Source organism: Diplotaxodon limnothrissa, linkage group LG3 (assembly GCF_057381915.1).
Source record: "Diplotaxodon limnothrissa isolate DT_005_m linkage group LG3, D_limnothrissa_male_GT1.1, whole genome shotgun sequence".
Lineage (NCBI taxonomy): Eukaryota > Metazoa > Chordata > Actinopteri > Cichliformes > Cichlidae > Diplotaxodon > Diplotaxodon limnothrissa.
This window is the reverse complement of record NC_140598.1, coordinates 44,608,104-44,731,877: the sequence shown is the minus strand read 5'-3', so window position 1 is coordinate 44,731,877 and position 123,774 is coordinate 44,608,104. Positions and strand designations below refer to the sequence as shown.

At 41.9% G+C, this 123,774-nt stretch overlaps 4 protein-coding genes and 1 pseudogene across 4 annotated transcripts; all 5 read left to right on the top strand.

Annotated features, from left to right (window-relative positions):
* Window positions 1-16,012: 16,012 nt before the first annotated feature.
* Window positions 16,013-19,352, top strand: LOC146636051 (polymeric immunoglobulin receptor-like). Its single transcript, XM_085350684.1, has 8 exons — window positions 16,013-16,061; window positions 16,508-16,846; window positions 16,933-17,014; window positions 17,198-17,424; window positions 18,711-18,759; window positions 18,845-18,927; window positions 19,154-19,197; window positions 19,311-19,352. The coding sequence occupies exons 1-8, from the start codon at window positions 16,013-16,015 to the stop codon at window positions 19,350-19,352; spliced, it is 915 nt and encodes a 304-aa protein (XP_085206810.1).
* Window positions 19,353-28,634: 9,282 nt separating this feature from the next.
* On the top strand, window positions 28,635-33,362 carry LOC146636050 (E3 ubiquitin-protein ligase TRIM39-like). Its single transcript, XM_085350683.1, has 7 exons — window positions 28,635-29,216; window positions 29,386-29,481; window positions 31,664-31,897; window positions 32,123-32,270; window positions 32,367-32,393; window positions 32,725-32,900; window positions 32,991-33,362. Exons 1-7 carry the CDS (start codon window positions 28,635-28,637, stop codon window positions 33,360-33,362), a joined length of 1,635 nt encoding a protein of 544 aa, XP_085206809.1.
* Window positions 33,363-35,478: 2,116 nt separating this feature from the next.
* On the top strand, window positions 35,479-38,598 carry LOC146636049 (C-type mannose receptor 2-like). The gene is made up of 5 exons (XM_085350682.1): window positions 35,479-35,515; window positions 35,647-36,012; window positions 36,367-36,714; window positions 37,308-37,396; window positions 38,497-38,598. Exons 1-5 carry the CDS (start codon window positions 35,479-35,481, stop codon window positions 38,596-38,598), a joined length of 942 nt encoding a protein of 313 aa, XP_085206808.1.
* A 6,451-nt stretch (window positions 38,599-45,049) lies between these two features.
* On the top strand, window positions 45,050-106,094 carry LOC146636048 (scavenger receptor cysteine-rich type 1 protein M160-like; annotated as a pseudogene).
* Window positions 106,095-108,891: 2,797 nt separating this feature from the next.
* vbp1 (von Hippel-Lindau binding protein 1) lies at window positions 108,892-118,183 on the top strand. Its single transcript, XM_085350681.1, has 6 exons — window positions 108,892-108,985; window positions 112,113-112,237; window positions 113,350-113,416; window positions 115,490-115,588; window positions 115,736-115,874; window positions 117,233-118,183. The coding sequence occupies exons 1-6, from the start codon at window positions 108,905-108,907 to the stop codon at window positions 117,307-117,309; spliced, it is 588 nt and encodes a 195-aa protein (XP_085206807.1). The 5' UTR covers window positions 108,892-108,904; the 3' UTR covers window positions 117,310-118,183.
* The last annotated feature ends 5,591 nt before the right edge of the window (window positions 118,184-123,774 follow it).

Sequence of the window (123,774 nt, the reverse complement as noted above, 5' to 3'; positions counted from 1 at the left end):
TGATCCAGTAAGTGTGCTCAGGCACATGTTAGCTATCTATGCAAAACTAGTAGCGTGACTTCAGATTATTTATTTATTTATTAAAATGAAATGAATACACGTGGTTTACCGAGTATCTTTTTGGGTGACATTGGTTAATTATTTTTAAGGCTGCACAGATGCTTATTTTGCAGCTAGGAAAATGTGCAGTAAGCAGTTTTCATGCATTCCTGTAGCCCTGAACTTTTCACGAATGTCCAACGCAGGTGCATGGGAAGGCCATGGACTCAAAGACTGTAAATGTTAGATGGTCACACAGTGATTTTGACTATTGACTTGTAGGCTCTGCATGTCCAAGCCAAAATATTAGTTTTGCCAACTGCCATGTTTTTTTTTAAAACTAATTTCTTTTTCTTTCTTTCTTTCTTTTAAAGCCAACAATCACATTGATTGGGTGATAGCATAGTGGGCTAAATTATTAGCTAACAATAGCAAGCTTGGTTCAAACTGTTAGCATGAATAAGCACATGTTTGTTAAGTAATTAAATACCAGAATTTCACTCATTAAAAACTGAAGCACAAACCAAGTCTATTTTGGATAGGCTCATTTCTCAGGTAATTCCATTAACACAATAAAATACAAGTTCATCTGTAATTGAAACAGTGTGAAGGGTTAAGTTTAGTTGTTTTTGTGGAAGTTTGTTGCTCGTCGTCCCTTCAGGTGTGCAGAGGTTTGGAACTAGTTGTTATACAATTTTATTAAAATGCTCAAGGTACCAAAAGTGCAAACATGTTGGAAATTTTTACTATACAGATGGAGATGGAAAAAAACAACCGAGTAGCTGCTATGAAGGGGAACCCATGCATTGAGGCTAAAACATTTTTTTTTTGTTTAGGACTCAAAACATTTTACCCCTCCGTCATAAAAGGCTGATGGAGTATTGCTGTCACCCTGCTGGACATGGACACCCATGTTGGTGAATGTAAAAACTCAAAAATGAAGCGATTTTATCAATAGGTGTCAATTTGAAACAGTCTCAAATTAACACCATAAGTAGATGCCATAGGTGTATCTACTAAAAATCTCAGTGACTACAGTGTCACGTTTTCTGAAAATCTCATGAATGCGATGACTGGATAACAAAGTAAAGTAGGAATTTCAGATTGATACCAAAGGTGTATCTACTAAAAGTCTTGGACAAGTTTAAATCTTACTGACCTCGACCTCAAGGTTAGTGGTCAGAGGTCTAGTTTTCTGAAAATCTTGTGAATGTAATAACTTGAGAACCAGTTGATGTAGGATTTTGAAATTCATTCCATTGGTGTATCTAGTAAGAGGCTGAGGCGTATCCCTGGCTGACAGCCAGCATTTTTTTTAAATAGAGTAAAATTAGGGGTTTTAAGATGGGCATTGACTTGCTTTTGGAGCCAGCCTTAAGTGGCCGCTAGTATCGATTTATCAATTTATTTATAAAGGTGTTGTTATTGCCGTTTGTAATGGACAATAAATAAAAATTTTAAAAATATGGATGTTAGAGTTGATGCTTTTGAGATTGTGCTAAGATATATATATATAACCACTGCTTTTATGTGTCCTAATATGGTTGTGATTGTGCAGAAAGAGCGTGACGATTAGCAGCTTTATTTTCGGGTTTAGAAGTGCTAACATAAGATGTAGGAAGCAGTCTCATCGCTATAATATTTCATAGCACACAAGAAACCACGAGTTCTTGTTCTTCTAAGTTTAGCAGGATTGCTTACTTCTGCTTTTGTGTTTAAAGGTCATGCCTAAATGGAGTGACTTGAGATGTCACGCCATATATGATGTCAGGAAGTGTCTAACAAACACACCCACACACATGCATATACGGGTCGTGTCCAAATTCATGGGCTGCATCCTCCTGAGGACGCATTTGTAGGCTGATTATGTCACAGCGACGCGCCGAAGGCTGTCCTCCTTTTCCCCGAATTTGAAGGATGGGTGGGGTGTGTCCTTCGTGGCCTACCATATCCCAGAATTCTTAGCGCGGCCCAGCCAAACTCCAGTTTTCAACAATGGCGGCCGCTACTAAGTTTTTAATATTACTCTTATCAATCTTTCTGGGTCACAAAATAAACTTTTAACATATTTTCAGAAAGTAGTTGTGTAAACTTCAAATATCTGCTCGGTTTATCAAGATATCGCATATTTGCAAAAGCGCTCCAACATTTTCAGAGACGTCTGTTACCCACCAGCTCGATAGCTAGCTGAGAGCTTGAGGGTCACTAGAGCCGCAGAGAACGGTACAACTCCCGGCACATAAATCTCAGATCACCGTGGAGTTTCGCTACTCAGGTTAAACGTAATATGTAAGTTAGTTAACTTAGACAACCTAAATGTTATTGTTTGGCTTTTTCAGCATTTTATTTGTTTGTGAGTAAATCGGTTTGGCTCAGATAAAAGTTATTACTAGAGTAGATAAAATAAAAATTTATTAATGCCCCGGGTGGTTTTCACACAGCTGAATAAATGGCAAACAGAAAACTGATTAAACAGAAGTGTGAGATGGTCGAGAATTTACGCCAGTGTCCTGTTATATTTTACATAGCAAGGAGCAGACGGCCGAGTTGATTAAACTCCACCGAGACGGCGGTGACGCAAATCTGAAGGCTAGACCGTCCAATTCCACAGCTGTTTACTTCCGGCCTACCCGACCTTCTGAGGACCCGGCCCACGTAGACCGCGAAGGCCGGGTCCTCAGGAGGATGCAGCCCATGAATTTGGACACAACTATACACACAGACAACCTCACGCATGCACGCTTCAGACTGCCACGTGATTTGTTGAACTGTGTATAGCTGCTGTGGCACTTTTACCACCAGAAGATGCTGTTAGTGAACTCTAATTTCTTTTTCTGTCAGCTTGTTGTTGTTTGTGGCATTACAAACAAGCGATGCCAACAGGAAGTTGCAGAGTGCCCTCTGGTGTACACACTATGTAACATCAGCAATCATAATATGGTCAAAGGGTGTTTCTCCTATCAATACTTATTATCAGATTTTTATATCTCGTCAGTTATAAATTCCAATACCAGTGGCTCTTCAAATAGCTACTAGAAGTCAGTAATTTAAGCCCATTGGTAAATTGGTGGGCTTTACAACTCATCATGTTGGACATTAACAAGTATGATAATTTATTTGGTTTATAAATGTGTTGGAGGTGTGGTGTTTTGAGGATGACAAAAAATGGAAATTATCTGTCTGCATTGACCAATCAGCTAATCAGTTAATTATTTCAGCTATACTGCATAGTATCTGTGCTTCTGATTTCCTCCTAAATGCAAAAACAGGTAACGACCTTGTTACATGCCAAGAGGTGTGGCTTTGCTTTTGTGTTCTATTTATCTTTCAGGTGTCAAGCCTCCACCTATTGGCCAGTTCGAAGTTGATTGGCATGTGTCTGTTGGCTGGTCTGGGCCCAGGTGGCCAATCACACGCTGAGGATCACTACAAATAGGGCTTTGGAGCGTGATGTCATGGGGGTGGGCGTGGAAAGGATTTTGGCCCGATCCGCCATTTTGGGGGTCTAAGTGAAAAAGGAGCGAAAGCATAGCCATGGTTCGTTCTTGCTGTGTGGTCGGCTGCAATGTTCGATCGCACGACCGGCACGGGAATAAGCTTGAAAAGGGTTTGTCTTTTTATTCTTTCCCAACCTGGAAGCAACATGAGGCAGCTCGTGTAGTGATGTTACCAAACGAAGGCGTCCAGCCTGGATAGCAGCTGTGAGAAGAGCTGACGTGCAGCTCTCTTCCATCTCCAAATATCTGTTGGTGCTCCTGACATTTTCATTCCGGTAAGTTCTAAATATGTTCATATCACTCTTTATAGCCTATTAGTTTTATTTCTGATGCGCTCTGAGGTCGTAGCAAATTAGAACAAACATTCTACTGAGTGATTTTGCAGAACTACCGTCTATTTATAGAGTTGCTAATTATTTGGCATTATTGCAGCAAACCAGTCGATGAAATGGATGAAACATCGGGACTGGTTTCCAGTGCTACACGAGGGACCTGCTTCAAACATACCACCCTGCCAATCAGATTACTTCTTCCATGTGAGGGTGAAGAGGTGACCCTTCTGGATAAGATGGTGAAGGTTTGCTGCGTTTGGTGAACAGTGTGATAATAAAACCAGGGAAAATGAAACCTGCTCCTGTTAAATATTCTTAAGTCTTTTGCAGTATAAATAGCTGTATTTTTTCAAAAGATACAGTAAATAAAGTAATGTTAGTAGTGGGTGATATCATGTAAACACATGATTTTGTGTGAACATTTTGTCATTTGTAAACGATCAATGACATGGATTCTACATTGTACCTGATGTGATGTTCTATAAGGTGGTTTTAATAAAAAAAGAGGCAAAAATTAGTTTGTTTCTTTATTCAGCTTTTGAACAGCGGGACTCAGTCAGTACATATTCAGTAAATGCAAATTATTTACACAGCAGTGCACTACAGGCATAAATCTAGACCCCTAGATAAAACATCATGGCATTATAGCAGTGACAACTCCTCCACAGTAGCAGGTGGGATTTTTCTGTTTTGAGGCTCCTTTTACCTTTCAATACAGATGGTCTGTCTATGTTTTGATCAAGAGCCTTTTTTGGGCAGCTGAAGAGGAGAGGTCTATCTTATGGCCAACTTCTGGCTGTATCTTGGTCATATTACCCAGCAAAACCCAGTATGCAGGTTCATCTGTAACAGTCCTTGTGCCACGGATCAACACTGTTGCTTCTACTTTAGACAGAAGAGCAGCGACGTGGGTGCAGGTCTCTGCGACTCCGGCCATACAGGTGCAGCGGGCGGCTTCAACCTTCCCTGTGATGCTCACAGTGACCCATGGCTGCAATGCTGGTTCATTCAGTCTTTGAGAGTGCAGGACCTGAAACAGACAAAGTTCATTTAAAGACAAGAACCATGAGCCAAGGCTGACACAAATGTGTTTTATCTACTTTATCATAAATGTAACAAAGTGTCTAGAAAGTTAGCACACACATGTAATTTTTCATTTCTTTATGTGTCCATCTATAGAGCGCTGCATATTATAGTGTAAATCTGCCTGTTCTGTCAGAAACCTGCCAGCAGAAAATGAACCTAAAGGATGTAATGCAAGGCTGTCATCACTTTAGAGATGGAGAAAGCATAAAGTGACAATTATGAATCACTTAATATGATAAGGAGATTCTGCAGGTCATTAATCAATGTATAAAACTAAAATAAAATGTATTTTTAGTGACACAGGATACAAATATGGAAGCAAGATGTATAATTAGAATTATTTATAATAAACATTAATAAATCATTGCAATTTCTTTAACCATAGAGAATAACTAAATCCTTCATCAATGCACTGAACTCACTATGTTATCCCTCTAACAGCCTCCACATGTTCTCACTGTAATTTCCCCTCATGAATGAATTTATGCTGCACTAATGTGAATGTTTGCAGGGAAATCAAACGCATTTTACACGCAGTACTCGAGCTGACTTACCTTTGTTTGAATGACGACTTGTACGCGCTGATTCCACAGATAAGGTATGAAATATATCAGGCTACGTCAATAGCGGTTGGTCTTCAGGGTTTCTACTCCACGGCCGTATTTCATACGGGTCCACATTTCCAATGCACGCTATTTTCTGCAAGTACCGCCACTTCGCCTCTGGACGCAATCGGTCTCTATACAGTCCATTCTCTATTGAGCTGCTTTTAAGCATCTTGTAATCGTCGTTCCAACACAGTGTGTTTGATTTGATTCGTAGACCCCGAAAATGGTGCCGCGCTCCCATAATGCATTGCGGCGTGACGTCAACTCCAAAGCCCTATGAGCAGCTCCTTACCCAGCTGGTGGCTGCTGGCGTCTGTTTTGACAAACATTTGCGAACAGGCTTCTTTGTATTGTGTCACGGTCCGCTGTGACAGACCGTGTGGAGAGTGCGTGGAGGACTCAGGTGCGGACACGAGTGACACGGGAGTAAACTTTAAACAAAAGCGAGCCTTTTATTGTGGCTGGTAACGCAAGAAAAACAAACAAGAATAAGGGCAGCTCAAAAGCAATAACTAAACAGAAACCTAAACTGGGAATGAACTAAGGTAAGGCTATGAATACAACAGACTGGGCATGGAAACATGGAGGGTGGGAACACAGACGACGCGACACAGACTGTATGAAACACAGAGACTAAATACACATGAGGGATGATCAGGGGAAGTGGATGCACACGGGGAACACAGGTGACACTGATAATCATAACAAGACACGGCAGGAGTGAACGTAACACTGATGGGAGATGGGCAAAGTAAAACAGGAAGTACACAGAGGTTCAAACAGGAGGAGAGAGAGCACGGGGAGAACGCAGACATAACGGGCTGGGGAAAAACATAGAATAAAACACAAAGAGAGACGAGGGCTCAAAAATACACAGAGGGGCACACAGGGGGTAAGAGTCACGAAGGGAAAACACATAAGGAACAACGTAACAGATCAACCCAGGAAGCATGGCCTAAATAAAGAACAAAATACAAAAATACATGAAAACTAAGAATACTGGGCCCACATGGCCCAGGACCATGACATCACCCCCCCCTAAAGGGCTGGCTCCCGACAGCCCAAACCCGAGAAACAAAACAAAAACAGAAAACAACCCACCCAGGGCGGGAGGCGGGGGACCAGGACGGAGGGACCAGAACGGGAAACAAAAACAAACAACAGAAAACACAGGAGCACATGACTATAGTCCAAATAAGGTTCAGGGGGCCGACCCAGAGCCCACAGGCACAAGAGTTCACGGGTCACACGGTCGGGGGGCCGACCAGGCGGGTGGCACAGGTGACAGAGCTGGTCCGGAGGCCGGCCGCGAGGAAGGCAGCGGCGGCGGCGGCGAAGGAGACGACGGAGCAGTTCAGGGGGCCGACCGCGCGGAAGGCAGCGGCGGCTCTCCAGTCTCAGGCGTGCTGGCCATGGCCTGGTGGGCACAGGACCAGTCGAGGCAGGACCAGACGAGGCAGGACCAGACGATGGCGATGCGGGGGCCGGACCAGGCGTCGCTGCAGAGGCTGAGGCTGGACCAGGCGAGGATAAAGACTCTGAGGCTGGGCCAGACGAAGCACAGGCTGGAGCTGCAGCAGACGAAGCACAGGCTGGAGCTGCAGCAGACGAAGCACAGGCTGGAGCTGCAGCAGACGAAGCACAGGCTGGAGCTGGACCAGGAGGAGCAGAAGCAGAAGGTGGCTGGATGGGCGGCTCGGGCCCCCCAGCAGACGTGGCATGGTGCTGGACGGGTGGCTCGGGCCCTCCAGCGGTGGCATGAGGCCGGATGGGCTCCTCGGGCCCTCCAGCGGAGACAGGAGGCTGAACGGGCTCCTCGGGCCCTCCAGCGGAGACAGGAGGCTGAACGGGCCCCTCGGACCCTCCAGCGGAGACAGGAGGCTGAACGGGCCCCTCGGACCCTCCAGCGGAGACAGGAGGCTGAACGGGCCCCTCGGACCCTCCAGCGGAGACAGGAGGCTGAACGGGCCCCTCGGACCCTCCAGCTGACGTGGCGTGAGGCTGAACGGGCTCCTCGGGCCCTCCAGCTGACGTGGCGTGAGGCTGAACGGGCTCCTCGGGCCCTCCAGCTGACGTGGCGTGAGGCTGAACGGGCTCCTCGGGCCCTCCAGCTGACGTGGCGTGAGGCCATTGCGGCGGTGATGAGACCCTGGGGCCTATAATGGAAGCATCAGTTGGTGCAGGCGCCTGCAGAGCGTCAACCGCTCCCACCCGAGTGCCTAGGCTGGGTGCGGAGCTCAGCTGTGCACTGACTGGCATAACCTTGGGAACCAACCTGGGTGTAGGAACAAACCGGACGGCAGCCATTCCCACCTGAGGTGCAGATGCAGGTGCAGGATATGGCTGACCTACGGCTGCCCTGACCCCAGTGGTGAGAACTAGCTCAGGTGCTGGCTGGGTGACCCCTGCCTCTACCTGGAGATCAGACGCAGGTGAGAGGTCAGGCAACGCCACAGCCACCCTGGGAGTGAGCACAAAGTTCCAGATATTGACTTTGTCAGGTGCAAGCAGAGGAGCAACAACAGACAAAGACCTTAAAGTCTCTAAGCCCTTAACATAGTCCAAATTGTCCTTAGTTGCCCTTCTTGGGGAGCTAAACACATCTTCTGTCTTGGAGCATGATTCAAACAACATTTCAGACCTGAAATAAGTTGGCTCAGTGACACAAGTGATAGTTATACTGTCCCAGGAAGCATGATTCTTAAGGCCAAGACATGATTCATGAACCCACATAAAACAACCAGGACTATGTGCAGATGATTTTAACATAATAATTTGGCAGTCACATAGGAAATAATTACGCTTATTGGAGTCTAAGCCCCCCGTAGGCGAGACTGAGTTAAGGGGGGGTTCAGCCACACACACTAATCGGCTGTGGAAGGCTAGTGAGTGGAATGCACATGGACCTGGCTTTGCACAGAAAACATAGTGGACTGGCTCTGAGCCATCCGGCTGAATTGTCTTTAGATCGGCCAGTTCATTAACTGCTGTCAAAAGGTCCTGGCCCAGGGGTGCAGTTAAAGGGCTAGCTGGGTTGTAATGGCTAGCATGGCGCTCCCCCCCGACAGCCTTTGAAACATGAAATTCAGCCTTGTCATTGGATAATGCGGGAGCATAACTTAAACAGTCCTTCAGTGTTGTATTAACGGAAATTGCAATGTCATTCACAGACATAGGGAAACCTGGCAGACCCATAATAATCGTCCCGGCCCGATGGACTGGTGTAAAAAAGCAGTCGCTGATGTCGGGCTCCAAAGCACTCACTCTGGTCAAACCATCAGCAGAGTGAGGAACATGGGGACCGATCAGCACAGGATCATAACAGACATTTTCATGATCAACACTGGACATTTCTTCTTTCGCTGGTCTAGTTATATAAACAGAACATTTGTTATTTGACTCGGGAACAAAGTAAACTGACTCGGAAATGGGGGTGCTAGCCAAGGGCAATACAGTCTTACTACTGGTCAGATCAGAAGCTTTCTCACTTGATTTGCGGTTAACAGACAGCAGGGGCTGAGACACGGTCTTAAATAAGGCCCCAAATGCCCTAGCGGTCTTAAAAGAAGCCCTCTCAGTGGAAGATGGAGGTTCTGGGTGTGCAGAATCATTAGTACATCCTTTTTCGCTAATGTCCCCCTCATCCTGCTCATACGTAATACCAGGGTTTAACAGTACATCACTTGGTTTAATTCTCAGGACTGAAGAGTCTATGGTCGGTTTCGCAGTGTCGGTTTCACAGTTCGGTGATGGCAGTGTGTCTTCCCCAAGAATAGCGTGCCCAACACCAGAAAGTTTAGCTTTGTTGTCAAAACACAACGTGGGCACAGGATTAACACCTTCAACATTAGCAGTCAGAGGCATGGAAAAGGCAGCTTCTTCACTGGCCCCCGAGAAAACAGACCGTGATGAGGTGCATGGGGGGGTGACAGAGTTAACAGTACAGGTAAATTGTGTCTCCATCTCCGAGACCTTAATTGTCTTTCCAAGGCCCTCGCCCTCACTACATCCAGGGCGTTTCAGTGGCAACAGAACGTTATCACTAACCTCTGAGTGCCGTGTAGAGCGACGCCGACGCCGCTTCCTCCTCGGAGCGGCCGCGAGCGCGGCAGCGTTAACTGTTGGGATCGAGTCTTCCTCCTCTGCCCACATCCTCGCCAGACAAGCGGCCGGAGACGTGAAGTCCTCGCGAGGGGGTGACGGTGAGCGGCCGGTCTGAAGCAGGGCGATAGGTGGGAGCTCCTCCTCGGGAATGAGCCAAGGCTTCCAACGGAGCTCCTCCTCCCGATAAGCCCGCAACACCTGCTGACGCTCATCGTCACCAAAATCTATGGCCTCCATCGCCTCCGTGTGCTGGTCAGTGCAGCTTGACTGTGGCGGAAACGAGGAAGCCGATCCACGGTGAGGCGATGGCTGAGTGGAAGTGGACCTCAGCGTTCCACCTCTCACAGCCTCTGGCTCATGAGGCAGCGGCGATGACACCCGTCCACGGGACGGAGGTGTGGGTGCTGAGGCGGCATTCAGGACCCTCTGGGCCAGCGCACGGGCACGAAGCTCCTCCTTAAGGGGGCCCAGGGAGTCAAACACCTCGACGAGGTGGGGGAGCTGTCGTAACCGTGGCTCCCGCAACAAAACGGCGTCCACGGCCGCCAATCCCGTGGAAACCACACTTGGATCCGCGCATCCGATGATGCGATCCATAATGCGGCAGAGCCGGTTCAGCTCCTCCCCTACCTCCTCTGAAATGTCCGCTGAGTCCGACATGGTCGCGTCGTACTGTCACGGTCCGCTGTGACAGACCGTGTGGAGAGTGCGTGGAGGACTCAGGTGCGGACACGAGTGACACGGGAGTAAACTTTAAACAAAAGCGAGCCTTTTATTGTGGCTGGTAACGCAAGAAAAACAAACAAGAATAAGGGCAGCTCAAAAGCAATAACTAAACAGAAACCTAAACTGGGAATGAACTAAGGTAAGGCTATGAATACAACAGACCGGGCATGGAAACATGGAGGGTGGGAACACAGACGACGCGACACAGACTGTATGAAACACAGAGACTAAATACACATGAGGGATGATCAGGGGAAGTGGATGCACACGGGGAACACAGGTGACACTGATAATCATAACAAGACACGGCAGGAGTGAACGTAACACTGATGGGAGATGGGCAAAGTAAAACAGGAAGTACACAGAGGTTCAAACAGGAGGAGAGAGAGCACGGGGAGAACGCAGACATAACGGGCTGGGGAAAAACAGAATAAAACACAAAGAGAGACGAGGGCTCAAAAATACACAGAGGGGCACACAGGGGGTAAGAGTCACGAAGGGAAAACACATAAGGAACAACGTAACAGATCAACCCAGGAAGCATGGCCTAAATAAAGAACAAAATACAAAAATACATGAAAACTAAGAATACTGGGCCCACATGGCCCAGGACCATGACATATTGTGCGTGGTGGGAGGCTGGACAGGTAAGCCGGGGTATCCTATACACTGGTTGTAGGTTTTACTCTGTTAGTCACACTAGGTTATGCGGTTGATGCCACTCTTGTATGTTTTCACTGACCTTTTGTCGAGTAGCTAGGCAGGCCTTTTGTTTTGCATTTTTCTTTCAGTTAGGCCCTGGAAGCTATCGACCTCTTTTTGTTTTATTACTTTCTTTGATTTGGATCAACCGCCCAGTCCTCCTCCCCCACCTCTTTTCTGTTGTTAAGTTTTACTATCCAGGCAAGCAACCAATAAATCCTGCCTGATACTTAACTGTTCTGCTGTCTCCTTCCTACCTTTGCCTCCACCATGGTGGGGGGAGGGGACGTAACAACCTGAAAATTGTGAAAAAATTAGGCTGTCTGACTTTTGGTGTTTAACTTCTAAACCACTAACCCTAATATTTAAAACTATTTAAGTTATCATGAAAAAAACAAAACAAAACTCTGCTGTAGCCCCACTGCAGTTGTTGCAGTAGTTGGCAAGTGAAAGAGGTACTGATACTTAATCCCTTGTTTGTTTTTCATCCAGATAAACCCACAGAACAAATGAGATTTTCTGTCCATCTCCCCAGAGAGAGCCTTCGCCGACTTCCTGTTCGCTCACACCGTCCTCCATCTCGTTGTGATGAATTTCATTGGCTGAGGCAAACATGTAAGTGCGTCTAAGTGTTCCACGACACAATGGAGGCTATGCCATGGTTTGATGGTGGAATTTCAGCCAGCGGTGTTGGGGATCTTGTCAGATTTGACGGTATTGTGAATGCTGAAAAGTACCATTAGATTTTGATTCACCATCTAATACCATCTGACCTAAATGTTATTGAAGCGGTGTCAGAGCATTTTGACAGACAACAGAACAAAAGGCAGTCAACATCCAAAGCTTTGAATGGCCTTCAAGAAGCCCGGAGAACTGCTAGATGAAAGCTTGTCCGAAAGAGTTCAGGCTGTGTTGCAGAATAAAGGTGGTCAAACTAAATATTCACTTTGAAGCTTGGTAGGATTATACAAGGCCCTTATTTGCATTATATGCAGTATTTCTGTATGTATTTAAACATGCTTACTATTTCTCATTTCCCTGGCAAAATATAAAGAAAGTAGTGGTGACTCCACACTTTTGCACAGCACTGTATTTCTGTGCATCCCCCCACCCTCCAACTTCTGCAGCTTCTTATACACAGTAGGATTGTTCAAATCTGGCTTTTCAAATGACCATTTAGTGCTGGTTATTGCAAAGAGACATCCTTTCTTCTTTTCAAGGGTAGCAGGGAAGAAAACTCTAACATCCAAATGGTTGTGGTAAAGGACTCCAGGCTCAGTGGTGGAACACACATCTTTAGAAGTTGTGCATTTCCATTTTATGCCACAGTCCAAAATGTCCCCCCCCCCCTTTTTTTTCTTTCTAACTTCGGGGTCTAAGCTTAAACATATTCAGTTCTACATAAAGAAATGAATAATGTATTAATGTGCCAAGACTCAGTTTTAATTGGAGTGGATTTACGGCAGTATTGAAAAGTGTTCCATAAAAATGCAGCAATTTTTACTGCAGAATTTAGGGGTGTGAGAATAATTGCACAGATCCACATCCAGTCATATTTAATCATTCTAATTGAAAACCATGTGGTGAATGACTGCTTTAAGTCTTAGACATCAGCAGACACTTTGTGTTTTCCCTGGAGATGCTCCCACAGACTTTTACTGCAGACACCTGGGGTTCTCTCCACCTTTTCTCTGCCTTCACTTTTCAAGGTACAATGCATCCAAGTGTCCAATTACCTTTAAACAGCGACACTAGAAGGACCCTAACTCCCACACATTTCTTTCAAGGTTGAAGTGAATCTATTAGGATTAAAGCCTAGACTTCTCTTATTTTTAAAATGAATACTTAGAGTCAGAGCCTGGATAATGAAATGTGTAACTGTTAAACAGAACAACGGAAACGGAACAGAACAACACAAGAGCCCCCCCAGGAATCCAAACAAAATGTCCAAAATGCACACAGGGGGCCAGAGTCCGAAACATAGTTTCAAGTGGCCGGCCCGGGGGCTGATAGCATGAAAGCTCACACAGCTCTGGTGGCCGGCCCAGAGGTTGCCAGCCCAAGAGCCCAGAGTGAAACAGTTCAGGGGGTCGGCCACGCGGAAGGCAGTGGCGGCGAGAGAGCAGATCCAGGGGCCGGCCACGCGGAAGGCAGTGGCGGCGACAGAGCAGGGCGGGAGGCCGGCTGTGTGGAGGGCAACGGCAGCGACGCAGGCGAAACAGCGGCGGCGGCGACACCGTTCAGGAGGGCGTCCACGATGGCGATGATGACCAGCCAGCGGCCTAGAAGATGGCCGGTGATGTTGAGGCGCCAGACGCGGACCGGATGACGGCGTGGCAGCAGCAGTACCAGGCGAGGATGAGGATGAGGCTGAAGCTGCATCCAAGGCTGAAGCTGATGCTGAAGCTGGACCAGGCGGGGCAGAGGCAGAAGCAGAGGCTGGACCAGGCGAGGCTAAAGCTGCTGCAGGTGTGGATGACGGGGATGCTGCAGTCGATGGTGATGGCCGGCCGCCTCCTCGGACCCCCCAGCGAAAACAGTCACAGAACCAGCAGGCACAGGGGACCCTGGCACACACAGGGCTGAACCGGCAGGCACGTGGGCCTCTGGAAAACACAGAGCAGACTGCAGCTGCGCAGAGCACTGACCCTGCTCAGGCAGCGACAGCCAGGTGCAGTCCTCAGCTGGGTTCTTAGCTCCCAGGGGTCGAGAGTGGGCTGAGGGCTGAAACTCAGCCTCTGGGGAGGCCCTGGAGTGAGTCACAGCCAGCTTTTGAGGAACCTTTCCATTGTTAACAGGTTTGTCTCTCTGCTTAGAAACAGTGGGTCACGATAAACAGAGTCACTAGAAATTAATTTGGGCTTAGAAGGGGCAAAACAAATAGTCCTTAATAGAGCGTGCATTAGAATGCAAAGCAGTCTCAGAAGAAACAGTCTTTACACCACTTGGCTCCGGAGCGACAAAAGTTGCACAGTCTTTAGAGCCCAGAGAGGTGTAATTATTCTCAAAATGAACACTCATTTTATTATCATGAACCAGAGGAACACAAGCTGTGGTGTTCATAAAGCTGGCGTTAGCAGCCTTGGGGAAAACAGTCTGTTTATCCCTTGACACAAAAGGTGGCAGAATGGAGTCTTTGTCACTCACCCCCGCTGGACATTCCTGAGGGAAGTTAGACAAACCAGTTATCACAAAAATTGCATTGTAGGAATAGATGCACAGTTGCATTATCTTAGAGGGTGCAGAGAGCAACATTTAACAAGTGTCTGACATTGTCATAAATATAGACAGAGAAGCAGAACTAGGTAGAAAGCTTGCTGTGTTTTAAAATAGTTAATTTGTAGATTGCCCACACACATAGGAAATGAAGGCTTAAATTAAAGAAGAGACAGAGTTAGGGTGCATGATCATAAAAGGAGCTGTTTTGATCAAAACTGTGCATGAGGGGTGCAGGGGACACAGAGGGCTGAAGAACAGGAAAGTCAGATGCTGAAAACAAAAGTTATAAATGTAACAGACTGAGGGAGCGCCCCTCAGATCTGCAGGAGGCTGTGCATATATCCCTTCTGGAAGGTTTTGTTGAATAAAGCATACATTTTGAATACACTGAGTTTGCGTCTTCTTTATCCAGCCTGAGAGCAAAAGAATTGGGTCTCAGCATCCGCTGACCCCGTAACAGTCTAGTACAATTCAGAATCAGAATGTCTTTATTGTCATTGTCACAGGTACAGTGAAATTAAAAATGGTCCCCGATCAGTGCATCATCCCTAACAATATCAAAATATAAATAAAACAGTAACATTCAATAAAATTGATAAATAAAAGTGATAATAGGAATAGTATTAGCAAACATTCACATACATTCCCACAAGAGTGGCGTGATGGACATCTTTTTTTGCAGTATTCAGATGTGTTATTGCAGTTGGATAAAAACTGTGTTTGAGTCTATTAGTCCTTACACCGATTGCTCTGTGTAAGGGGATCTGAAAAGAGCGGGGAATTTTAGGGGTTATTTTGCTGGCAAGGTTAAACTGGCTAAAAATGTCCCTTCTGAGATCATCACAAATGTTTCCAGGAAATAGATGACCATAAAAGGTCTTGTAGCAGAAGCAACAACTGTCAAGCAACAACTGCAGAAGTAACAACAGCACAGTTCAAACATGGAGTCCCCAGGATGTGAGGTATCTTTTATAATGGTTTGAGCTTTTTTAAGACAGCGGGTATTGTTTAGATCTTCCAGTGTGGGGAGAGGGCTGGGATGTGTTAATTTATTTATTTATTTATTTATTTATTTATTTATTTATTTATTGTCATTGTCAAGAACAATGAAATTGCGTTTGGGGCTTCCATACAACCCCCAAAAAAGAAGAAAATAATGACCCCTTTGGAGTGCTTTCCTCTGAGCCACTGTGCAGCTAGTGTACCAGATGCTTAATGCAAATGTAGTGTTTATAAGATTGAGGAAACCTGCAGTCAGGTGTTACTGAAGAAGTCACTTGGAGGAGTGACGAAACGTTTCTCCCACAAAACGCTACGTCCAGATGAACAGAATCAACTTTTGGAGATACCAGAGTTACATCTTTATAAAAGCATTGCTGCTTATCATTAGACATATCATAAAGAGACATTATAAACATTATAAACAAACAAAGTCAAAGATTTCATAAAAATCAGAGAAAAGCTGTTAAAATAATCAGCAGAACATCAACACAACATTCATCAAATTCTAATTCAAATCTAAAGAAGTGTTTATTACAGTGTCATTACAATCTGGCATTTATGTAGTTAACGTCTGAAGCATCTGTATCTACCCAATGGTCACATGACAAAGGGAAATTTTATATATGGTGGAATCTGGAGTCTGTGTTTGCACAACACAGAACACTTTCTTGTTAAGCGTCAAACTTGAAGAGGGAACATGCAGCGACTCTTTATACTCATGCTCAGCCTGATACCATGGATCCCAGGTATTCACTGTGACTGTGTGCATTTGATTAGAGAAGTCAGACAAAAAAGATTTTCAAGCTGTTTTCAGATTAGGTAGAGGATCATCAGGGGGTCCTTTGTCCTTCTTTGGGGGGTTACTCCCACTGGGTTTAAATCTGGGACTCTCCACTATTTGACCCTTAGAACTGAAGAAGCTTCTCGGATGAGAGGTGAAACATCTTCAGGCAACTTAAATAAGTCCAGACGCTTTTCTTTCCAAGCTCCTTAGACTAAAGCAGGAAACTGTGCTTTGTAACAAAGGAAACTGAAGCAGGTTAATATGGTGCAAGTGTTGCCAAAGGCCACACCTTTTATTTATAGATAAAAGGTGTCCGATGTGAGCAACTGCTCTGTTAAAGTTGTGTCATGACTAAAAGTTTCATTTCAAATTGGTGTTTAACATTTAATCATTTCCACTTCTTGTCAGCTGTTCTCTGCTGGGTGACCACTCAGAAGGAGTTTATTGGCCCGGAGGGTGGACCCCTCACTGTCCAATGTCGATATGGTTCTCACTATGCTGACCATGTCAAATACTGGTGTCATGGGTGGACGACAATTTTCTGCGAGATCCTGGCCCGAACTGACGAGACCTCCTCGGCCAATCCAAGTGAAGACAAAGTGAGCATTTTTGACGACCCGGCCCGGTTGATGTTCACAGTGACCATAAACGACCTGAAAGAGACGGACTCTGGGTGGTACTCGTGTGGTGTGGAATTAGTATCAAGCGCTGATGACGTGGCTTACACTAAAGTGAAAGTGTTTCATGGTGAGTAATGGAGAAATTTTGAGATGATAAACATTTATTAGCCCACAGTTTTAAAGAAGTTTGTTGCATTTTCACGATCTCTGCAGGTGTGTCAGTTGTGAACAGCATGGTGAGTGGGGAAGAAGGAAGTAGTCTCACGGTTCAATGCCTTTACACTCAGAGATTCAGGTATTTGGTTTTCCTTTGGAGGATTTTATCCACATTTTATCCTTTAAAACCCTTAGAACTGTCCTTAAAGAAGCACTGATCACACTTCAGTAAATGTGGGAATTTGTCCATAAACTTTCATTGGTATCAAACGCTGGTGGACAGTGAGCATTCACTGGCTCTCCTGTGACTGCCTGTCAACAGACTAAGTGAGAAGAAGTGGTGTCGGAGCGGAGACCCGAGCTCCTGTCTGTCGACAGGTTCTGAAGGGAGTTACGAAGATACTTCAGTGACCATCAGCGATGACAGAACTGAGGCTTTCACTGTAACCTTAAAGAAGCTGCAGATGAGAGATGCTGACTGGTATTTATGTTCTGCAGGGCAGCAGCAAGTAGCCGTACAGGTTCAGGTCAGACCACACGGCTCTACTAGTAAGTTGATAAAGAGCCTTTCATATTTTAGACATAAAAAACATAACAAATTACACTTTTGAGCTTTGCTGTCTAACTGACTCGAAACTGTGATAATTAAACTTCATTATGGATTTTCTGTGTGCTGATATCATCAAGGATGCTTTTTTTTTTCATCACAGGGAGTCTAGAGTTAGTCAACATCCTTATGTTGAATAACTCTAGACTTCCCTCTCTAGAAATGCACCCCGTATATTTTTATTACTATTCAGCCAACATTTAAAAGATTTATGATGCAAAAATCACATGTAACACAGTTGGCTGTAAAAGAAATAAAAAGAGCAACACAGCTGACGGCATGCATTAAGAGGAAAAGAGAAACCTGTATTCAGATAAAAACATTGCTATTTTCTCTCTCTGTTTCTATAAATATTAAGTGCTTCTCTCAAAATCAGTATGTGGTGCATTAATTAGACTAAGTCTAAATCATGATAGAATGTGTTATCAAGGAAAACTGGGTGACAGGTGAAACAATTGACAATTCTTTAGTTTTAGGCCCTCGCTAACATGTCACCTCTAAATGCAGCCTAGTGTTAATTTGAATAGCAAAACTCGACATTTAGCTAAATGGCCAGGAAAAAATAAATGATGGAAACTGTTGATTTTTAAAAAATTAATTAAAAACAACTATGATATTTATCATTGCCTGAAATGAATGTTTGGCTGATAAAGCTCGTTGACATGAAATTGACCTGTAACTGTAGAACGAACCAAAAATTGCTAAAATGCTAAACAGACATAGTCTGAGATTGTGTCATTATTGTGTATCATCGGTTGCAAATGATTTTAACAAACATAATGCCATTTTGTGTTATAAACAACATTATTTTAAGTGAAAGAAAACAAACTAAGACCCTTCCCATGTTTCACAGTCCTTACATACTAATACAGGTTAGAGTAATAGCAACATTTCCAAGACAAATAAATGATTGCAGCTTATCATTTGCATAACCTATTAGCATTTTAAATCATGCATTGTAGTTTTTTTGTGATTGCTTGGCATTTTCTCCATGTTACCTTGTAGCTGCTGAAATGGGAAGAAGCAGCTTTAAAGATCAATATGTGTTTGTGACAGATGGCAGAGGCTCTCAAGTCTCTACTTGTTCAGGGTATCGATTATTAAAAGTCACCTATGAATAATATTGATGTTAGGATGCTGGAAACTCTCTTTACCTATAACAGCATATTTACAGAGTTGTTACAGTATTTTTTTTTTAGCGCTACAATATCTTTACCTTCAAAAACAGAGCCCGTGACATCCCCACCTACTCCAAGTCAGCCCTGGAACCGTTACCGGTAAAAGTCAGCACTTCTTTATTTTCACTTTAATGGATGTCGAAGGTGGATTGTCTGCTCAGTCTGCTTTGTGCCTGCTTCCTAGTTACATGTTGGAGTCTATAGTGGGGTGTTCGTCTCTCCTGCTTCTAGTGGGCTTGGCTGTATTGGCAAGAAAGATACTGCGCAGTAAGGCAACTAATATTCCTTTGAATTTTAAATTGTTATTAAGTGTGTGTGTGTGTGTGTGTGTGTGTGTGTGTGTGTGTGTGTGTGTGTGTGTGTGTGTGTGTGTGTGTGTGTGCATGCATCAGCCACAAATTCTATATATAAATAAAGATTTATACGATATAACAAAATGCATTAAATATATCTGACTACTAATTCGCATTTATATTTTGGGCATTCTTTCTAGAGAAGGCTTCTTCACGCTTTAAGCAGACGGAAGAGATATTCCCTGTAAGCCCCCATTATCATGGCCATCTCTGATCTATTACACTCCTTAAGAAACACAATTATCAGGGATATTTTTTAATGATTAGATCACTCATTCTCCTTTCTGTCAATTACAGAATAATCCAAAGGGCATGAGAGACCTGCAACGAAGCAAGTAACACATTAAGTGTTTGACAACAAGGGTACAATGAACCTACTTGCTTACTAAGATCATTTTGTGAATTGTTAATTGTTACTCTTTGTAACTGAATGTAATTTTTCTATTAATTTGCCACATAGAACATATGGTCTTTGGTCCAGTTTTTTTACCAAACCAAACCACGTCTGAACAAAGCTATATGTTCTGCTTCCTGCAATATAAATTTGGCACATTATAGACTTGGCTTATATAGACTCAGTATTTTAGACTCAATAAAATAAATCAAAATACACGGGTATAATTATATGTGACTTTTTATTTATGTACCAGACTCTATATATTTTTGCAACCTGTGACCTTTTTGCTCATTATAGGGGTCTTATGACAAAGTAGCATTTAGGTGGAAATCTATGCGTAAAACTTTCCTTTTTAGTTACACTTCAATAGACCTAGAGTGTTTGGGGCTTCCCATGATGTACTGATGGTTTCTTCTTCACTACACTTTTTTCACTCTCTCTGTGCACTTTGCATTTAATCATCATTATTAATCTCTGGCCCTCCTTCACTGTGTATTTAATTTGTCCTGTCTTGCTCAACAAAGCGGTCAGTGCAGATGTCTTCCCCTCCCTGAGCCTGATTCTGACAGGTTTCTACCTGTTAAAAGGAAAAGGGAGTTTTTCCTTCCCACTGTTGCAAAGTTCTTGTTCAGGGTTAGCTCATTGTAGTTATATATAACACCTCGAGGCGAGTGTTGTGATTTGGAGCTAGATAACTAAAATTAAACTGAATTGAATCTGCCAACCAAAGTTGCAGCTGAAGAGAAGGAACACTCACTTGGGGTTTAAGTGTTTGTGTTTCACAGATGGTGTATATGGACACTATAGTTTAAGTTGGGCTCTGCTTTAGTTTCTACTACTGCTGAGAGACATAATGCAACTGAGTAGGGAGTTTTGGTACTGTATTTGCTCAAAAGGGCCAAAAGTGCAAAAATGATGTCAAGTACTGTCAAGAGCATGACAGCGCTGCAGGTGGTGATATAATCTTGTCTGTATTAAAAGGCGGGCCAATCAGAAGCCTAGGAGGAACTATCACCAACACTGTGCACATTCTGACATCGAAGAAGGAAATAGAGACCCACGCCTTTGATGTCTGGAAGCCGTTTTCCTTGTCCACATGTGAACAAAACTGACTAGTTCAACATTGTAAGACTTTTTTTTTGTTATCATAAGGCAACATAATTATTGCAGTCAATTAAAATAACATGTTAACACTGATGGTTCCCAAGAAATCATAAAGCCTGCATATATAATGTACATATGAAGTGGTAATGTTTTCAGCTCCAAACTGCTGCTTGTTGCTACAAAGACCAAACAGAAAGAATATCCAATGTAAACAGTAAATCTTGTCTGCCCAAAAAGCTCATGAGACCCAGAGGGGGAAAATGATTTCAGTTTTTGCTACTATTAGTGGAACCAGACTGCACTGTTTCATATGTAATATCGTCATAATAATATGGCTAATTAACACATTTAGACATGGATATAGTCTGACTGAAAATTTGTGAAGGAAAATGTACATGACGTTAGCGTAGTTGTGAAAATAGGATGTCGGCGAATTAACTCTGAAAGGAACAGCTCTGCATTTTATGCTTGAAGTGTCTGTTCTCATACTGAACCACAAACCGGGCTTTAGAATTGTAAATTGAACAAGCTAATGAGCCCATGATTCAACTAGACCTTGAAAATATTATATTAATATTTAGCTCACCTTCATTTGAGGGGTAAAAAATATCAAAATTCAAAGAGTCAAGATTCATTCACTGTGCCATACCAGCACCTATGTTCAGGCATGGCAGGTGATACTTTTGTTTATGAACTGCAGCCTTTTAACAGGAAGAAACATGCTGTGGAAGATAGTCAGAGATTAATAACAAGTATGATTCAATGCAGAGATGTCTATAGTAAGTGACCGATGGTGATGTATCCTGTGTGTCGAAGCTTTGAAGCGTGAGTCGAGTAATCTCGGGGGAGTTTTTGTGAGGCTTGCTTTGATTACATATACAGTGATGTTCGAGGCCTCGTGGGCAGTCCGTACCATGTGACTGATTTAGGAACTGGCTCGCTGGTTTGCGCCAGATTAGACATAAAATGGGCAGCAAAACACAGCTGATTCCCCATCACTTTGTGTTGTGGAATTGGATTACGTACGTGCTACATAGATACTTGAGCAATTCTACTTGATGGAACGAGCAAGGAAGAGAAGATTTTCTCCTGTCTGGCAACATTTTCATCTCATCTCTCCTAATAAAGTATGCGCACAGTAATAAATATCACGAATGATAAGTACCATAATATAAATGAACAACACCACAGATTCCTATAATCTGATTTCTGTCTTTTAGTTTATTAAAGAGTGAAGCGTCACACACTAGTTTGTGTCATGATTACACAGTTACACAATCATACCAAAACTCTGTCCTGATAGTTTCCACTTTCTCTTTCGTATCAGACATACTGAGACAATATTCATGATAAATAACCATGAAAACAATTTATTTGTTCAGTTTAGAGGTTTACACATCACATCATTATAATCACAGAGCCTGTTTCACTTGAATCGTCCACTTGATGGCGCAGTAGAGCAAATGACTCATCACAGTGCTTCAAACCATGAGTCGACCAGTTGGATGGAAAGCTTCAGTTCACCACAAGGCTTCATCTCACCATCACTAGGTACAGCCTATGCTCAGTGATGTATGCAGCGCTTTAAAGGGCAGCGATGCCAAGCTTTTAAATCACCTTGTGTTGAACTCGGAGCTGAAGCTGGAGTGATAGCGTGTTCATTTGTTTATTTTCTTTCTTCAAACTGCAGATCTGACTGAGTCATTTGAACCATTTATGAAGAATCTTGATAGGCAAAAAGCGATCAAAGCAGAGGTATGAGGTCATAGATTGTGGTGCAGAGCTGCGTTCAGCCATGCAAACACATGCAAAGTTTTATGCCTGATGCAAACAGTTTGCTGACATCTGGGTACTCTTTCCTTTTGTATAAATGCATATTAAAATAAATAAATAAATTAGACAATATTCAAAAAACTTGATGGAGAACAGGCACAGTATTTCACTCCCTGCATGGACGCTTTGCTAAACCTTTAAAAAGCTATAATTGAGCAATGTTTTCATAGCTATGGTTTTGCTTAAAATGTTCGTATTGAAATGGACTCATTAGTTGTTGTTCAGCAATAATGAGCAATGGATTTGTTTTGTGTACCAAAGCAGTTTTGCTATTGTAACTGCGAACTGGACTGCTGAGCCAGTAGATTAAAAATTTGTCAGTTTCGGATTTGAATCCCAAATTTGAAGCCAACACCTGAAAAAAGTCTTCCACACATTTATTATCGCAGCAAGCTGACACTGTGTGTGTTTAAAGCTACAAAGCAGAGATGTCGACCCCACAAGATGCAGTCAGCAGCCTTAGCTCTGTTAGACCAGTAGGTGTGCAGGAGCCCTGTTTTATATGATAGCATTACATGTGTTGTGTTTGAACCTCTGGTTATTTACTTGTTTTGTTTGTTGTTGCATTCTCAATCATAATAATTCTCTGTAATAATAAATATTTTCTGTGACCTTTTGAATGAAAGGAGGAAAGCACAATAAATGTGACCTTTGAGAGGAAATCTATCTGTATTTGACATTTATAAGTGTGCTTTCTTACTTAAAGTGTAACGAGCTTTATATTCAATATTTTATCCTTATTTTTGTATCTTTAAGGTCTTGAGCATCAAGTGGTGTTACTTCTCTCCCACTTAATTTTCACATGTCATATGAAGTGATAAACCTTCCACTGAAATGCTTTGCCTAACAAAAGAGAGAGCGAGATAAAAAGGAGCCGTGACTCCCTCAAGGCTTTGCAAATTATGATATTAAATTTTTTTTATCAACTTCAAACATATTCCATAACAGGACAGACACCAGGAGGACCAAACATCTAGTCCAACTCTTATACATTTATGGTAATGCGGATGACATCTGGAAAAAGAGCATTTTTAATGGTTTTAATATGGGTGTGGTATGACTGCTGTAGGCTACACAACTCATGATATGTAGTCAGGAAATGTTTTCTGTCAGCAGTTGTTGATGTGAGCACGCCTGCAGGCACGTAAATGACAGCAGCACAAGGTTCTGCGTGTGCTTTGCATGCAGGTAAATAGTCACATTGAGACAGAAGGCATCAATTATGTCTTTTTTCTTATTGAATGTGAAACCGTATATACATGGGTGTAATTTGAGTCTAGTGTGGACACAACTTTTTTCTGATTTCGGATGCACAGTTAATGCTGATCCCCACCAAACTTTTCAAATCTACTCAGTTCAATTGCATTAAGTTTTGTTTATATCGCTCCAAATCACAACAACAGTCACCTCAAGGTGCTTATTATTATATTGTACATTGTACTGTAAGGTAAAGGCCCTACAATAGTACAGAGAAAAACCAGACAATCAGACAACCCCGCCTTTGAGCACTTGGCAGCAGTGGGAAGAAAAAACTTGTAACAGGAAGAAACTTCCTGCAGAACCAGACTGCATTCCCTGTTTCTCTCAAATGTGCTGCAATCTCAGCCTAGATTTATTTATAATTAGCGATTATAAACCTATCCCTGTGTGGAAACTCTCATTAAATACAGTGGAATATTTGACAAATGTTTACAAACAACTAAATAAGCAATTTTCAACTTATTGACTTTATAAGTGCCAGTTAGGGTTCAGATTGAATCATAGCGCAGAAACAGGTCAGTGACCTAAAGATCAACGGTGACAGAAAGTCTCATTCTTAGGTGATCTCATTGCTGCTTTTGACACCGTGCATCGTGACATTTTAATTCAAAAGCTTCATGACTCAGTTGGTTTAACAGGTCAGGTTCTTGACTAGCTCTCATCGTATCTAAAGAGCAAAGGTTTTTATGTTGCAATTAGCAGTTTTAGATCTGCAAAAATAAAAAATCAATCAGGAGTTCCTCAAGGGTCAGTCCTTGGTCCATTACTCTTTAACTTTTACATGGTCCCACTTGGCACTGTCATAACGAATCAAAACATATCGTAGCGTTCTAATGCAGATGACACACAGCTGTACTTATCACTTTTCCTTCAGCTTATTGGAAATTCAGCAGCCAGACACCTTAGAGTTATGCAGAAATTTGACCGTATTAGCCAAGGATTAAAATCACTTCACAGTACATTATACCTTTAAAATCCTTCTACTAGTTAACAATGCTGTCAATACTTCGCAGCTGTACCCTGTACTTTTAAAATATTTCATATGGGATATGTACTCATCACTTCTTATCATCTGCATGAAACAATTTAAAATAGTAAAGCGCAATATGTAGGATACATATAGAGTTAAAATTGAAATGGAGAAGAAGAAGAAACTTTATGAAACTGTACCACTCAGTAAATTTGTTCTAAAGTCGGAGCTCAACACCTCCATTGTTTTGAAAAGACTCCATCACACGCCAGTCACATGATCACTAATCTGAAAATGAGCTCAAACCAACCAGTTTGGCTCCAGTTTTTATCTAAGAGCCCCAGTGGGTGTGAAACAGCTACTGTAACTCCATTCAGAGATGATATCAGCCAGCCTTGCCTGTACCCATCTGTTCTTCCTCGTGGCTTTTATTCAAGTTTGATTATGAAAGCTGAACATGTCCTTTTAACCAGTGCAAAGCTCTGCAGCATTCCTCAGAGTATTCTGCTGTCTAAGGCCTTCGTGAGGAGAAAACATTGAACCATAGGACTTAAACACCACACCCATGAGGTAAACACACTCCTTGCTAGTATGAAACCTATTATTACACACTCCTGTGCACACAAAGTATGTGCTAAACGTGCACATTCATGTGGTATGTAACTAATGCTGGGCTGTGCTGAGAATGCTGCCGTTTTAAGATTAGGAAGTAAAGAGAAACCGGAGCAGGGCTCAGGAGTGGGAGGGATGAATAACAGTTGTGACGTTACATTTTCCTGTTTAACAGCTAGTCCTGTTATCTATTCATGCCAATTTATGCAGCAGGAGTCACCTGATCTGCTGTCAGTAAGAACACAGGAGTGGTTGGATAACTTCCATTACAGAAGAAAAGCTGTAAGTATGAGCAGAAAGTTTTTTATTTAATTCTTAAACTGTGAAACAGATCAGGTCAAGCAGCATCATTAATTCAAAAGAGGAACAGCATGTGCACCCCTTATTGGACAGTTGTTTAGATAGCCGGCCTGCTGCACAAAGCTAAATCCTGAGTATTCAAAGAGTACAGTCATAACACATGTAAAATGTTGCTAGTTGTTTGCATTTGAAATGTAACAAGCTTCACTTGTGTGCTTAAGACTATCCTCTAAAAAAAACAGCCGCCTGTTTGTGCACTTGTTAACTGAATGCATTTAATTGGTGCCTTTACATGAGCTGCTTCCTCTTTAGTTTTGTAGCTTTCAGCGTAGTTAAAATCCACTCACTGCCCGATCAGCTTGTTCCAAGTATGGAATAAATCTTTATGATGACTGAAGTTTGTAATGATTGACTCAGTTAGATCTGTATATGGCCTAAAAGCCTTCACTGTGTGTGCGCTGCAATGTGTTCTTGAGGGAGTTTGGAGTAAAATGCCTGTTCTTGGCTGGGGAGATTCATATAAATCCGTTTGTGTAGTGACTGCGTAGCAGTTGTCAAACTTAGCTCACTATAAAGATTTTAAAAAGGTGTAAAAAGTTGGCTGTGTCTCGCTGTGGCTTCACGTTACTTGGATAAGAAACCACCACTGCTGTTTTTACACCTTGGTTTATGGAGTAGATTAAACAAATAATATGAAAAGTTTACATTAGTGAGCTGGCTGGCTGATTCTGGTACTTCTGGAGAGAAGCAGTAATTATGCAAAGCTAAGGGCAATAAACTTTCATTTGTTAACCGCAAATTTGGCTAAACTGATTCTGTAACAAAGGGTGTAAAGTTCAGTTTTTACTAATCGTAGTTATTTGGTAATAACTGCCGGGTTGGGTTTTCTTCAGGAGCTGCTTTCCTCATATTCTCCTGTGGTAGGAGTTCTTCCAACACCACTATGTTTGTGAGCATTTAACCCTTTAACATCTAAGTCAGCGGTCCCCAACCCCCGGGCCTCGGACTGGTACCGGTCCGTGAGTCGTTTGGTACCGGCCCCGAGAGATTTGAGGCTCAGGTGTGAAATGTATGGTTTTCAGGGTTTTTATCGGTTTTCAGCGTTATTTTGTTATCATTTTTATCATTAACTCGGTTTTCCTGGGTCTTTTCACGTGTGTTACGAATAAATCTTCTTTTTTTCAGTACCAGTACTAGTTTTATATTGTTGTATTTATCCGCGACACCTTAAAGGCCGGTCCGTGAACATATTGTCGGGCATAAACCGGTCCGTGGCGCAAAAAAGGTTGGGGACCGCTGATCTAAGTCATTATGATACTCCCAACCCTTAAACCCGTCTACTAGCCTACGTCAGGACCCCAACCCTAATTGTTTAACACACTAGAAGAACTTGAGTGCAACAATACCTATAACTCAAGGCCCAGTAGTGACATATGATGGCCTGTGCATTGCTTTTATTCCCCTCTTTGCCAAATCAATATCAGATCAGATTGGGGAAGCCCAAAAAAACACACAGCCCTTGCCCCTCACCACCTGCTATTAACGTCTAACCCCAACTCTGAACTGGGACAATCAGAAAATGGACTTTTTATTAAATTGTTCTCTTCAGTTTTGTCCATTAGGCAACAAATGTGAACCAAGAGAGGGAACAAAGGGTGAAATTAGGGTCAACAAGGGTTAGAAATAATTCAATTCAATTCCATTTTATTTATATAGCGCCAAATCACAACAAAAGTCGCCTCAAATAGGGACTCACACCTCAGAAGGTTAAGACAGAAACATAAACTGTATATAAATGATGGACATGATCTTTCTGATCTAAAAATCAAAGCCAATTTCTACTAGAAAAGTCACCCTTGGTTTCTCAGACTGTCATCACACTTCTCACATTCACTATGGAAACACCAAGATGATGATAGAGGCAAAAAAGCACTAAGAGTAAAGCTTCAAGGCGGGACCAACCAATGAGATGGTGACAAGTTGGCAACGTTCATGAAGAAACTGAAACAACGTGGACTAAACCCCCCCCCCCCCCCCCCCCCCAAAAAAAAAAAAAAACAGAACCCTTGTCAGAGCTGACTTGTCGGAGTTACTGCTCATAAATGACAGCAGTTAACTTGTGTAACTTAATACCATATTTCAGTTGATACATTTTATCTTAAATAAATAATTAATTAAAAACGTATTAATTTTAACCATTAATATCAAATGTACCTATTTCATTGCAGAATTTCCAAATATCTGGATTCACCTTAAATGACTTTGCATAATATTTTTACAGTCTTGCCTTTAAAATAAATGGCCTGTATTTGTATAGCGCTTTACTAGTCCCTAAGGACCCCAAAGTGCACACATTCACACACTGATGATGGCAAGCTACATTGTAGCCACAGCCACCCAGGGGCGCACTGACAGAGGTGAGGCTGCCGGACACTGGCGCCACCGGGCCCTCTAACCACCACCAGTAGGCAACGGGTGAAGTGTCTTGCCCAAGGACACAACGACCGAGACTGTCCAAGCCAGGGCTTGAACCAGCAACCTTCCGATTACAAGACGAACTCCCAACTCTTGAGCCACAATTGCCCCAAATAAAATCAAAACAAATTGCAAAAGTCTTTAATATTTCTTGGGTTAAATTGCTGCTTTCATGCTTTGTGAAACTAGTCTCACACTTATGAGTTCAGAAGTGCTTTTTGTAGCAAGTCACTATAATTATACCTCTGGTCTCTAAGTAAGATATTTTGATTGGTGGAAGAGTAGACTATTATTATATCACAGTAATAACATGTGGAAAGAATGGGTGTGTTAGTTTGGGAAACAATGACTCATTCATTAAGCACACTGAAGAGTGCAGGGTGTATGCAGCCTGAATTTCAAGAAGTGCATGCTTGAACATATTTACACAATTACACAATTACACACGCACACACGCACACAAGCAGAAGTCACAAGAGTGCTAAACGTTTGTTAATAAAGTCCTTTTGTTGCCTCAAGGTTGCTAAAATAATTTTTTTCTGGTAGTGTTTTCGGATATGAACAATACGTTTTATCGAGCTCTCCTCTCATCACGACATTCAGACATTTGCATTTACTCCCTCTGCCTGCAGCTTATCATTTGACTTCCTCATTTACAGTTCTGCAGGTCATGGCCTCCAACATGCTACCAGAAAAACAGTTCTACTGTCCCGTCTGTGAGCAGGTGTTCACAGACCCGGTGACGACTCCCTGCGGACACAACTTCTGCCAAGCCTGCATTCAGAGCAAGTGGGAAGGCACTGACGTCTGCCAGTGCCCCGCGTGTGACAGGTCGTTCCCTTCAAGGCCTGAAATAAGCATAAATATAGCTTTCAAAGAGCTCGCAGACACATTCAAACAGATGATAGTCTGCTCATCGGCCGCGCCGCTGTCTTCAGCCCAGCCTGGTGAGGTGGTGTGTGATGTCTGTGCCGCCACGTCCCTGCAGGTGAAAGCACTGAAATCCTGCCTGGTGTGCCTGACATCGTACTGTGAATCCCACCTGGAGCCTCACAAGAGGGTGGTCACCCTGAAGCTGCACAAGCTCATGGAGCCGGTGAAGAACCTGCAGGACAGGATGTGTAAGAAGCACGAGCGGCTGCTGGAGATGTTCTGCAGGGATGAGCAGAAGTGTGTGTGCCAGTTCTGCACTGAGACTGAGCACAGAGATCATAAGGTTGTTTCTGTAGAGGATGAGAGCACGGAGAGGAAGGTGTGTGGTGAACTTTCTAAACTGTCAGAACAATTTTTTTATGTATACTTATAAATCTATGGTTCCTCTTACACACACTTAAACACGAATCGAGGAAAAGAATAATGATTCAACTTCCTGTAGTCATGCCAATCAGCAATGCCTTTTCATTTATTTTGTGCCTGATTAGGTCCTTATTAAGAAGAGTGAGGCTGACTTTCAGGAGATGATCCAGGAGCGACTGAAGAAAGGGGAGGAGATCAAAAACTGTTTGAAGCTCAGCACGGTGAGCCACGACGCAAATATTTCTGTCATGTGGTTTGTTGGATTCTCTCTTACTGATTTCTTGTTTTGGTTAAAGTCAAAAAATGTGTTTAGAAAGTCTGACATGAGTTTGGTAAAAGCTTAGAGAGACTTTTACACAAACACCAGTTCTTTAGGAGGCTAGGCGTGTAAATAGTTCAGTTAGTTTCATGAAATTAGACCAAGAAGATGTATAATCCATAGACCGTATATAGGACAGATTCACATTCTTAAATGTGGAGCGAGTGAGGAACCTGCTTCATTTTGAACAGCCACCAGGGGCAGCCCTTGCCGTTGCAAGGTGGTGGATTTAAAGTGTGCAAAAATGAAGATGCAAAACCACAGAGAACAACACGGAGAAGAACACAGACAAGCAAATGCATCATGTTGCACAAATGCAAAACTCAAATGAGAGAATAACATATATAGAGGAAACGGGGCACGTGGGAGAAGGGAGAGAGGACAAAAGGCACTCTGTGGAAGAAAACCAGAGAATAATTACACATGACTAAATGCAGAGTGGCGTATAAACACATAGGGAGTGAAAACGGTGAGTGAAGAAGAAACACTTCTTGCATCATGGAAAGTGTGCAGCAGCCTGCACATATTGCAGCATAACTAAGAGAGGATTTAGGTCAGCGGTTTCCAAATCCAAGCCTCAAGGGCCGGTGTCCTGCAGGTTTTAGATGTGTCCTTTATCCAACACAGCTGATTTAAATGGCTAAATTCCTCCTAAACATGTCTTGAAGCTCTCCAGAGGCCTGGTAATGAACTAGTCATTTGATTCAGGTGTGTTGACCCAGGGTGAGATCTAAAACCTGCAGGACACCGGCCCTCGAGGCCTGGAGTTCAGCACCCCTGGTTTAGGGTATGATTTAAGAAAAGCATGAACTAGTTTTTCAGCATCGCTCTGAGACAAGATGTTTGTCACTTTAGAGATATTGTGGAAATGCTACAAAGCAGTCTTACATATGTGTTTAATATGTGCATTGAAGGACATATGCTCAAAAACAACTCCAAGGTTGTGCCATCCAGATTAAGAATCTGGTTAGACAACATGAAAACACAAGATTTTTAGGTCCGAGTTCAATAACCTCAGTTTTATCTCAATTTGGAAGCAACAAATTGGAGGTCAGCCAGGTCTTAATGTCCGTAAAATATTCCTTCAGCTTAACTAATTGTTGGATAGATAAAGCTCAGTAACATCTACACATCTATAGCAGTGAAAATGTATGCAATGCCTTGGAATAATACTGCTTAATCAGAATCAGAACAATTTATTGATCCCCAGGGGAAATTGTTGATTAAATACAGAGTGGTGTATAAACACTTAGGGAGTGAAAAAGGTGAGTGAAGTAGAAACACTCAGTGCATCATGGAAAGTCTGCAGCAGCCTACACATATTGCAGCGTAACTAAGCGTTAGGGTTTAGAGAAGCATGTATAATGTAGACAATAGTCACAGTATGAAACCCTCTGGAACTGTTCTGCCCGTTTCTGTGTTGGTCCTTTATTTGAAGACGTAACGCCAGGATACATAATTAATCATAATAGAGACAACCTTGGCTAAATGGCCCATGACATCAGATTGCATTTAGGTCTATGCAAATATAGCCTTCAGCTTACCCCCCTTTCTCTGTGACCTCAGTAGGCACGTTCTGGATGAGACTATGGGCTTAGTCTCTAGGTTCAGGTCCTATTGAAGAACACATGAACAAAATTATGGTTATTCAGAAGGGTAAGGACAACAAATTATCTAGGATATCTGAAGACTTATGATTGACTAGTTTTTTCCCCACATCTTTTATACTATCTCTGGCACAGTCACGTAATCGGATTGATTTACTGACTTAAGTCCATGTGGTTTCTTGAGACATTCCTGTGTAGTCTTTGGAGTGTGATGGGCTACATAGTGCAGCAGGACAGACCAGAGCTGTCACAGAAAGCAGTTTTTAGAGGGGCTGCTTGTATTAAAGGAACATGCATATGAAAATTCAAGGACCCAAAGGTCGTTGTAATACAACAAGACAGTCAGTGGTTTCAATGTCATGGTGGAGCTGTCCAGGAAAAGCAGGGAAGGATTTCAGAAACAGACCATCGAAAAGACCAAGATGATCACACAGCAGCAAACGTAACACATAACTTAATCTTTTCTTTTTCATTCAGGTAAGTGGAGAGATGGAGGTGAAGGAGAGCGATCGTCTCTTTACGTCTCTGATTCATACCATCAAGGAGAGACAGACCGAAGTGAATGCAGAGATAAAGGAGGAGCAGAAGGCAGTGGAGAGGAGGGCGGAGGAGCTCATCAGTGAGCTGCAGCAGGAGATCACTGAGCTGCAGAGGAGAAACACGGAGATGGAGGAGCTGAAGAACACTGAGGATCACCTGCACCTCCTGCAGGTTAACATTAAACTAGGACTTTGAGTTAGACTGATGACGGTTGAAACTTTTTTGGCTTTGGCATCACTTAATTACATTAAAAAAAAAAAATCTCATCTTTATATGTAGGAAATATTGAATGTGTGTTAAGGGCATTCATTTAGTTTTTGTCATTTTGTTATCTAAAAATACCACATTTTAAATGCCAGCATTAAACTTTCTATGCTCTATTTCTCTCTTATAAAGCATTTGCCCTCTATTACATCACCTCCACCCACAAAAGAGTGGATGGAGATCAACATACCACCTGAGCTCTGTGTGGGGACTGTGCGGAGAGCGTTGTCTAAAGTTGAACGGACCCTCATGAATGAAATGGAAAATTTGAAGAAAGAAGGTGACACAAGCTTAGCAGGAAAAACAGCCTTTTATTTTTGAGATGGAGCTCTTCTTAAAAATGTCAGAACTCATCATCTTACTTTTCTTATGACAGAGATGAAGAGGATGCAGAAATATGCAGGTATGCACACATTTAAATGCATAAATAAATAGCACTGCATTGCTTTCTGTCTTATTCTGTCATATTTAGGCAAATGCATGTTTTGCGTGCTTATGTATAGGAATGCTTGTAAAGATACTTTTAGTCATATGCTTAGAGACGCTTTCTTAACTTTCTTAACTTTTGTATCTATTCTTCTATTCTATTCAAATTATGGGTGCAGGATGACTGGTGCATTTCTCAGATGATTTTGGTGAACAAACCTTAATTATATGCAAGCCAATCATGTCTGATTTGCATACCAACCATTAGAAGTTGTATAAGCTAAAGTTATTTTCATTTTACCTTGTAGTTGACGTGGTTTTAGATCCGGACACTGCCCATCCAAACATCGTCTTAACAGCTGACGGGAAGCAAGCGGGTCGTGGTGAGCTTCTTCACGTTGTTCCAGACAACCCCCAACGCTTCGACCCTGTCATCTGTGTTTTGGCCAAGCAAGGCTACATCTCGGGGAGGTTCTACTTCCAGGTGAACTACTTAATTATAAAATCCTAGTAATCCTAGAAATGCAAAACACGTTTTTGATCTCTCTCATTCTCATATTTGGTTTTTAATCAGGTTTCAGTCGGTCAAAAGACCTTCTGGGATCTGGGCGTGGTCAAAGGGTCTGTCAACAGGAAGGGCATGATCACCTCTAAGCCAGAGAACGGCTACTGGACAGTGCGCTTGAGGAACGGCGATGAGTATCGAGCTTTAGACTCCCCTTCGGTCCGTCTTCCTCTCAAGGAGAAACCGGAGATTGTGGGGGTCTTTACGGATTACGACGAGGGAACCGTGTCGTTCTTCGACGTGGAGGCCAGATCTCACATCTACACCTTTACTGGGTGCCTTTTCTCTGAGAAAGTTTACCCCTTCTTCAGCCCGGGCGTTTGCGACGAAGGAAAAAACAAAGGGCCATTGATTATCACAGCTGTCAATCATGAGTCATAGACTGGAAGAGCCTATACCTGCTTTTTAAAGATGCAAGGGATGTTTTATCTTTACTAAACTCGAATATTAATATTAAAGCTTTTTTGGTATTTGGGTTCTATGTAACATGTTTCATGGCTTGAAGTATTGATGTGAATGGTGACAGTGGTGCTTAAATGAAGAGCCTTTCTCTAATATATTTGCTGTTGTTCTAAAAGGTTGTTTTTTTGGACAAAAAAGTTGCACTACCAGCAAGAAATGCTTCTTTTTTGTATATATTGTCTTTTTAACCAATCATCGTCCATGACGTGAAAGAAACCACAATAAAACACAATCTCCTGTTTCAGATGCAATTTTTAATTTCTTCTAGCTATTTGGGATTAATTGGCCTCGACTAAGCTTCATCTTTGCATCTTTGAACAGAAAGTGTTTGGGTTCTTTTTAGTTTGATGAGTGTAGTTTAGAACACAATGTTTTAAGAAACATACAACATTTTAATGCGCAGATTGGAGTATAAGGTGCAGGAATGCCAGATGAGATGACGATGCAGGGACTCGGGAGGTTAAGTAAGAACTATAAGTCATCCTAAATATAAAATGAATGACTATAGAAATCAATTTAAACTTCATCTGACTTACACTCAGAAACATGCAACACTAACCCTGTAAAGTCAAATGTATTAGATTTGGCCCATTTTAAGATATCAGTATGATTTTTGAACCCTAACCCTCTTTATTTAAGTTTTCAAGATAAACAAACTGTAGACAAAAATGCCAAATGTAGTACAAATTAAAACTCCTATATATAATTTGATATTTAATTTATTCATTTTTAAATTTAATGAACACTTCAGCTGCAAAACATTAGAATTTGCTGGCAATTATTTCATGTTTCAGGCTTTACAGGGTTAAAATAAAATAAAGAATTGAGGCAAAAAATGTGAAAAAGCACAAAAACATCTTTAATGTTAAATGAGCGACAAACTTAATGCACTTAAATGCTTGACAAAAATGTCTTATTGTATATCCTGCCCTTTTCATAATGCAGCAGAGATCCAGAGCACTGCTGCCACACCTGAATTTGTATACAAATTGTATTTTAGTTACACAATGTACTTAACGTTATAATGTTTAATGGTGCTCACTAATTCAGTACAGTGATGGAGAGACATACGCCTTTGAGTCTGACCCTACTTCACTTGTTTACTGGTGCTTATTTATTATGGTTGTTGTTAGTTAATTTAAAAAAAAGAGAGAGAAATTGCCAGAATAAGGCTGTGACTATGTTTTGATCAGTTTTTTGTGGTGATTTGTTTTTTAAATAAATATTTGAATCAGTCCCAGCAGGACTACGTGTGTTTCCATGTGCTTTGCATTCACAGAGGCCTTCTGACTAAGGATAAATGCTGCAGGAGGGATTATTCGTCCTCTATGAGAGAGCGAGGACTTCTGAGTTATGTCCTCCTGCTTCTGATATGAAAAAATGCTTATAGGAAAATCTATGATAAGTTATTGTCTCTGCAGCTTAATCAGCTTTTATGCTTGGCACATGTTGAACAAATGCAAAGCACAATATTCAAACTTTCTTATCTTGTACAGGTGTTACGGCAAAGTTACTGCTTACGAAAGCATTCAGTATTTCGAGTCATCTTTCTTCCTCGACATGATGGATGTAATCCAGTCTTAAGGAAAATATAAAAGATTATCAAGAACACTTAATGAGATAGAGTCTTGTCAGTTTAAGCAGCAAATCTCTCAGTGGAGATGATGAAAACTGTGGAATTAGTTCGTTTATGAATTCTTACTGTTAAATATAATCCTCAGTTGAGTTTATGTTTGAGACGTGTCCGAGTTTGCTGGAGGTCACAGACATGCAAAACTCTTTTTCTTGAACATAAGTAGATTTTTGCATCCACCTGCAAGGACACAAGATCCGGAAATCCAGGCAGACACCTGCTTTGAATTTGCAGATTCAAGAGAAGGCTGCATCCAGCTTTTCTCATCAGAGCTGTCTCCTTCACAGGTAGGAGTTATTGGGGGCTTAGATTATTGTGTATCCTTGGCCTGACATTTGAATGTAATCCATCTTTTTGTGTTTTTATGAGTATACATTAATAATCTCTCTGAAAGCAGAGACCATGGAGAAGAAGATGTTTTGCATCTTTCTATTCTCTGGTGAGTACATTTTCTCTCTTGCCTTTAAAGTTAATTGATCTACATCAATACTGAAGTGTTGAAGGACAGATGTAGAAGGCATAAAAGCTGTGATACAAATGTTTTTTTTTAATCTTTGGCATTACACACAGGTCTGTGCCATTTCACCTTCTCTTACCAACGTCCTCTGTACCACTTTATCAACAACCCTAAAGACTGGCTCACTGCCCAGCAGTACTGTAGAGACATGTACACTGATTTGGCAACCATAACTGATGAGCAGGACTTGGAGGATTTAGCAGGTCTGGTGGGGTCTGGTGGTCCCTTTGTGTACTTAGGTTTGTACAGAGATTGGGGCTGGTCAGTGTCTGAAAATGATGACTACAAAGAAGGAGAACCTGCATACTGGAACTGGGCAAGTGGTGAGCCCAGTGTTCAGTCCTGTGCAAGCATGTCAGCAACAGGGGGATGGTATGCTACACCGTGCAACTCCACTTTAAGCTTCTTCTGCTACACTGGTAAGATTTTTAACACTTTTCTTTGCTGTTTACCTTTTGTGTGAGCCACAGTCCATACCACAGTTCCCCCCCTGCTTTGAAACTAGAGTCACTCTTTTAAAACTTAAAGTGAGAAAATTATAAAGAACCAAATCAGAAATGATGACACCAAACAAGCACATTAGAAGCAATTACAAGCAAAATGCTTATGAATTATGGTACAGCAACTTTTTGCACTTTGTTTTATAATATTCTGGAAACCTTTGATCTAACATTGTGCACCCCGGGATCATAATCATTATGTAATTCGAGATATTAAAATTATTCTGCTGACTAACTGAGCATTTTTCCCCAAACATCTGTTTTTTTCTGTAGCACTTGCCACTGACGTTTCTGAAAGGTTTGTCCTGATCACCAACACCATGGACTGGCTCTCTGCTCAGAGCTACTGCAGGGCTACGTACACAGATCTGGCCCGAGTGCAGAACCAGCAGGAAAATGACCTGCTGCAAGCCTTGGTGACAAACCAGCAGGTGTGGATCGGCTTGACAAGGATGTCCTGGAGGTGGTCTGATGGAAGCGAACCCTCGTTCATACCCTGGGGACTCTCTGTGATAACGTCAGCTCAACTCAGCGATTGTGGTGTGCTTCAGGTCAGCAGCAATCCTCTTGGGATGGTCCAAAGGAGCTATGCTGAAAAACAGCCCTTTATTTGCTACACCGGTAATCATTTCTTTCTTCTGTCATAAACCACAAACCGTGATTTGTATGATAGCCTTTTAAAAATTCCCTGAGGTCAAAATCATTATCAGTGATGACTAACCCTGTACTATCAAAATAAGTAATTTTGATCACTTTTTAAATTTGTTTTCCTAAATCGAAGAAAATGTTATCCATTAACGTATATATTGGGTTTATTTATAATCATTATTTATAATCATTTTCAAAGAGTGTGTGTAAACATTGTGGGATCAGCAGTGCAATGTAGTGGCAGAAATTTGGAAGGACCAGTTCCTGTTATTAAAAAATAAAAGGTGTTTGGGAGCTTAATTTTAAATTGACCCCCCAAAAAATTCACTGTTATTGTACACGTAAAAAGATTTCTGGTGATTAGAGCAAGAAAACTAAAGGCAGATATAACTGGAAAGCACTGCTGAGGTTTTACACTTATATTACAGTGTAGTTTATCAAAATGTAGAGAACAAGAAATTACAAAAAGTTTCATTTAAAAATTACTGCATAATTGTATAATTACAACTTTTAGCATTTGAAATGATGATGAACTAAAATTAAAGAGGAATTTATAATCTTACCAGCTCCGCGGAAAAAGACATTGGTGCAAATGGAGCTCAGTGCTGATGTGGACATGACAGACCCGGGTGTGAGGGAGTCTGTCTTGAAATGGGTAAGTTGTGTAGAGTCATAAAATGCCAAGTAAAGTTTTTAGTAATGAGAACAATTGCCAGATGTTTTTGAGGTGGACTGAATATCAACTCTGTAGGTCACTGTAACATCAACATACATTTTAAATGGACACAACTTTATTAGACTCTTTTGTACAAAATTTAAAGGCGACCATCTATTCTCACTGGACAGTTTATCACATACAGTGTAGCAGTACTCAGTTGGACTCATTTTTGCCTTCAAGGAGTTTTTATTTTTCATGGCTTCAATTCAACAAGTTGCTGTAAACATTCCTCAGACATTTGACTCCATATTGTCGTAACAGCATCACACAGTTGCTTCAAATTTGTTGCACATCCATAATGTAAATCTCCTGTTCCACCACATCCAAAAGGTGCCCTAATACATTGAGATCTCGTCACTATAGAGGCCATACAGTGAACTGTGGATACAGTAGATAGGCATGGTCAGGAACAACATTTAGGGATGATGTGGTATTTAAATGATGCTTCCTAGTACTAAGATGCCCAGGGTGTTCCCAGAAAGTGTCAGATTCTGACTTTCTGAATGTCGCATCAGAATCTGAGAAATATCAAACACTTTTCTAATCTTCTTTTGGCCTAATTTGGTGAGCCTGCGTGAACTGTAGCCTCGGATTCTTGTTCTTAGCTAACAGATGGGGCACCCAGTGTTGTCTTCTGCTGCTTTAATCTATTAGAGATGCTCTTCTGCATAACTTGATGTAACAAGGCAGTCTTTTCATTCTTCTCTGACCCCTGACATCAAGGTATTTTCAACCAGAGAACTTCAGCTCACTGGATATTTTCTCGTTTTCAGAGCATTCCCTGTAAAGCTTAGCTATGGATTGTTGGAAAATCCCAGCAGATCAGCAGCTCCTGAAATACTAAGACCAGACTGTCTGTCACCACCAACAATGCCATGCTCAGTGTCACTTAAACCCCCTTTCTTCCTCATTCTCATACTCGGTTTGAACTACATGCCTGAATGCGCTGAGTTCCAGCCATGTAACTGGATTATTAGATTTGCTAATGAGTGTTTAAATTCCGATATAACCATTACATTTTTGTTTCTCTTACACAGGTTAAAAATAACCTGGGCGGTACATCTGATGACCTAAACGTGAGCTGGTGGAAACCTCCGGAAAAGAAATACCTCTTAAAGCATCAGAAATGTCCCCCATAGTTACCACTGTTTGTTTCTGCAAAAAAGAGGCTCAATATCATATATTACTTTTATCATTTGCAAAAGTGAAACCAAACATGATTGATTTGTTCTTTATTTCTTAGGTTATATTTGTATATTTCCTTTTTCTGTTGGAGAGCATAAATAAACACGAAGGAATGCAAACTTTCAGGGTTATTTAAGGTGATGAACGACTAAGGAAGACGAGTTGTGTTTGTCTCATCAGAGAGAAATATCAGATCTGAAAATTAGCATCTACTTTGAATCGAGCTCAAGTAAACTGGATTTCCATGTAGTTTGCATACATCGAAGCAGGCCTTAGAGGACTTTTTCTAAATTGGTCATGAGGTGAAGTTAGAATAAAGTACAAGCCATTCTATAGGGAATATTTAGAACTGACTTCTGGGCTAATGCCATGCTTAAGCTAACTACGAGATTATGCTACTCAGGCCCATTTTGGTGTAAATCTGCATGTTAATTGGGGATCTTTCAAATGATCTTTATTAATAAAAAGAACACATCTGTGTAACAGTAGTTGAGGACTAGCTTTCCAGTTTTAATATTTTGTTAATTCATTATTGTATTTAAATTATATGAAGATCGTTCTCTTGTGTTAAGACTGTGGTACATACAATAATTCTTTGGTGTGATTCGACTTTAGCTTGGACAGATTTCCATTTATTTATTTATTACTGATCCTGCTGTGTATGCAGGTTGAGTGGCTGCTCGCTTCCACTACGCTTCTTCCTCTCAGCGACATCAGTTTCCAGTAATTTGAGGAAAAGTACAAAAATTCCCAGATTTCTGTGGAAATGTTCTTTCTTTAATGAAACAATAATAATAAAGAGTGAATTCTGTTGGAGATATTTAATGATTTGATTTTACCAAGCATTTAAGTGATCTTTCATCACAACAATTCAAGGACTTTTTAAATCAAATTTCTTAATTGATGATTTCTCCAGGCTATTCTTACAGGTTTTAATGATGCACGGGAGTATTTTTAATCCAGTTTTAGTAGTTTCAACAATCTCCTTGGTTGTTTTCATTGCTTCTTGTAGGCCCTGCTGCAGAGTTACATGCAATTACAATTATTTTCTACTGACAAACACTGAAAGGATTGCTTTTATAGCGTCATTTTGGCACCACCTGGTGGTACAATAACATATAATTGAGACTATTCCTTCTTTTTTTAACTGTTTTATTGAAGCATTGAAACATAATCTGAAAACATAATCTGAAATTTAAAACAAAAACAAAAAACCCTGAGTGAAATATTTATCATGAAGTTCATTTCATGATGACAGTGAAGCTCTGAAATCTGTTGTTTCTTTGGGATGCTTTTAATTTGAAATGTCTGATAAATAATTGATTCTCTCTGTGTGTACGGCTGAAATGTGAACCCAAGTATAATAAAATTAATTGCTTTCAACTGAGCTGTGATCCTATAATTTTATAACTAAATCAATGCCAATAAAAAGTCAGAGAGAGGTAGCCATTGTAGGAATATGGAGTTGCTCCTTGCCGGTTCCCAGGTCTACTCTGGCCTGATGCTGTAGCACGTGCCAGAACCCCATCATTAAATAGTCGGCCTGGCAGCGTGTTCTTCAGTGGCAACCCCAGGTGACTATTCATTGCATAGACAAAACTCATTAGCCTTATTTGGTAGAATCAGAATCAGAATCAGAATCAGAATACTTTATTGATCCCTGGGGGAAATTATTTTTTGTTACAGTGCTCCATTTTAAACCAACATTAAGACAAGACAGACAATACGCTAACTAAGAATAGTACAATATATACATATATATACATACATACATACATAAGTCACTTATAAATAAATATTTGGAAAAGAAACATGTGTAGTTGTAGCAGCAAACAGTGTGTTAAGTGGATGCGTTGTACAGGGAGATGGCCACAGGCAGGAATGATTTCCTGTGTCGTTCAGTGGTGCTTTTCGGTAATCTCAGTCTCTCACTGAACGAGCTCCTGTGACTGACCAACATGTCATGGAGTGGGTGGGAGGTGTTATCCAACATTGTCTTTATCTTGGACAGCATCCGCCTCTCCGACACCACCTTGAGGGAGTCCAGCTCCATCCCCACAACATTGCTGGCCTTACGGATCAGTTTATTAAGTCTGTTGGCATCTGCGACCCTCAGCCTGCTCCCCCAGCATGCAACAGCATAGAGGATCGCACTGGCCACCACAGACTCATAGAAAATCCTCAGCATTTTCTGGCAGATGTTGAAGGACCTCAGTCGCCTCAAAAAATAGAGACGACTCTGGCCCTTCCTGTAAAGTGCTGTGGTGTTTTTAGCCCAGTCCAGTTTATTGTCAATGTGTACTCCAAGGTATTTATAGTCCTCCACAATGTCAACACTGACCCCCTGGATTGAAACAGGGGTCAAGTGTTTCCTGGTCTTCCTGAAGTCCACGATCAGTTCCTTGGTCTTTGCCACGTTGAGCTGCAGATGATTCTGCTCACACCACGTGACAAAGGAGTCGACCACAGCCCGGTACTCTGTCTCATCATCCCTGCTGATGCATCCAACCACCGCAGAGTCATCAGAAAACTTCTGAAGATGGCAGGTCTCTGTGCAGTGGCTGAAGTCTGTGGTGTAGAGGGTGAAGAGGAAGGGGGAGAGGACAGTCCCCTGTGGTGCCCCTGTGTTGCTAATCACCTTGTCAGACACACACTGTGGGAGACGTACATATTGTGGTCTTCCTGTCAGGTAATCAACAATCCAGGACACCAGAGAAGCATCCACCTGCATCGCTGCTAACTTATCACCCAGGAGGGTCGGCCTGATGGTGTTGAAAGCACTGGAAAAGTCAAAAAACATGACCCTCACAGTGCTCGCCGGCTGGTCCAGATGGGTGTAGACACGATTGAGCAGGTAGATGATGGCGTCCTCTGTTCCGAGACGAGGCTGATAAGCGAACTGAAGGGGATCCAGATGTGGTCTTACTATGGGTCGCAGCTGGTCCAGGATGAGCCTTTCCAGGGTCTTCATGATGTGGGAGGTCAGTGCCACGGGCCTGTAATCCTGGGGGCCACTGGGACGAGGTGTCTTTGGTACAGGGACGAGGCATGATGTCTTCCACATCACCGGGACCCTCTGCAGACTCAGACTCAGCATAAACAGTTTATGAAAGACTCCACACAGCTGGGGGGCACAGGCCTTGAGGACAAGGGGACTCACTCCGTCTGGTCCAGCAGACTTGCCTGAGTGAAGTCTCCTCATTTGCATCTCAACCTGGTATTGAGTGAAGGTGATGGGTGGGGGAGGGGTGTCAGGAATCTCACAGGAGGCAACATGTGAAGAGAGAGGCTGGCACAGTGGTGTGGCTCTGGATTCCAGGCTGACTGCAGGTGAGGTTGTGGGGGTGGGAGCAGACACTGTGGTGTCGAATCTATTGAAAAACAGATTCAACTCGTCGGCTCTATTCTCACCTCCCTCAGTTCCCCTGCTGTTGGTTGGCCTGAATCCAGTGATGGTCTTCATGCCCCTCCACACCTCTCTCATGCTGTTCTGCTGGAGTTTCCACTCCAGCTTCCTCCTGTAATTGTCCTTAGCCTCTCTGATCTTGTCCTTTAGTAACACCTGGACCTTCCTCACCTCCTCTTTGTTGCCCCCTCTGAAAGCCCTCTTCTTGTTGTTGAGGAGGGCTTTGATGTCCTTAGTCACCCACGGCTTGTTATTTGGGTAACAATGAACAGTCTGAGCTGGAACAATGGAGTCGGTGCAGAAAGTTATGTAGTCTGTGATACACTCAGTAAGCCCATTGATGTCCTCGGCGTGAGGCTCACAGAGTGTTTCCCAGTCGGTCACCTCGAAACAGCCCTGTAGTTCCGCTATTGCCTCCTCTGACCACCTCCTAACAGTCCTGGTGGTCACAGGTTCCCTCCTCACAATTGGCACATAGCGGGGGGTGAGGTGAATCAGGTTATGATCTGACCTACCAAGTGGGGGGAGGGAGGAGGAGCTGTATGCATCCTTGACGTTAGCATACAGTAAGTCTAAAGTTTTCTCTCCCCTGGTGGGACAGTCCACATATTGTTTGAATGTTGGTAGTAGCTTATCTATTATAAACTTTTTAGAGTTCTTAGTATGTTTGCAAACTCAATATTCTGTCGAACTACATCAGGGGTCGGCAACCTTTCTGATGAGTGCCATCTAAAATTTCCTCAGAAGTCAATGTGCCATATGATTGCATTAGCAATAAATTTAATAACACTCTATATTAACAGTTACACACTATATAGAACAACTATATAGAATTTGTCAGAGTCCTGGGTTGGTGACCCAGTGTTTTTGGTTTTTGTACTTTTACTTTTGACATTGTTATGTATTATGACTGTTGTGTTTTGGTTTCCCAGGGTTTACTTTATGCTCTCTCTGTTTGGTGTCACCCCTGCCTGTGTATCCCCTCTTGTGTAGTCAGGTCTCTGTGTTTAATCTAAGTCTCTGAGTCGGTGTATTTGCGTGTCTGTGTGTTTCCTGTTTTACTTTGAAGGTCCCTATTTGATGTCAGTGTGTTCTCTTTACGTTTTCCCTGCCTCGTCAGCTTTGATGTCTCCCAGGTGTGTTCCCCTCCTGTTTCCCATCCCCTGATTCTTGGTGTGTGTATTTATAGTGTGTGTTACCTCGTCCTCGTTGCTGGTTTATCTGTGTATCTTCCTCCGTCTTCCTGTGCATTCTCCCCGCGTTGTTCTCCCTGCAAGGTACCCTCACTCATGTGCAGGTTTTGTTGTTTAAGTTTTAGTTTTCCCAGTTTAGAGTGTTTTCAATTCTGTTTCTCGCCGCCCTTTTCGTTGTTTATTACCTCACCGTCAATAAAGCTTCCTCACCTCAGTGGTGCCGCGTCTTGGGTCCTTTAACAACATCACACGGTTTGCCTCGCGAACCGTGACAGAATTATATTTGTTTGCAGATGTTGGCAGCTATCAGCGAATAGTTATCAGCTATTTTGAAACAAAAAAAGAAACTTTTATCCATAAAACTAACTCCATAACAGCAAATGAACTGTACAACAGAAAATGCAAATGCTATTTATGGTCTCATCACAACAATAATAAGAAAAATAAACTGGGCCAATATTGCATGTTTGTTAATACAGAGATACACATCTTAATGTGTACGTAAAAAAGGATCCTGGTGTTATTTGTCTCTCAGAAACAGTTCATAACTTCAACCCATTCATGTTAACTAAAAGGTAAACCTGTTTCTCCATCACCTTTTCAGCTCTGATGATCCAGTAAGGACATCTCCTGGTTTCATCTTCATGTTTCCCTCTCACCAGATAACCAAACCGACATCATGACCAGCAGCTTTTACAGCTGTGGCTCCAGCAAACATCAGCTGATACTAGAAATTAATATTAAATACATTCTAACAACAGCTGATCAAGCTTAAACGTGCTGCTGTTGTTTACCGCGACATCCGCTGGTTTCTTCTTTCTGGCACAAAGTGGGCGATAAATAAACAAGAGAGAAAAGCCGATCAGCTGATCATTGATCAGTTTCATGGTTGAAGTAGCAACAGGAGAAGGAGGGGGAGAGAATGAGAGAAGAAGAGGCAGCTGTGCAGCGTAAAGACGCAGAATAACTCCAGCTGTGTGTCTTTTTCATTGTAGCTGAAGTCCGGGACAAACTGTGTTCCTTTTCAGCTCAATATGAAATGCGTAATATTTTCTCTGAATGCAGGACGATTCTGTTTTTTACGGGACGGTTGGCAACTCTACTAACTAAAGTTCACTATCAGTAACATCATAGCACCCACCCAGCTGTATAGAAAATCCGTCATGCTAGCTAGCACGCAGTACGAGTTATTGTAACTGATGGTAAAAAGTTAGCACAAAATAAACTCCACCTAAACTTGGTTTATATCTGACCCAGATAGACTGCAGGTCATAACTTCTTACCTGAAGTTCAGTTCACCTGACACTCGGACTGGCGGCCACTTCGGGTCTCTCCTCGTCCTGCCTCCGATTTCCCTCATCCACCTGCTGGCCTCTGTGGCAGCTCTGCCATAACCACCACCAAACAACTGAGTTATCTTTACACATTGGCCAGCATCTGGCCAATCCACCACCTTTCATTGTTTACACCGTCACAAAAAAACAACAACAACAGCAACAAAAACAACAAGAAAACAACAAAACATCGGCCCATAAAAATGAAAAATCACCATCGGGCCACCGGGCAAATGGCCCGTACGCCCGATGGCCAGTCCAGTTATGGTCGTGCCATCAGTTAACCCTTCGCCTGCCAGCTGTGGCACGCGTGCCCAGGGTTGCCGACCCCTCAACTATGATACCCTGGAGTAACAGACTACGTCAGGACTCCGGTAGGAGCAGGGGGGGAGGGCTCTGTATTTACATGCATGAAAGCTGGTGCAACAACGGGACAATTATAAACAGTCACTGCTCCCCGAACCTCGAGTACATGTCAGTAAGATGCCGGCCTTTTTTTCTACCGAGAGAGCTAGCAGTAGTGATCATCACGGCTGTGTACATTCCACCCAATGCCAACGTAAACACGGCGCTCTCTATCCTGCTGAACACCATTAACGAACAGCAGCGGGCCCACCCGGACGGTGTTCACATAATTGCAGGTGACTTTAATAAGGCCAACATAAAGACTGTACTCCCAAAGTTCTATCAGCATGTCAAATGTCCCACCAGAGGAGAAAACACTCTAGATCATGTTTACTCCAACATCAAGCATGCATATAGAGCCATACCCCTCCCCCACCTCGGTCAGTCCGACCATCTCTCCCTCCTGCTCTCCCCAGCCTACACCCCCCTCAGGTGCAGTGCCAGGCCCACCACAAAGACTGTTACAACCTGGCCGGAAAATGCTCTCTCCAAACTACAGGACTGCTTCACAGAGACCGACTGGGACATATTTGAACACTGTACTGCAAATGTGACTGTGGACAAAAGCATTCGGGTTTTCCCAAACCAAAAACCCTGGATGACCAGCGAGGTCCGCTTACTCCTCAAAGCCTGCGATGCCGCCTTCAGGTCAGGTGACAGAGCTCTGTACAGGGCTGCTCGAGCTGACCTGAAAAGGGGGATTAAAAAAGCCAAGTCAGACCACAAAAGAAACATCGAGTCCCACCTGTCCAGCAACAACACACAGGAGGTGTGGCAGGGAATACAAGACATCATCAACCACAGAGGCAGCACTGCGAAAACAGAAAACCCAAGTGGGCAGCTGGCAGAGGAAATAAACAGCTTCTTCGCCCGCTTTGAAACACCACAACAGCAGCACTCATCTGCCTCAGCCCTGCTCCCATCCTCATCCTCACCCTCACCTGGTTCCTGCACCGCTCCACTCACTGTAACGGAGCACGATGTCAGACGTGTGCTCCTAGCAGTGAACCACATGAAGGCGGCTGGTCCAGAGTGTACCTGGCAAGGTACTAAGAGCATGCGCACACCACCTCACCCTCATCTTCACCAGACTCTTCAACCTCTCACTGGATCAGGCAGCCATCCCTTCCTGTCTAAAATCAGCCACAATCATCCCAGTGCTGAAGAAGTCTCCCATCTCCAGCCTGAATGATTACCGCCCTGTGGCCCTCACACCGGTAATCATGAAATGCTTTGAGAGACTAGTCCTTCAACACATCAAGGATTACCTCCCCCCAGAATTCGACCCCCACCAGTTTGCATACCGTGCAAACAGATCCTCAGAAGACGCCATCGCCACAGCCCTCCACGCTGTGCTGAGTCACCTAGAGCAGCGGCAAAGCTACGTCCGAATGCTCTTCGCGGACTACAGCTCAGCCTTTAATACAATCATCCTGGACATCCTCATCACCAAACTGGTCACTCTTGGCCTCCCTCCTCTCACATGTGCCTGGATAAAGGACTTCCTCACAAACTGGCCCCAGACTGTAAGACTTGGCCCTCATCTCTCCTCCACTCGCACACTGAGCACCGGCTCCCCACAGGGCTGTGTGCTGAGCCCCCTCCTGTATTCTCTCTGCACCCACGACTGCAGTTCGACCCACAACAACACTCTCATCATCAAGTTTGCTGATGACACCATGGTAGTCGGACTCATCTCAAAGGGAGACGAGGCAGACTACAGAGAGGAAGTCCTGAAGCTGGCAGCATGGTGTTCAGAAAACAACCTGGCACTGAACACTAAGAAAACCAAAGAGCTCATTGTTGACTTCAGGAGACACAGCACTGACTTGGCCCCCCTTTACATCAACGGGGAGTGTGTGGAGAGGGTCCACACTTTCCGGTTCCTTGGTGTCCTCATCTCTGCTGACATCTCCTGGACAGACAATATCTCAGCGGTCGTCAAGAAGGCCCAACAGCGGCTGCACTTCCTGAGAGTCCTCAGGAAGTACAAGCTGAACTCCAACCTGCTGCTGACCTTCTACCGCTCGTCCATTGAGAGCCTGCTAACCTACTGCATCACGGTATGGTACGGCAGCTGCACCAAGGTGGATAGAGTGAGGCTTCAGAGTGTGGTCAAGACAGCACAAAAGATCAACGGCTGCCCTCTCCCCTCCCTGATGTATATGTATTCCTCCCGCTGCCTCAGCAGAGCAGCAAACATTATCAAGGACAGCTCCCACCCTGGCTTCAACATGTTCAGCCTGCTTCAGAAGCGCTACAGGTGCATCAGCACAAAAACCCACAGACTCAAAAACAGTTTCTTACCCAAAGCAATAACCACCCTGAACTCACACATGCACCGATAACACAGCCCTCCCCCCCCCCCAATTTTTTTCTTCCCACTTCCTCTATGGACCACCACTGTGCAATACCAATTCTATGTGCAATAACTCAACTGTTATATACACAACACTAGTTATTACATATTACTTTTTTTTCAAAAAACGGCTTGCATATTTGTACATTTTATATACATATATATGTATATATCCTTTTCCCTATGTTAATACTGTCCATATGTATATAGCGCTGCAGAACTGTACCCCCCCAGCATGTTTACACTGAGTAGGAGATGCTCTCTATCTCATTGTACAACTGTATAGTGACAATAAAGGTATTCTATTCTATTCTATTCTATTCTATTCTAGTTAATGAGTCTGACATAAGGCTGGAAGAGTCAGCTCACTGCAGTTCAATTCAGTTGGATTTAGTTTTATTTATTTTGCACTGAGCACTTGGCAACTCCAAGCACTTGGAACACTATGCAACAAAAAAATGTACACTAAAATGTACCATGACAGACAGAGGCCAGGGCAAAAACTTCCATACTCATTCTACTGGTGAGAATAATGTAAAGACTGTATTTTTACCGATATATTATAAAACCTCCAGAAGATTTTTTTGTTATTTTTTTCATGTCCCACAACCCTCAGTCAACCTTGTTATAGTGGGGGCTCTGATTGAGGAAACATTAACACGCTCAGATTGTAGGGTCAGAATTTGGAGTAAACAACATGAAACCATGGATCCATGGTATGCATATTAAACTGGGTGATGGGTATACCAGTCAAACCACTCAAATAAGACAGAAGTTTTACAAAACAAGGCATCAAGAAATATAAGCTATAACCTAGGGAGCTGATTTACCACCATAATTAATAGGGGAGTCTGGAAGAGAAACACAACACTGCTAATCCTTAAATACACAGTCTTGATAATAGAGTCCAGGTGTGCATAGTAAGCCTGAGAAAATGCCACATTACTAATGGGCAGTTCCACAGGATTCATCCACATATCCATCTGAAAGCTAAAAGTGAAACACACCAGCATGCCCCAGTCCTAACAGGGTCTTTATGGTTTGATTTAAGGTGAGCCCAACATCCGATAAGCTGGGTCTGGATTGACGTGATGCTCATGCACAGCTGAAATTTATCACGATAACATCTGGGGAACAATCTGTGATGATGGCTGGGACATAAATGATGCTGAGGTGGTTTGCAGACAGTTAAACTGTGGGTCGGCACTGGAAGTTCCTCAATCAGCTCACTTTGGTCCAGGAACTGGACAGATCTGGCTTGATAATGTGACCTGTTCAGGAAATGAAAGTTCTCTAACTGAGTGTCAGCACAGGGGATTTGGATCACACAGCTGTGGACATGGTCAGGATGCTGGTGTCATCCAGAGAAAACGTAAAATGAGCATTTCAGTAATACCGGAGACTGCAAAGCTGAGTGCAGGATTTATAAAATTAAGATTTGGATAAAGTGATACCCATTTTAATTTTTAGTCATTTTGCCATGGTGGAGGGCAAAAGGTTTCAAACTTGTCCAAGCTTTAAAGCTCATGTGTTCTCCTTATTAGTAGTAAATGCATAAAATAAGACTTTTTTTTAAATGAAAACACTGAATAAAAACCTCTTCTTTGAAAAAGACTAAATTTGAAATGCAAATTTGATTGAATATTACATAATATACAAACTATATACAAAGTGTCTTTGAATGGCAGAGTTGCATGTAGCACAAAGACATGGGTTAGTTACTGAATCAGTCTCACAGGCCCTTAATGTGCGCTTAAAGTTTAAGCTTCAAGCTGTGGCAACAGAAAAATCCCATCTGAGAATTTGCTACCATATTAGGAATGGCAAAATCGTCGTAGGCACCGATTGGTTTTCTATCGCCCATTTGCTGGGAGTAAGGGCGCCCTCCGTTTGCGAGGTGCGCCTGCTGTTTGCGACACAGGGAGGAGAGGACGGGGCAGCGGGGGATTCTCTGGCTGGCTGGAGCAGCATCTAATAACCAGCTCGCAAAATAAAACAAAATTAAAACAAACCAACAAACATGAAAACACCAGACATTATAATACAGACTTATTTGCACCGATGTTTTTTCAAAAAGTGAGCGCGAGAACCCTCGGTGCGCCTGCTTGCTGCTGAAGTCAAAGTAAACTTTATTGTCATCTCCGCTACATACAGTCCAGTATAGAGAGAGACGAGACGACGTGGCTCCAGTTACAGCAGTGCAAGTAAACGAACAATAAATATAAGAAGAGTAAGAAAATAAATATACACTTTAGGACTAGTAAATTTATAATTTAAAGTTTGATGATTTAAAGTCTCACACACAACCCGTCGAAAGGGGAGGGGGGCTTGCTTCTTTCAAGTAGAGCACATTTCATTCATAATGTTGTAAATCCAAGCCCATTATGTATTCATGATTTGAATCCTGGGTTGTGCGAAATCCCTGAAATAAACCCTAGACAAAGCGAATCTGTGAACTAAGGTGTAGGTCTATTAGGTTATGTTGTGGTAATCCTCGGGTTGGGGGATGGGTGTTCATACTGGAGTGCAAAATTAAAACCAATGGAAGATGAACAAAAAAAGTTCAAAGCCATAAGGTCCTCAGTTTAGAAAAAAGATAAAAGAAGAGGAGGAGAAGCGAGCAAAAGATACAGGTAAGAAGATGTGTCGTTGGGTAATAGCAGGTCATCCTGAAACAATCAGAATCAAAATACTTTATTAACCCTTTAAGACCTACCATAGAACCAAGTCCGCCAGAGCTTATATTATATTTTTACATGCTGTGGAGCCATTTTTTGGAGCATTTCAAGTTGCTATACATCAATACAACCATTATAGCCCAAATTTTAATAATATGTCTGCATTAAGTGTATAGTAATTACATAAATTGCAAAAAAGTGCAATAAACTACAAAAAAATTTAAAATCGTTTTTGATTTTTTAACATATATTTCTAGTTAGAGAAATTCAAGAGGCTTATCCCTCAAAACTGTAAATACAAAAAAGTTGCACAAACTAGTTTCCCAACAAAGGAAATTTATTTTAAGTGTCTTCATAGTTTTATTTTTGAAATACACCAATTTTCATATATTGCAGGAAAAACAAAAAAATATATTATAGTGCAAATTTGCAAAAAAGTAGCATATGCATCAAAATAAACTATTTCCAGCAGTGCAATATGAGTCCTCAGCATCCCAGAAACGACACAGAAAGTCATAAAGTCAAACATAACTTTTAAAAACACAAGTATAGGCTCATAAGGCCACAATGGTAAAAAACTACATTTCCGCAAAATGACGTCACTTCCGGTTTCGGGCAGGTCATGCCGGACATGTGATAGTTCACGCTGATGGACGTAGGAAGTGTTATGAACAGCTGATCGGATCGGCAAAGCGTGTTTCTGGAATATTATGTTTTTGTTGCTTTTTATGCAGTTTTTGCAAAGCTATATGTGGAAGGAAACTGTGACCTAGGACAAGCTGATGGCATAAGATGTAAGTACAACTCCTCCGGTTTCATATGCAAAAAAAAACTATTGCGCTACGTGGTTGCAGAGCTACCAGGATTTAAAAATTGTTACGCAAAATGGAGCGTGTCCGCTCCGACCGGCTTTAAAGGGTTAATCCCTAAGGAAATAATGTGGGTTACAGTTGCTCCAAGAAGAAATGGTAAAAATATGAACAGTAACAGTAACACACTAAACTCCAAACAATACATTATGTTACAGATTTTACACATTTAAGAAATAGCACTAATTTATATAGATCACTCAATTATAAATATCAAGGATTAACAGAGGTGATTATAAATATAAAGAATATTAATTAGTCATTGTCAATTCTTTATTTGTCCTGTTCTCATTGTATGCCGAATTATGATGGCTGTTTGGTAGCCGTTTGCATACTATGCATACTCTCTCTCTCTCTCTTCACGTATGTGTGTTTCTCTGGTGAAATTAAGTATGGTTCCAACAAGTTTTATGTTAATGTACAATCCATAATATGTTTTATGTGTGTGTGGGTGGGTGGGTTGGGGGTTGGGTGGCGGGGGGGCGCCAGAGGGAGTGTTCGCCCAGGGTGCCAAACAGGCTAGGACCGCCACTGTCTACAACAGACCTCTGGTAGACAGGCAATCAGTCAAAAACACAATCCCCTCTTTTTAAACCCTTTCCATGCGTAGTATTAGTTCACTTGGCTACACATAGTTCTTTTATGCACCTGCACTGAATCTTGTTCATAGTGCTCATAGCCATACTCTCCCTAGTTTCCATAGTTAAGTCATACTGTTCTCCAGTTTAGGTTCTGGTTAAGTTTAGCCTCCATCCCAGCTATTTTTGTCATGTCATTATATCTGCCATAATAAAGCCTCGTGTTTCGTTTGAGATTCTGTTCCGTCTCCTCATCTGTGTCTGCACCTGGGTCCACCTCACTCTCTCACACAAGGTCTGCCCTGCGGACCATGACACATAGATGATATAAGATCAGATCCAAACTATAAGTCACACATTGGCAACATCCACAGCTTATCAAAAAAAGAGGGAAAACTTTAAAAGCAAATAAAAAAAATAAATTAATGATGCATGAAGATTTATTTTATGTTAAAATGAGGAGCTTGGAGCTGCTACTGTGAATTTTTCTTTTTAAATTGCAAACTAAATGTTTAGATTCAGATTTGAAGTCACAGTTTTATTTTTCTTTCTCTCAAAGATATATTTTTAATGAAATCATAAAGACACAGAAGTAACTGACAACACATGGGTCAAGCACATCATCCAAGGGAGATTACTAGAAATATTTTGCTTTTTTAAAATTTAACCTTAATTTATAAGTAAGTAATCCCACAGTGACCTGTTTGATGCTATCCGGTCTTTAAGTCTGACGGCACTAGCCGTGTCTGGCCCTAAACTCTGCTGCAGGTCCATATATCAAACGATCACTATGGCATTACTGAGAATTGAAAAACTGTCTAAAGTCTTTCATCTTTAATAAAATGATCAGCGTTCTGCTCTATCAGGTGTAACAATTGAGTTTAACATCCAGGCTTTGATGAAAACGGAATTTATGACATTTAACGGAGTTAGAAGTTAGCAGGGAGTTAGCTCGCTAGCTTCTATCTAAATACAATATAGCATGTCCTGACTGCGGGGTTTTGGAAACAAATTAAAACGTACAGCTCTTCTATCACTTCCAACATAAATGAAGACAGAAAACTAAACAGCAGTGACTGAAGTTACTGAAGTTTGGCTAGCTGGTATATAATGATGTGCTACTTGACCGCTAGCGACACAGCTATGTTAGCATAATATAAACAAGCTAACTTTTTTCCCACTTGATAAAAGTTAACGTGAGTGTTCTCGGTGGTCAGGAACAAATGTAATCGCATGGCAAGATGCTGTAAAAGGACCAAACTTCAGCCAGGAGAACAACTGAGATAATCCATCCACAATACGAGGCTAGTCATTCATATACTGCTGCATGGGCTGGGCTGTAGCTACATCCTAAGGTTTTAAAAACTGAGCTTAAATGTTGTTGTTGTTTTCTCTTTCAAGTGTAAGGCCACTCTTAGATTTAATAAAAGAAAGTCAAATAACTATGGTAGCATAGTGGTTAGCACAGTTTTGTTCTGCTTTGTTTTATTATGTTTTGGTGTTTTCACTGTCCTAAGGCATTCTATACCTACGCGGCTTCTCATGTTTTTACATTCTGTGTTAAACCTATAATATAATGACATATAGGTCTCCTCTCTCCAGGAACTCACTCTGCAGGTGGGGGAGATATAGCAGAGGTGGAGGAAGATTGTCTATTGTCTTGTGTAGTCTGGAAGATGAGTGGATGGTGGGGTGGGTGCAGTTTTCTCTGTGGTGGGGTCGGGTGGGCTGTCCCGGGCTCTGTGGGGCCAGGTGGCACTGCTGAACTGGGCCCTGGTCCGGATGGGCCGGGGCCCCTTTGCCCTGGTGGGTTGCAGAGTATGGGGGTGCCTACTGGGGTCAGCGGGGGAGCTTGCCCCTCCCTTCCTTCCCTCCCCATCTCCAGCTGCCTCCCTCTTCCTGCTCCACCACAATCACCCACACACGCAGGGCCTTGGGGTAAAGGTGTGTCACCAGGGTGGAGGGGAGGCATCCCCCCCTCTGTCCCCTTCTGACTGCCTGCGCCTCAATTTTATCTCACAACTTAGACATTCACATTACTCACACTCTCATTACACATACATATAGGACGTTGGGGGTGGGCACGCTACACGGCATCCAGAACACCATCACCCCTGTACAACCTCACCCCTTGCGTCGTTGCCCACCTCTCAATTTTAAATACACGTATACATTCATAAGACCCTTATGAAAAGGACACCGAGGGAACAGTTTACCCTGCCCGGGATAGGGTTACCGGGGCCCCGCCCTGGAGCCAGGCCCGGGGAGGGTGCCCGAGGGCGAGCGTCTGGTGGCCGGGCCTTAGTCCGGCCACAGCCCGAAGAGGAGACATGGGCCCATCCTCCCGCAGGCCCACCACCCGCAGGAGGCGCCATAGGGGTCGGGTGCATTGTGTGCCGGGTGGCGGCCAGGAGCGGAGGCCCTGGCGGACTGACCCCCGGCTGCCAAGACTGGCAATAGGGACATGGAATGTCACCTCTCTGGTGGGGAAGGAGCCTGAGTTAGTGCGTGAGGTTGAGAGGTACCGGCTAGATATAGTCGGGCTCACCTCTACACATGGCTTGGGCTCTGGAACCAGTCTCCTGGAGAGGGGCTGGACTCTGTCTCAGTCTGGAGTTGCCCCTGATGAGAGGCGGCGGGCTGGGGTGGGTATCCTAATATCCCCTCGGCTTGCTGCCGGTACGTTGGGGTTTTTCCCGGTGGACGAGAGGGTTTGTTCCCTGCGCCTTAGGGTCGGGGAACGGGTCCTGACTGTCATCTGCGCTTATGCGCCGAGTGGCAGTTCAGAGTACCCAGCCTTCTTAGAGTCCCTGGGGGGGGGGGGGGGGGTGCTGGAGGGTGCTCCACCTGGAGACTCTGTTGTCCTGCTGGGAGACTTCAATGCTCACGTGGGTAACGACAGCGAGACCTGGAGGGGCGTGATTGGGAGGAACGGCCTCCCTGATCTGAACCCGAGCGGTGCTCTGTTATTGGACTTCTGTGCTAACCACAGTTTGGCCATAACGAACACCCTGTTCGAACATAAGAGTGTCCATAAGTGCACGTGGCACCAGGACGCTCTAGGCCGTCGGTCGATGATCGATTTTGTAATCGTATCAGCAGACCTGTGACCATATGTTCTGGACACTCGGGTAAAGAGAGGGGCTGAGCTGTCAACTGATCACCACCTGGTGGTGAGTTGGATCAGGTGGCGGGGGAGGACGCTGGACAGACCTGGTGCACCTAAACGCGTAGTGAGGGTGTGCTGGGAATGTCTAGCAGAGGCCCCAGTCCGCGAGATCTTCAACGCACACCTCCGGCAGAGCTTCGACAGCATTCCGAGGGAGACTGGGGACATTGAGTCCGAATGGACCATGTTCAGAGTCTCCATTGCCGAAGCTGCTGCATTGAGCTGCGGCCGCAAGGTGGTGGGTGCCTGCCGTGGTGGTAATCCCCGAACCAAATGGTGGACACCAGAGGTGAAGGGAGCCACCAGGCTGAAGAAGGAGTCCTATCGGGCTTGGTTAGCCTGTGGGACTCCGGAGGCAGCCGACAGATATCGACAGGCCAAGCGGAATGCGGCTCGGGCAGTGGCTGAAGCAAAAACTCGGGTGTGGGAGGAGTTCGGAGAGGCCATGGAAAAAGACTTTCGGGCTGCCTCGAAGAGATTCTGGCAAACCGTCAGACGTCTCAGGAGGGGAAAGCGGTGCTCTACCTGCACTGTGTATAGTGCTGGCGGAGCGCTGCTGACGTCGACTGAGAAAATTGTCAGGCGGTGGAAGGAATACTTCGAGGACCTCCTTAATCCCACTGACACGTCTTCCGAGGAGGAAGCAGAGTCTGGGGATGAGGGGAATGACCCGCCAATTTCCGGGGGCGAGGTCACTGAGGCAGTTAAACAACTCCTTGGTGGCAGAGCCCCTGGTGTTGATGAGGTCCGCCCCGAGTTCCTGAAGGCTCTGGACGTTGTAGGGCTGTCCTGGTTGACACGCCTCTGCAATGTTGCGTGGAGATCAGGGGCAGTACCTGTGGACTGGCAGACCGGGGTGGTGGTCCCCATCTTTAAGAAAGGGGACCGGAGGGTGTGTTCCAACTACAGGGGGATCACACTCCTCAGCCTCCCTGGGAAAGTCTATGCCAGGGTGCTGGAAAGGAGAGTTCGTCCGTTAGTCGAACCTCGGATACAGGAGGAACAATGCGGTTTTCGTCCTGGTCGCGGAACACTGGACCGGCTCTTTATCCTCTCCAGGATACTTGAGGGTGCATGGGAGTTTGCCCAACCAGTCTACATGTGTTTTGTGGACTTGGAGAAGGCATTCGACCGTGTCCCTCGGGGTGTCCTGTGGGAGGTGTTGCGGGAATATGGGGTGTCTGGCCCATTGCTACAGGCCATTCGATCCCTATACAACCGTTGCAAGAGCTTGGTTCGCATTGCCGGCAATAAGTCGGACTCGTTCCCGGTGGGTGATGGGCTTCGCCAGGGCTGCCCTTTGTCTCCGGTTCTGTTCATAATTTTTATGGACAGGATTTCTAGGCGCAGCCAAGTGGCGGAGGGCTTTCGCTTTGGTGGCCTCAGAATCTCATCTCTGATTTTTGCAGATGATGTGGTTCTGTTGGCTTCATCGGGTGAAGGCCTCCAGCTCGCACTGGAACGGTTCGCAGCCGAGTGTGAAGCAGCGGGAATGAGGATCAGCACCTCCAAATCTGAGGCCATGGTTCTCAGCCGGAAAAGGGTGGAGTGCCCACTCCGGGTCGGGGATGAGTTCCTGCCACAAGTGGAGGAGTTCAAGTATCTCGGGGTCTTGTTCGCGAGTGATGGGAGAAGGGAGCCGGAGATCGACAGACGGATTGGGGCTGCAGCTGCAGTAATGCGGACGCTGCACCGGTCCGTCGTGGTGAAGAGGGAGCTGAGTATAAAAGCGAAGCTCTCAATTTACCGGTCGATCTACGTCCCTACCCTCACCTATGGCCACGAGCTGTGGGTAGTGACCGAAAGAACGAGATCGCGGATACAAGCGGCAGAAATGAGCTTCCTCCGAAGGGTGGCTGGCCTCTCCCTTAGAGATAGGGTGAGAAGTTCGGCCATCCGGGAGGGGCTCAGAGTAGAGCAGCTGCTGCTCCACATCGAAAGGAGCCAGCTGAGGTGGTTCAGGCATCTGACAAGGATGCCCCCTGGGCGCCTCCTGGGTGAGGTGTTCCAGGCATGTCCCACCGGGAGGAGGCCCCGGGGCAGACCCAGGACACGCTGGAGAGATTATATCTCTCGGCTGGCCTGGGAACGCCTTGGTATTCCCCCGGACAAGCTGGAGGAGGTGGCTGGGGAGAGGGAGGTCTGGGCCTCTTTGCTTAGGCTGCTGCCCCCGCGACCCGGCCCCGGACAAAGCGGATGAAGATGGATGGATGGATGGATGGTATACATTGAGGGCTATCAGGAGGAGCTATGCACTGACCTGCTGCTCTCTGGCAGGTGGCTCCATGCCCTCCTGGGTTTTAAATGCACCTTAGAACACACATGCATCAACACTACATATGACCGGGCAGAGGGAGGTTTGGAGTCTTCACACACCCCCATTCTCTGTTGCCTGTTGGGGCGGGGGGCCGGGAGGAGGAGTTGGCCGTCCGACTGGGGTCTTAAATGTGGGGCCTCCCTGCTGCTGCGGAGTCAGGGCGGTCTGCTTCTCTCCACCGCAGGGAAAAGGGTAACACCACCTGGGTCTGGGTGCAGTTCCCCCCTCCAGGGGCAAGGGTACCTAGACCCGGTTCGTAGAGTACGCTTGGGGAGTGTGATCATGTGTACAGCGTCTCTTTATGTCTGTCTCCACGTTGGTTGAGTGTGGAGTAAGTGCATATGAGAGCATGAGGGTGTGAATGGATGTTTGTATATGTGTGTGCCTGTATGTCTGTGTCTATATGTCAGGTTGGGTATCAGACGCCACCTCTCTGGGGACATCTCAGGCCCTCCAAGGTTTGGAGGCCTATCTCCCCCCACCACTCCTCCTGCCAGTGGCAGACACCCTCAGACATCGGTGCGTTGGTGGTTCTTTGTGTCTGGGGATGGGCGTCCAGGTACACACCGGCTCACTCCTGGTGGCTGCTTGTCTGGGCCTGGAGCCTGGGGCTCACTCGGGCCCCTTTGGGGGTGGGGTGCCCCGGCCTCTCGGCCTGGGGCTCGGTCGCTCTGGCACAGCTGGCTGCCGGCGGAGCTCACAGGCGCGTCACTGCAACTCCCCCTGGCTTCTGCTCCGTGGCTGCTGAGTGACCCCTCATCTGGGACTCTCCTCAGCTCTTACTGGGACAGTGGCGCGGCTGCCCCTCTGTTGGTCTTCCTTGGTCTCTTGTGCCCTGGGGGCCTCTGGATGCCTGGAGCCTGAATCTCCTCCATACCTGCTTCATGCCCAGGAGGACGGGGCTGTGGCCCCCCCCACACCCTCTAGCAGATCATTACATGAAGGAACCTTTTAAGTACAAGCGCGCTCATGCTCACAGGTGTACACACGGGTGCTCACCAGAGGTGGGTCAAGTATCCAAAAATTGTACTCAAGTAAGAGTAGCATTACTTTAAAATATTATTACTCAAGTAAAAGTGAAAAGTAGTCGTCAAAAAAGTTACTCGAGTAAGAGTAAAAAAGTACTTGGTGAAAAGACTACTCAAGTAGCGAGTAACTGTTTGAAATGTCCGATTTATTCTATAAATAAATGTTATCAGACAAACAAAAATAAATAAATATACAAATTTTACCATTTTCAAAAGGAATATATGTAAAAACATCAACAAAATAAGTCACAATTCTGATTTCCAGATTTCAGTTTTCACAACATAAAGCTTTTTTCACCAATACCTACGGTAAATAATATAAACATATAAACAGTGCAAACAATTTCCAGTGACAAGATATGCTGTAAACTTTATATTCATTTTTGCTCCAAATGGCACAGCAGCCTCAGAGAAAACAGAACGAGGCAGCTTCAACATATGTTCATACAAGGCAGCTCAGTTTACCATAAGTTGTATGGGTGTGCATCTATTTCTGCATATTTAGCAAAAATGTGCCATTTCTTCACTCAGTGAGGTGATGGTTAAGCTTCAGCAGCAGTTTGCTCTCAAGGTTCTTGCTGTGAAGCTGTAACTGTTTAGCAGTGAACAGGAGTCCTGCATGACTGAGAAGTCCTTCACAAGCTCCAGATGCAGGAAGAGCTGTATTGACTTTGATCGACAGCTTCTTGATGTGAGGAACGCCATGCAATAGATCATGCAATAGTTAGGCTGCTGTTTGCGCTGGCATCATCCAGCTCTGAGTCCAGGTGATGTCTGATGAAGTTGAGACCTGTGGAAAGATGCATGGTTTCCAAAAGAATTAGGTCTGGTCATTATAGTGCTGTATACACTGCTAAGCTGCGGATGTTTGGCAAGAAGATTTGATCACACTGGAGAGGTTTTGAACTCTTGTTGAAAAACAAAATCTTGTCATTCATATTCCGCACAAACAATTTGCAATAAATTCCATATTAAGTTTAAAACAAGAATGCGTGCAAGGCTAAGCAGTACTAGCCAATAGATCCTCCTGTTTGGCTGTTACTCTGGGAAAAGACGAGAAAGACGGTGATGGAAGCCGTGACTGGAGCTGCGATGTAGCCTATATAATATTTATATTGTACGAAAGTGATAATTCTGTATATTGTAATAACGTGATATTATATTGTTCAAACGTGAAAGGTACATTGTGGCGGAGGCGTGGCCCCGGGCGCAGCTGCAGGGGAGGAGTGGAGCAGAAGGCTCAACAGGGCGGCGCTGCGAGGCCGTAAGAACAGCTGATGGTGTTTATGTACTGATGATGGTCTCCCTCCGCTGTGTTTATAGTGAGACGGGGAGGAGCGGCGGAAAGAAGATCAGCTGGGCTCGTGAGCTGTCAGGCTGTGCGACCGATTCAGCTGTCAAAACAAAAACACGTCAATAAATGTGGAAATTGGCAGTACATACTTGTGCGTGCGTGTATTTGTGCCTGGTGTATTCCACATACATGATAGTATATTGTTAGAACAATAAACTTTTCACTTTTCTATTTTTCTTTTGCCTGGGTGGCAGCTCTGCGCTTTCGTATCCGAGGCTTTTCAATGTGGCCTCACAAAATTATCACGACTACAACAACCATGAAAAGAGTTGGATGGACATTGCTGCTCAATCACAGCTGCCTGGTCAATGTTTTTCATTGGTAATTTAGCAAAGTTGACGGTGGTGGTGTGTGTGCCTGTGTGAGTGAGTGAGGGACAGATTTTGTATGATAAGCTTCATGTTATGGACGCACAGTTTGAGCACTCAGGTCGCATCAGAGCATCAGGCCATATAGTGTGAGACCCTGCATCGTGACCTATGAACTTCTAACCCCTGAGATTCAATTGTGCAGTTTGAGCAGGAGCTGAATAACGTGACTGAAAAAAATCACTGTTCTTCTGTACTGCTTTTAAGCGAAACATTCTTTGTATGTGAGGAAAATGCTGTTCATCCTCTTCAGCTCTAGCGTAGACTCTGCCATGTTTTTAATATTTCTTCTTTCCGTGTGTCCGCTACTTTGAAACGCTTGGGCCGCTCTGCCCGCCACAGTTTCAAACTGGTCATGTGACTGCATGGCCACATCTGATTGGTAAAAAAGTTACCGGAAACTCCACTGGCGGCATGTTATCTAATGTGTTAAACTAATTTTTTTTTTTAAAAAAGTAACGAGTCGAATTTTGGAAATGTAGCGGAGTAAAAGTACCGTTTCTTCTTCATAAATGTAAATGTCAAGTAAAAGTAAAAAGTATCGTGCAAAAAAGGTACTTTAAAAGTACATTTATTTCAAAAACTTACTCAAGTAAATGTAACGGAGTAAATGTAACTCGTTACTACCCACCTCTGGTGCTCACACACACAAACTACACCCTTTTTGGCTGCTACCTCAAAGCACACTGTGCGCTGTCGATCTTACGTGCTGCACAATAATGTTTAATATTTAATACTTACTGTTATATTCACATATATGATCGTGATGTTGTTTATTCTATTGCTCTCTTTTTCTTCTGCTTGTTTTCTTTTTTCTTTCTCAACAGGTGATCCAGGTGATTGCTATATGTATTTTTTGTCTGTTTGTTTTGTTGGTTTTGGGGTTTTTTGCCCTTTATCACTGTTCCTCTTCCCCACTGTTTTTCTTTCCCTCTTTCTTTCTCTCTTTTCTTTTCCCCAGTCAGGTCTGTCCCGTGTTTAGCAAGTGAAAATAAAATAAAATAAACAATAAAAGCAAAGGTAAATCAAATATACCAATACGGCAAGGCTGCGATGGTCCATTTGGTAAAGTAAATCCGTTGGGCATCTTTCTTTGCCTTTAGACAATAATTCTGATGGCAAAAGAACCAAACGGGACAGGAGAAAAAAAAATGACATATAGCATATCAATAATTTTTCCATTGCCATTCTGTGACCCCCGAGGAAACTTTTGTAGAATGGTGAGTGATCATTTCGCTTTATTTTTTACTGTCTGTTTAAGTTTGTGGTCATAGTGTCCCAGACCTCTTAAAGATACAAATTTGCAATAGGTTCATTTGAGTTTTCGGTGGAAAATCACACATGATTTCTTGTTCAACAGTACAACACTGAGTAATTTGCATTTGACAGGTCAATCGGGATGTTGATGTTGTAAACATACGAAGAGGAAGGAAAATATGCAAACTGGCAGCAGATGTAGTCCAGGAGGACAGAGTTAAAGGACGCAGCACCTCGACATTTTATGACTCTCAGGACTGCTGAGACTGCTGTCTGTCTGAATGCTATTACTGGGACTTTCATAGTGTCATGGTCCCGGGTTTGTGACCCAGCATTTTGTTGTGGTTTCTTTACTTTGCATTTTTGTTTTTTAGCCATGAGTTTAGTTTTTTCAGGTTTATCAGTATTTCTAGTTTGTTTCGTGTCTGCATCTTGTCCTCAGCGCCTCCAGTGGAAGTCAGTATTGTCTCCTCCTTCACCACAACGGCATTGAGTGACAAGGCTCTGGTTTGGGAACTTTAAAGATCTAGGGCAGGGGTGCCCAATCCCGGTCCTCGAGAGCTACCGTCCTGCAGCTTTTAGATGCATCCTTTTTTTTTTTTTTTTTTTTTTTTAATAAATAGGACAGGGGGAATGAATGAGAGAGAGAGGGGGAGAGAAAGAAAGAAAACCCAAGGGGAGAAGAGACGGTGAGAAGGGGGGGGAAGAGAGACAAAAAAAAAAAAAAAAAAAAAAAAAAAAAAACTCCTGGGTCACCTGTATGGAGAAAAAACAAACAAACAAACAAACAAACAGAGGAGACAGCAAACAACAAAGAGCAACATAATAATAGAGAAAACAAAGCACCATCACAATAAACTAGCTAGTCATAGATATCAGTATTTACTAAGTAATAAACGATATTGTGCAGCACGCAAGATAGACAGCGCACAGTGTGCTTTGAGGCAGCAGGCAAGAAAGCTTTAGTCCGCGTCTGTGAATACCCATGTGTGCATACCTGTGTGGATCAGCATGCTTGCATTCCAAAGGTTTCTCCATGTAATGATCTGCTAGGGAGTGTGGGGGGGCCACAGCCCCGTCCTCCAGGGTGTGAAGCGGGTATGGAGGAGATCAAAACTCCAGACATCCAGAGGCCCCCAGAACACAAGAGACCATGGAAGACCAACAGAGGGGCAGCCGCGCCACTGTTCCAGTAAGAGCTGAGGAGAGTCCCAGACGAGGGCTCACTCAGCAGCCGCGGAGCAGAAGCCAGGGGGGGTTGCAGTGACGCGCCCGTGAGCTCCGCCGGCCCCCAGCTGCGCCTGAGTGACCGAGCCCTAGGCCGAGAGGCCGGGGGCACCCCACCTCCAAAGGGGCCCGAGCGAGCCCCAGGCCCCAGGCCCCGACAAGCGGCCGCCAAGGAGTGAGCCGGTGTGTACCCGGACGCCCACCCCCAGACACAAAGAACCACCAACACACCGACACCTGAGGGAGTCCGCCACCGGCAGGGGAAGTGGTGGTGGGTGGAGATAGGCCTCCAAACCTTGGAGGGCCTGAGGTGTCCCCAGAGAGGTGGCGTCTGATACCAAACCTGACATATAGACACAGACATACAGGCACCCACAGACACAAACATCCATTCCCACCCTCATGCTCTCATATGCACTCACTCCACACTCAACCAACGTGGAGACAGACATAAAGAGACGCTGTACACACAATCACACTCCCCAAGCGTACTCTACAAACCGGGTCTAGGTACCCTTGCCCCTGGAGGGGGGAATTGCACCCAGACCCAGGTGGTGTTACCCTTTTCCCTGCGGTGGGGAGAGGCAGACCACCCCGACTCCGCAGCAGCAGGGAGGCCCCACACCCCAGACCGCAGTCGGACGGCCAACTCCTCCTACTAGCCCTCCCGCTCCAGCAGGCCGCAGAGAATGGGGGTGAGAGAAGACTCCAAACCTCCCTCCACCCGCTCATTGTAGTGTTGATGCATATGTGTTCTAAGGTGCAATTAAAACCCAGGAGGGCATGGAGCTACCTGCCAAGGAGCAGCAGGTAAGCGCATAGTCCCTCCTGCTAACCCTCAATGACTAAGTGTATTTAAAATTGAGAGGTGGGCAACGACGTCAGGGGTGAGGTATACACCCTGATGGTGATTTGGACTCCGTGATTGTGCCCACCCCCAAGATCCTATATGTATGTGTAATGAGAGTGTGAATAATGTGAATGTCTAAGTTGTGGGATAAAATTGAGGCAGAGGCAGCCAGAAGGGGACGGGGGGGGGGGGGGGGGTAGCCTCCTCTGCACCCTGGTGACATACCCCCACTCCAAGGCCCTGCATGTGTGGGTGGTTGTGGAGGAGCGGGAAGAGGGAGGCAGCTGGAGATGGGGAGGGAAGGAAGGGAGGGGCAGGTAACCCCTCCCTGGGGCCAGCTCCCCCGCTGACCCCAGTAGGCACTCCCACCCTCCGCGACCCGCCAGGGAAGGGGGGCCCAGGCCCATCAGACCGGGGCCCAGTGCAGTAGCGCCCCCCGGCTCCACAGAGCCCTGGACAGTCCACCCAACCCCACCACAGAGAAAACTGCACCCACCCCACCAACCACACATCTTCCAGACTACATAAGACGGTAAACGCCCAGGCTGAGATCTTCCTCCACCTCTCCTGTATCTCCCCCTCCTGCAGAGAGTTCCTGAGAGAAGAAAGCTCCTGCCAGATGTGACCATCCCCCCCACCAGTTGAAGAGCCCCCCAGGCGGCTCGATGCACCGGCGGCACCCTGCTCCAGGGCCGGGCCCCCATGCACCCACCCGCCCACAACCCCGGCAACACACCAACCAGGACCCGAGCCCCCGAGGCCCGGCCCGGGCCCCCGCCCAGAGACGGAGCACCCCCAGAACCTCACGCCCATCCCGGACCCACCCAGGGGCAGCCAGGTTGCCAGGTCAGTAACCCACGTCCGTCAGCACAGACCCTCCCCTAGCCCCGCTGCACGCAGCTGCGAGGAAACAGTCACCTGAGAGCCAACAGAGCCCTCAACCGGACGTGACCGCTACCCCGGGTTGAGCCCCCCAAGGAAGATGCCTCCGGGGAACCCCCCGACGCCCTAAGCCTGTCCCTACCCCCTCACCAATCACAACAGTGAAGGCGGGACCAAACTATGACCCCCCACCCCCACTAGGTGATGGAGCTGATAAAAGGGGCCCAGAGCAATTGATCTGATGTGGTGGCAGAGGCTGTGTCAAGACTAATGTAATCTAATAGATAATTTCTATATTGGTTAGAATTAAGATTATTTTTATTTTTCCAGTTCATGAGGACTGTTTTCTTGGCTATGCATAGGGCAGTGAAGATCATATGGGCTATATTCTTTTCTGAAGTGACATTATCTAAGCTGCCCAACAAACACACTAAGGGGGAGGTTGGAATGTTACATTTCAGACATTTTGATAAATCTTCACATATCTCACGCCAAAACTTTTGCACTGGTGGACAGAACCAAAGAGCGTGGATGTAATTGTCTGGTGTATTGCCTTGACAGTGTGAGCAGTTGTTGGAAGATGTAAAGCCCATCTTGAACATCCGATGACCTGTATAGTGCACTCTATGAAGTATTTTGTATTGTATTAATTGCAGACTGGGATTTTTAATTAATTTAAAAGTTTTTAAGCAAATCTGAGACCAGAAGTTTTGGTCTAGGTTGACTGATAAATCTGCTTCCCACTTTGCAGTAGGAAGGGATATTGATTCATCTAATTTAGAAAGTGTTCTGTATATTTTAGATAATAATTTGGGGGATTTAAGAGTAAGAAAATGTGCCGCACTTAGTGGTGTTTGTAATTCAACTTGACTGAGGTTAAATTTCTTTTTTACTATGGATTTAATTTGTTGATATTCTAAAAACCTTGTCTTGTTGATCCCATATTGTTTAACTAGTCTGTCAAATGGAATAAATTCTGTTCCCTCTAATATATGTTCTAAGTATTTAATTCCTTTGCAACTCCATTCTGGGAAATTAATCATATTATTGTTTTGTAATATGTCAGGGTTATTCCAGATAGGTGTACGTTTGCATGGGATTAATGAAGACTCCGTTATTTTTAGAAACTCCCACCATGCTGTTAGAGAAAAGCTGATGTTGATACTTTTAAAGCATTCATGTCTTTTGATGTTTGAGCTAATAAATGGTAGGTCTGAAATCTCTAGATCCTTGCATAGTGCCTGTTCAACATCTAGCCAGGGCTCAACTAAGAAGGTATGTTTTAACCATTCTGAGATGAACTGAAGCCTGTTGGCTAAGAAGTATTGGTGAAAATTAGGCAGATCTAATCCTCCTCTATCCTTGGTTCTTTGTAGCGTTTTTAAGCTAATACGCGGGGGTTTATCTTTCCAAAGGAATTTGGAAATATATGAATCCAGAGATCTGAACCAATCTTGTGATGGTTTGTTAGGGATCATCAAAAATAAGTAATTTATTTTTGGCAAGATCATCATTTTTATAGTGGCGACCCTTCCCATGAGTGATATGGGTAAAGATTTCCATCTAGTCAGATCGCCTTCTACTTTCTTTAGAAGTGGGATGTGGTTTAGTTTAGTTAAGTCTGAAAGCTTAGGAGAGATATTAATACCTAAATATTTAATATTTCCGGATTGCAGTGGGGCAGAGGAAGAATTATGGAAGGAGCAGTTAATGGGGAGAACTGTAGATTTTGGCCAGTTAATTGAATAATCTGAAACTCTTGAAAACCAGTTTATTAAAGTAATTACCTCAGAGAGGTTGGTTTGTGTGTTTTGCAGAAAAAGCAACACATCATCCGCATAGAGACTGATTTTATGTTCTATGTTCTTACATTTTATGCCCTTAATTGTTGTAGCCTGTCTAAATGCTGCTGCTAGAGGTTCGATAAAAATTGCAAAAAGTGAGGGGGAGAGTGGGCATCCCTGTCTGGTGCCCCTCAGGAGACAGAAGCTGGAGGATGTCTGGTCATTTGTTCTGATACGAGCCGTTGGGGAATTGTATAATATTCTTATCCAGTTTATGAAAGAGTTTCCAAAACCAAATTTGTGTAAAGTTGCGAATAAAAATTTCCAATTAACTCTGTCAAATGCTTTTTCTGCATCTAGAGATAATATTATGGCTTCGATGTTTTTATCGTATGAGTAGTCTATTAAATTAAGTAATCTACGAGTGTTTGTTGAGGAGTGCCGACCTTTTATGAAACCAGTTTGGTCAGGATGAATTAAGAGGGGGGTCATTTTCTCTAATCTCTTTGAGAGAGCTTTGCAGATTATTTTAAGGTCTACATTTAAAAGAGAAATTGGACGATAGCTTGAGGGAAATAAAGGGTCTTTGCCTGGTTTTAGCAGGAGACTAATGTTGGCAGAATTCATATTTGGTGGTAGTCTGCCCTTTTCCTCGATTTCCTGCAACATGCTGTGGAATACTGGTGCCAAAATTGTCCAGAATTCTTTGTAGAATTCTGCAGGGAAGCCGTCTGGACCTGGAGCCTTATTATTGGGCATACTTATCAGGGCTTCCTGGAGTTCACTTGGCGTCAGTGGCGAATCCAATTCCATTGCTTGACTGTCTAGTAATTTTGGAAGAGTTACGTTGTCAAGAAACAGATCAATTTCATTTTTAGATGGGTTTATTTGTGGTGAGTATAAAGTTTCATAGAAATCCCTAAAAATGTTGTTTATTCTTCCAGGATCATATATTGTGTTCCCCGATAAATCTTTAGCAGCACATATAGTTGTTTTTTCTTTATTTATTTTTAGCTGGTTAGCTAGAAATCGACCTGATTTGTTACTGTGTTCAAAATTCTGCAAGCGAAGTCTTTGTATAAGGAATTGTGTTTTTTTATTAATAGTTTCATTTAATTCTAGTTTTGTTTTGCATATTTTGTTCAATGTTTCCTGATCTTGGTGGGACGCGTAGGCTTCTTCTAGTGATTTGATGTTTTTTTCTAATTCCTGAATATTTTTGTTTTCTTCTTTCTTTTTGTGTGATGAGAAAGAAATTATTTTACCTCTCATCACAGCTTTCCCTGCTTCCCATAGAACAGAAGCAGATATTCCGGGAGTGTCATTAAAGTCTAAATATGAAGTCCATTCCTTTTTAAAGTATTTAATAAAGTCTTCATCTTTAAGTAGTGATATATTAAATCTCCAGTTTTTACTTGGCGTAGTATTATTCTTGTGCATTAGTGTTAAAGATACAGGAGCATGATCGCTGACAGCTATAGGATGAATCTCAGTGTCTGAAATGTCACACAGCAGTGAGCTGCTGACCAAAAAATAATCCAGACGAGAGTAAGAGTGATGAACATGCGAGAAAAAAGTATATTCCTTACTGGTGGGGTGAAGAGAGCGCCATGCATCGCAAAGACCAAAGTCGTTCATATACTGTTTGATTATATTTGTGGACTGCCAATTACGCTGAGTTCCTGTTGTGTTGAGCCTATCCATTTCTTCATTTAGTCCAAGGTTGAGGTCACCGCCAAGAATGAGTGTGCAATCAAGGTGTTCAGAGAGTGCACTAAAAAATCCGTGGAAGAATGAGGGTTCATCAACATTTGGACCATATATACTAACAATACATAGTTTTTTGTTCAATATTGATAGTTTAATAATTAGAAATCTACCCTCTGGATCTATAACTGTATCGAGTACTGTAAAATTAACATTTTTATGTATTAAAATTGCTACTCCCCGTTGTCTAGAATTATAACCGGCTGCAAACACGTTAGGAAACTCAGGTGTTTTAAGTTCATTTAAACCTGTGACAGGTTTGTGAGTTTCTTGTAATAAAACAACATCTGCCTGTAGTTTTTTAAGCTGGTTAAATATTTTTAACCTCTTTCCTCTGGTGCCAGCTCCATTTACATTCCATGTGACAAACCTCAGCATGCCCTTAATTGTGCGTGTATGTTTAATGATGTATGCTGGGTGTTTCGTTTAGACAGGTGGAGAGAATATGGAAACATCCCTTGTTTGTAAATAGAAAGAGAAAAAGAAGTGTGGTGAGAGACTACATAAGTCTGACTATGTGTGTGAATATTCACTAATATGAACAAGCGTGGCTTGCTTATGTGTCCTGCAAGTCTGTGCGTGCTGTGAGGCTGTTGTGAATGTGCTGCCGTTGAGCTGATGTGTTTGCGTGATCGTGTTGTGAAAATATGGAGAAATAGAGGGTGTTGTTTGTAGGTGAGTGGGGAAGTAGGTGACCACAGCAGTGAAAGACAAGAGAAAGAAAGAAACCACATGAACTGTGAGCGACAACAAAAAAAAAAAAAAAAAAGGAAACGAAACGGAAACATTCCAATTAAAGCAATGACGGAGGGTGACGGTGTTATATCTGCTATGACATCCTACTGATATTACTAGGTTAAACACATTTTAAAGGAGAAAGTGTGAATGAATAAGAAAAGAGTGTAGCGGGTTCTTATCTGGAGTGCAGTCAGTATAACCACGGTGTGGTGCCGGGGTCGCGGTACAGCTGTCCGTCCACGTAGAGCCGGTCCACAGCGATGACAGCACGGGAGCCTTTCTGGATAAAGCTACGTCGAACTGGGAACAGGACCTTGCGTCGTTCCAGGATCTCTTTGGGGAACTGGTCGTTCACGCTGAAGTCCGTTCCTTTCAGCTCTCTGCCGCGACTCTTCACCTGTTCCTTTTGTTTGAATTGGCTGAATTTGGCCACAATAGGCCGTGGTCTCCCGGTCCGCGACCGCGCGCCCCCCAAGCGATGTACTCTATCGAAGTCGATGTTCTTTACGGTGTCCTCCGGCAGCTTCAGGTGGATTTTAATGAAGCTTTTCACCGTTGCCTCTGCGTCCTCTCCGGCAGTTTCTGGAATACCAGAAAACACAAGATTATCTCTCATGCTACGGGCTTGTAAATCGATAACGGACTCTTTTATTTTTTTATTTTCAATGTTTAGCTGGGTCACGTTATCGGTGAGAGATTTAACCGACTCCCGTAGCGTGGCATTTTCAGCGGCAAGCGTTTCCACCTGCCGCTGGCTGAATTCCAGGGATTCTCTCAGAGATTTAAATTCCCGGTGTAAGATCTCCACCAGGGACAGCCTCGCATCGAAACTGGACAATCGCTTGTCGATGGACTCCAGGATTTCTGCGATGTCTTTGCCGGCAGGCGATGTTGTACCGGGGGAGTCTGCCTGGCGACTTCTCTTCGATGACGGCGTCTCGATTTTGGCCGGGGAAGATGCACTCTGGGCCTTATGCATTACTAAATCTTGAAAACAGCGGTCGATGTAATCTTGGAGAGCGTCTAAACTCTCCCCGTTGTCCTCCAGGGTGTTAGAGATGATAAAACAGATGTTGTTAGTTATATGACAATTGATTAGTATATTTGGTAATACTGAAGCTTGGAAAACCTTTGTTAAACTCTATGCTACCATTTGCTTTTTCTCCGCCAAAATCTCCGGCGTCTGACGTCACCTACAACATCACTTCCGTCACTTACCTCTCACTTCCGTCACTTACCCTGATTTGCCTCAGGAGCTGAATAACGTGACTGAAAAAAATCACTGTTCTTCTGTACTGCTTTTAAGCGAAACATTCTTTGTATGTGAGGAAAATGCTGTTCATCCTCTTCAGCTCTAGCGTAGACTCTGCCATGTTTTTAATATTTCTTCTTTCCGTGTGTCCGCTACTTTGAAACGCTTGGGCCGCTCTGCCCGCCACAGTTTCAAACTGGTCATGTGACTGCATGGCCACATCTGATTGGTAAAAAAGTTACCGGAAACTCCACTGGCGGCATGTTATCTAATGTGTTAAACTAATTTTTTTTTTAAAAAAAGTAACGAGTCGAATTTTGGAAATGTAGCGGAGTAAAAGTACCGTTTCTTCTTCATAAATGTAAATGTCAAGTAAAAGTAAAAAGTATCGTGCAAAAAAGGTACTTTAAAAGTACATTTATTTCAAAAACTTACTCAAGTAAATGTAACGGAGTAAATGTAACTCGTTACTACCCACCTCTGGTGCTCACACACACAAACTACACCCTTTTTGGCTGCTACCTCAAAGCACACTGTGCGCTGTCGATCTTACGTGCTGCACAATAATGTTTAATATTTAATACTTACTGTTATATTCACATATATGATCGTGATGTTGTTTATTCTATTGCTCTCTTTTTCTTCTGCTTGTTTTCTTTTTTCTTTCTCAACAGGTGATCCAGATGATTGCTATATGTATTTTTTGTCTGTTTGTTTTGTTGGTTTTGGGGTTTTTTGCCCTTTATCACTGTTCCTCTTCCCCACTGTTTTTCTTTCCCTCTTTCTTTCTCTCTTTTCTTTTCCCCAGTCAGGTCTGTCCCGTGTTTAGCAAGTGAAAATAAAATAAAATAAACAATAAAAGCAAAGGTAAATCAAATATACCAATACGGCAAGGCTGCGATGGTCCATTTGGTAAAGTAAATCCGTTGGGCATCTTTCTTTGCCTTTAGACAATAATTCTGATGGCAAAAGAACCAAACGGGACAGGAGAAAAAAAAATGACATATAGCATATCAATAATTTTTCCATTGCCATTCTGTGACCCCCGAGGAAACTTTTGTAGAATGGTGAGTGATCATTTCGCTTTATTTTTTACTGTCTGTTTAAGTTTGTGGTCATAGTGTCCCAGACCTCTTAAAGATACAAATTTGCAATAGGTTCATTTGAGTTTTCGGTGGAAAATCACACATGATTTCTTGTTCAACAGTACAACACTGAGTAATTTGCATTTGACAGGTCAATCGGGATGTTGATGTTGTAAACATACGAAGAGGAAGGAAAATATGCAAACTGGCAGCAGATGTAGTCCAGGAGGACAGAGTTAAAGGACGCAGCACCTCGACATTTTATGACTCTCAGGACTGCTGAGACTGCTGTCTGTCTGAATGCTATTACTGGGACTTTCATAGTGTCATGGTCCCGGGTTTGTGACCCAGCATTTTGTTGTGGTTTCTTTACTTTGCATTTTTGTTTTTTAGCCATGAGTTTAGTTTTTTCAGGTTTATCAGTATTTCTAGTTTGTTTCGTGTCTGCATCTTGTCCTCAGCGCCTCCAGTGGAAGTCAGTATTGTCTCCTCCTTCACCACAACGGCATTGAGTGACAAGGCTCTGGTTTGGGAACTTTAAAGATCTAGGGCAGGGGTGCCCAATCCCGGTCCTCGAGAGCTACCGTCCTGCAGCTTTTAGATGCATCCTTGTTCCCACACACCTGAATCAAATGAATGGCTTGTTATCAGGCCTTTGCCAAACATGATGGCATGCTGAAGAGATCAAACCATTTGATTCAGCTGTGTTGGAGCAGGGATGCATCTAAAAGCTGCAGGATAGTAGCTCCCGAGGATCGGGATTGGGCAGCCCTGATCTAGGGACTACAAGAGGTCTGTCCAAAATAGGTCTCCAACCTGGCTGACTGTGATCTACTAATTGTGATCACCAAAGCATGACAAGGAGAAAAGAAAAGAGATGAAAACATTGATTGTTTAACTGAGAAATGTTTGAATGTTTGAGGATTTGATGCCCAGTCTGAATTTTGTCCAACAGTTTACATTTAAAATGTTTGTAGAAATAAAAATTAAATAAGAATCATCCTTGGGCAGGATACTGAACTTTAAATTGTGAATATTTGCAAACACATTAATGTATAGACAAAAGTGTAACATGAATGTGTGTGATTTGATGAATGAGACTGGAGGAGGGAGCACTTTGTGTCAGTCGATGTAAGTAAAAAAGGTGTTAAGTAAGTACCAGTCAGTTTACTTTTTGTTGGACTTCTGTAGTTTTGAATTTCTTCTAGGATACATCCATCCATCCATCCATCCATCCATTCGCATCCGCTTATCCTTTACAGGGTCACGGGGGGCGCTGGCGCCTATCCCAGCTGTCATAGGGCGAGAGGCGGGGTACACCCTGGACAGGTCGCCAGTCTGTCGCAGGGCCAACACACAGGGACACCATTTGCACTCACATTCATTCGCACATTCACACCTAGAGGCAATTTGGATTAACCAATTAACCTATCCCCACTAAGATACTGATACCTCTAGCATTTATTTTCAAACTGTAGTTTTTTTCCTCTCTTTTTATGTTTACATAGATTTTAAAAAGAGGTGATAGTGTTTCATTTGTTTTGTTTTCCTGCCAGGAAAAAACATGCAAATTCATCTACGCCTCTGAAAGTGTACAAATGGTCTGGTATGCCCTTGCTGCCTCCACATTATTGTTATGGTGCTAGTGCTGGATAAAAATCAACAAACTTTCCACACTCATATGTGACTTCATGACATGAAGTGCTAACAGAGGTTTTTTGTTTGTCTCGTGAATGACAGTTTGAATGATTTAAATTCAGGGCCACACAGGTTTTAGCTGTACACAGGATGCAAGTCTTCAAAGAAAGAAGGGGGATTTCCCCTTTTTCTGATTTTATGTGACTCCTGAAAAATTATTTTTATTCTCCCTGTTAGCAATGAAAAGGAAAAAAAATCTTCCCCAATTCTGCACTGAAAACCCCCCCACCATGTTGGATTTACTTAATTCAGCTATGATGCACACACGCTTTGCTTTGGCAGCAGCTTAAACATTTGAGTTAAATTAACACTTTGTCAGGGGCTGGGTCTGAGACCCACTGTTGTGTTTTTTGTGATTTCATTTTGGTTTATCACTGCTAGTGTTCTGGTTTCTGTTTTGTATTTCTAGCTTTCTCAGTTCTCTAGTATTACTCTTTTATTTTGGATTTACATGACTGAATTTATTTTGGATTGGCTCTAACACACACAGGGTCAAAAGTATGTATGCAGCCTCAGATATATACATGCAAATACTGTATACGCATACACCCCAAGAAATATTTTGCTGGCTGCACCTCAACCAGAGTTTTTTTCTATCCATCAACGAGGTTTTGCCATAATTCTGGCTGAATATTTTACTACTCTTCTTGGCAGAAATTCTGCTTCCTTTAAAAGTTCATTTAAATTGCGCAGTCCATAAATTTTCAACAAGGTTAATCTTGAGACGTTGGCAAGGTCATTCCAGAAACCTAATGTTTCTGATTCAGATGATTGTCCTGCTGGAACAACCAATTGCGTACAGTTTTCTACCGTCTAGCTATTGGTTTGAAGTTGAAGAATTGGAGGTAGTCCTCCTTCATTACATCAACATTGTGCAATCTACCCATACTACTTGTTTGAACTGATGGTCTTGGAATTGTCAGTAGGTTAGAATTGGCTACAACAGACATTTCGCTGAGTTCCACTGTTCAGAGTATCATACCGAGCGTGTCATGGTCCTGGGTCGTTGACCCAGCGTTTTGTGATTATTTTCCTCTGTTCTAGTTATTCTGTGTCCTCCCCCTTTGTGTCCGGTTCGGGTTCTAGTTTTCCTGTTTTGTTCTGAAGGTCTCTGTCTGTCTGTCATTGTGTTCAGCTTGTCTCCTCCACTCATCATGTATTGGGTTCAGCTGTTCTTCCCTCCTGTGTGTGATTACCCGATTACCTTGTGTGTGTGTGTGTGTGTGATTACCCGATTACCTTGTGTGTGTGTGTGTGTGTGTGTGTGTGTGTGTGTGTGTGTGTGTGTGTGTGTGTGTGTGTGTGTGTGTGTGTGTGTGTGTGTGTATTTAGTGGGTGTTGGTCTGTGTTCGTTGTCGGCTCGTCTGCGTTCATCTGTGTTTCTTGGTATCCTGTTCCTTAGTCTGCGTCTCTCTGCTCCGTTATGATTTCAGGTTTGCTCTTTAGTTTTTCCCAGTTTAGGTTTCCATTAGTAATTTCTCATGCTTCGTTGCCTGTTTCTGCCACTGCCACTTTGTAAATAAACGGCACTCTCATCACCAGTCGCTTGCCTGCATTTTGGGTCCTTTTCCTCCTACACCACACGGCTCACCCCGCCCAGCCGTGACAGAGCGACTGCTGTCAAACAATCTTTTTTATGCTGCGAAGAGAAACTACTAGATATCATGACCTCTAACAAGAAATTAAAAGGCTTTGTCATCTTCTAAACATTGTATAGAACCTTGCTCTTGCTACACTACGTAGGTTAGTGTATGTATATATTTGAGTCTGTAGGGATACTTTAGACCAGGGATGTTAAATTTATTTTACAATGAGGCCCACATACAGCCCACTTTAAACTTAAGTGGCCACATGAATGAAACTCCCTTTCTGTCAGTGTAAAAAACATTTAACTACACATCAATCCCTGAAATATCTTATATCTAAAATGCGGTTTCAACAACATATCACAGCATTCCTACATGATAAATACACAAAAATGCAGATGTGTTCTGGCAGCTCACTGTGCAGACTGTCCCAGATTTATAAAACAAAGTTTTTCTTTTTTTTTTTCTGCTTATTTTTATTAAATTCACACATCTGATTACTGGCTAAAGAAAGTGTTTGTGGAAAATTCAGTCTCAGGAATTTGGTCATGTATATGCTGTTCTGTTATTTTGTATTTGTGTGTATATGCTATATATTTTATATTACACTGTATATTTATACAGGAAAACTTTGCTGTCTTGTTTTTGTTGCTCATGTTAGTTCTGTAGTCAGTGAGAGGAAAGCTGAGTTAGGACACATGAGCCTGTGGGTGGGGTGGAGCAAATTTCAGTATTTAATAGCTGAAGTCAAATTAAAACAGGTATACTTAACTATGGCTCTCCAACAGTTTGTCTACTGTGTCTCTGTGATGACAATTCTCTTATGTAAAGGTGAGAAAGTCTGATTTTTATTTGGAGTACACATTTTCTTGTTACCAAGCTCTTACAAACTACTGTAAATTATTTTTAAAACTCTATCTGGAAACTGTGAAATGACTGGAGGTCAAGTAGAAGTACAGATACTTGTGTTAAAAATGTACTTAGAGTAGAAAGTAGAAAGTAGCTCATTGGAAGACAATTCTACTCATTGTTTGAGGCACAGGTAACTGAACCTTCTGCTATATTAATATAATAGAAAAAATATGAGTACATTAGAACATACATGTTATTCAAATCTAAATTAAAATTCTAATGAATGCACTCAGCTTGAATCGGACACAAGCAGTCAAAGAGGATAAAATAAATAAATAAATAACTATTTTCTGTTGCATACATGTTAGAGAGTCACTTTGCCTCCACACCTGGACAACGTGTAAAACAGGGGTTAAAGTGAGATTCAGCAAGCAGGGAACACTAAGATCTGTTAGGAAAAATACTAACAACTCCCTTTTTAGAGCTCAACTAGGCTTTCTTAGCACGCAAGCTGTGATCAGCTCACCTGCTGCTCTTTGTTGATTTATAGAACTGAATTTAAAAAATGTGGCATTTTCACAGTGATTGTGGCTGGTTTCCATTTCCTACGCTAGCAGTATGTTGTCTTTAAACTAGACTGTATAAAGTTATTATAATGATTGAATTCACTGAATGACTATAAGGGTCATCAAATTTAAAGTAATCTCTGCTTCACTTGATGTGATCCAACACTGACCACTAAAGCCACAGTTCAACACAGAGTTGGGAATTCCCCATATTAATGCAAACTAACCTGTTTTTCCTGGAAAGAAGTACCCAGAATTTTCATACAACATTTGAAAAGCACAAAATTTGTATATTTAGTTTGTTTTAAAGAATGTTTCATAAAATTAAAATATGTAATTCATCAAACACATCATATACAGATCCAATACTTGATTAAAACTTATGACTTTATATACGATCTTTAAATAGTTCTTTACTAACTGTCACTGTAACTGAGCTACATGCTAGGTGAAGATAGAGTTACATTTGATTTCTTAATGTGATCAAAAGGAAATCAGTGAGTAGACTGTTGTGACCCACACTGCATTACTTGAAACTGATTAGTATACGGTTATTTGCTAATGTTCAGGGTTTTTTACTTGCTATTTAATTAGCAAGCCAGTAAAAATGATTTGTAATTCTTTACATTCAGATTTTTGACATAGTCAGCATCACTACAACCTGGACTGAATTTGTCCATTTTGTTTAGCCATTTTGTAAGTTTGAAGAAAAAATCTTATACATGGGACTAGGCCCTGATTGAATTTCCTTTCTCTAACACACATGTTGAGAAATGTGAATCATAATGTGCAATAAACTCATTTGACCTGTTTATCTCTATGATCCACTTTCAGGTGGTCATTCACAGACACCCGGTAAGCATCCAAGAACAACTTTGCAAATGCTTCAAGTTCAAACAATTGACACGTGTATGTTACTTAACAAGCTAGCAAAAGAAGTACCATGGACCATTTTCTACTCTATTGCTAACAACATCAACAACAAAACTGTATATTACAACAATATCCAACTATAGAGCACCAAAGAGGAAGATCAAGCAACAGTCTGAGGACATTTGAAAACCTACAAAGCAGCCAAAGTAGCTACTATGTTGTAGGAACTTATAGGATTACACATTAACATGTTAAGCATTTTGTAAGACGTTTTGACCTCTAAGATTATTTTTACTACATGATTTCACAGCAAAATTAAGAAAACATTAAACATACTGTATGTTTTATTCACAATGTGTGTTCTCTGTATTTTGTTTTTAGGTGTGTCCATCAGGTTAGCTGGGTCTGGAGCAACACAGTGTTCTGGCAGAGTTGAAATTTATTACAATAACATCTGGGGAACAGTCTACGGTAATGGCTGGGACTTAAACGAGGCTGAGGTTGTTTGCAGACAGTTAAACTGTGGAACAGCAATACAGGCTCCTCTATCATCTTACTATAGTCCAGAAGCTAAACAAATTTGGCTTTATAATGTGGCCTGTTCGGGAAGTGAAAGTTCTTTAACTCAGTGTCATTACTCTGGATGGGGAATGCGCAATAATTATTATTATTATTATAATTATTATTATTATGATGCTGGTGTCATCTGTTCAGGTAAGAAAATATTTTAAATACTGAACACAGCATATGTCGCTCTATGTCATAAATGATTTATATTTTGTCAGGAAAGTATTAAAATATTTTTCATTTCAGATCTGATCAGATTAACTGGATCTGGATCGACTCGATGTTCTGGCAGAGTTGAAGTTTACCACAATAACAGCTGGGGAACAGTCTGTGATAATGGCTGGGACTTAAATGATGCTGCAGTGGTTTGCAGACAGATAAACTGTGGGTCGGCACTAGAGGCTCCTCAATCAGCTCACTTTGGTGAAGGAACTGGACAGATTTGGCTTGATGATGTGGGCTGTTCAGGAAATGAAAGTTCTCTAATTGAATGTAACGGCAGTGGATTTGGGACATACAGTTGTGGAAATCACCATGATGCTGATGTCATCTGTTCAGGTAAGAAAGCTTTTAAGTACCAATGACATTTCAGGTCAGTCTGCTATTGTGTGTCATACATGAAATATTTTGTTTATGTCTTTTGCATCATAGATCGGATCAGATTAGCCGGGTCTGGATCGACTCGATGCTCTGGAAGAGTTGAAATTTATTACAATAACATCTGGGGAACAGTCTGTGATGATTACTGGGACTTAAAAGACGCTCAGGTTGTTTGCAGACAGATAAACTGTGGGACGGCACTAGAGGCTCCTCGATCAGCTCTCTTTGGTGCAGGAACTGGACAGATTTGGCTTGATAATGTGGGCTGTTCAGGAAATGAAAATTCTCTAATTGAATGTAAATACAACCAATTTGGAACAAATAACTGTGGGCATCAACAAGACGCTGGTGTCATCTGTTCAGGTGAGGCACATTTTGAATACTGAACACATTGCACGTCAGTCTGTTCTTATTTGTTATACTTTGTTGTTTTTATTGCAAATAACATTAAAATATTGTCCATATCTTTTGTCTCATAGGTCCAATCAGATTAGTTGGATCTGGATCGACTCGATGCTCTGGAAGAGTTGAAGTTTACCACAATAACAGCTGGGGAACAGTCTGTGATGATGGCTGGGACTTAAATGATGCTGAGGTGGTTTGCAGACAGTTAAACTGTGGGTCGGCACTAGAAGCTCCTCATTCAGCTTACTATGGTGCAGGAACTGGACAGATTTGGCTTGATCATGTGACCTGTTCAGGAGGTGAAAGTTCTCTTACTGAGTGTCAACACAGTGGATTTGGAACAAACAACTGTGGACATGGTCAGGATGCTGGTGTCATCTGTTCAGGTGAGAAAATGTTTAGGTACCAAGGACACATGAATCATTCAGAAATTGTCTGTCATCAGTGAAACCATTTTCTTTCAAGGTCAAGAACATATTATCAAGTTCTTCACATCTTTTAACTAATAGATCTGATCAGATTAGCTGGCTCTGGATCGACTCGATGTTCTGGCAGAGTTGAAGTTTATCACAATAACAGCTTTGGAACAGTCTGTGATGATGGCTGGGACTTAAATGATGCTGAGATCGTTTGTAGACAGTTAAACTGTGGGACCGCAAGGGGGGCTCCTCGATCAGCTCACTTTGGTGCAGGAACTGGACAGATTTGGCTTGATCGTGTGACCTGCTCAGGAAGTGAAGGCTCATTAACTCAGTGTCAACATGGTGGTTTTGGAACAAACAACTGTGTACATAATCAAGATGCTGGTGTCGTCTGTTCTGGTGAGAAAGATTTTTGATTCTGAAAGCATTTCAACCAAATCTTTTCTTGGGTGCAATATACTATCGGTCAAAGTTTTAGAACACCCCAATTTCTCCAGTTCTTTTTAATAATGATTTTATTTATGCAGTGTAATGTGTCATTGAACTCTGAAATTAAAGCATAGTAAAAATAAGTAATTAAAATTAAAATTAAACCATGGACTAAATTTACAGACCAAAATGTATTCTAACCCTCTACTGCATAGCGTTGCCCTGAGGCAACAAACCACATTTTCATGCCTTATGGTGGCCCTTCAAAAAAAAACAACTTTTTTTTTCAAACAATGCTACCAGGCACATCTCTTTCAAATAAAATGATGAGTTGAAGGTGGTGTGACTTTGATTTGGGGGGGGGGGGGGGGGGGGGGGGGGCAGGGCCCCTTTCTGCAAGCTGCACTACATCAGAGACATCTCCATCAGGAGGCAAGATAAAGATCACTATTTTACATGTTTATAGTGAAGTAAATGTATATTAAAAAATACTTGTATGTGCATGAATATACACTCAACAAAAATATAAACGCAACACCTTTGTTACTGCTCCCATTCCCCATGGGATGGACGTAGAGACCTAAAATTCATTCCTAAAATTCATTCCAGATACACAATATGGGAGCAGTAACAAAGGTGTTGCGTTTATATTTTTGTTGAGTGTATATAGTGTAAAACTGTTCATTTTCATTCGTTGCCTCAAGGCAACACTGCGCAGTTAGCCCAATTTTTTTCAGGCAATATAATGCATTTGGATATGTGTGTAGAGATGTGTTTGTGTGCTTTTATATGATCATAGTCAATGTTTTTTACTTTACAATCTACTCATAATTACAGGACATGGATGTAAAAACTTTTTATGCAAGGAAACCAAGGGAATGTGCACTTTCTGTCCTCAGAAAGTGAGGACAGTGAGCTTTCAGGGAGTGACAGTGAAGTTGACGAGTGGATCCCTGAATGAGGTTTGAGGGACACTTAGGAGCTCAGGGGTCCGGGGTCAGTTGGTAAAGTAACTGTGTCTGTGTGTGTGTTAGTGCCCACATAGCAAGCAGGTCTGGCTAGGATCTGGTATCAAGCCGGCACTCTGAGTAATCTGGGAGAGTAGAAAAGCGCTACATAAAAATCAGTCCATTCACTGTCTGAACAGAGTTTCGGCATGTTACTTTTGCACTGTTTTGCATGTTCTGGCACATGTTGTTATTGCATGGCTTGATTAAGGTACACATTATGCTGACATCTGGGGCTAGAGCTGGAACCGTTCTGGGCCAGCACAGGGCCAGCAGTGTGTCTACAGCTCGCCCGTGGCTGCACACCACCTACAGATGGCCCACATACCACAATGAATAACGGCCCTTTGGTGGCCCAGATCAGGTTTGCCAAAGGTAATCCACACATGGGCCAGCACAGGACGACCAGGGTGTCTGAAACTGGCCTTGTGCTGGCCCATGTGTGGGCCACCTCTGGCAAACCAGGTCTGGGCCACCAAAGGGCCATCATTCTTTGCGGTATGTGGGCCATGTGTAAGCACATTGTGTGGGCAAGGTAAATCATTCAATTTTAGGGTGAAGGCTAGAGTCAGGGTTAGGGTAAGGTTCAGGCAGGGACTTGTGATGGGTAGAGTCAGGATAAGTCGCCAGGAAATTAATGTAAGTTAATGTAATGTCCCCAAAAGTGATGGAAACACAACGTGTCTGTGTGTGTGCGTGTGTGTGTGTGCGCGCGCACGTGCATGGGGTTAGGGTCAAATGTTGGATGTATTTTGGTGTTTTATTGTTTTGTGAAATGTTTACATTGTTTGTTTGTTGTTTATTTATTTGTTCATCCTTGTTGTACTAATACAGCTTATTATAGAATTACTTGGCATTTTACTACCCTTGTTGCACAGTGTTGCCTTGAAGCAACAAGCCAATATCTGTTTGGGGGGGGGGCAGGGTGTCAAATTTTATGATTGATATATTATTAGGGACCCTAAAGCTCCCCCAAAAAAGGGAGAAATATATTTTTCCCCCAAAATTAAAAAGTCATGCAGTAGAGGGCTAATCTTTTGACACATCGAAGTAAGCACCTTTGGTACATATAACAGCTAAACACACCATTCTATCTGCAATAGAAATAAAATATTCTTCAGAAAATTCTTCCCATATTTGTTGCAGAAGTTCCCATAAATGCATGATTGCTTTGCTTTCACTCTTTTATCCAGTTCATCCTAAACCACCGTGATGGGGCTAATTAAGACTGGAGACTGTGCTGTCCGTTCCATGTTTTCAAGCTTACGGTTTTGTTCTCTTTTTCCTGAGGTAGTTCTGGCATAGCTTGGACTTAGTTTTGGGTCATTATATTGCCGTAGGATGAACCTCTTACCAATTAGACACATACCAGAGGGAACTGCATGGTGCTGCAGAATGCTGCAGTTGTAAAGGTTCTGGGTCCTTTTGAGCCAGCATTTTTTATTTTGTTGTATTCTAATAATATTTTGTATTATGGTTTATGTTAAGGTTCATTTATAGTCTTAGTTATTGTATTGTGAGTTTCTTTTATTCCCTGTTTATATTCTTAATTATTAGTTGCCCTCTATGTCTCTATCCGTCTGTTTTTATATATGTTATATGAGCCCCTTGTCAGGGCTCTGCATGCGGGCAGGTGGAAATGTGGATCCAAATGCAGGACTCCGAGACGAAATGTAACTAAAACCACAGCTTTTATTGCTGGCATGAAACAAAAACCCAAACCAAACCATGAAACCAAGCAGGAACACACAGGCAGGGTCTGAGGGTACGACGCGACACTGAGCACAGGAAAACACAGGGCTAATATACACAGGGTGGTAATCAGCGAATGGGCAACAGGAGGGAGACACAGCTGGGAGAGATCAGGGTTAACGAGACGGGGGGAACCAAGCTGCCCACACTAACATAAGATGCAGACCTTCACAATAAAACAGGAACAAGAAACCATCACACTAAGACACAGACTTGACATTTGAGAGACAGACAGAAAATGACACATGGAACTAGACATATACTAAGCAGACCCAACCGAAGAACAAATCCTAAACACAAACATGAAACTCTAATAATAAACATCATAATCATCATCATCATTAACACAACAAGAGAACAAGAAAACAATCCCTGATGCAAAATTACACCAAAACATAATAAACTCAAAATACTGGGTCCAACGGACCCAGAACCGTGACACCCCTTGCGTCTTGTTTCCCTTCCTGTGTTCCATTCTGTTTCCAGGGGTCGTCATCTCTCCTCTCTCTCCCTCATGTTCCCTTGCTCTTCTCGTCTGCCTCTCCTCCACTCCTGCATCATGTTCCTGCGTTTCCTGTTTTATTGTGAAGCTCTTGTGTTTCCATGTTCGGTGTTTCTAGTTGTGCTTCCTCTGTGACGTCATGTTGTGTCAGCTGTGTTCCCTGTGTGTTCTCACTGCACTCGTTATCCTCCTGTGTATTTATGTCAGCATCTCCCTCATAGCTGTGTGCCTCCCTGTGTGTTTAGGTCTTCTAATTTCCCAGTTTGGGTTGTATTATTTTCCATTCAGCAACTAAAGCTGTGTTTTGAGTCCATATCCCGCTTACGAGTCTGCATTTGGGTCCCTTCCTGCCTGCTCCGCACAGTCAAATTGTGACAGAGGAAGCCATTTTGGTTCAGAGTGCAACTCACTTTTCTTTACAAGTCACTGACACTGGATCCAGCTAAACAGCCCCAGACCATCACACTTCCTCGTCAATGTTTGACAGTTGTTACCACACAGCGTGGAACCATCCTTTCACCTACTTACAACATACAAATATCCTGTGTGATGAAGTGAAAATTTCAAATTTTGATTCTGTCAATAATACCTTCTTCCACTCTTCAGTAGTCCATTGGTGGCGTTTCATGACCTAGGCAAACCTCTTTGAGTTGCAGGTTTGACAAGATGAGTTAAAGCAAGAAAACAGAACAAGGCAAAGTCTTCTTTTCACAGTTGAAACTAAGACTTGCTTACTATGACCACTAATAATAATAATAATAATAATAATAATAATAATAGTAATAATAATAATAATACATTTTATTTATAGGCCCCTTTAAGACTCTCAAGGTCACCTTACCAAAGTACAGAAATATAGCAACAATACAATATAAGAAAACATGGCAAAATACAAATTTAGGCATAAGGTAAATAAGAAATAAAAGCATGAAATTCAAGTGGAAAAATTGGGGTGTTTTAAAACGTTCAACTGGTATATACTACCATAATTTTTCTTTGTTAATTTAAGACACATTAAAAATTTGCTTCACATCCTTTGCCTGATAGATCTGATCAGATTAGTTGGATCTGGATCGACTCGATGTTCTGGAAGAGTTGAAATATTTCACAATAACAGCTGGGGAACAGTCTGTGATGATAGCTGGGACTTGAACGATGCTCAGGTGGTTTGCAGAGAGTTAAACTGTGGGACGGCACTAGGAGCTCCTCCATTCGCTCAGTTTGGTGCAGGAACTGGACAGATTTGGCTTGATAATGTGACCTGTTCAGGAAATGAAGAATCTTTAGCTCAGTGTCAACACAATGGATTTGGATCAAACAAATGTGGACATGATCACGATGCTGGTGCCATCTGTTCAGGTGAGAATTTTTTTTTTTCCGATCATCTATACCATGTCAGACACTGTAAATACAACAGTTTCCCTTTACAGATTTTTTGTCCATTCATTGATGTGTTTCATACTGAAATTAAGCGTTAGCCATCAAATTAAGCTGCACAGTAACCATTCAATGCAGGATTTCAATGGTAAAATCTTTATCTGCAAACGGGGAAACTTTATTTCATGATTAATTTTTCGTATTTTGGGTGTTATATAGTTGTCATAAACTCAGATTTGGAAGTCTTATGCCTTTCTGAGTTAGGATGAAATTCTATTTTTGGTTGGTTGATGTTTATTAAGTTATTTTTGTAGTTAACACAATTCTTGTGTCAAGAGTGTTGGTTTGCTTCAAAATTCCTAAATATATGGCTCAATGGATTCTAATATATAAGACGCCTCAACACAGTTGCAGTTGAAGAGACCAAAGAGGACGATGAACAGGAACCAACCATACAATGGGGAAGCAGATTCAGGCTTAGTCACTCAACATTAACAAAACTGAACTAACAGAAATCAATCAGAAAATGAGACTGACAGTAACTTCCAACTTGACTAATTGTCACCTCTGGCGATGATGATATCAAAAGGCTCGCCTTTTGTTAGGGCTATACAAATCTTAGAAAACACAAATAAACAAAGACACACACACACAAAGGCAATGACAACTAGAAAACTAACTAACAAAACCTATACTGGGAAAGCTAAACAGGAAACATAACTGGAAAACCTGAGACCTGGAAACACAGGGGAAAGACCAGCAAAGGCGCAGACAATCCGACATAAAACCAAAAGGGAAGCACAGACTATAATTAAAATTATTTATATATAGATATATCTCTATACACACTACACTACACCACACACATAAAGCAGAAAAGGGGACTGTCAAAGTAAAACATGAAATAACACGAATATTGACACATTGAAATATTGACACTAGACACAACACCAGGAACACAAGGCAGGCACAGAAAACACTTAAACGCTGGAAATAATTAACAAACAACAAGGATAGCTAACTAAAATCACTGTATATTAATAAACAAACTATGACCCTAAAATTTAATATGTAAGGGAGAAAGACAGAAATCTGACCCCCAGAAATCTTCTCCAACTTTAAATGCCTGCCTGTGAGCTTTCTTGTCCTCTATTGGCATTATTGGCATGCTGTATCTCACTTTGACAGATTTGTGGTCTAGTTTATATTAGAGATGGCACGATACCACTTTTTTATGGTCGATACCGATATCATAAATTTGGATATCTGCCGATACCGATATGAATCCGATATAGTGTGTTTTTTAATCAATAAAACTGTTTTTTTTTTAAATATCTTGCTACATTTTGAATAGGTTCATACTCAATTTAAAAAAAACAACAACAATACTAAAGCTATTCTGTTATACCTGTATGCAAAAAAATATTTCATAGTTCAGAAATACTGATCAATCTAATAAACTTAAACCTACACCATCCTCCCTATTCTGGTATTTTATAGAGTACTTAGCGTAAATATTAAGCAGCCTAACTAATAGGGTTCCAACTCCTAGCAACAAAAAATAAATAAAAAATAGGGAACCACCCCTCACCCTCCACCTCATGATGCTTAATCAACGTAATCAACCTTAATTTGATCCAGTGTGAAAGAAAATGCACAGAAATAAATTATTTTTCAAGAAATATTAAATAGATTAAACATCTTTCTTTAACAGAACTGCAGACTCCACAGATGGTATCTTCCCAAAGGAAAAAGTAGTATAGCTTACTAGGGTATATTAGACTTAATAGTTACTATATACAGTAATGGACTTCTATTCATTTTACGTCAAATTAAAACTTTGGGTGTCAGATAGTTATTTAATAAAAGCTAGACATTTTAAATGAGAATAAGAAAGAAAAGTATGTCTTTGTGCCCCCTTTTCCCTGTTAATGCCCTATCGGCCCCCCTGGCTAAACTTTGCTAGATCTACCCCTGCACAGTTACCAGCCATCAGCTACGTAAAAAAAGATCCTGGTGTAGAAAGTAATATTAAATAAATTCTAACAACAGCTTATTAAGCTCAAACGTGCTGCTGTTGTTTATCCGCTGGTTTCCTCTTTCTGGTGCGAAGTGGGCCAAAAACAAAGAAGAGAGACGGACTTGCAACAGAAAAGCCGATCAGCTGATCATTGATCAGTTTCATGATTGAAGTAGCAGCCGGAGAGGGAGAGAGAGAGAAGAGGCAGTCGCTCCATATATCGGTTGTTAAGCTTAACGTGGGAATGCTTTACAAACATTCAGAGATGGACTTACACACTTGCTTTACTTCTCTCGGGGATAACTTTGGCGGAGATGAAATGCCGGGTTGGTAGCTAAGCTCCAAATGCTCAACCAGACCACCGACAGGTCTCGCACGCCACAGCCGTTCTATCACGTGATGCATACCGCTCCAACATCCTACGGTTATGAGGCGAGTTATGGCGTGTCGCAAGTTTTGTGAGGTGCTTTCGTGATATTTAATGGATCGGATTACACTTTTTATTTCTCTCCGATAGCCGCTCCAGTAATTTAGGTCAGTATACATAATATCGGATCGGCCCATCTCTACTTTATATTAGAGATAAGATAAGATAAGATAAGATAAGATAAGATAACCTTTATTAGTCCCACACGTGGGAAATTTGTTTTGTCACAGCAGGAAGTGGACAGTGCAAAAGTTATGAGGCAAAAATTAGAATACAATAAGAATAAATACAGTACACAACTGTACAATACAGATGGTATTGTGGTGGACCATTAAAGGGCTCTACTCACACCCAATGTGGAGGTAAGCATCAACGACGCGGGTGTGGACAAATCGGACGGTCGGTGGTGGCCATGCGGAGATTTCCGCCGTTTAAATAATGCCACGGAGAATGACCGTTACCCCATCCCCCACATTCACGATTTTTCTGCCAATCTCGCCGGAACGTTGATTTTTTCTAAAATTGACTTGGTGCGGGGGTATCACCAAGTTCCTGTGCGTTCCTAAAACCGCTGTCATTACCCCCTGAAGGTGTGGTTCCGTTGCCCGACAGAGTCCAGGCCGTTTCGGCTTTTCCACGTCCCACGTCGGTTAAAGCGTTGCAGGAGTTCTTGGGGATGATAAATTTTTGCAACCGCTTTCTCCCCAGAGCTGCCCACCTGCTACAGCCACTCTATGCTGCCTTAAAAGGTAAAACAGCCAAAGATCCGGTTGACTGGCTGCCGGAACACGTCCATGCGTTTTCCGCAGCCATGTCTGCGCTGGCTGACACCGTCCTGCTGGCACACCCGCTTCCGTCGGCGGAGATCGCGTTGACCACCGACGCGTCCGACGTGGCAGTGGGTGGGGTGTTGGAACAGCGGGTTCCAGGTCTCTGGCAACCACTTGCCTTTTTCAGTCGTACGCTCCGGGATGCTGAACGCAAATACAGTGTTTTTTACAGGGAGTTGCTGGCCCTGCACCTCGCGACACGACATTTTCGTTTTTTCCTCGAGGGTCGCAACTTTACTGCGTACGTTGACCACAAACCTTTGACGTTTGCGATGTCCAATATCTCTGACCCATGGAGCGCATGCCAGCAGCGCCAGTTGGCGGCCATTTCAGAGTCAGCATTTTTGTCAACGTGGGTTTCATGTTTCGGCCCCCCTGCTGACATTACCTCGGACAGGGGCCCCCAGTTTGTTTCTGAGCTTTGGTCTGCTATGGCTGACGGCCTGGGGGTCAAGGTCCACCGCACCACAGCATACCACCCGCAAGCTAACGGGATGTGCGAACGGTTTCACCGGTCACTTAAGGCCGCGCTCCGGGCTTCCTTAACAGGTGGCGACTGGGTCGACCGTCTTCCGTGGGTTTTGCTGGGATTGCGTAGCACGGTTAAAGAAGACCTCGGGGTTTCCCCGGCTGAACTGGTCCTCGGCCAGCCCCTCCGGGTCCCCGGGGAATTCTTACCTGAGAGCCCTCCCCCATGTTTCGATACCTCTTTGTTGCCTTTTCGCCCCCCAAGAGACTCATTTCCTGTTCCTGGTCCTGTGCACCACTGCCTGCCTGACACTTTTGTCCCGAGTTCGTTGGACTCTGCTCGTTTTGTTTTCATCAGGCACGATGCCCATAGGACTCCGCTGCGTCCACCATATGACGGGCCATACAGGGTTCTTAAACCAGGCAACAAACATTTCATTTTGGACTTTGGTGGTCGCCAGGAGGTTGTCTCTGTTGACAGACTTAAGCCTGCACATGTTATGCAAGAGGATCAGGTGGTCCCGGCCCAGGCCCCTCGCTGCGGTCGCCCACCTGCCACCGGGCTGATGGATTCTGTTTTTTCCGCCAGGAGCGACCCACAATCAACGGAGTCCGAGTCATCTGCAGCTTTTTCTGACCGCCAGTGCCAGCCTCGCTCCCGGGCTGGGTTGCCCTCTGTCAGTTCCACACACCCCCCGGTTCACCCGTTCCGGTCGTTTGCTTAAGCCCAGGGTCCTGGACTAGTTCTGCTGGGTATTCGGGGGGGGGGGGGGGACCACTAGAGGGCTCCACTCACACCCAGTGTTGAAGAAGTGTGTTCCTGTGTTTTGTGGCGCGATCTGTGCAGTTGATGTTGGAGACGAATAAAGAAGGAGTGAGAACTGAGAGCTCTGTGTCGTTGATGCTTACCTCCGCAGAATGATACTTTTTATGTCCAATATTGATATCATAAATTTGGATATTCGATACCAATAGGAATTTTTAAAAAATGTTTTCTTGCTGCATTTTGTACAAGTTCATACTAAAATATAAAAAAAACTCAACACTAAAGCTATTCTATTATACTTGTATGCCAAAAAAATTATGCAGATTTTAAAAACTCTTTAGTTCTGAAAAAAGTGGAATATCAGCACAAAATAATGTTTATATTAAACAACTTAAAAATACACAAACAAACAGGTTGTAGAATGGACCCTTTTATACTTAAAGCTTAACATAAGACATCCAGAGTGGAAAGTAGTGCAAATAAATGTAAACACGGCTTCATAACACTCATCTTTTATCAAGATGGATGTCAGTGTAAGCTGTTTCTATCACACTTAACGTGAGACGGAATTTTGTGTAATTTCTGAACAAAACTTAACAAAATTACGAAGAAAAAGTATTTTTCATAGTATTTTTGGAACCTTGAAACTGTTTGGCCATGTGTCGTGTCGGGGTGGGTGTCCCTGGTGGAATAGGACTGTAACTCTCCTTCATGATGTTTTCGTGTGTTTAATAAATTCCTACATCTAAAGTGGGATGGATGCCAGTTTTTTGAACAGGACCAGGATTTCCCCAGAATTGTTTATATTACCCAAGAATCCCACATAATTCTGTGGACAACCCTGAGTCAGTCAGCAGTTTAAGAAGAACATATGGCTTACATGTCACATCTGGCTGATAGGGCAAAGGACGAGAGAAAACTACAGAGTCCATCATTGTTTTAGTAAAACTGCACACTGATTCAATATCAGTTTGATGCAACCGAGTGTCATCACAGCAACATGACTCTTACCAAATATACCTTCATCCTTAGTCAGCAATTTCAAATTTCCTTCAATTTTATCTGCTCTTTTCCTTCAACAATGGAAAAAGAGCAGGAAAGATTCTTGTTTATAAGAATGATTATTTGATTAGTAATAATTAAACATATCTGCTAGAAGCAACTGAAAACTAGTAGCAAAGTTTATGGTGGTGAGGGAGAAAGCAAGAAGGAGAGACCCACATGCTCCTCGTGCTCAGTTTACATGCATGTAGGAGAGCCATTTGCATCCAAACAGCATTAGGAATTACTACGAGAAGAAAACAGGGTTAATAATGATGATAGATGGGCAATAGAAAAATGGGATGTGTGATGGCACGCTAAGACTTTTTAGAATATATGTTGAACATAGTTAACTAGTCGTGAAAATTAAACATAATACCATTTACAATGAATGTTCCCTGTTTTGTTTTCAGGTGTTCCCATCAGATTAACTGGATCTGGATCGACTCGATGTTCTGGCAGAGTTGAAGTTTATTACAATAACAGCTGGGGAACAGTCTGTGATAATGGCTGGGATGTAAATGATGCTCAGGTGGTTTGCAGACAGTTAAACTGTGGGACAGCACTACAGGCTCTTCCATCAGCTTACTTTGGTGCAGGAACTGGACAGGTTTGGTTTTCGTATATGGCCTGTTCAGGAAATGAAAATTCTTTAACAGAGTGTCAACACAGTGGATTTGGAACAAACTACTGTGGACATCAACAAGATGCTGGTGTCTTCTGTTCAGGTGCAAAAAATTTATAAACTAAAGAAAATGAAAGTCTGTCTGTTCCTTTGTATCATCTACAAAATCTTTATTTTTATGTAATTTAACCAACATTTTAAAGATTTATTTATTATTTTTTTCATTTTTGCCAAATAGGTCTGGTCAGATTAGCCGGGTCTGGATCGACTCGATGCTCTGGCAGAGTTGAAATTTATCACAGTAACACCTGGGGAACAGTCTGTGATGATAACTGGGACTTAAATGATTCTCAGGTGGTTTGCAGACAGTTAAACTGTGGGACAGCACTGCAGGCTCCTCGATCAGCTCGCTTTGGTGCAGGAACTGGACAGATTTGGCTTGATAATGTGACCTGTTCAGGAAATGAAAGTTCTCTGACTGAGTGCCAACACAGTGGATTTGGATCAAACAGCTGTGGACATGGTCAGGATGCGGGTGTGATCTGTTCAGGTGAGAAAAATTGTAGCCATTGCAGATTAGTCTGGTATTGTGTGTCATATATGAAATACTTTTTCAACTTCTTTGCCTGATAGGTACAGTTAGAGTAGTTGGATCTGGATCGACTCGATGCTCTGGCAGAGTTGAAGTTTATCACAATAACAGCTGGGGAACAGTCTGTGATAATGGCTGGGATGTAAATGATGCTCACGTGGTTTGCAGGCAGTTAAACTGTGGGACAGCACTACAGGCTCCTCGATCAGCTTACTTTGGTGCAGGAACTGGACAGATTTGGCTTGATAACATGGGCTGTTCATGGTATGAAGGTTCTTTAATTGAGTGTCAACACAGTGGATTTGGAACAAACTACTGTGGACATCAACAAGATGCTGGTGTCATCTGTTCAGGTGAGAAACATTTTAGATACTCATGTTATTGTTGGTCAGCCTGGTCTAGTCTGTCATACATTAAATGTTTTCACAGCATTTGTTCAACCCTGCTGTTGTTTTTAAAAGTGCTTTATAAATTTATAAAAGTGTTGGGGCTTTTCTAGTGCAAAGAGGAATTGAAATATAAATAACTTCTATTGCCTGGCAGGTCCAGTCCGGTTAGTTGGGTCTGGATCGACTCGATGCTCTGGAAGAGTTGAATTCTATTATGGCAACACCTGGGGAACAGTCTGTGACAATGGCTGGGACTTAAATGATGCAGAGGTGGTGTGCAGAGAGTTAAACTGTGGGACGGCACTACAGGCTCCTCGATCAGCTTACTTTGGGGCAGTAGGTGGACAGATTTGGCTTGATAATGTGACCTGTTCAGGAAATGAAAGTTCTCTAACTCAGTGTCAACATCTTGGATTTGGAACATACACCTGTGGATATTATCAGACTGCTGGTGTCATTTGTTCAGGTGAGATAACTTCCAGATACTCAAGAGATTGAAGATCACTTTGTTCTTGGATGTTGTGTCTGAAATACTTTTGTTATTGTAAGGAAGAATAATATTAACAATCTCAGAATATTCTTCATTATTTTTCCTGACAGGTCCAATCAGATTAGTTGGATCTGGATCGACTCGATGCTCTGGAAGAGTTGAAATCTATCACAATAACAGCTGGGGAACAGTCTGTGATGATTACTGGGACTTAAACGATGTTGCGGTGGTTTGCAGGCAGTTAAACTGTGGACCGGCACTTCAGGCTCCTCAATCAGCTCACTTTGGTGCAGGAACTGGACAGATTTGGTTTGACAATGTGACCTGTTCAGGAAATGAAAATTCTCTAACTGACTGTCAGCACAGTGCATTTGGATCAAAAAAGTGTGGACATGATAAAGATGCTGGTGTCATCTGTTCAGGTGAGATAACATTTAGATAATAAAGACATTGAAATGTAATCTGTCCTTGTGTCTCATACAATAAAAAAAACAATATTTATTTATCAGGAACAAATTCCAATATTGATCAAATCTTATGTCTCATAGGTCCGATCAGATTAGTTGGATCTGGATTGACTCGATGCTCTGGCAGAGTTGAAATCTATCACAATAACATCTGGGGAACAGTCTCTGATTTTAACTGGGACTTAAATGATGCTGAGGTGGTTTGTAGACAGTTAAACTGTGGACCGGCACTACAGGCTCCTCGGTTTTCTTACTTTGGTGCAGGAACTGGACAGGTTTGGTTTTCGTATATGGCCTGTTCAGGAAGTGAAAGCTCTCTGACTGAGTGTCAAAACAGTGGATGGGGAACATACATCTATGGACATGGCAATGACGCAGGTGTTATCTGTTCAGGTGAGAAATTTTAGATATTCAATACAGGGCAAGCCAGTCTGTTCTTGTGCATCATACATGAAATTTTTCTCTTTTTTACTTTAAGGAATATTTCAAAATACTCTTCATATCTTTTTGCCTCACAGGTCCAGTCAGATTAACTGGGTCTGGATCGACTCGATGTTCTGGCAGAGTTGAAGTTTACTACAATAACATCTGGGGAACAGTCTGTGTTGACGGCTGGGACTTAAATGATGCCGCGGTGGTTTGCAGAGAGCTGAACTGTGGGACGGCAGTAAAGACTCCTCAATCGGCTCAGTTTGGTCCAGGAACTGGACAGATTTGGCTTGATAATGTGACCTGTTCAGGAAATGAAAGTTCTCTAACTGAGTGTAAACACAGTGGATTTGGAATAAAAAAATGTGAACGTGGTCAGAGCGCTACTGTCATCTGTTCAGGTGAGAAAAATTTTGGATCATCCACAGAATGTTAAAAATGGTAATTATAACTATTTTATTGCTTCATCATATATCTCATTGGGAAAATCATTTTGTCTATAATGCACCTCTATCCACAGAGAAAGAGAAATAATACAATCAGCTTTGACACAGACTTTACTACAGTTATGTTCAGTCACCTCTCAGCTCATTCCTTTCACATCCCATCGGGTCATCATTACAATCAATTACACTGTAATGTAGTTGTTCAGTAACTTGTATAGAACAAGAACATGCTGCCAGTTTGACATAAAAATGAGTGCAAACCAGTTTTGAACCTGAGACACCCACATAAACACCACTGTTAGAAATATTGACAATGTTGGTGGTGACTGTAATTATATAAACTGTATAGATATGAACTAAAATTAAAGAGAATTTTATGATCTCACCAGCTTCACGGAAAAAGTTCTCAGTGAAACTGAATCTGGCTGATGTCAACTCCCAAGTGGACATGACAGACCCCGCTGTGAGGGAGGGCATCTTGAAATGGGTAACGTGTATAGAATACTTAAATGCAGAGTAAAGTTTCATCTTCAAGATGTTCGTATTTGTTGATGGAGATTTCTCTGTACTGTTCAAGTAAGGTAATTTACTTGCCTAATTCCCAGACAGACATGCTTATTTCTCTAAACAGTCAAATTTTTAAACACACAGCTTACTTTTACACTGAGACAACTTTCTAATCTTTACCCAGAGAATCTGTAAAATACAGGCAACAATTAAATCCTCGTTTCTGTTACACAGGTTGAAAAGAAGTTGGGAGGTTCATCTGATGATGTAAAAGTGAGCTGGCAGAAACTTCCAGAAAAGAAAAGGCTCAAAAAGCAAGAGACGTGTCCTCCATAGTTCAGTCTGTTTGTTTCCAAAACTGTATAAAAAAAGACCTAATGTTATATAAAACCTTTAAAAAGCACCTTATTGATTCATTCCATATTTTTATAAAGTATATCTGCTTTTTGTGCTTGTTTACTGTTGTGCTGCATTTAGTTGTAAGCCAAACGTAACCTGTTAAAGAGTGCTAACTTCAATGGATTTAGCAAATATTTTCTGTGATGAATTTTCAACAGTGATGAGTTTGGTTTGTCTCAGCAAAGAGACTATCAAATTTAGATTTTACTTGACTTTACTTTATAATTGAAGTCTATATATTAAACACAACAGCAAGATCATTCTGTTAGGATCCATTTCAATATAAACCTGCATATAAATTCAAGAAGCCTTAGATTATTTTGTCTTTACTAATGAAAAACGCTTCTTTTTATGAGACCAATACTTAAATAGGACACACATAGCAGGAGACCTTTGGCTTCTTCAATAATGTGTTTAAGTTAGATAATGATTTCTCTTCCCTTTGTGTTTGTTTTTCATGAGAGTGTGTAGTTCTGCTTTGTTTTTTGCTCTTATTTTACTTACTTGGATTCAGTAATGATCAATTAATAATTATTGTGAATTCATATAAATTATGTATTGTACTGCATTTTATGAATTATTAAAGATGAATTAATTGATAGATTGACTATTTTATTTTGAACTTGAAATAAAAATATAACAAAATACACTGTAAACAGTTTAGGAAAAAAAAGTTAAAAAATAATACAGTTGCAACAAATATCTTTAAATATTCTCAAAAAGCAGAAGGATGAAGTTTACAGTTGTTTAGTTTTACCCATTTTAACAGTAATAATTTACAAATCATGGTTTTCGTGTAACACCGAATCAGATAATTTATTTATATAACTAGTTGTGTCGACACACACAACCAGTGCTGCAAGAATAAGTGCATTACTGCTTAAAATCTTATGGTCCTATTTTGCAATAAATACAGAGCCTGTAATGAGCTACAGCATTTACTAAGACCTTCGCATAGGAACTTGGATACAGTAACGCCAAAGAACAGTAAAGACTGAAAAATGATTTTTAATTTATCCTGTGCTTTGCTTGAGCAAAACTGAAATGCTGCAATGTGCCATGAATATGACTAAAGTGCTACCAGCAAATTTTGGTATCTATGGAGATTGACAGACCACGTGACTTTCGCGCATTGCATTGTGGGTACGAGTGGCAACAAAATCAAAACACTGCAAGCGCTAGAATTTCCAGCACTGGTAATAATCAATTCTGCTGTTTTAATCACTACCTGCATTTTATTTGCCCCAAAAACAATTATGTACAAAATGACGGAAAACACGGCAGCATTTCTATGAACAAAGACAGACTTGACGAAAAGGCAAAAAACCCCCAAAAAAACAAATACGAGGAAAAAAATCAAAGGAGTGTGGGTGAGACCCATACGAGCATACAGAGTGGAGTAAGGATGTTAGCGTGCTGCCCAACTTTCATCACGCGCATATTTATTATTATATGGTTCTAAGTTTTAGTGCATACACTCACAAAATGTTAATTAACTTCAGATCCCTGCAACAAGCCCAGGTCCAGTTTACTTTGGTGATTTGGACTATTCCATTTCACAGCTGTTGTTGATTTTTTTCCCTTTATCTCCTGTACAGGCCAATGCAATCCATTTGTCGTTTCAGGTTGTAGTATTACACAACATTTTCAGATCTAATAGAAAAAAAAAATTGTGTTTCGTAATTCATTCAATTTTTTGTATTTATCTATAACTGGCATTATTGTTTCATTCTCATATAGAATTTTACAAGAAAGAGGCAAAATTGGATTCCATTATGCTTTATTAGCTGCTTCAGTGAAAAACAAATCAATAATGCAACAAAAAAAAACATATCAAAACAACATACTGGAAAACAGTTATTCATCACTTCATTGCTTCAATACAACCCTTCGGCACATATTGTAACCTACATCAACAATTATGTTATGATAACTACAACAGAAGACGTACCTTTGTGGGAATGCTTGGAGCAGACTAACCTGTGAGCTGGAGTGTTCTGGGACGTTATATTTGGTCTTCGAATGGCTGCAATCCAGACCATCCGTCGGCTCTTTGTTACTTCGGAAAAATGGCTTAGACAATTTCTCTTCCACAATGTAATCCAATAACAACCGATCTCTTTACCCGATCTCTTTAATACTGCCTGTTTGAGGGCTATGGGGTGAAACAAAATGTGCTACATGCTCCTCATTCATACATATGAATAAAAATAGAAGATTTTTTACAATTTTACAGAGAAGCTGGAGACTTCAAAAAACAAATCCATAACCTTGAATGATTGTTGCAAAGAAGAGTGGGGGTCCTGAAGCAGCAATAACACATCATCTTTATAAAGAAGAATTTTGTGTTCTGTATTAGACCTTTAATATTGCTGTTTTGTCTTATAGCTGCAGCTATTGGTTCTATGAGTAATGAAAATAGCGATGGAGAGAGCGAACATCCTTGCCCGGTACCATTATGAAGAGTAAAGTTTTGTGTAACTGATCCATTGGTGGTGACTGTGGCGATTGACAATGTGTAAAATGCTCTTATCCAGTTGAAAAACGATTCTCCAAATCCAAATTTCTTAAAATATTACAAACAGGAAGTTCCAGCTTATTTTGTCAAATGCTTTTTCTGCATCAATTAGACTGTTACTTTTTTTGGTAGTGTGAAAGCTGCATTAAGCTAATTAGTTTAGGAGTATTAATAGCTGAATGTCTGCCTACAATAAAACCCATCTAGTCAGCATGAAAAAGTGCTGGAATTACTTTTGGGATGCAAGGACTCTCTGTATTTACCAGAGACAGTGGGCAATCACTGCAGTATTCGTGGTAGCAGAAATTCTAGAGGTAATCATAAATTCTTCAATCATTCTTACAAATGGTGTGGACAGAGTTCACCAGAAATGTTTGTATAACTCAGCAGGGAAGCCATCTGGAGCAGGTGTCTTATTATTGAGAGTGCAGAATAATTCTTCTAGAGCTGTAGGCTTATCCAACACCCTAACTTGAGCTTGTGTTAAATGAGGTTGATCTAAAGCACTAGGAAATTTGTGAATATCGTCCATATTTGAGTCATGGTCAGAGGTGTATAGATTCATGTAACACTTCCTGAAAACCTTATTTATATCTGTAAAATTATGAAATGTTTTCCCTGCTGAGTCCTTGATAACTGTAAATGTTGTTTTATCTTTATTTTACTTACGTAAATGTGCCTGATATTTACCTGATTTATTATTGTATTCGATTTTGTCATGTCTCCACCGCTGTATAAGAAACTACGTCTTTGTATTTATTAAATCATATGACTCAAGTCTGAGTTTGCCCCAGACCAATGGGCAAGCTCAGGAAGACAACAAGAAGCAAGAGGTCACTTTTTGGTGTTTTGCCTCTTCCAACCAGCCAACCTGGAGTTCTCAACAGTGATTGAATCCAAACCGAGTCGTTTTATTTTTATCTAGTAAAAGGTTTTACGTTAGAGAGCTGCCTCAGCTGAAAAAAAGCTTTTTCTCACCGCTGTATTTACCTGTTTGTCCATTTTAAGAGCTGTGTCAATTTTTACTCCAAGATTGGTGACAATGAGTGTGACACAGGATGTAAGAGGACCCAAGTCAGATGGTGGGACACCAGGTACACTCGGCCCAAATATAATAACCTTTAACATGAAATAAAGTTTTAAACGTAAAGTCCAAAGAGGAACACACAGAAAGGTGAACAGGATACTAGGACCAGGAGTAAGGTAAAGGCAGTGTTATTTATACAAAAAAAGGGTAATCAGGGAGTTGGACACAGGAGGGCAGCAAGATGTAGCTCAAGACAGTCACAAATGACTACCAATGTAAAACAGCAAATTAATAGCAACCACACTGACAGGCAGAACCTAACTGAACATAGGGGAGGAATGATGAATACCAGCTGTGTCAGCCATCCTCCACTGGCACTCACCCCCTGAACCCATTGCACCACCCTTCCCCCGCAGCCAAGCTGCAGACCACACCCTGACACAAACTGTAGCAGGAAAAGTTTGGTCAACTGAAGTGTGTAATAATACCCTCCACCCAATTTATGTCCAATGTAGCACTTTTCCTCAATACTGAAGTGCTTTGAATCTTACTAAATCCAACTACACTGACTTTAAAAAAAAATTTTGTTGAGCATTTTGTAAACTTCCAAACCAGCAGCATTTTGTCTCATCCATTACAGTGATATAATTTTCTACCAATGGACTTTTTACCTGATGGATATTTAGCTAAAAAAAACCCAAAACATTCAAGAATTGACAGAAAATGTCAAAATTATATTGTAACACTCAGGGTTACAAAGTGTGGGGATCAGGGAAATTATTTTACTGCTACTATTCATAACTATCATCATTACCATTGCATTAATAAGATATTCTACAGCATTGATATTGCATTCAGATGTTTAAACATATTGGCACCCAATTAGCCTTTATTATGGGTGCAGTTATAACCACTTTAAACTGTTGAGTTAAATCTATAATCTTAAATGCTTATATGCTGATTATATTGGGTTATAAAAGGAAGGCTCAACTCTGAGTACACTCTGTGCCAAAGTAGACAGGAAACTGCATGCTTTTGCAGAGCGTGCTTGCAAAAGTGAAACTAAGAAGAGTATGAGTGACGTGGAGCTTAGAAGGTTAATCTTACAGTAAAATAGTAGCTGAGCAGAGGCCTGAGTGTATTCGGCAACATGCTGCGTTTGAGTTTGCTTGGTAACAGATGACTCAGAATAAGTCAGGAAGTGTACTTCTAAAATGTCTTTGTTTCCTCTGTAAAGTGTGCATTTTTTGGTTGATATTTTGAGGAGCTGTCTGGATGAGGCTATTTAAATAACCAGGATATTCATTATTGTCCGTTATTCGTTTATATTCTTTTTATTATTTTATATTATTAACTTTGTTTGCCTACTGGTGGTGGTCAGAGGGCCCGGTGGCACCAGTGTCCGGCAGCCTCGCCTCTGTCAGTGCGCCCCAGGGCAGCTGTGGCTACAATGTAACTTGCCATTGCCAGTGTGTGAATGTGTGTGTGAATGGGTGGATGACTGAATGTAGTGTAAAGCACTTTGAGGTCCTTAGGGACTAAGTAAAGCACTATACAAATGCAGGCCATTTACCATTTTTTACCATTTATTAAGCTTTGAGTAGTGGCATTTAATTAAAGCATTTATTCAACATATACATATATAGTTTTAGTCAGATTGTTACACATATGAGAGTGGCCTCTGTCTGGTTGTGAGTTTTAGTAGGCGAGGTGAGAGGTGAAACAGTGCAATTGAGGTCGGGAGACACATACACACACATCTTAGGTAGATTCATTTCTAGGTAAGAGTTCAGACATATTTTGCAAGCTTCCAACTGCATTTTGGGCCTGCTGAATTGACAGTTTTGTTGCAGAGCATGCATCTGAGGTTTTGGAGAAGCAAGAGCGAGACGAGCTACAGGAAGCACCTGGCTTGGAGGCGAAGAAAATGTTCTTTTCAAACTGTGTCAAAAGTCGTTACCAGAAAGTTATGCATGTATTGTATCTGCTTTGACACATGAGGGGGCGTCATAAATAATACCCTGATGCTATAAAAACAACTGCTTGTGTATTATTGGGCGGAGATCTACAGCTGATGTTTTGCAGTGTTCATCTCCCCACACGTGTGTTCATTAAAATCATCGTTTGACCTAACTCTTCTGGACCTTCGTTGTTTTGTTCTCATCCTCAATATTCTGAACACGCGACAAAAGACATCCAGCACAACCCACATACACAGGACTCAGACTGCAATTCAGTACTCTTTGTTTTCATTGCTTTTCTTTTTTTGCCTCCTCTGCCAGACACCGGGACTCAATCAGCCACCCAACCAGCCTCCTCTGACACTGCCCTGCAAAGCCACTGCAATACCCTCTCCCTGCAGCTGAGCCATGAGCCCCACCCACCACAGAAACCATGTTAATGTGTCACAGCAATAAGCCATGCATATTGTTAAGTAAATAGTTTTTTTTTATTCAGACCAACAGCAAACTGTTAGATGAAGAAAGCAACCCTGGAAGATTTTGTTTCAGAATTGTGGTCTGTATCTGTGTTTAATTTTCTTTCATCTTTAACAGGTTTTTAAATGCATTCTTTGCATGCAAACTGTATGCAATTTTTGTATACATATGCAATGTCCTCAAATTCAAGTATCAAGTCCTTTGATTTGTTACCTTGTTTTATATGTATGTTCATTCATTGCTTAGTGATGGGAAGTCCATTTGGACAGCCTGTGTCCAACAGTAAATGGTCTGTGGGAGGGGCTCAGCATACTCAGCATACATATTTAAAAGTCAAAAAGTCAAATTCAGACTGGTGTGGCTAACAATGGCTCTCCAACAGTTTGTCTGCTGTTTCTTTGTGACAATCATTCTCTCATGCAAAGGTGAGAAAGAAATTCGATTTTGTTTCTCATGACCTATTTTATATGAAGACTGGACAGAGTACAATGTTAATTTAAGGTTCAGCTGTACAGATTTTAAGAACTGTTGCAATTAAAAGTACTCGACTATACTTCAAAGCAGCCCACTTGGTAGCCTGCTTGTAGATGGATCCAAGATAAGAAAGAGAGTCAAAAAATCCACCTGGTAAAAAAGCAAATACCTAGAGGTGAAAGCAGGACTATGTTTCACTTTATAATGTAGATCAGATCAGTAAAGTCCCTGTATCTGATGTGATCCACAGCACTTTATTTATCATTTTGCCAATTTTCTGCTAATGCATTTTCTGTCCAGCCAGCAGTTCATGTCCCCTTTTCTTTCCAAAACTTTTTCTGTTTGAAATATTTAAGCAATAGTAATGTAAACATTTCAAGTTAATTGGGTTATTTATTATATTTTTTGTATTGACAAATAGAAATGTAGTAGAGAGTAACTATGTGCTCACTGAGAGGGCCGGGTTCAGTGACATGATGTTAACTACTACTGATAAAGTACAACTTGATCATTAAACATAAAACAGGTTTTAGCTTAGTGTTAACAATGTTTACTAACTGGTTAATTACATGGTTTGTTAACTCTCAAGTTGCTGTTGGTCTTTATAAATGGGTATTGTTCCCAAATGGTTAACAATGTGCTGTACAGCTGTAACATTATTATAATACCCGTTAAGATGTTGAAACTGATCATTGTAACCCTGCATATTCATAGAGAGAACGCACAGGGAAAAGTGTGCAAAACAAAAGTCTTCACTAAATGTTTGTTTTCACTTGATGTTTGGGTAGTGAGCAAGCAAAGTTCATATATACTTTATATATAGCACTTATGACAGTGCATTTTTGACCAATTCAAGATCATTATAATTTGGACTGCCCCTTTCCCAAAATGTTCAGGTAAACAATTCTGAAAGTTTGAGGAAATAAGAAAAGGCAGTGTAGATCCAAGTTGACTTTTCAGGTATTTACTTTCTGTCTGACTAATGCTTCAAAATGTAAATCATGATGTGCAGTACACTGGTTTAACATTTTTTTATAATTATTTTCTCCTTTATTTTTCAGATGGCCATGCACAGATATCTGGTAAGGATATTTGTATTTATAATATCCAAGAACAAGTTTCAAGTTTAGTTTCAACCTTAGCTGTTTTCTCTGCTGAGCTAAAAAAAAAAAAAAGAAAAGAAAAAAGGAGGCAGTACTAATCTCATTGGTTTGAGCAAAAGAAAACTGGGGATTAAATGTCTTTATTCCTTCCTTTGCTATCTTTAACACCTATACTACTACTAAAGGACACTTTGGAGATTGTGTCCCCCTTTTCTAAGAAGCAGGGGATCACTGTTTATCACTGTCAGTAACAATCTAAAGTTAACTAATTGGACCAATTAACCATAACAAGTGAAGAGCACCAGCACAGTCTAAAGATTTTTGAAAGCTACAGTGTAGCCATAGAGCTTGCCATATAGAGAATAGGAACTTTTAATATAAGAGATACATGTTGTGTGTATGTCTGTGTTTGCATGTAAAGATGAAAATGATTTTCTTTTAGTACTTTTCAGGTCTTGTAGTTAAATCATGGTTCACTTGTCTCATAGTGGATGTTCTGCAGTCCTCACAAACTCATAATTCAGATGAGGGAGTTGGATAGCCTAGACTAGATGAAAATTGCCTTTTGGCTCTAGCTCTACAGCTGATTATGTAAATCCCATATAAATAGGATTATTTATATGGTTTAGTAGTAGTAGTTAACATGGAACAGAGTGGTGCAAAAAATAGAAATCTTGTAAAATATAAAAAAAATTTAAAAACAACTAAATTTGGCAAAAAGCTCTCATCTCTGATAATATTTATATTCATAAACTTATCCATTTACACTGAAATAACATAAAGAATCAAACACCAAAATACCAATGAAAAAATGTAAAACGATTTAAAACGAAAAGCGTCTGGGCTTCTGTCCAGACGCTTTTCTTTCCAAGATACCTTTTTCTGTTGTTTCATTTCATACGCTGAAATGAAAGAATAGACTTAATAAACCACTAAAGTTTTTTTTAAATGTATTCTATTGACTCATCAAAGTACCTACCTTTGGCAGATATAACAGCTGAACACACCCATGGCATTCTTTCTAAAATGCAAACCAAATGTTCCTCAGAAAGTTCTTCCCAACTCTGTTGCAGAAGTTCCCATAAATGTGTGGCACTTGTAGGGTGCTTTGTTTTCACTCTTATGTCCAGGTCATCAAAATCAGCTCAGTGGGCTCTTATCCATGTTTTGAAGCTTATTAACTTGTTCTTTTTTCACGAGGTAGTTCTGGCATAGCTTCATCTTATATTTTGGGTTATTATCTTTCTGTAGGATGAACCCCTAAACAGCTAGGCACATACCAGAGGATGCTGCATGGCTCTGCAGAATGCTGTGGTACCCAATTTGGTTGAGGGTGCCTACCTACTTTTGTACCATTTCAGGCTATTCATTGGACAAGAAGAAGAATTGATGTGTTAAATTTTTTTTTCTAAAACCTTCGATCAGTAGTGTACACTTCCTTACAGGAGTAACACCATGGATTTGGGAACCGTGAAAAAGAAATATCACTTTGGGCCCCACCACTTTAATGTTGCAAACACTGCCGGCCCTAGAATTATAACTCTGTGCAGACATCGACCAATGTTCTGCTTAGATGAATAGATTTTTTTTAATTTATGCAAGACTGAGAAATGTGCAATTTGTTACATTTTAATATTTTTCATGATAATATTATTAGATTTTTTTTGTTTGTCTGTTTTTTACAATGATTGGTGCCTTTACATCAAATACAAATATAAATTAAATAGCCATTAACTTTTTGGATGGATATAAATTTAAAATCTCATCTATAAAATGGTTTAAAATTATGTTTTACTGATCAAAATTGTTTTATTTAAATTATTAAGGTACTGGCAAATATAACTTAACTCAGTTACCGAATAAAGTGTAGCCAATTGAAAAGTATCTATGTCATGAGACCTAAGTGGAACTCAGATAGATTTTATTTAATTTTATAATGCTGTCATGGACTGACATTCCTCACTGGCCAACCTGCCTATTGTGTGACAAATGCATTTTATTGCAAAATAAATAAAAAGTCTGTAGGAAAAAAAATCCCAAGGGCCTCCCTGCAATTAGACACATTGCTTGACATAAAAGAATGAACTTTGTTCTTCAACTAACAGAGGTGCTGGTTCAGTGTCAGGAGTGTGGGTATTGGGAGATGGGATTGGGACAACTAAGCCTGAGCCAAAGCTCTGATCTGTATAGGGTCTGCCTGCACAACACAAACACATTATTTTCTTTTAGAACTGGCGAAAGCTAACTAATACTAGGAAATTTAAGCAGTTTCTATTGACTTTGGAATTAGTTTAATTTCCATCTGTTAACCTTTTCTTTTTTAAACTTCACTGTTAACGGAGCCATCCTACCACTTTAAAATTTACAGTTACAATTTACAATATTACAACTTCTGAATCTTATATTCACAACATATCATTTCTGTGTTTTGTTTGCAGGTGTGCCCATTTTATTGGCTGGGTCTGGATTGACTCGATGCTCTGGCAGAGTTGAAGTTTATCACAATAACATCTGGGGAACAGTCTGTGATGATGGCTGGGACTTAAATGATGCTGAGGTGGTTTGCAGAGAATTAAACTGTGGGTCGGCACTACAAGCTCCTCGATCAGCTTACTTTGGTCAAGGAACTGGACAGATTTGGCTTGATGACGTGGTCTGTTCAGGAAGTGAAAGTTCTCTAACTCAGTGTCAGCACAGTGCATTTGGATCACACAACTGTGTACATGGTGAGGATGCTGGTGTCATTTGTTCAGGTGAGAAAACGTTTAGATACTAACCCTAATCCTATTTTAAGTAATACTGTTCAAACAACTATGGGCACTATCACACCACTGGTGTCATCTGTTTAGGTGAGATATATCCACAGAATGCCAAATACTGTAAAAAATAATTTCTTGTTTTCACAATTATTTGTATAGTCGTCATAGTCTTCAAAGGCAAATGAGTTAAAACACTGGCAGGGCATGCAAATCCAGCTTCAGGTCGTGTGGAGGAGATCAGGATGGTGGGACCTAAAAGCCAAATGAAAAACATGGAGGTGAAAAGGCACCACAAGAGCTTTGACCAGAGGCTAACTGTCACGGTCCTATGTTTTTGGTTTTTGTACTTTTACTTTGGATTTTATTATGATTTATGACTATTTGTGTCTTGGTTTCCCAGTGTTTATTCAGTGCTCCTTCTGTTTTGTGTCATCACTGCCTGTATATCCCTTCTAGTGTCGTCAGGTCTCTGTGTTAAGCCCGCGTCTCTGAGTCTGTGTCTTTGCGTGTGTGTGTTTTGTGTTTTACTTTGAAGGTCCGTGTCTGATGTCAGTGTGTTCAGCGTGTTTTCGTTTCGTTTCCCCTGTCCCGTCCTGTCTAATTACTGTCTAATTACTCCCAGCTGTGCCCTCCTTCTGTGTCTCATTCCCTCGTTATCCTTCTGTGTATTTAAGCCTTTTGTCTGCCTCTGACTGCAGTTGCTGGTTCGTCTGCGTTATATGGTGTTTTGTTCTCTAGTCTGCGTTATCTCCCTGCATCTCTGTTCTGGTTTCAAGTTAGTTTTGCTAGTTTAGGTTTGTCAGTTCTGTTCTCGCCAGCCTCGCCCTTTTTTCGTTGTTTGCCATCCACTTCAATAAAGCTCACTCTCATCAGAAGAAGTGCTTGCATTTTGGGTCCTTTAATAATTTACAAACGGCTTGCCCCGCTGGCCGTGACAGTATGAACCAGCCATCAATGGACCCAGCAGCATTTGACTCGCTCAAGGAGCTCTGTGAGGATATTGTGTACTCTGTGGACAAATTGATTAATTTGTGGCTGGAACATGAGGGGAAAGAACTTCGGCAAGCTGTGGCTAACCAGCTACAGCGATTGGTTTCAGCTCACTTCACCTGCTCGCACAGAATTTCATTCTGAACGAGCTTCGCCTTCACCCCCTGGCTGCTACCACCCACCCAGCAACTAATGCTTCGCTGCCTGGCCCGACGGAGGTTGTTCTGCCCGGCCCGTCGGCTGAGCCTTTGAAAGGGAAATGACACTCACGCCGTCAACGCCCCTCACCACAGTCGGACCTCGGGATATCAGAGCAGCCGACTGTGGTGAGTAAAAAGGACAATATTACTGGTTTGAACTTCAGGACTTTTTCTTCTGGGGTTGTTCGGGGTGTGTTGATGAGACCTAATACGCGTAGCTTACCTGCCTTCGTAGTAACTAACCTCTCCCAGGTTGGTATTTTTAAGACTTCTGGGAAAACAAAGGGCTGTGTTTCTTCTGCTTCTTCTGAGCCTGGATTAACTCTCTCTGACCCTGTTAATCCCGTATCAGCTATCCCAGAGTCTGCTAAAGCTGTGGCTTTCACCCCAGAAACAACCCCAGCTCTGATGATACTAAGACTGTTTTATTTTCCAAGCTGCCACCTCAAGAGACTGTTCAGTGTGCACCTGAATGTGTCATTTCTTGGACTACTGACACTCATTCAAAGACATTAAGTGGTAATGTTGCAGGAATTCAGGGCCTCCCAGAGGCTGCGTTCCCTAGAGACTGAAAAGCCAGCATTGCCCGAGTCATTTAGAAGTTCCACCGAGTCCGCTCAATTAGCGGCCCAGCAACCGTCAGCTCAGTCTCCAGTGTCACCTGCTCAGCAGCCACTAGCTCAGTCTCCATTGTCCCCGATACCTGTAGCTCAGACTCCAGTGTCCCCGCTACCTGTAGCTCAGTCTTCGGTTCTGTGAGCCACTCAGCCATCCATCATCTCTATGCAGGGAGAAAATCTAATTCCCAACCAGGGTGTTTCTCATAACTTAGCTGCTTTAGGTGCAGTTATTCACTCCAGGGTCTCCCCAGAGGCTAGGTCTCAGTCCCCAGCTGATTCTGGCCCCCTGAAGGTTAAGCAGGCCCCTAGGAACTGCACCATGTCAGCGCTTCCTGGGCTGAGCCAGGACCCTGTGCAGCTCCAGTTACCTTTGTGTCTGCCAGAGGTCCCCGAACCTGCTGGTTCTGATCCGTCTCTGCTAGGAGTCTCGGCGCCTGCTGGTCCTGTGTCTGTCTTCGCTGGAAGGTCCAAGGGGCCCATCCAGCCATCACCGCCGCCTGCAGCTCCATCATCTACGGCTTCCACGCCGTTGCCTGCAATTCCATCATCTACGATTTCCATGCCGTCGCCTGCAGCTCCATCACCTATGGCTTCCACATCCTCACCTGGTCCAGCACCATCCTCGCCTGGTCCAGCCTCTGTCTTGCCATCAAATGCGACTCGGCCTGGACGACCTCGCCTTTGCCGGCCACTTTCCAGGCCTCTAGCTGGACATTATCGCTGTCGAGGGCGGCCCCCTGAACGAGGTCACCTCTGTCACCACTACCTGCCGCGTGGCCAGCCTCCGGACTGCTCTGTCGCTGCCACTGCCTTCCGCATTGTCGGCCTCCGGATTTCCTTTAATGGTGTCACTATCGCTGCTTTTCACACAGTCAGCCTCCTGAACTGAACTGGTTTTTTTTTGTTTTTTTGTTTTTTTTTAATTTTGATTTTATTGATTAGCATTCAAATATCTCAGTGAAGACAGAACAAAGATCTACCACAAAGCAAGAAAGCATGAGACAAGGCTAATCAAAAGGTATTGGCTGAAGCATTTGCTTATTACGCCAACCCTTTTAACAAAAGATCTTTTTGCATGCATGTTTTGAACTCTTGTGCTGTTGGCCTCTGGGCTGGTCCCCTGAACTGGTTTTGGGACTGTTTTCTTGGGCTCCAGTATTTTTTTTTTTTTAGTTTTGGACCCATGTTTTGTTTTGGGACCTTCTGGTGCTCCGTGTTCTGTTTCCCTGACCATGTGACACTAACACAACGATAGAGTTATAGATACCTTCAGGCAGCTCAGGACCCTCAGGCTCAGGGAGTTTAGGACTTCAGCACAGGGAATGCAATCCCATCTGACTGGGAGTGCTCAACAGGACAAGCAAAGTCTACTGGCTCTAGAAGTAAGGCAGCTGGTCAAAGATGATTGCAACTCCTGGCTTGCAGTTGTGAGTCCATCAGAGGAGCCTTGCTTCATCTTTCAGAGGGCTGTCCAGGTGCTCATTGCTCCAGTGACTGGGTTGCTGCAGTGATAATAAAGGCCAAAAAAAAGAGGATGCTCAGGTTTCAGTCTGTTAGCTGTGTCTTCATGTTGTTATTAAATAAAGAATGTCCAGGATTGTTGGGAACAGAAGTAGCTGAGGTTTATTACAGATAATTGCCCTCATGGCAGAGAGACTGATAAAATATTTATGTTCTTAGAATTATGAATCCTGGAAGAGAACTTAAGAGATCCTCACTCAGCTCCTCATCCACAAGCAATGCTGGATAACAGTGTAGCTGAGTGCACTGAACTTTAAGTATTTATTGTCATTGTCAGAGAACAATGAAATTGCGTTTGGGGCTTCCATACAAACCGTAAATAAAATAATGAAGAAAATAATAAATACCCCTTAAAACCCAAGTGTAAATATTTAACCCAGTGTGACTCCAGTACAATAAGCCAATCCTTAGCAACAACATAAGAACATGACAAGTAATGTTCATAAGAAATTCAGACAAAGACCTGAGTGGCCACTACCAGCTCCACCACCATCATCAAGTTTGCTGACGACACCGTCGTGGTGGGCCTGATCTCTGATAACAACGAGACGGCCTACCTGAAGGAGATTAGGAATCTGGAGAACTGGTGCCAGAGGAACAACCTCCTTCTAAACGTTATGTTAAGAAATCTTAGTAAAGTGTCTATACTGTTTTTTAAGGAAAAAACCTTCCAGATGTTTTTAAGACAGTCTTAGATGATTAATATTCCCAGAAAAAAATGCTTTATTTGCTTTTTTCTGTGTCTCTTTCATGTAAAATTTCATTTAAAATGTAACTATAACAGACTATAATTTGTGGTGTAAATAGTAAATTCTCTTTTCTGTTGTGCAGATCAAAAATGAGTTGAGAGGTAGGGCTGACGACCTAAAAGTGAGCTGGTGGAAACGTCCAGAAAAGAAAGATATCAAAAAACAAGAGGCGTGTACTCCATAGTTCACACTGTTTGTTTCAATAGCTGGATAAAGGCGGCTTACGGCCTGTAAAACTGATGTGATTCATTTAATCTTTACTTTTCACATGATATCTGTGTGACTGCTTGCTTTCTGTTGTGGTTCATAATCTCTCTTGTTTGATGACTTATTTCTCTGATGATTTTCCAAAGAAGACGAGCTCTGTTGGTGCCTTCAGAGAAATATTACAGTCAAATATGAAATTTAACATTTGCTTTGAATTGAGGTCAAGTGAAGTGATTTTCAAGGTAAGGAAGTTATATTTCCCTGTGGTTTGCATCATGAAAAACGAATATGGAAATATATCTTCCTTAACCTTCCTTGCCCATAATGAATTGTTCTTTGTCTCTCACAAAGTTAAATTCAAACCAATTTATCTGAGATGTTTTGAAGTGACTGATAAATTTCATCCGTGTTTTACCAGGACGCATTTCACATCAAACCTGCATATTAACTGAAGCTTCAAATATTTTTGTCTATGTTAGTGAAAAAAGCATTTCTTTTTAATTCTTGGTTTTATTGCATAATGAATTTACATTGCATGATTGCTTGAGTTAACCTACTCTTCCCTTTTCCGTGGTTTTATTTCATGAGTGTTCTGAGATGTGCATTACTGCGCAAAAGTCTTTGGCCATCCCTTCTTTTTTAAATTTTGTGTGAGAAATGGAAGATAGAATCATTTAATTAAAACGTGCAAAACTCTATATATAGATGTATTTTTGCTTGAATAATTCATACCAGTGTTATGTGGCTTATCAAATAAAAAAATCAAAAGCATTCCACTGGAAATGGTCTGGTTGAAGGGCTGGATTGAAAATAAATGAAAAAGCAGCCAATTTCCAGAGAATAACTCAGAAAGCCTTGAAAACTGTTGCTCAAGAGCACTTTAAAAATTAGAAGAAAGTCTGTTTCCTTGGAAGTAATATATAGAGAAATGAGGGATGACTACACTTTTTTCACAGTACTGTAATTATGTTTTGTTTAGTTGGTTGAATTTATATGTGTCTTGAATGCTGTAGCCATGTTACTAACACTATTATAAATCATCAATAATGTATCATTATTATGTGTGAGAATAAAAGGTTCTTGATTCAAAAATACTCGGTGAGCCTTTTGTGTTACTCCAGTTGCAGCCTGCGACCACTAGAAGCAACAGTCTTGTTTCCCCGCTTAAGACGGTTGTACGCATGCTCGTACGTCAGGAAGGAAGGAGTATCCTCTCTCCAAGATGGCAGCGATCATAGACAACAGCAATGCCGTAGGGGCGACAAAGAGAAAGCACCTCGGTATCCCAGAAGCGGTTTTTGTGGTGGGTAAACCCGGACATTTCTCGCTGTGTCGCTGGTTTGACTTGTTATTACTCCGCTGAAGACACACTTGTAGCTGTAGCTTCCGGTGTGCGGGTGCAGCATGCTGGCTAACAGCTAAGCTAACAGATAATCCTGCTGTGTGTGCAGGCTGGGCGGCAGCTCGTTTCCATCTATGGACATCACTGCATTATTGTCACTATGCCTCGTTTCCTCTTTAGGCTTTAGGTCCGTTCATCCAGCCACACATCAGTCTAACTGGAGGCTGCTTTGGTGACATTAGCCTCATCCGTGCATAATCAGGCAGTAAGATGAGCACATTTAGATTTAAGGTGTATAGTGAATACGTCCGAACATGTATGAGCTACTGCTCTCAGGTGTCCTGTCTCCTGACAGTTGCAAATACAGCAGAAAGTTAAGCGTCACGTGATCTGCAGGTTATTTTTCTCCTTTAGGATGGGCATTATATCACAGGGCCCACTGCCGTGTCTTCAACGTGTTTGTTTCATGAGGTCAGCAGTTCAAAGCTCCACCGAAACTAGAAAATATTGATCTTCATTTACTTAGAAGCACCTTAGGTGATTCGTTTTCAGTAATTCATCACTTATTTCACTGCTAATCTTCACTCATGTATGTCCTTTGGCCTTTGCTGAGCAAATACATACAATTAAAACTAGAGTTGGTCTGTCGCTTACAGGTTGAGTCACACATATACCTACATGCATGTGCATGTCAGAGCACAGTGCAGATTAATGTAGTCTCCATCGCCACCTGTCAGCCACCACGTCCAGCTTTGCTTCCTGGATGTGTAATCTCTCTGTTTCTGCTCCCTCTATCCCTCACTCACCTGTAAGGAGCACATGTACATTTCTAATCAAAAGCTGAACATCAGATTCACAGATATTATAAATGTGATTTTAAAATGTGTTTGTTTCAGATTTTTATGGTAGAAACAGTTTGAGCTGTTGCAAGTCCCAACAGATCTTTGACAATAAAAGCCTCGTCAAGAAATGAAGTGTTTCTGACCAGTAAGAGTCTAAGAGGCCTTTAATTTGAAAGATATGGTACTATGAGATCTTTAAGATACATGGGCCCCGATTATTAAACATCTTGACAGTGTAATAAAGTAATTTCTAAAGTTATAATGTTGTTCTTTCTGTAGAGTTGCCTTTTATTTGTCCTCATTGACGTCCAAATCACCAGCTATTCCATAACGTACAATGTTTTTTGTTACAGAAGAGTTGACGTCATAAGTTTCTTAACATTAACTTACTGAAAACGTGGCACGAAGATGCCGTTCGAAAAATTTATTCTGAAATGATTCTGCAATTTGTAGACTGTTGAGCCTCTGCCTGTATTTAACCCTGAGGAAATCTGCCTCTCCAAAATGCTTCTTTTATACCCAATCTTGTGACTGACGTGTTGCCAGTAAACCTAATTAGTTGGAAAACTTTCTTTCTAGTAGAGCAGGGCGATATGGCCAAAAATATTTATCACGATATATATTTGAAAATTTGCGATAACGATATAACCGACGATATAATTGATGCGAGACAAAATACAACTCCACAACATTACTAGTGCAAAAAGACAACCTTCCATTTATTTTCACATAAACAAGAAGCTGGTTTTTATGTACATTAAAGCTTTATAAAAATTTAACAGTGCAAATGCAAATTCCTTGCTGAAAGTTTAACCAAAAGGCATTTCCAGTAGAAATGGGCTGACATATCCTGAGCATAACCATGTATAATATCCACTGAAGTTAAAAAGAGGTGCTTTGCAACATTAAACTGCAGTGTGCAGTACGCATTTTTCGGACCATAAGGTGCACGGGATTATAAGGCACATTAAGCGAAACAAAGCAGTCAGATAAATCAAACTTTATTAAACTCATTCTTCTTGCTTCCTCCACTTCTGTACCATTGATTCATTAATGTTGAATTCTCTGGCAGCTGCTCTATTCCCATGTTGTTGCAGTATATTAATGACTAACCTCGCATTGTGGATGGATTATCTCAGTTGTTCTCCTGACTGAAGTTTGGTCCGTTTACAGCATCCTGCCATGCGATTGCATTTGTCTCTAACCATGAAGAACCTTCACGTTAACTTTTATAAGTGGAAAAGTGTTAGTGTTCGTCCTCCAGCTTCACTGTTTATGTTATGCTAACATAGCTGTGTCGCTAGCGATCACGTAGCACATCATTATATACCAGCTAGCCCAACTTCAGTAACCCTACAAACGTCGCTGCTGTTTAGTTTCCTGTCTTCATTTATGTTGGAAGTGATAGCAGAGCTGTACGTTAGATTTTTTTCAGAAATCTCTCAGTCAGAACGTGCTATATCATGCTTAGGTAACTAGCGAAACTAGCGAGCTAACTTCCGCTAGCTTCCTGCTAACTTCTAACTCCGTTAAATGTAATAACTTTTGTTTTCATGGATGCCTGGAATTTAAACTTTATAGTTACACCTGGTAAAGCAGCAATGCTGATCGTTTTATTAAAGATGAAAGAATTTAGACAGTTTTTAACTCTAAGTGATGCTGCAGTGTTGTTTGACCTGAGGAATACGGAGTATAGGACCCAGATTACTCCCAGATTTAAGAGCATCTTAGTCCGACAAATATGACAATAACAACGGCCGCTTGCATGTTCTGCAAAAAAATGTGCTTTGTTGTGTATCTGACGGACAAACACCAAACCAGTTCCACATCACGGAAGTTGCACCATTTTTACAAACCAATTCTGGTTCATCTGTTTCACTCAACAATCGGCCATGTGCGTATGAAAACAAAGGCACTGCACATGCGCGTTTTACTCCCATTCTATCGCGATATTTCATTTTCCTATCGTTGCCTAACATTATACCGGTATTACCGTGAACGGTATAATATGGCCCAGCCCTACTTTCTAGTACCACTATTGTTGCCCTCATCCCAACTGTTTTGGAATTGAGGTAGTACATAATCTCTCCAGCGTGTGCTGGTGCCCAAATCACCTCGCTAATGAGGCATCCCAATCTGATGCCTAAACCAGCTCAACTATTTGCTTTCTGGTTTATTGTTATAGTTTAGTTCATTGTTAGTTAATCTTGCTTAATGCTTTCTTTCTCTCTTGCCTGGATTTTCAGGAGGATGTCGACTCTTTTATGAAGCAACCCGGCAATGAGACGGCGGACGCGGTGCTGAGGAGGCTGGACGAACAGTACCAGAAATATAAATACATGGAGCTCAACCTGTCTCAGAAGAAACTCAGGTGACACCAGTGAAGGAACACTTAACCTTGTTGTTATTGGCTTATACAGAGTTTGACAGAGGTCATTAGAGTTTGGTGCTAATATGGGACATCATCAGCTGGTGGACATAATTTCTGAGTGATAATCAAAGATTTGGACAGATATCCGGTCGTTAAGTAATGACGTGACGAATCCTACTTCCGGGCCTAAAGTAGTCTGCGTTTAATATGGCTTTTGTGTTGTTAACATGTTTAATGTTTTGTGTTTTCTTCTATTTGATCTCAAAAAGCTCCTAAAACAGTCAGTGATCACTGTTGACCTCCCTCGGCTTTTATTACCGCTAATCATTTATTTAAGCTCAGTTTTTAAAACCTTAGGATGTAACTACAGCCCAGCCCATGCAGCAGTATATGAATGACTAACCTCGTATTGTGGATGGATTATCTCAGTTGTTCTCCTGGCTGAAGTTTGGTCCTTTTACAGCATCCTGCCATGCGATTACATTTGTTCCTGACCACCGAGGACACTCACGTTAACTTTTATCGAGTGGAAAAAAAGTTAGCTTGTTTATATTATGCTAACATAGCTGTGTCGCTAGCGGTCACGTAGCACATCATTATATACCAGCTAGCCCAACTTCAGTAACCCTACAAACGTCACTGCTGTTTAGTTTTCTGTCTTCATTTATGTTGGAAGTGATAGCAGAGCTGTACGTTTTAATTTGTTTCCAAAACCCCGCAGTCAGGACATGCTATATTGTATTTAGATAGAAGCTAGCGAGCTAACTCCCTGCTAACTTCTAACTCCGTTAAATGTCATAAATTCCGTTTTCATGGATGCCTGGATGTTAAACTCAATTGTTACACCTGGTAGAGCAGAACGCTGATCATTTTATTAAAGATGAAAGACTTTAGACAGTTTTTCAACTCTCAGTAATGCCATAGTGATCGTTTGATATATGGACCCGCAGCGGAGTTTAGGCCCAGACACGGCTAGTGACGTCAGACTTAACGACGGATTAAAGACATGTAGTGAGCTATTTAAAGGAGAGCATCAGCAGAATTTAGAAGAATAAGGACACACTCCACGCATGCTTCATAATAACATCCAAATCACATCTCTTTGCTCGCAGGTTGAAAAACCAGATCCCTCAAATCAGACAAACGCTAGAAATCCTACGACACATGCAGAAGAAGAAGGTGCGTACGGTTGTTGTGAACAACTTTAAAATGTTACCATTGTGTGACACCAGTGTAATTATGTGTTGAGCCTGTTGTAATTTGACTTGATGTTAAGTGAATCAAACAAATAATGGTTTGAATTCATTTATAGGGATGCCTGTCAGGTCAAAGGTTATTTCTGTAGCACATTTTAAACAACCTCAGTTGACCAAAGTGCTGTACAATTTATATAAAATGTACACTGTATACAACAGTCGCAAAATCAACAATAAGTATACACAGAAAAAATCTAAAACAAGTAAATTAGACTGCGTTTGCATGATTAAAGACGGAGTACTCTGCTCAACTAGACTCAAAAGCAAGTGAGAACAAATGGGTTTTTAAAAATGATGGGCAGCTAAAAGTTCTGTATCCACTGAGACTCTTAAAGCAACTGGATACTGAAATCGACTGGAAGCCGGTTTAAGGCGGCTAGTACAGGTGTAATGTGATCGATCAAAGTGAGCTGCTGCATTTTGTACAGCTTGTTTGATCAGAGCTAACATATAAGAGTTACAACAGTCTAGACGAGAGGTAATAGAAATGTCAAATATCACACAAAGGTTCCTTACAGGTTAGAGGTTAAGAGACCAATGGCACTGTCATACCCATCTTACAGGTTGGACTGTCCAATTAAAATAATTTCTGTTTCGCTTTTGTTCAGATTAATGAAGTTTATCTCCAACCATGATTGTATAGCTGAGACAGTTCACCAGTGCCTGAATAGAAGCGTAGCTGCTGGTTTGTATAGGCGATGACCTACATAGCTGTAGGTTATCTGCAAAGCAATGAATAGAGATGTGGAAATGAAAGAAGATAGTGGGCCCCAGCACAGAACCCTGAGGTACCCGACAACTAAGTGTGGACACAGAGGAAACTCCCGTGTTGCAGATGTGACTGTATCCATTTAAGGGCTGTACGTTTAATACCAACACACAATTCAAGCCGTGACAGAAGAAATGCCATCATCTACAGAGACGCATCATATCGTCCATGATAACAACAGTATAGATTTTTATGCAATACAAAAATATTATCCTAGGATATCGTTGCTATAGCAACGCAATGCTTTTAAGTCCCCTAGTGAAAACGAGAACTGAGTGTCAGCATATATAAATTTTAAAAAGATCTACTTCAACAATAGAATAAAATAGAATAGCCCTTTATTGTATGTGTACAACGAAACTGTGGAAACCTCAAACAAAGCACAATACTGTGCAGAGTACGCAAGAAAACTGTCGCTGCTGAAGGTGGAAACCACAAACATGTTTCATCACTTCATGCAAAATCATACTATTGAGTACAGACATGTTACAAAGAAGGAGATACTATATATAAACAAATGGCTCAACCAAGTGTTGCTAACTGCTCTCCATATGAAAAAGGCAGAGGAAGCAGTGGCTGGAAATGACTGATGTTGTAACTTTGTGGAAAAGCAGAGCTTTAAGCAGCTGGTGAAAACGCTTGATCCAAGTCAAAAAGTCCCATGTAGAAAGTATTTTTAGCTTTACTGTGTGACAATGTTGTGCAGCTGCTGGAAATATTACACGGCTAAGTTACTTTAATTATTGTTAAACTAAAGATTGAAGCAATCATACTGCACTTTACATCCTTACATCACACATCAGCTCTACTGTTTACAAATGATCCAACGTGGTATTGATTATGTAAATTTCAAAGCCAAAATCTTAGCTGTTTAAAACATGACTTCATCAGTTCAAAAATTATGTAATTCAGTGTATAAAAATGTATCTTGTTAAAAAAATAATACTGGTTTTTTTTTTTAAAGGACCAATCTGCACATATTTTATTACACTTGGTTAAATAATGAGCCAATAACTTAATATTTTATCACATTATCAATCAGGCCACTTAACACAGAAATAACTAAATCTTTTAGTGTTTGTCTGACTAAACCACAGAGACTTCTTCATTTAACTGTGAGATTGTCGAGTTCAAAGCGGTGGTGATGCTTGAAGGTCGGCCAAAGTTAAAGTGTGTGGCAGAGAAATTGATAGTGAAGCACCTTTAACCAGGTTTGCTTTCCTTCAGGAAACCACAGAGCCAATGGAGACACACTTCCTGTTGGCTGACAATGTTTACTGCAAGGCGTCAGTGCCACCCACTGACAAAGTCTGCCTATGGTTAGGGGTAAGTATTCTCAGTGAGCATTTTATTTCAAGGATAAAGCCAAAAAGTAATGAATCAAAAAGGGCTGTCTTGTGGACCTTATTCATAGAAGAGTTAATTAGATGAAGCTTAGCGTTTTCTTCCCACCCTGACGTTTTCTCCTCACAGGCAAACGTCATGTTAGAGTACGACATCGATGAAGCTCAGGCTCTGCTAGAGAAGAACCTCTCCACGGCGTCTCGCAACCTGGAGACGCTCGAGGAGGATCTGGACTTCCTGCGAGACCAGTTCACCACCACTGAAGTCAGTATCCTTCCGCAGTGTAGCCCGCCCAGGCGGAGGTTACACCACTGATGGCACTGACAAAGCTCTCTGAAGCAAATATGGTTCACTTTTCAGTGAAAAACAGCGACATCTAGTGGCCAAACTACAGGTTTTCCATTTGTGTGAGTGGAGGGCATGACCTCACACTGTACTGCTGGTGTTGTTTCAGTGCAGCTTATTACACACAGGATTTCAGTTGTTATTTGGAAATGACTTAATGAGTATAAATGATTCACTGTTTAGAAGAAAAAGCATCGATTCTTGAGGTGCATTCACCATAAAGTGAAAGTAAGTTGCCTCTGTCAGCTTTCACTTAAAAAATAATGTCCAGACTTAAGACGGAGTGTAACAAACAAATCAACCCAGAGGTTTATTTGTTTGTTACACCAGAGCTGCAAAGATAATTTAATATACAGCTTAGGCTGCTCAGGCATGAGTCACTGCTCTCCGGTGTTTTTTAGACCAGACGATTCATTGAGTAACTTGTTTGAGTGATAAACCAATGATTTAAAAAAGGAAAATAAATATTGGTTGATAAGAAACACAGCATGAAGTGGACCATGATAGATGATAAACTGCAGTTTTGCCCATTAAAAACTGAAAATAACCTTCAAGATGATCCTTTAAGGGAGTAAACCCATATGAATCGCTCCCTGGAAGTCCCTGCTGGTCACCAGCATCACTTCACTGGGTTCACTGATTTCTCTATCAAACTTTAATGAGAGGATAATGAGAGCTGGGTCTCTGGTTATGACCTTCAGTACACTTGAAGGAAGATCATCAGCTCATGAGTGTGACTGGAAGCTCCAGCTGTGTGAGTCAGACCAAAAAATGTATCCGGTTATTCGAGGTCTAACAGAAGTGTACAACACGACTGTTTACTGCTACTTGTAGTGATGGAAAACCCTGTTTGGTGCTGGGCCAGTCCCAGAGTCACAGCCTCTGAGACACAATCATAGTGAGTCTGTGCGTCTGGACGTTCCTGATGTTGCACTGTAAAGTGCACGGCCGACAGACGTTTAGATCTGCATCTCTGCAGACTTCGCCAAAGACAATCAGCCACAGTTCATAGAGTGGAAGTTAAACGCCGTTATAGAGGACGCCTGCGATAAATATTACAAAATAATATTGTTCAAAATGAGCAACCAACCAAGCGGTAATAATTACATGAAGTCGAATGAGGGCAAGATGTACCTCTCATCTCCTCAGTTTACAGTCGACCTGACACAGCAGGTAAGGGTGACAATGTTTTGTAATGTTGGTTAACTATTTCACGACTCCAGATCAAAACATCAATCCAGACGAGCCCTCTGTTGCTCCTTAACTCGCTGCTCCCTCCAGATATGGCGCGAGTCTACAACTGGGACGTGAAGAGAAGGAGCAAAGAAAACCTCCTCAAATCAGCAGACAAGTCTTAATATCGACGGGACGGCGTCCACACCACCTTCTGCTGAATATCTCTCCTTAGTCAGTACTAAAAAGAAAAAAACTTTAAAAAAAACAAACCCCGTCCCCCAGACTCACGTGTATGTTCACCCCGGAGCTCGGCGCGTAGAGGGCGTGTTGGAAATCTTTCCTCGAGCTGCGGCTTTGAGTTGATTTCTGTGCCCTCTATGCAGCCAGCCTCCAACTTCCACCAGTACTGTTTTCTGTTGATTTGTTACTTTTTAAAGTATTTTTTCAAGTAAAAACTAACAAAAGCAACGAGGCAATTTTTGTATTCTTTTTAAAGATTTGAGTATGTTCCTGTCATTTTATTTGATTGTTTTTGGCAGATTGTGAGCGAGGGCTCTCTCACATCATCTTCTCTTTGCATTTTCCCTCCTTACTGACCGGACTCTCCTGTTTTTTAGTTATTCTTTTTTGTTCCTCCTTCAGCAACATCTACATGCAGGACTTTAAGTTTCTAAAACCACGCTGTGAGTAGAATAAAGCTCTAAGAAAACCATCATCTCCACAGGAGACGAACAACACAATAAAGTTAGTTTGGACTGTAGTCCTGCTTCACACCCACCACTGCTCCTCCTCTGTCCTCTGACCTTCCACACTCACCCATCTCCTCCTCCTCCTTTTTACCACTGTTCTGTCTGTATTTATTTGTCTCTCACTGTATTCATTAAACGATGAATGAAGTAAAAGGAGAACACTTGGGCAAAGAGATGAGACCTTGACCTGGTGCTGTGTGTATTTTTTCAGCAGAGAAAGAAAGTGTGTAAATAAGTGCAGTGAAACATGTACGGAGGCCAGCAGGAAGTGATGCAGGGAAACAAATGAGTGTCTGCGTTTATTATAGTGAGCTGCTTCTGTTAAAAGAAGCTTCAGGTAGACAATAGCTGCTCAAATAGTAGAGATCTTTTTAAATGGGGCTCATGTTGAATATGCGATAAACCTATAAGAAAGAACTCGAACAAAAACTAGTTGAAAATTGAGTTTTATGGATTTTTAGTGTGTGTAAACTTCCTGCATTGATATACCAGCATAAGTAGCCCCTCCCCCAAAATAATGTAGCATCTGCGCTGAAGCACAAGATTTAATGGAAAGGAAACAGAGCTGATAACATGCAGTCTGCTTACAACAAAAATATTTCACGTCACTGTTGGAATAAATAAGCTCTCACATAAATTGTTTACACTTCTCGAAGTACAGGACTGAGAGCAGTAGATGGTGGACGAATCCACAATGAGATACATGAGGGAGTCTTTGTTTTCTGTCTGTAGATAAACCAGTAGCTTACACTGCTGTATACCAGTGCATAGTCTTTCAGCCTCATCCACAAGACGAGGCAGGTAAGGCTTTCCAAGTTCCAAAATTATTTACCTCAGATGAATGAAAACAGATGACACGTTACATGGTGTAATCACAAATAGTCTATTAAAGTATTTAACAACTAAGAACTCTTCGCTCCCTCTATAGGCGTTGAGAGGTAGGTGCTGCTAAATTAAATACACTTTATAAATGCAGATGTCTCAGCAGGTTGCTGGTCTGGAGCATTATTCCTAAAGAGCGTCGATGCTCTTTTCAGCTGTAAGCCTACAATAACCTTCAACATTTAGAAAGTGTCACATGTTAAAAGACCACAAATGTGGAGCATGAAAAAGAAATTACAGTAGATTTCACACTTTCTGCAAGTTAAGAATGAAAAAAATGAATTTTATTGTAAAAGGTTTTGTCCAGCATAGGAAGTGAGAAAAATTTGTCCACCCAGGAGGGTTTGGTTGTATTTTTGAAGACATATTGATTAAACTGGACAGTGAAGATGATCTTAAAGGGTTCCCCCATAAAGACTGGAAACAGGATGGTCCGAGTTGGTAAGAAGAGGGTGTGTTTTGTCACCAGGCGTATCAAAGTCAGGCCAAATTTAATCTTAAGCGGTCCAGACAGCTAAAACTATGTCTAATAAGTTTACTGGGAAGAAGTTCAGCTGTACATTAAATATAATAAACCACCTATTTAAAAACTGATTGTGAACAGCATGAAGCTTGTTAAGAAAAATGTGCACAGCTTCAAAAGTGCATCACAGTTGTTCCACAGTTATAACGCTGCTGTAGTAAAAGTCAGTCCCACTCTTTTGGCTTAATTGTAGAAAAAGTGCAGGCAGCTCTTACCCAGACTTTGTCCTATAATTACAAAATATAAAATTTATTTTATTTTGCAAAATAACTTGTGCTGTGAATCTACAGAAAACCGTAATAAAATTCAATAGTATATAGTGAAAAAACTGGATGTTTTTTGTTATATAACAGAATAGTGTTTTTTCTTCAATAAGAACTGCAAAACTGAGGAAAATACAGCTAAAAGTCCAAAATGTATGCTCTCTCTCTTTTTTCTTTCTTTCTTTGGAAATTTTCACAAAGCTTGGGCTCTTTTTGGCTCCCAGGCTATCAGACATTATTCAGTAAAGCCCAGCAACATTTGTATTATATATAATTGATTTAATTGACATGTTTCATCTTCATGAAGATCATCGTGAGAGTATAAGACAAACTGTGCTGGAGCTGTAACCTGCAGACTTTATGCTCTTCTTCATGTGGAAGTAGATGAAAACCTGTACTCTGTCTCTCCAGTCATGCCGGTCTAAAAGCTAGACAGCATCTGCTGACGAAGCTTTCGGCACCCATGAGGAGGAGCAGCACACACAGGAGACTAAAACCCACGAAAACCTAAACTGTCGACTCAATGAAATCCTCTTGGGAACTTTGAGCATAATACAACACAAACTCTCGTAGAGGATACAAAGGCAGAGCGATACATGTTTTGAAATGACAAGTAGCGGGCGCATCTAGTACACGCAGAGCCTCCACAAAAAAATACATACAAGCAAAGCACAGCGGCCAGTGCCACGCTAATTTTGGCGCAGTGCATGCGTGTCCGATGTGAAAGGGCCTTTACTCTGTAAAGAGTAAAGGTCTTAATGATGATGTAATAACATAAGAGTAGACCCCACATACCAACACAAATCCCTAATGAGGACACACATCTCTAAGATCTTTCTCTTAGTAGAAGAGAAAAGATCTGCGAACAGGAATCAGCTGATCATGGCAAGAGTGCAAGAACCAATATGTGGGAACGATAGAAAGGCAGACTTGGACTACTGGGAACCAGTTTTCTACAAGAACCGGTTCTCAATTCCAGTCCCTAATGATTCAGCAAGGCAGAGGAAGGAAACACTTCTTAAAGCGGTTGTGAGATGAAACATTTCAAAAACAGGAGGACATCAGGGAGAGAGCGCTCAGGCGTTTTTTATTATTCCTGTAAGGACTTTTCTGAAGATCGATCTTTTCCGTCTGGCGACAGCTTTTCACTCACTTCAATGAGGAATAATGCAGTGTGTATAGCTGTGGAAATGGGTTATTATAATTAGAATAGTTTCTCATAAACTCTCAAAACATGTACATCACTTTTCAAAGCTTTCAGAGGAGTGTTTTGCTTTGACTTGAAATTATTACTCTAATAGGACAACTCAGTGTAAAATCCCCCCTAACGATACATTCGTGTAAAAATAAAATGACAGACACAAAACTCTTTGGAAACACTTAAAAAGAAGGCATACAATGTGAGAAAATGAAGACATATACTTATCCTCACTGGCCGACAGAGGACTGTAATGCTCATTCATTTAAAAAACAAAAGAAAAAGAATAATCAGTGCTGTGATCATAGCAGGAATGTATATCTGGTTACAGACAACCAGAGTAAAACATTTAATCAAACCATAAGTTTCCTACATCTACAGCAGCATCCTAGTTACACAGAAGAGACAGAGAGGGAAAAAAATGGAAATTTTTCAAAATGATATATAGATATCTACATGTACACCAAACAATCCAGGTTCTTTAGATGAGTATTTTAAGGTACATTTAATTGCTAAGAACCCTATAACCGTCTATATGTTCCTTCTCCGTGTTTAAAATGGCTTTAATTACACTCATATACACTCACCAGCCACTTTATTGGGTACACCTTCCTAGTTTTAATTCTTCGTGGCATAGATTCAACAAGGTGCTGGAAACAGTACTCAGAGATTTTGGTTCATATTAACATGACAGCATCACACAGTTGCTGCAGATTTGTCGTCTGCAAATCCATAATGAGAATCTCCCGTTCCACCACATCCCAAAGGAGCTCTGTTGGGCTGAAATCTGGAGACTATGGAGGCCATTTGAGTGCAGTGAACTCATTGTAATGTTCAAGAAACCAGTTTGAGATGATCTGATCTTTGTGACATGGAGTGTTATCCTGTTGGAAGCAGCCATCAGAAGAGATGGTCGTGGTCAGTAACAGTATTCAGGTGGGCCGTGGTGTTCCATCCCCCCTACTACTACTTCCCTCTGTTAATACTATCCATATGTATATAGCGCTGCAGAACTGTGTCCCCCCCCCAGCATGTTTGCACTGAGTAGGAGATGCTCTGTATCTCATTGTGCAACTGTATAGTGACAATAAAGGCATTCTATTCTATTCTATTCTATTCTATTCTATGCTCTATTCATATTGAAGGGCCTATAGTTTGCCAAGAAAATATCCCCCACACCATTACACAACGACCAGTCTGAACCGTTAAAACAGGGCAGGGTGGATCCATGCTTTCATGTCATTTATGGCAAATTGGGACCCTACCATACGGATCTCACAAAAGATATAAAGACTCATCAGACCAGGTAGCAGTTTTCGAATTTTCTATCATCTAACTTTGCCTGTGTGAATTGTAACCTCATCTTACTGTTCTTAGTCTACAAAAATGGCAGCCAGTGTGGTCTTCTGCTGCTGTACTCCACACTGATCATTTAGAGATGGTCTTCTGCATCCTTTGGTTGTACCGGGTGGTTTACTGTTGAATTCCTGTGAGCTCGAAGCAGTCTGTCCATTTTCCTCTGAGCTCTGACTTCAACAAGGCATTTTCACTCAAGCTCACTGGATATTTTCTCTTTTTCTCATTGTGGCGGTGCGTCCGCCTCCTCTGCACGGCACCGCAGGCCACGCCCCGCCACACTCATCAATCTCTATAAACTCAGTAGAGCAACAGAAATAATCAGATGGTCTACATGGCAGCAACAACTATGCCATGTTCAAAGTCAAATTAACTTTCTCTCCCATTCTCATAGTGCACACTAAAGGCAGTCTAACATGTAACTCCAACCCTATGTTGGGATCAGATATCTTTATTTTATTAACACACTCAGTTTATACTTTAGCAGGTTGTCTTGACCGTGTCTACACACCTAAAATGCATTGCATTTTTGCAACACAATTGGCTGGTTAAATATTTTCATTAACGGGTATCTGAACAAGTGTACCTAACAAAGTGACTGGTGTGGGTATGTAGGTCAGGGTAAGCAGAGTATTATATTTAGTCCAGTGCTGATTTCTGCAGAACATGTCATATAAATGGCAAAAAGGTTACCTGCTGATTTTCTCTACTCACTGTTTTGTTTGTTGTCTGGTATTTTAAAAAAAAACTAATAGTGTAAAATAATAATATTAATTTAAGAGTAAAATTACTTTAAAAGCAATCGGTTTTTTTGCAGAATATGTTCAGTCAAAGGACCGATGAGGCTAGCAGCTGTTAGCTTAGCTTAGCAGTCAAAATAGGGTGAAAGCTAGTCTCTGTGCAAAACGTTAACATCTTATTTCTCGCTTAAGTTGTACAAAAATGTGCAGAAATAAAAATTTGTTATTGTAGTTAGGTCAGTATTTCCATTCATGGCAAAGTAGCTGTACCTCTGGTCTTAATGATGATGTAATTATTTATTATTTAAGCCTTTTAAAGAAATTTACTAAAGGTATCCCTCAAAAATAAATATAACATAAAGCAGACAGCTGTGATTTAATCATTCAAGTAACCCACAAATACTGAATTTTGCATCAAGATTAAAATTATAGTAAAATTGGGCTAAATGTGGCTAAAACTTCACGTTCTTAAACCTCTAGGTCACACATAAACATATTTTAACAACATTTGAATGATTATATATCCACATTCAAATTCAGACTGTTTGAAATATAGTCATTTGAGATCTCAAATGTTCCCCTTTGTTTTAAATCTACCCTCATGGCCATCTTATAAATAGTATAACTCAAGTAATCATGGCAGTGACATCCACTTGAAGCTTTGTGTTAAATTAAAAACAAAAGTTAGATATGATACACTTACCCACACACATTAAAAAAAATTGTATACTACTTGCTCAGAAACAAAAATAGTATCCCCTGTATTAGAAGCTTCAGTTCTGTCTGTCTCGTCTTGCATTGTGGGTAATGTGGTTCTTTTGTGGAGTCCATTTCCCTTCAATGCATCTCTTTCCAATGTATCTGTTTCTTTTGCCTAGGTCGCTTGTTTTCCTTCTTCAAATGCCCCAAATGGTACCACATTTAAGACGAACTTGG

What these genes read in the sequence shown, in the direction of transcription:
- LOC146636050 (XM_085350683.1), top strand. Translation starts at nt 28,635, where the DNA reads ATGGCCTCCAACATGCTACCAGAAAAACAGTTCTACTGTCCCGTCTGT. An exon ending in GAGGATGCAGAAATATGCAG is followed by an intron (nt 32,394 to 32,724) that starts GTATGCACACAT and finishes TTTACCTTGTAG; the next exon opens with TTGACGTGGTTTTAGATCCG. An exon ending in CGGGGAGGTTCTACTTCCAG is followed by an intron (nt 32,901 to 32,990) that starts GTGAACTACTTA and finishes GTTTTTAATCAG; the next exon opens with GTTTCAGTCGGTCAAAAGAC.
- LOC146636049 (XM_085350682.1), top strand. Translation starts at nt 35,479, where the DNA reads ATGGAGAAGAAGATGTTTTGCATCTTTCTATTCTCTG. An exon ending in GCCCTTTATTTGCTACACCG is followed by an intron (nt 36,715 to 37,307) that starts GTAATCATTTCT and finishes TAATCTTACCAG; the next exon opens with CTCCGCGGAAAAAGACATTG. An exon ending in GGGAGTCTGTCTTGAAATGG is followed by an intron (nt 37,397 to 38,496) that starts GTAAGTTGTGTA and finishes TCTCTTACACAG; the next exon opens with GTTAAAAATAACCTGGGCGG.
- vbp1 (XM_085350681.1), top strand. Translation starts at nt 108,905, where the DNA reads ATGGCAGCGATCATAGACAACAGCAATGCCGTAGGGGCGACAAAGAGA. An exon ending in CTGTCTCAGAAGAAACTCAG is followed by an intron (nt 112,238 to 113,349) that starts GTGACACCAGTG and finishes CTTTGCTCGCAG; the next exon opens with GTTGAAAAACCAGATCCCTC. An exon ending in AAGTCTGCCTATGGTTAGGG is followed by an intron (nt 115,589 to 115,735) that starts GTAAGTATTCTC and finishes TTCTCCTCACAG; the next exon opens with GCAAACGTCATGTTAGAGTA.
- LOC146636051 (XM_085350684.1), top strand. Translation starts at nt 16,013, where the DNA reads ATGCAGCGACTCTTTATACTCATGCTCAGCCTGATACCATGGATCCCA. An exon ending in CCTGATACCATGGATCCCAG is followed by an intron (nt 16,062 to 16,507) that starts GTATTCACTGTG and finishes ACTTCTTGTCAG; the next exon opens with CTGTTCTCTGCTGGGTGACC. An exon ending in TAAAGTGAAAGTGTTTCATG is followed by an intron (nt 16,847 to 16,932) that starts GTGAGTAATGGA and finishes CGATCTCTGCAG; the next exon opens with GTGTGTCAGTTGTGAACAGC.